Raw genomic sequence first — 116658 nt, forward strand, 5'->3', positions numbered from 1 at the left:
GGGTTTGAACGTTTCACCGGAAAGAGACAGAGGGAATGATTGAGGGTTGAATAGGAGACTAGATTGTCTGGTTGACGATATAAATCTCTTGCTAGAAATAAAATATAATTTTCAACATAATTAAGGTAGGAGTTTTTACGTATTCGTTGAAATAAAATGTAAATGTAGAAAAAAAAATCACATTATTGGGCCAATAATGTGTTATAAGAACACAATGTAAATCTAGACTCAAATCCAACGTAAATCTAAACCACGCAAATCAGAAAATTAAACCTTAGTGACGCAGTAAACGACTTAACTCCAATACAACGTAAATCTACAATAAACCACGCAAAACAGGAAATTAAACAGTGCAAAGAGGTTTTACGGTGTTAATACGTACCGTTATACCTATGCGGTACCTTTTATAATTTGGGAGACAATTCTACCCTTTTCTCTCTACTAGTAAAATTATGTTTTTATCCTTAGTACCCAAGTACCTATATCAATACTTAAATACTTTTAACATGGTATCTGTGATTGAGGGCGTTGGATCTTTATCTTTTTGGAATGCAAACACTGTAAAACCTCTCATGGGTAAAGGTCTGAAGACCAGGGGAATGGCACTCACCTACGTGTAGCCATATGCAGGGCTTCTCCCTAGCAGTGAACCGAAGGACCCATGACCCTAGGCAGCCGCTCAGGCTGGCCGGCATACAGTGCAAAGTCCGACAGCCAGCCAGCCGTCGTGGTTTCTGTCCGGGTTCTTTGAAAATTCTTGGGCCGGCCACTGCTTCTTCCTAACGTGATAAGGACCTATGATCCTTATTATCACTCGCTGGTTTGTCATTGCTTACTGAAAAATAGACACAACCCAACGTTATGTAGATAGGTCAACTTGAGCCAGGAACTTCCGTTATATCATGAAAATAGATGATACTAACAAACCTAACATAATCTCATTTCGGAAGGGAACTGATCCTCTTGTTGGTGCATTACATGTGTGAGAAGTACCTGATTCTAGCCCTTTGGAACCATAAGCCCATAACAGAATTACTACATTCATTGATTTTTTATATCACTTGTTTTAATTTAAAATGTGAGCTAATCTGCAGCTGCTTTCTGTTATCGACCCTCTAAGTCAATAGTTCTGAGAAAAAGATAACTAACAACTAATTTACATTGAACTCTATAATGATACGCAGCTGTCCTGCGTGTTCGAGACAAAAAACAATCACACTGAAGTCTGAAGAGTGCATGAACATGTAAATCTATTTTTGTTTATATGTATAGATAGATTGTTAGCATCTACAGTATAGTTATATCCAGTTGCTAGAAAACACTGATATTGGCTCATCAAACAAATATACATTGTTCAGGGAGCAGTGTAGCCTGATGATGTATTAGAGCAAAGAATTATCACTACTGTTTCATTAAAACTAATTGATTTTGTTTGGCCCAACTGCACTGATAACTTTGATTTGAAGTGTTGTACTTCCATGCTGTGATGCATGGTGTGTATGCAAGTGCATACATCTGAAATAATTTGTTTGACCTTTTGAATGACAGGAGCCAGGAATACATTCAATCTCCTGCTAGGCAGGCGGTTCAGGGCCAACGACTAAGTAATAATGCCAAGGAATCTACCGTAGTGACTAGCAAGGAAGATGGACGGTCATCGGTGAATGGCCTGCCCCGAAATTCTAGGGAAATTACTTCATCTAGCATGGTGGCCCACGCAGATTACGCGGCTAGCATCATTATATTTTCTCTCATATAATAGCATATATGTTTTCTCATTATATTATTCAAATATATTAAAATGACATCATAATTTTAAATTTTGCAATAACTTTACGAAACTACAAATGTGTCATATTCATATTGTATTTTATATATGTGTTAGTTATTAATGATTTTTAATATCAAATTTTATTTATTTGTAAATTATATATATTCCTATATGGACTCTAGACTCGTCCTTTAATATATTTTTTTAATTCCGAATTTTCTGTAAATTATATTTCTATATAGACTCTAGACTCTTCCTCCAATATTATTTATTTTTATTTCTGAATTTTTATTATTTCTAATTGTATTTTCATGTGGACTCTAAACTCATCTCTCAATATTCTTTAATTTTTAATTTCGAATTTCAGTTACTTCTAAATTGTATTCCTATATTGACTTTAAACTCTTCTTCCCATGTTTTTCTTAATTTCGAATTTTAGTTATTTGTGAATTATATTTTCATACGGACTCAAAACTCTACTTTTAATTTTATTATGTTTATTCCGAATTTTAGTTAATTTTAAATTCCTATATGGACTCTATACTCTACTTCTAATATTCCTTATTTTTTAATTCCGAATTTCTATCTTTTTTTAATTGTATTTCTATATGGACTCTATACTCTACTTCTAATATTTCTTATTTTTAATTCCGAATTTCTATTATTTCCTAATTGTATTTCTATATGGACTCTATGCTCTACTTCTAATATTCCTTATTTTTAATTCTAAATTTCAATTATTTCCTAATTGTATTTCTATATGGACTCTAGTCTCCTCTTCTAATATTCCTTATTTTCTAATTCCGAATTTCAGTTATTTCTACATTGTATTTCTATATGGACTCTAGTCTCCTCCTCTAATATTCCTTATTTTTTAATTCCGAATTTCAGTCATTTCCTAATTGTATTTCCATATAGACTCTAGTCTCATCTTCTAATATTTCTTACTTTTTAATTCTGCCTTTTCTTTTTCTCCAGTTAATGTGAGAATTTATAGACCATGAGAGCAAACCTGGAGGCTCATTTTTCTATTCATTTAATAATATAATAGATTTTCGCACTCTGAAAAGGGAGCGATGCATAGTTCTGTTTGTGAACTAATTAAACTTCAATATTTCTGTGCATATTGTTTCCTAGAAAATAAAAACAGGTTGTATTTGTATGTTATGTAGGCAAAAGCTGGTAGGAAGGCTGGAGTAACTGGTTGCACTGGACGTGAGGGATACTAGTTACCATTGCCAAGCTCCGAAGCCTGAACTAAGTTATTTCATCATAATTCATTAGCATGAATGCTCTGGTACAAATTACTTTCATAGGTCCGTCTATTTTATATTTTCACTTTCTGCTGTTCTTTTTAATCAGTACCGTTGTTGCCAATAATAGGGGGACATCAGAATATCAGATACATTGATCAAATGCGTCTAATTCCAACTGGTCCATGACCTAAGATTGTTAACTCATCTACAGTAGACCACAACAAGGCTTTGCAAATTAACTCACATGCGTCATTAACCTGTGGAACCAAACTTCTCGTTTTGCCTAATATCTTCAATTGCTGAATCACATTTACAATTAGTATCCACTTCTATTAAACTGCTGGCCTACAACCCCCAGTAAAAAAATCTGCGACGACTCCACCTCTTCATACTCTGATTTTGTAATATACATTGATTCAAAATCAGACCTGTAAGTCAAAATAGATCCACCTCTCCATGCACCAAGAATTGTGCTAGACAAAGCAACCGGACGTTGATTGTGATTATTCATGTCAGCAGGTATGCATTTGGTGCAAAAAAGATAAGATTACTGCTGCACTTTTTTATTTTTTGACGCAATGCTGCACTTTTTTTTATAGAGCGGAGATTTCATTAAGCAAATGAAAAAGCATACTCCTGAGATGCTATTTTCACTTGGTAGTCATATGGCACAAGCGGACGAAGCTCCCTTTCCTTGTCAATCAAATAAATCCCAGACCTCAGAGAAAATATATTTCTGATACCGCCCCCCCCCCCCCCCCCCGGCCCACCAAAAAAAATCAACTTACAATATTTCAGTGAATATATTTGAATGATGTGTGCTTCCTCCTCTCAGAATAATGCTGGAAATAAACCAACACATAATAACATCAATATATTCAAGTATAGGTTCAGAATTCAGACTTGCTAAACAAATAATGCTTCTAAAAAGAACAGAACAGGTTGAAGATGTGGACACGTGTATAGCACAAACTATGCCCTCAGAAACCTAGCTTGGTTTATTCCGTTGAACATAAACAGTAATGGTACAGTGATTCCTCATATAAAGATTTTTCTCCTTATATAAGCTCCAGTAGTAGAGCAAGCCAGAAGATGCATGTAGTAGGATGAGTAACCGATTGACAGTTAGATCGAGGAGCAAATATGTGTACTTCATCCGTTCCTGACGATCAGCTAGATGACTCAGAGTCCTCCATAGGTCGGTCATTCCTGTAAACTCTTGGCCGATTTGGATGTGCCTTATACACGTCTACCATCCCCTCCACCACGGAGTCGACAGTAGTATGGCCAAAGAACTCAACCTCCTTCAACCTTGGGAGTTTATCGATGCCAACGATGCCATCTGCAGGCTCCTTGAGGAAGGGCAGCGTGAGCCTCCCAAGCTCAGGAGCGCCTCCCTGGAAGCTGAGCTCATCAAGGTTGGGTAAGTTGTCCACGATGAGATGCTTGAGCCTACGGAATAGGTTTTCTGGAATACAGAGCTCTCTCTCCCCATGTATGACTGATGGTATAGCTTGAGGGAGAGAAGGCTGGGGAGCCTCCCTAGCTGCTCCATGATCAACTCTTCATGTATCTTGATGTCTATAGACAGAAATCAAAAACTAATTCATGGGCAAAAACTTTTAAGTGATTTAAAAGTCAATGCTAAAAAATAAATTATGATAAAAAAAACTCAAAATCAACTTAAAAATAACTTGTAAAAATTTAAATTTTGGGGCCAAAAGGCAAACGATTGGGCTGCTCTTGGATGTCACAATCTTTCTATTGATGTTGGTCCACACTCCACACTCCACAGACGTCTACCTGACTTTTTATGCTATGTTATTTATAATAACATTTTTTTTGCTATTTCTTTATCTAGCAGTATGGCATTAAAATTAAGAAATATGAAATGACATGGAAATGATGTTGAGATAAAAAAAAAACCATTTCCACATGATAAGAAAAAAAGCTACCTCAAACATTTTTGGCCGAGGGGAGTACTCCATCTGTCTAAAAAGAAACCAATCCTAAATTTAAATATGTACATACATGATTCGTTACTTTGAGAGAAAGAGAGAAGTAATTAAAATTAAGCAAGTGCGTAGAAAGGAGTACCTTTTGCCGTTCAATTGAAAGCTGCACTGGGTGTGGGTGATGAGTTGGGGTACGTCCCAGGGTCTCGATTCCTCTGAGCGGGTCATGGTCGCCGTCGCCGGCGGCCGTTTCCTGGCCGCAACATTTGCGCGGATCTCTCATCAATGGCGTCTCGACGAGCTGCTTCAGCAACGACTCCAGCAGCGCGCGGAGGTCGCAGTTCCGGGACACCGTCACGAACGCCGGTGCTGGATCCCCTGCACCGTCGATCGGGCTGTTGTACACCGTCGCCGCCAGCGTCGTCTTGCCCAGGCCGCCGAAGCCGACGATGGAGATCGACCACCTTCCGGCGAGCCGGCGCCGGGTTGTCGTCGCCGCCATGATCACCACCGTCCTCCAGCAGCTTGAGGATGGCTTTCGTCTTGCTGCGGACGCCCACGAGGCGGGACCGCGGGACTCGTCCATGTTGAGCGCCGGCAGCCGGCGGTCGAGGTCGTCGTAGCTCGGCACCGTCCACGCCGCCGTCGCCGTCGCCGGTGGCTCCAGCTTGTAACGCAGCCTCCGCTCGCTGACCTTGAGCGCGCGGGCCTTGAGGCTCTGGACATCCAGGGCCAGCTTGTGCATCGCTCGCAAGGTCTCGAGCGGCTGGATCACCGTCCTCCGTAGCCAGCCGGCGACGAGGCCCTCGTCGCCGCGGTAATGGCGGCCGCGGTGGTGCCAGAAGCCGTCGATGCAGTCCTCCGCGTCGTACGCCACGCCTCCCTCACCTGCTTCATCCACGTCCTCGTCTGCAACAACAAAAGATATATGATTCATCATTTCAAGAACACGAAGGCGCACGAAGCGCGACGCCGCGGCGAGGGAGATGACCTGCTGGGTCTGGTCGTCGTCGCCGGCGGCGGCGAGGTCGCGGAGGCAGGCGTTCATGCTCTCGAGGTCGTCCTTGAGCTCCTGTATCTCGTGGCGGGACGGCGGTGAGGAGGACGTACTTGTCGGAGAGGAAGTCGCCGAGCTTGGCCAGGAGGATGCGCACCACGCCCTCCGTCGAGCTCACCACCGCGGCTAGCTTCCATGGCTGCGGAGACCTCGCCGGCGGGATCCTCTCTGTGTGTAGCTAGAGCTTGCTTATATACACTGCAGACTGCAGGATAAGCTCAACAGCAAAATGAGTAAAGAAATTTTGTTGACTACGAGTCATATTTTGTCATTGAATGCTTCAAAGTTCAGCCATTTGTAATTTCATATCAATAATGTTTTGAATGGTTTTGATATGTTTTTTCTTGGTTGTATTTTGTAATCTCACACAACAAATTTGCACAATGCATAGTTTGATATTTTCTCCCATGTAATGATTACATGGAAGACGCACACAAACACCCACGTCTACACATATATATACCCGCAAGTTCGTCCTTTAAATTTGTGTTGCTTTTTAACTGGCTTTGCTTTGTATACGAATTATCGACCTAAATGTATAGTGTATTTTCTTCTGCTTTCTTAGACTACTTCATAAATGTTTTTTCTTCGACACTAATAGAGATTCACCAAATTACATTTTTTTATGGTGAAAGATACCTATGGCCAACCCCAAAACATATTGTTTGTCTGTGTCAACTTCATTGTGTTGTGACTAGGCCTACTCCCCCATTGTCTATTGTACATGAGAAATCTGAAACAATCAGATCAGATATAATAATGGATCATGGCGAATTGAACTATTGATTAAGTAAAGACGCCCTTGATTGCATTTCATACCAGAAGACCAATATGATTAAGTTCGTCCTGATGGGAATGGCTATATATTGAGCTATGAAGTTGACCAATGATCACATATATATGTGGGCAGTTGGCCACCAAATCTAAGGTCAAGTATGCTATTTTTGCACCACACCAAGCCTGAGTTCAATTTTTTTACTCCTTTTTTTATTTCTCTTTACTACTAGCATATGCTCTCCTATGTTGCAACGAAACCAAAAAACGGGAAATGGGGTGGTGGTGTGGATCTAGCGTAAAACATGTGATCCAACTAGGTTTTTATAACCAACCACTTGCTTTTTTTTTACTAGTTTTCTTGAGACTGGGAATGGTTGCTCACCTAGTACATAGTAATAGATTGTTTTACCACTGGATTAAAAGAAGCCAACTAATATGTGAACCTTAAAAATGTCCTTATATGTTTATGTGCTTTGTCTATCATCAAACAAATGATGTTTTAGATAGAACACATAAAGTCGGAACTCAAATTTAACTCACTATGATGTTAGTAAAAGGTATTGTTACGATTTTATATGTCACAATAGCATTACTAGATTTGTCATGAAAAATATTTTCATATAGTTAAACTTATAATGAATTTATGAAATATATACAATATCAAAATGTGTAGTATAGATTGTATCGATGTTCTCAACGGCAAGTAAAATAGAACGATGCGAGTACCACGAATCCCTTTGTTAGTTATGTTGTCAATTTCTTAGGAACAACAAAACACGAGTTCAAATATTCATGGGTAACATATTAACATGATTAATGATTCACATAGTATTGATACCAGGTAAATCCGTAAAAGAAAAACTAACTGTAGTACACACAAATTCCAACAGTAGATATAAAACTATACATGCCAGCAAGAGTTTGGACACAAGATAATTAAGAACCATATAACAAAGTGGCTACATATCAATAATTGTAATGCATTCTAGACACTAATAGCAAACGTCAACAGTCCAAATAGAGTAAAAGCACAACTTTGATATCAATGATAAAAAGCCTGCCCTCAAGCAACCCTAATTATTACCATCTTCATCTTCATCCTTGGTGCAGATGCATCTCTGGCATATCTTCAAGTCAGTAGTTCCCAAGGTAATGAAATCTTAGCCTTCAGAATTTGTTTCCTATGATCAAGTATAGAAACCGAATATGTCACTTGTCATAAGAAATATACACTTCACAAGACCAAAGTTACACGTGTAGTGATATTTGTGCATGATAAACTCAATTTATATTGAACAGATTAATGCATGTTAGAGGGACAAATGTACATACTCAGTTGGTAGCAGCGTATCAGTTGGATGATTCAGAGTTCATCTCCATTGGTCGATCCTCCCTGTAAACTCTGGGCTTGTTCGGATGATTTCTGCACACAGCTACCATCTTTGCCACCACAGAATCGATCATGATATGGCCGTAGAACTCAACCTCCTTGAGCATTGGGAGCTTATCAATGCCGAAAATGCCATCCTCAGGCTTCTTGAGGACAGCAAGCGTGAGCCTCTCAAGCTGAGGGGCGCCTCCTTGGAAGCTGAGCTCCTCAATGTTGGGTAGATTATCCACGATGAGTTGCTTTAGCCTTGGGAATAGCTTCTCCCGGAAGCGGAGCTCTCTCCCTAGGTATGACGCGCGGTAGAGCTTGAGGGAGAGGAGGCTGGGGAGCTTGCCTAGCTGCTCAATGATGACCTCACCATTGAGGAAGTTATCCCGAAGACAGAGGTCAACAAGGTTACTGAGGTGTGAGACCCAGGAAGGCAATGTGCTGAGCTTACCCCAAAGGAAGAACTTCTCGAGGAAGATTGGTGGTGAAGTGAGATCTAGGAGGGCCTCGAGACCGGCATTGTCATACTGCCAATGAAGGATGGCCAGGCTGCGGAGGGAGTAACTGAGCTTATTGAGGGAGATAACGAATGGCTCCCATTTGCTAGGCCCTTCCTCGCAGTTCATGACACATAGCTTGGTTAGGCCAGGCAGGTCACCGAGCTCACCCATGGCAATGGAGCTTGACACGACGTTGGCATGGGCAATGGTCTGGAGGGATCCCATGGCGGCCAGACCAGGTGGTATTGTCACAGCCTCGAACGGCTCGAAGAGCTTGACACGATGGCTCCTCGTGTAGTATCTGTACCTGCCGGCGAGTAGATGCCTTAGGCGTCCCAACCGGGTGATTGTCTCTGGTAGTGCCTTCACGTCAGTTTCCCTGATGTCCAGTGTTAGAAGCTCTTTTAGCCTCCCGATCAACCGTGGGAGCCGCTGCACACCGGTGTCTCTAAGGCTGAGGTACCTCAAGAGAGACAACTTACAAATGTCTTCCAAGTCGTGGTTGCTCAACCAACGACAACCTTCGAGGTCTAGTACACGAATGAGCTTTAGCTTTGCGAAACTGATTGCCGGTATTGGTTTCTCGATGCACCGGAGCATTAGAAGTGAGCGGACACAAGACAAGTCTCCAGACGACAAGACGTCGTCTTGCTCCTCATCCTTCTTTATCCTCCTCCTACAAAGATGCTTGTCATGAACACCACCAGCTTGTTTCCCCTGAGACGTGTGCGCGCCATGGACAGAGAGCCGTCGGATCTTGTCGTGCCCAGCTGCCACCATCATGGCATGCTGCTGGTGGCCATGCTTGCTCGGGCTTCCTAGCAAGGAGATGAAGTTTTCCTCCATGCACTTTTCTGTCATCATCTCCAGCATGATGTCGTGGACCTTACAACACCTGACGACACCATTGCTGACAACCCTTGTAGGCGTGACTATGCTCCTGCCGACGAACTCGTCCAGGTACTTGCCAGCGGCCTCCTCAGGTGTGCACTCACGTCTGCCGCCAACGAACCCCTCGGCAGCCCACCGCCGCACCAATGGCCCCCTCTTGATCTCATACCCCTCACGGAAGACGCTCAGGTAGAGGAAGCAAGCCTTCAAATGGTAGGGCAGGTCATGGTAGCTAAGTGACATTATCCGCCTCATCCTTTCCATCATTGCGCTTGTGCTCAGCCCAGATCCTAGCCTATCGCACACCTTCATCCACTCCGCCGGTGTCTTGTTCTCCGCCTGAGCCAGCATTCCCCCGACACTGACTATGGCCAGTGGCAAGCCACCGCATTTGGCCAAGATGTTGCCGGAGATGGTCTCCAATCTCCGATACCCCGCGGGACACTTGTTCGACCGAAACACCGTGTTGAAGAACAACTTTCTCGACTGATCATCTTGTAAAACATCCATGGAGTAAACTCGATCGACGGGAAGGGAGCAGCAGCTCTCAGCAACTTGACGATTCCGCGTAGTGATAACTACTCTACTGTGTATATCATTGTCTGGGAAAGCTGGCTTCAAGCTTGCCCAGTCCTCTAGACTCCATACATCATCAACGACTACAAAGTACCTGCACAATAAAAAGAGACCATCACACATCGTCCATGCTTATAAAAGCACTAGCTAAGCTAATCCTTCCTTAAAAAACCAAGCCTCCGACAACTACATCCTCTCAAATCCGAACTACAAGAAGCATATCCACACAACTGGCAAGTACATTTTAATTTACAACTTTCGATGGTAATCAATAACAATGGTTTGCATCTTTCTTTTCTTTTCTTTTCTTTTCATCTAAGCGACCACATATGTTCTTTTGAATTTTAAATTATATATAACTATTTATTAAAATTTTATAAAAAGAACATAACTATTTCAAAGCAAATTTGATGGCAAATTAACCACATGATTGCTATTTGGTGCACGTGTGTTTTACTAGCGTACACTTTTTCATATAAAAGTTTTTCTATGAAAGTTTTAGATAAAAATTTGTTTTTCGAATAAAGTTTTTGAGATAAAAGTTTTTAGGGAAAAAAAGTGTGTGCTAGGAAACGCACACGCGTACGTGATGCGTCAAATAGCAGTACCCAATTAACCAAGCAATAGAATTTCAGTTTTGGTGAGCAACATGCGTGCCAAGTAGTAAGTACCTCTTGTCTCTCAAATGAGTGCTGCAATGGGCGAGGATTTGGGGAATGTCCTTGGTTTCGATGCCTCTGAGTATTTCGTCGTGATCCGTGGTCGTCTTCTTCGTGGAGCAGCGTGAATCTCGCATTGGCGCGAAGAGCTGCTCCACCAACGATTCCAGCAGAGCTCGAAGGTTGCAGCTCCGGGTCACCGTCACGAATGCCCTGTGCTGGATGCCCCGCACCGCGGGGCTCTTGTACACCATCGCCGCCAGCGTCGTCTTGCCTAGGCCGCCGAAGCCGACGATGGACACCACCTTCCGGCGGGCCGAGCCGTCGTCGTCGCCGACCATGTCCAGCAGCTTGAGGACGGCTCTGGTCTTGCTGCGGACGCCGACGAGGCGGGACTCGTCGACGCTGAGTGCCGGAAGGCGGCGGTCGAGGTCGTCGTAGCAGCGGGGCGCGTACTCGCCGGAGCTCGACGCCGCGGCGGGCGGCTCCAGCTTGTAACGCAGCCTCCGCTCGCTGACCATGAGCGCGCGGGCCTTGAGGCTCTGGACCTCCACGGCCAGCTTGTACATCGCCCGCAGCGTCGTCAGCGGCCGGGGCACCGTCCTGCGCAGCCAGCCGGCGAGGTCCTCGTCGCGGTACCGGTCGCCGCCGACGTGGTACCGGAAGCTGTCGATGCAGTCCTCCGCGTCGTACGCCACCTCCCTCACCTGCTTCATCCACGTCCTCGTCTGCAAAAAAAAAAAAGATTCATCGTGTCAAGAACACGAAAGCGCACAACCGATTGCTATGTATAACAAAAACTATTTTCGTTCTAATATATTGACGTGTAATTCTTTTTAGCGTTCGTTAAAAAGAAAAAAATAAGGGGCGACGCCACGGCGAGGGGCTGACCTGCTGGGTCTGGTGGTAGTCGCCGGCGGCGGCGAGGTCGCGGAGGCAGGCGTTCATGCTCTCGAGATCGTCCTTGAGCTCCTGGATCTCGTGGCGGACGCCGCTGAGGAGGACGTACTTGTCGGAGAGGAATTCGCCGAGCTTGCCGAGGAGGATGTGCACCACGCCCTCGGTGGAGCTCACCACGGCGGCCTCCATGGCTTCCTAGCGCAGTGTAAGTTTGGTCGATGAGCTCTTGGCTTCTTCTGGTAGGAATTTATACAGACGATCCGCGCCGAATTGGTTGAGCTCAAACACTGAAGTGATAAGACTGATAGATGCTGTTCAACTGGGATACTGTACTTCACTACAATTTATTCAAATAATTCGTGTCAAAAAAATATTCAAATTATTTTACAGGTTCAATTAGTAGTAATTTTTATTGGGGTTGTTGGATCAGCCATCATGTGATAAGTTGGGGTACCAAGGAGGTAGGAGTATCAATCAATACATTACACTGTCATTACTCTTAAAAATATGGGAATGATTGGTTCATGGTTAGTACTATTTTTCGCCTTAAAATACGAGATCTCTCATGAGAGTGTTGTGTGGTACTCTCTCAAGTAACGAAACTACGTTGTTTCAGACATTTTAGAACATACTTTCTCCATACTCATAAAGGAAGTCGTTTAAGATAATATTTAAGTCAAACCTTAGGAATATAAATCATGAATAACTCTTAAGTTGTTGAGTTTGAAAATGTAAAAATTATATGAATAGATTTGTCTTGAAAAATATTTTCACAAAAGTATACATATATCATTTTTCAATAAATACTTTTATAGAAACAAGAAGTCAAAATTGTATTTTGGAGACCGTGTCGCTGTCCAAAACAACTTCCTTTACGAGTACGGAGGGAGTACTTCAGTTCAAACTTTAAAAAATTTGAACAACAATATATTTATAATTATTTAGAATGGATGAATAAAAATCGTATGAGTAAATTTCTTGGAAACCTACTTTCATATTGCTACCATTTTATCATGTTATGAAAATTAGCGGTCAAAGTTGTACTATTTTAGTATTTTACAACAGTTCTGATGCCCAAAAATAACATGCATGTTTTTTTTTAAAATTCCGTTTCATGGAGGTAAGTCCCATAAATACAGAATGACTATACGAATCGTCGTATCGATAGATGGATCCCAAGGTGTTAGGAAAATGAGCAAAGACATTTTATTGACTGAATCATTTTTTTTGTCAAATCAAAGTTCAATCTGTGTAACTTAATTTCTTGTACCAATAATATTTTGAAATGTTTTACTATATATTTTATCTTTTGTTTATAGTCTCCACGTCTCTTCTAAATTGTGCATCGATCATGCATATAAAGTCTAAATTTGCATAAGTTAACCGCAAAGTTTAATTTACTTTGCATTTTATTTGCTTTGCATATGTGTGTGTACTTTTATGCTTCTCTCTAACCCACCTCATAAAAAGAATTGCCATTGATGATAGAGATTCACCAAATTAGAATTGTTTGAAGGAAGGTAGAAGGTACCTAAAACCAACCCACTTTGTTATTACAATATGATCCCCACACCTGGGCCACCTCTGTTGTTCTGTTATTAATTTGTTGTGACAATGCCAATGTTCAATGGGATCAGTATATATAATCCTAGCTTAATTTCCGTGAAGCATCTAACACAAGTCTCCTTCGGTAGATATCCCTACGTGGCTACGTATAATGAATCTCTGGCAAGTCATTAAGTCAAGACACGCTTGATTGCTTTTCATACCAGAAGACCAACAGTTTGTGTCCTGATGACAATGGGTATTGAGACAGCACGGTTTTGACCACATATATATTTGGGAGCAGTTCGACACACCAAGTGAATTTTATGTGGAACAAATCCTACCCTGGAAATTTCATACCAAGTCTAAGGCCAAGTCTACTATTTTCACACTAAGTCAGAGCTCAAATTGTTGTTAGAGCAGGCTTAATTACGCATTGATCGAGGCCGGTCAGCTGCTCAGGTGCTGCATGGGTACCACGGAGAAGTTTTCGCGCTCACACATGACACATCAAACACCCCCAATGATTACTAGTACAAAACTATGCAAATGAACTAAGGGCATGTTTGATTCAACCCTGAGATAATACTCTATCTTAAATGTGATCTACATATCACCAAACTTGCTCTCCCTCCGATTTTTAGTGTTTAACGCCGTTAAATTTTTTATACTTATCAATCTTATTATTAATAAAATTGTGAAACTTAAGAGCTTGTAGTATGTACTATAAGGACATGCCCTCGAGAGCTTGGACCTGTTTTGTAGGGCTCTTGCTCTTACTTCACATCCGCTTGAGTTAGAGCTTAATCAAACGGTTTCAGATCCATCTAAAAGAAGTGTGACGGATGAGAGTAATCTGAAAAATAAACTAGAGAAGTGAACATTTAATATTACACTCATCCCTACATCCAATACAAGTGGGCATTTAATATTACACTCATCCCTACACCAATAGTTGCTCACAGTTTCCAGGTATAAAACATAGGACCTATTTAGCATAGCTCCAGCTCCACCGAGCTAGAGCTCAACCGAACAATTTCAGCTTCACCTAAAATGGGAGCGAAACTGGGTGTAGCTCTCTCACACAATGAAGGATCTAGATTTAACCAACTCCACAACTCCATTCTAGACTAACTACTAAAGCTAAATTTGTAAGTTGGAGCTCTACCAAATAGGCTCAAAATGTTCTCGTGGCAGGATTATTAAGCGGAACTCTCAAAAGACATCATATTTTAAGGCACTCTGGAAATAGTACTTATAATTTATAAACCAAGGATTCCTATATTATATTTGTAAGACTGACAGTAGTATTGTTTGTTGAAACTTCCTTTGGACAACTAACTTCTCACATGATGGCTGATCCAACAACCCCGATGAATATTAGATATTGTGATCGCCATCACAAATACTATATATGTTTTTTTCGGCACTCTCTATTCTTAAACAGGTGATACTTTAAATATGCATGAATAGTCAAATCTCCAAATATTTTGCTAACATATTGAAAATAATATAGTTTGGTATGGGAGAAATGAAATTGATAGACTTATCATTAAAAATTACTTGTGTATAGACATATTTTGATAATTTAAATTAAATAGGAATATGAGTACAAAAAATAATAATAAATATGCATGGTAAGTTATGTTGATATCACAGAAAGAGGTAATAAAAGTAATATTCCAGCTGTATGAAACTACAGCTATCTCGGTCAACATGATTCCATCTGTAAGAAACAAAACAAAATTAAATTAACTCGAGCTGGCTAGGGAGATTATTTTAAAAACTTTAGATATATGCACACACTTCACTCTTCCCTTAAAATACATGTCACCGCTTGGTGTCGATATTTAAAGGGCATGTTTGTGAACTTAATGTATCGAGAATATAAGAAGGCTGGGTCTACTAACTTCTAACATTTAATTTATTCCATGAGTCCAATAACTATATTTTTTAGAATTTGGTTAACAATAGTCTATCGTTTGAATGAGCTAAAGATGCTGAATAAAACTACAGCTACTATAAGCTGCTCAAACAGGGTACATGAAGCATAATAGACATATGAGGTGCCACAACCATATGTCCATACTACCATATAGATGTTACTCCCTCGGTCCCTTCGTCCTAAAATGTAGCAATCTAAAATATGATGAGGCCTATTCTAAAATAAAAAAAAAATCTAGACATAATATGAGACTCATCCTAGAACATCCATCAGATTGCTACATTCTGTCTAAATTCGTCATCCTAGGTTGCTAAATTCTAGGACGTAGGTAGTAACAAAGTACAGATTGCATAAGAGCAAGTATAATATAGGGCTATAAGAAGGCTGAATGCTGATGTGGATGAGAGAGGAGAGGAGAGATGATAAGCGAGCTGTAAGTTTGCAGCCGGCTTAGGCACAGAAACCAAGAAAATTTGTGAGACAGACAGGTGGACCATATAGACCATATATTTATAGTGAAGAGTTAACCACCATATGAGTGAGCTGAGAGATAGGCTATAAGGATCTGTACATGTACAGTAAGCAGTTGGTTGTATTATTAGCCTCGCTCTAAGAGCAAGTTTAATAGTATAGTCAATTATTGGCTCTAAATCATCTATAATCAATTTAATAGCCAATTTATACAATAGTTACATATACACATATACTACATAATTAACCTTTGGTATCACCTGTCATACACACATGTATCTTAAGTTCATGTTGCAGCTGGCTACAGATCTGTAGCCCGCTATTCTTACATCTTTTCTTTTATCTTCTTAAAATATATTTATAGTTGGCTTATAATCTGCTATTGTACCTACTATAAGAGCACCCATCAGTGTCAGAGTTTAGCTGAAGTTGCTCAGGCGCTGAGCCCCGGAAAACGGTATATAAAATTGTGATTCGAAGAGGCCAGCTGATTGACTCTACACTCGGGTTGCGGTAGCTGCGGCAATTGACCATGGAAGCCGCCGTGGTGAGCTCGACCTAGGGCGTGGTGCGCATCCTCCTGGCCAAGCTCGGCGAATTCCTCTCCGACAAGTACGTCCTCCTCAGCGGCGTCCGCCACGAGATCCAGGAGCTCAAGGACGACCTCGAGAGCATGAACGCCTGCCTCCGCGACCTCGCCGCCGTCGGCGACTACGACCAGTCCCAGCAGGTCAGCCCCTCGCCGTGGCGTCGCGCCTTGTTTTTCCTTTCTCGCGAACGCTAAAAAGTATTGCACGTCAACATATTAGAAAAAGAAAAGAGTTTTTTTATACAACGCAATTGGTTCTTCGTGTTCTTGACACGATGAATCTTTTTTTTTTTTGCAGACGAGGACGTGGATGAAGCAGGTGAGGGAGGTGGCGTACGACGCGGAGGACTGCATCGACAGCTTCCGGTACCACGTCGGCGGCGACCGGAACCACGACGAGGGCCTCCTCGTCGTCGCCGGCTGGCTGCGCAGGACGGTGCTCCGGCCGCTGACGACGCTGCGGGCGATGTACAAGCTGGCCGTGGAGGTCCAGAGCCTCAAGGCCCGCGCGCTCAAGGTCAGCGAGCGGAGGCTCAGGTACAGGCTGGAGCCGCCCGCCGCGGCGTCGAGCTCCGGCGAGTACGCGCCCCGCTGCTACGACGACCTCGACCGTCGCCTTCCGGCGCTCAGCGTCGACGAGTCCCGCCTCGTCGGCGTCCGCAGCAAGACCAGAGCCATCCTCAAGCTGCTGGAACACAAGGACGACGGCGACGACAACGGCTTGGCTCGCCGGAAGGTGGTCGCCGTCGTCGGCTTCGGCGGCCTGGGCAAGACGACGCTGGCGGCGATGGTGTACAAGAGCCCGGCGGTGCAGGGGATCCAGCACAGGGCGTTCGTGACGGTGACCCGAAGCTGCAACCTTCGCGCCATGCTGGAGTCGCTGCTGGAGCAGCTGTTCGCGCCGGCGCGAGATCCACGCTGCTCCAGGAAGGAGATCATGGCCATGGAAAAGGATGAAATACTCAGAGGCATCGAAACCAAGGACATTCCCCAACTCCTCGCCCATTGCAGTACTCATCTGAGCGACAAGAGGTATATTATTGTCTCTGTCTCTGCCTACTTAATTTTCAACTGAAAATGCTTTTGGTTGGTTGATTGGTTTGTTGCCAAAATTACATTCAGACAGTTTCATCTTTTCAAATTTTGATAACGCATACACCCTTTATCTTATACTCCCTCCATCTCAAAATATTTGACACCGTTGACTTTTTAGTACGTGTTTGACCATTCGTCTTATTTAAAAAATTTAAGTAATTATTTATTCTTTTCATATCATTTGATTCATTGTTAAATATACTTTCATGTGAACATATAGTTTTACATATTTCACAATTTTTTTTAATAAGACGAACGGTCAAACATGTGCTAAAATGTCAACGGTGTCAAACATTTTAAAATGGAGGGAGTAGTAGTTTAGATGAGGAAATAGTCGTCGAAAACTATTATAGTAGTTATTAGGAGGTTGGATTCTAATCACTTAGGGGATGTCAGAACTTTGTCAAATATTTTGAGAATCTTTTACTATCCATGAGCAACTAGTAGGAGATATCACACAATTCCTAGTGTAGATTTGGTTTCTATCGGTATCTTGCTAGTGTTAAGAAATCTGGAGGTGCTATAAATTAACTAACATCAGACAAAGAAGGTGCCTTTCAGGATCTCTTCAGAAACCGTAAAAATCACAATATTATAAGTATTAAGTATGAATATGTAATGCATTCCTTTTCATGTGCAGATACTTTATTGTTGTTGACGACTTATGGAGTCTGGAGGACTGGGCAAGCTTGAAGCCAGCCTTTCCCGACAATGACAAGCATAGTCGAATAATAATCACTACAAGGAACCGTCAGGTTGCTGAGAGCTGCTGCTCGCTTCCCGGCGATCGCGTTCACTTCATGGATGTTCTGCCAAACGATCAGTCCAGAGAGCTGTTCTTCAAGACGGTGTTCCAGAAGGAGCATTGCCCGTCGGAGTACCGAAGCCTGGAGGGCATCTCCGGTGACATCTTGGCCAAATGCGGCGGCCTGCCGCTGGCCATAGTCAGTGTGGGAGGAATGCTGGCCCAGGCGGAGAACAAGATGCCGGTGGAGTGGACGAAAGTGTGCGGCAAGCTGGGCTCCGGGCTGAGCACGAGCGCGGCGGTGAGGGGGATGAGGCGGATACTGTCGCTGAGCTACCACGACCTGCCCTACCACCTCAAGGCTTGCTTCCTCTACCTCAGCGTCTTCCGCGAGGGGTACGAGATCAAGCGGGGGCCCCTGGTGCGGCGATGGGCCGCCGAGGGGTTCGTTGGCGGTGGGCGGGAGTGGACCCCCGAGGAGGCCGCCGGCAAGTACATAGACGAGTTCGTTGGCAGGAGCATCGTCACACCCACTCGGGTCGCCACCAATGGCATGGTTAGGTGTTGTAAGGTGCACGACATCATGCTGGAGGTGATGACGGCCAAGTGCGTGGAGGAGAACTTCATCTCCTTGTTGGGGAGCGTGACCAGCTACGGGCGTCACCAACATACCGCGGCTACGACAACTGGGCATGACAAGATCCGGCGGCTATCTGTCCATGGCTCCCACATGCCGCAGGGGCAACAATCTAGGAGTGGTGGTGGTGATGAGGATATCTTTAGGTTTAGGAGGAGAAGGAAGAAGGGCGAGGGCGAGGGTCAGGACGACGTCTTGTCGTCCGTAGACTTGTCTTGCGCCCGCTCGCTGTTGATGCTCCGGTGCATCGAGAAACCACTGCCAGCAATTAGCTTCAAGCGCCTAAAGCTCCTCAGGGTGCTGGATCTCGAAGGTTGTCGTTGGCTAAGCAGCCGTGAATTGGACGACATCTGCAAGCTCTCCCTCTTGAGGTACCTAAGCCTTAGGGACACAGGCGTGCAGCAGCTGCCACGGTCGGTCGGGAGACTGAAACAGCTCATGACACTGGACGTCAGGGAAACCGATGTGAGGGAGTTGCCGGAGACGATCACCCGGCTAGGACACATGAGGCATCTTCTATCAGGCAGGTACAGATACTACACAAGGAGCCACCGTGTCAAGCTCTTTGAGCCATTTGAGGCCGTGACAATACCACCTGGCTTGAGCGCCATGGAGTCCCTCCAAACCATTGCCCATGCCAACGTTGCGTCGAGCGGCGTCGCCATGGGCGAGTTGGGTGACCTACCTAACCTAACCAAGCTCTGCGTCATGAACAGTGAAAAGGGGCCTAACAAATGGAAGCCATTCATTGCGTCCCTCAACAAACTCAGCTACTCCCTCCGCAGCTTGTCTATCCTCCACTGGTTAAATGAGGACGCTGGCCTCGAGGAACTCCTAGATCTAGACTCGCCACCCATCTTCCTCGAGAAGTTCTTCCTCTGGGGCAAGCTTAGCATGTTGCCTCCTTGGGTCTCACACCTCGGCAATCTGGTCGACCTCTCGCTCCGAGAGAACTTCCTTGATGGCAAGGAGGTCATCGAGCAGCTAGGCAAGCTCCCTAGCCTCCTCTCCCTCAAGCTCTACTACCAGTCATATATGGGGAGAGAGCTCCGCTTCCGGGAGAAGCTATTCCCGAGGCTCAAGCAGCTGATCGTGGACAATATGCCCAACCTTGATGAGCTTAGCTTCCAAGGAGGCGCCCCCGAGCTTGAGAGGCTCACGCTCGCCGTCCTCAAGGAGCCTGCAGATGGCATCTCCGGCATTGACAAGCTCCCAAGGCTCAAGGAGGTTGAGTTCTTTGGCCATGTCATCGTCGACTCCGTGGTGGAGAGCATGGTAGCTGTGTGCAAGAAGCATCCTAACAAGCCGAGAGTTTACAGGGGAGATCGACCAATGGAGATGGACTCTGAATTGTCCAGCTGATACATTGCTAGCGACTGGGTATGTACATAACTGACCCTCTTTTATGCACCAATCAGTTCTACATGTATTCGAGTTTTATACGCTAATTAATCGATTATCTAGAAAGGACATGTAATTTTGGTTTCATAAACTGTGCAGTTTCGATGGTAAGGAATACATCCGACTTCTATCCTAGGAACATTGCACAAAATTCTGAAGGCTCAGGAGGTCATTCCCATCATCCCATGGAGAAGTACTGATCCTGAGGTCCGAAGATACGCCTGAGAGACACCTGCGACAAGGTTGAGGGATGAGGGATGAAGATGGTAACCATGGTTGCCTGAGGGGAGTCCTGGTGTTATCTGAGAGTTGGCAATTCAATTGTTACCATGCATGTCGCTGCACTTGTTATCTACGTACTAGTGGTTCTGTTCTTGTGGCTGAACTCTTGCTGGTGACATCTGTAAGATTCTGTATCAGCAGTCGGAGTGTGTGTGTGTGTGTGTGTGTGTGTGTGTGTGTGTGTGTGTGTGTGTGTGTGTTGTTCCTTTGTGACTCTTATCTGGAAATCATTGCTAGTTTGCTACGTGAAGTGCCAGCAATGTTGCTCGTAAAATTTTGATGACATAAGTGCATTTCAGTAAACACTAGGGGATTTTTTTTTTTTTTGAACAAAGACATTTTTAGAGGATATCTCACAAGTGAATAGGTGCATATCTCATAGGCTCAGCGTACTAGCAATAGTTAATATACCATTCAAGCCAATCACACGATCAGCAAGGTCATTTTCAGCTCAAAGGTGGACAGAAGACTCGAAAATTCCAGAGACTGAATATACAAACTAACATACTAATATTTATGCTTCTAAAAGACGATCATGCATACTGTTGTTTCTAAACTAAAGCTCAGTGTGGCGTACACAGGTCAGGTATTGCCAGAGTAAATGACTAATAAAATATTTCCATGCACGCTGTTTACTCGGAAAAAAATTAAGAAAACTTTTCACCGAGCAGAAAAGCAAAATTCACCATTTATCTCAGAGCAACTGTGTTCCGAGGGTGTTAGACCACAAAGGTTTTCCCTGGTAAGGACTATATCTGCATATTTAGCTGGTAGGAAGGCTGAAAGAATTGGTTGCCAGTAATAAAGGGGACCAGATACATGGAGTAATAGCTTCTAATTCCTATGTAAGAAAATGACCACGTGTTAAAATTGTGCATCATTACCTTCTAGAACCAAACTTCTCGTTTGCCTAATTAATGAGTATTTCTTCAAGACCTGAACTAGATAGTGCTGAATCATACTTACAAATTGCACTTCTACTGAGCTGCTGGCACACAACTTTCAGTGAAAGAATCTACGACGGCACCGCATTGAACCCATCTCTTCATACTCTGATTTTGTAATGCACATTGATTCAAAATCAGGCCTGTGCGCCAAAAGAGATCCACCTCTCCAGGCACCAAGAATTGGGCTAGACAAAGCAACAGGATGTTAATGGTAAGTTGGTGACTATACATGTCCAACAGCGCACGTGTGCAAAAGAGATAGAGTGGTACATACTCCTCCTGAGCAATTATCTTTACTTGGTAGTCATCAGGCACAAGAGGACGAAGTTCCTTTTCCCTGTGAATAGCAAACAATAAATCCCACACCCCTTGAGATGGTATTTCTGATGTACAAAAATAATAAAAAGATCAACTTACAATCTTTCGGTGAATCGAGGGAATAGCGTGCTTCCTCCTGCCAGGATAATTCTGGAGAGTGGAAACAAACCAACACATAGTAACATGGATGTATATTCAAATGTCAAGATAGGTTCAGAATTCAGACAATAAATAAATGATACCTCTCAAAAAGCACAGGTTGAAGATGTGGGTGGCAAGCTTGTATAGCACGAACTATGCACTCAGCAAGCCCAGCTTGATTCATACCTATGAACATGCACAGTAGCGAGATTAACAGAGCAACAATGAACAGCTCAAAGTACACATGACATTTTAGTAGATCTGCTGACCCAGATCAATTGGATGGAAAAGCATCTCTGGCACTAGGAACCTCTCATTGGTCAACACAAATTCCTGAATAGGAACAACCCAGTTAGATGATGCCAAACAATATTAAGCATGTAATTATAGCTCGAGATGTTACATTTTGACTAAGTTCAGGCTTTTTCTTATCCTCAAACTTGCTCCTATCGCTGTCAGAACTATCCTTTCTAACCGATTCTCCATTAGCAGGCAGGGAGCTGTATCTGCATGCCTCATCCAAGTCCTTCACAAACCCTTTCTTGTATGTTATACCATCAGGGAGAATGTAGGAGCATCTAAAAGGGTTGTCATTAGATGATAACCTGCAAAATAATTGCATAGCATGTTTGTAACTTAGATACTAGGAAAGACACTACAAAAACTATTTAGAATTGAAACTTAGATGGATAAAAACCTCAAATGTATTCAACACGTGGACCAACTAATTATTTAATGAAAAACTATTACCATCTCAATCAGTGATTGTGCTGTCCCAGAAGTGCAATTCAAAGTTTCAAAATCTAGCTTCTAATAAAGGAAATACCAACCCTTCATACATACATATGAAACACAAAGCCACCTTTGTCAACTACAGCACTAAGTTCCAAAGATAAGATACTAAGCTATCTACATCTCATTAAGCTGGTTACACAAGCAAAACATTCTTAGCAGGACTTTCTGTGTGAAGGACCATTTGACCTTGAAGATAAACTTGAAATCAGGTTAAATTTGAACCCTAAACAATAGGCAAGCATGTATCCATATGTGGTGGGATGAGAATGGCAACAGACCTGGCAAGACGAAGATCACCAGGGACATCAAGGGATACAAAGCATAGTTTTTCCTTTGCATCATCAATGAGGAGTGTTTCATCCATGACATTAAGGGAGCGATATGAAATGAGCTCTTTGAGATAGTTTGTGAGGGCCTTTCCACCAAGGTCCATGCGCCGCACAGCATAATTCAGTGTAAAGTTTTGAAGCACGGGAGATGCATGAGTGAAAGAGAAGCCACAGTCAACAACAAGGCTACATTGAGCTCGAAACAGCGATGGCTGGCGGCTAGCCTCATAAAGGTGAACAAGGGAAGGGGCATCTGCAACACAAAGAGATTTGAAACCAAGCTCCTCAAAAACAAGCTCATCGGTTGCATGCTGCAGTGCTGGAGGGTTGAACTGTGGTTCCACCAGTAGCAACGATGAGTTGTTAGGATCCACCTGCAGTAGGTTGCGTATAACCCGCTCCCACACCTCCCGTTGCACTTCTTGATTGATGAGATAGCCACGATCAATAGGACGCCTCAATGTCATGCCAGTAACATCAACATCTTGTGCCTGCAGCTGGTCAGCAACTAGCCATTTCTTGGAACCAGGGGGCTTGGCCATACAGTTGGGGACAACAGCAGTCGGATTCATGTCCCCACCAAATCCAGCCTTCAGAAGACCACCCCCATTGTCTAGCACCACAACACCTGATCCACCCGTCATTATATGCCACTCTCCTTTTTCCTCCTATTCTTGCCTATCCTTGGTCAAATGAAAATCGAAATGGTATGATTGGATTTACAAGCACTCCTACATAAATAAAACCACACAACAGATGGAAATGGTAAATTGCCAAGATTGAAACAGCTAATGCTAAATAAAATCAAATGAAGTAGCCATCATGTTTGTAATCAATACTCCCTCTGTTTCATATTATAAGTTAGAAAAAATTAGCAACATCTAAAACACCAAATTAGTTTCATTAAATCTAACATTGAATATATTTTGATAATATAATGTGTTTAAAATACTATTATGTTTTTCTATAAACTTGGTCCAAGTTAAAAAAAAGTTTGACTAGGAAAAAAAAAATCAAAACGACTTATAATATAAAATGGATGGAGTAGTTGCTTACGTAATCTGGGAAAATTTTGCTAAAGTGTAACATTAAAGAACAATACATAGCATCCATATCTCAACCAACCATGGAACCAGTCAAGAAAAAGGAACTCGGTTGTACCAAAAGCAATGCATAACATCAACATACAGCATGACAGACCACCAAGTATTTTAACCCTGCAAACATTGGCGGAAGCTTGATGCGACCAATATAGTTCCAACAACAGCTAATAGTACAGAGGTGGAGCTTCATGGAGGCCAACCTGGGTGTTGCCCCCTCAGCTTTGGCAGCAAACACATATATACTTAACAAGTATCTAGTAAGAAAATTTATTTTCTGCTCAATTGATTAGCAAGTGAAGAGGGCAGACGCTTTCTTGGAAGTTGGGTGTTCAAATCCTGAGAAGTCCATTCTTTTTCTTCAGTTTAATTGCTTACTAAATCATTTTCCTCCTATGGATGACAAACATTTTTATCTTAATAAAATAGCTCTCTTAAAACCTGTTAATTTACAATAACTTTGATATGTTGTCTTTTATAACTTGAGTGATCCTTTTCCACCTGTTTAACAGCTATACTTAGGTATAACATATATTTTTTCTTAACAAAAACATGCTTGGAAATTATTTTACAATATGAATAGCCCTTCTACAAATTCTACTTCTGCCATTACCAACATTTCCACTCTATAATAGCTGGCCCCATCTAGAATCTCTCTCAAGCTCCGCCACTGCAGTAGTACCTTTGCAAATCGGGCCTATAAGAACGCGATCCTTGGCCAACGAATCGTCACTGCATCGGCATCTGGTTCAGCAAAACTGCGCATAACAAAGAAATGCTAAGTTTCAAACCAACTGTTGATAGCAAGTCGAGAAGGGGTTCTATGTGCAAGAGTAGTACAAAAGCCACTGTTTCTCTCTTCTGCTTCTTCTTCTTCTTTTGCAAAATAGGCGTTGGAGATGAGCGCGCATTACTTCTACCCGAGTATACAGATTCAATAGACTTGCTCGAAGTGTGTGACTTAAGCATAAAAGCAATAAAACGACCCCCGTATGGCTTACTACGGCATTAGGTATTCTCGAAAATGCGATATGGCGAAAGCGAAGACTAGAGAGGAATTTTACCCCCCACAGTTACCTCGCGCGGACCAGCTGGAGGCGTGCGCAGGCGCCGCTCACATACGTACGGCGGCTGATGGCGGCGCCTACGCCGCTGCCCCCATCGGGGAAGGGCGGCCGGCGGAGCTAGCTGCTAGCCAACCTGGAGGGGGGGGGGCGCTCCCACGGCGAGGAAGGAAAGGGGCGGCGGGGTTGTCCGTGGCAGCGGTGGAATCGGCGACGGTGGGACCGCGGGATGCGCGGCGGCGAGGGTGAGGGCGGCGGCGGCGCGGGTGTGGACGCTGTGGCGGAGGGGTAGTAGCGTTTCGGGGAAATCGGGGAGGGCCGTTGGATATAGTATAGAGCATATGAGCGGTTAGAACTGTAAGATCTACGGCAGCGTTTGGCTAATGGGAAATGATTTTTCACCCACCAAAAGACATCTTTAAATTCTAACCGTTCATTCACCCTCTTCTATTTAATCATAACCCTTCATTCATTTATCAATCCCAATCTCACCCTTTTTCCCATTATCCAAACACACCCTAATAGCGTAAGAGCATCACCAACAAAAGTGTATAATACACCCCTAAATTTTTATTTTTGAGTTTTCTAAACCGAAAATAGGAAGTGAAAAAACTAATATTTTCAAGAGAAAACCTAAATTTATTTTTCAAAAACTAAAAGTGAACCATTCTATTAAACTTAAAAAAATCATTATTTTGCTCCGTACCGTGCGTGAGAAGGCTCGCGCAGCCCTTCAGGCCAACCGCGACGAGGGAGAGAGGGCCTGGCGCCTACCCACTGTCTCGCGAGCGGCACGACGAGGCGGTCGTACACCATCTTTGCTCTTCTTTACGTTGCCGCCGCCTCCACTGTTAAAGCCGGGGGCTCTCTCTATCATAAGATCTGGGTAGAGTTTAGGCGAGGTGACACCACCAGCGATGGAGCCCTGGCGGGATCAATGACAGGGAAACTCTTCCGTTGCCGCATAACTCACCTCCTCTGCCCCGCCTGCCCCGCTTCCTCTATGCCCTTCTCCCCGTATCCCCTTCCTTGTAGATCGTCATCGTGATGGACAACCGCGTCCACGAGCACGTGGTTGAGACCACGGTGCATTGGACGGCGTGCGTGTCGAGCCACCGAGGTCCCGCCACTCATCGGATTGGATTCGTGCGTGCCGGGCCGCCGAGGTCCCGCCATGCGTTGGTGTGGTAAGAAGACGAAAGAAAGAAGAAACAAAACGGGAAAAAAGAGATTGGTGGAAAATGTGACGGCAGTGGCACGATTTCAATTTTGTATAATTTCATTAGCATGGTTACGAATAGACGAATTGTAATGGCATATATTTGAAATGGACATATTTGCAATTGGAGTAAATTGCATCCATGGTACACCAACTTGGCAAGTGGGTGCGATATAGTGGAAGAAGTTGAGAATTGAACGTCCGAGTGCAACAACTTGATAAGTGGGTGCGTTCTAATACAAGAACTTGATAATTTACTCCCTCCGTTCCATATTGTAAGACTTTCTAGCATTGCCCATATTCATATAGATGTTAATGAATCTAGACATAATATGGGCAATACTAGAAAGTCTTACGATATAAAACGGAGGAAGTAGTATTTTGGTGCATCAACTTGGCTAAGCATATGCTAGGTGATTTTTTTTTTTACAATGTCAATATAACATTACATAATCCTACGGATATTACCTTATAGTATTGAATGTAATCTTTAAGAATTCTATTGCACATATAATTTACATCCAATTACCTTTTAAGAATTTTTTGTTTTCTTCATCTTCTCAAATATCAACTAAATATAATAATTTCTACATTCAGTTTAATTGATTTTCAGTTACTAGTTATTATGATACCAATATAAATATGCACCCAATAATAAAGTTGCCGCATAACTTCTTAATTTATTGTATCAAAATCGTACCTACCTTACAAAGTTATTGCATTTATGTGATCACTTATAAAGTTCTTATACTAAATTGCACCTACCTACCAAATTGTTGCACTAGATTACTCATTTCTCAAGTTCTTAAACCATATTGCACCCACTTATCAAGTTGATACACTAGCGGTGCAATTTACTCTTGCAGTTGCATGGATCAAATTAACCCATTTTTCTCCGTTTTTCTTTTTGAAGCAGCTATAGATAATCCCTCTATCCCAAAATATAACGCACAGCACTACTAACACATAAATTAAAAAAAGAAATTAATCGTCACTACTAACACATAAATTAAAAAAAGAAATTAATCGTCTCTTCAGTAAGGTCACCTCGATGTATGCAAATAATGTGAAAGTAATATGATTGGAGAGTTATATATAACGAGACATGGATAAAAAATGATTATACCTTATATTAGGTATATTTTCAGAGGGATGGATGAAGTATCTATCTGTTCAACCTTGAATACTTCTAGCCTTCGCTAGGTTCCGTCTGATCAATTGATCTCCTCCACTAAAAAAGATGGGAAAAAAAACGATCTATAATGGAGACAGCAGACAGGACATGAAGCAGAAATCAGCAGCCCCAAACTCCCTTGCTTTGGCATGTTTCTCTACATAGTAGTTAAAATGCAGAAAAAAATCGGATCCCTAACCCGAATATCTGCAGAGATCCGACGGTATAACATGTTGAATATTCATGCAAGTACATTTGGCATGTTAAGCAACCAAAGAGTGGTGACTTGAGAAGTATCAACATAGGATTTCACATTCACAAGCTGTATGGCATAGACCCACGGTTCCCTTGAGAAGTTACACGACCAGTATCGTATTATCACACTAAGAGCAACAGGAACAAAAGGATAGTGTAGTGTCTTCTTTTCATCGATGTTAGGAACAAGTTCCAGCCTATGTCCCGATAGAAACGGAAGGGTGCATGTTCACTGTTTTCTTATTGAACACAAACTACATAACTACAGCTTAATGTGGCAAGGTTCACTGGCTGCTCGATTCATCATGCTCTTGTTGCATCTGGTTCAGTACAAATGCCCCTTCAAGGTTCTTGTGGACCTCGGCTCTGAACTTCTCCTCCTTGTTTCCCCTCTTAAGTTTCATCAGAATGTCAAACTTTGCGAAGTCTTCAACAACCTGATTGATAACCATATCAGCAATAAGGGTGTGTTTGAGGAGAAGGGGATTGAGGAGATTGAGAAGATACGCAAAACAAGGTGAGCTATTAGCTCATGATTAATTGAGTATTAACTATTTTAAATTTCAAAAATGGATTAATATGATTTTTTAAAGCAACTTTCCTATAGAAAATTTTTGCAAAAAACGCACCGTTTAGTAGCTTGGGAAACGTGCGCGCGGAAAACGAAACAAACAAACTCACTCTCTCACCCTCTCGAACGCTGCCTAAGTGAACTATAAGCTCAGCATTACTAAATTAGATACAAAAAAGAAAAGATAATCTTTGGATGGATGAATTCACAATAGCTGACCTCTGCCTTTGCACGAACGATCTCGAGAAGTTCATATGGAAACAGGGAGTTTGACCTCTGCTGGATTGATTTCACAGCATGGTCTGCAGCATCTTTGACTACAGGATCATGTACTGGAACATCACGCCACCCAGGCTCATGTCCACCTGAAATTTCATTGAGTTCAATATCAGGTTTAGAAGTTATAACAATATCTCATATCCAGCACAAGTGTGTGATCAACTTTCAACATCCATGAATCGGCACATGAAGAAACTATCACATTCTAATTAGCCACTTTGTATCATATGTGTTGACATTGACATCTGCCACGTTTCACTGAAAGGAAAACATATTCAAATAGGTAGAAGGATGCATAGTGTGCCTTGGGGTGCTCAACCCTCTTTAAACTGGTAGAAGGAAAACCAGGCACCAGGCTTGCATGGCATCATGTCAGCATTTGATATATGCATGGATAGTGTGTACAGGTATGTGCAGCCCTAATTATGCCCATTTGTTCACAGTTTAGCATGATTATGGTAACTACACTCTTACAAATACAATATAATTAGACCATGTCTTTACTACATGTAGATGCTGGGCACACCTCTTCCCTCCCTCAAAAATATTATGGAATGCAAACTCTTATGAACAAATATGCCAGAAGGGGAGGAACTTATTTTGCTTTAACCCCTGTGGCACAGGTGTAACATTCTGCTGTCTGAAACTAGCTTATGAAGAACTGACATAAACATATAGACGTACAGCAAAACTTCTAACACTCAAACAAATAATTAGTGTGAGAATCCTTGAGCACTCTTTCTAGCTGGTGTGGTGATCTGATTGGAATTCAAAATGCACTATATAAATATAAGCATGTAATGCTACTGCTATCCATGCTACAAATGAGATTATGCCCAGTCCGCTGCAGCTCACATGAATGCAAAACAAACATTATCACAGGTACCCTATAATAGAATTCTACAAGCAATAAAACAGGAGAATGCACTAACTAGACACTGTATGTTGTGAATATTATTTTCTCATGAAATTTTACATCTACATAAGTTCTTCTAAATATACCAGTACCACCCAATGATACATTAGGTGATAATGCAATATTGAAACATAATAGTGGGATTATGATGCAGAAATACAGGGTGTGTGTGGTGATAGGCAAGCAAATGTAATCAAATCGTCATGCACTCATGCTCATGCAGTGAGGTGTTGCATCAATCTGATGGGATTCATGTAATAGTTTGTTCAGACAGACAAGGTGGTAAAGCATGAACATACACATGCCGCCATGATTGGGCAGCTGTTCAAGCAGCATAGCACAGTGAATATAGAGATCAGGCAGGAGCATGTCATGCCAAAATAGAAATCGAGCAGGGGTATGTCACCAGAATATAGATCGAGCATGGCATGCCAAAGTTTTAGAAGGACATATTAGCAGGGATCAGCTTACGCAGGATGTTCAAATATATAACTACGCAACCCAGCAGCATAAAATTGATCTACCAAGTTATACCCATCAAACATAAGAAGAACTTTTTCAAAAAAATATAAGAAGAAGAAAACTAAGGTTTGGACTAATTACCTTTTAAGTTCAACAGGGCACATATAACAAACTCAACTAGACATGAATGTGTAACTAACAAACAAAATAAGAAACTAAACAAAAACATAAAGGTTGAGCTTCACACGTTACAACTTGTGCTCTCTGTATGTAGAATCAAATGCTTGGTAACAACAACTCAGATCACTATTAACTAAATGGAGTCAACAGCAAACCATTAACCATGCCACAGCTATCTAAATTCAGTAAAAGAGGTTTTTAACAGAGGATGACAAGAATACAGTCACCTGCCGCTGTGCGTTGTCAAATTCCAAGCTATCACAGAATCCAACCGTCACTTATTCCCAGTAGAAATGTATTTCAAGCTATACATGTAGAAATGTTGTATAATTGTCAACATTTATATGATTGTGGAAATGTTGGCAATTCCTTGTGCAAGAAATTGAGAACCCAACCGTCACTCATTCCCAGTCGATGATCTCGACTCTACACTGTCGTTTTTTTTTCCAACGAAACTATTCCATAGATGACTAGGCATTTCTACATACACCTCGTCATCACCACCCATGCCCAATCCCCTCCCTTCGCAGAATCACAAGCTAGCGTGCGAGCAAGCACGCAATATCTCAAAAGAAGCAAAGATTAGAGGCAGGCGACAGGCGAGATCAGTGGGAGCGAAAACCTTTCTTGGCGCCGAGGTCGGCGTTGGTGAAGGTGGTTGCATCCCCAGTGTTGCGGAACTCCTGGAGCTCCTTGAAATCGAGCCACGGCTTGACCCAGACCTTGGCCTCGTACACCTTCTTCCTCCCCGCCTCGAGGGCCTCGAGCGTGAGGTGGTGCAGCGTGCCGGCCACCACCTGCTCCTTCGCCTCCACCACCCGCACGAACTCCAGCAGCGCGTTCTGCAAGCACCACACCCAGAGAACCCTCACAAGTTCAGTACCCACAAAATCGCCACTGGGGAGGAAGCGAGAGAGAGGGAGGGGGGAGGGGGGGGGGGGAGGGGGCTTCACCTCGCGCTTGTTGTGCTCGTCGACGGCGAAGCGGGCGAGCGCGTCGGTCTCGACGCTGTTGGCGGCGGAGGGGGCGTCGTGCGCGCCGCCGAGGACGTGGCCGGCCATGGCGAGGGACGCGGAGCCGACGAGGAACAGGGCGGCGGCGGCGGCGGCGACGGCGAGGAGGAGGAAGAGGGGGAGCGGAGCGGCGGCGGAGGAGGAGGCGGGCCGCGTCGTCGCAACAACGCGCATCCCAAACTTTCCCTTCGTTACGGTTTCGCTCTTGGGGCTTGCGGTTGCGGCTTCTTTGCTTCGTGCGGGGGGTTTCTCTCTTTGCGACGAACGGGGATGACGGTTTGGCTGTTGAGGCGAGTCGATCTAGAAAGAGAGAGAGTTGAGAGCGGTGGCGGAACACGTGGCGGGGAAGGTGCAGGCTACGCCTACGCGGCGTCGATTCGGACGGTGGGGCGTGGGGCCCACCACCGTACTTGGGCCGGAACTGGATCTCCGACCGACGTGCGGCCCACATGTATTGGGCCATTCGGTATCGCGGCCTCACTGTGGCCCATATATGAATGCGGCCTAGGGAGTACCTATACATCTTTCGAAAGATTTTTATGATCATATCACACAGATTTTTAATCTTTGAATTAAAATCCGATAGATATAATAAAAAGCAAAAGACAATTAAGAAACACCATAATGGACACTAAATTACCATATCCTCAAGAAAAAGACCAAATCCAATACAAAATTTAAAATTTGCATGCGAAGATTCAAAAATTACAGTGTAACTTACAAAAGTTACAGTGTAAGTTTCATAAATTACACTGTAACTTACAAGAAAATGCAATGTAAAATTGAGAGAGAAAATTGAGTGATAGATAAGAAAAAATCTTTCGAGTGAGATATAGCAAAATCGCTTTTAAATAAGTAGATTCGCGGGTCGACGTACTATGTGCGGCCGATAAATGTTGGGCTGGAATGGAAATGAGGCCTACATGTGAACGAGAAATGTTGGGCCGTAACGGTATAGCGTCCAACGTGCGGCCCATATTGTTGGCACGGGACAGGATCGCCGCCTACCTCTGGGCCATTAGTATTGGGCCGAAACAAGATCGTGCACTAACATAAGGCCTATAAGCATTGGGGTTGCAATGGGCTCGGGATGAACGGCCCAGATTTGCTTGTTTTGTTTTTTTTTAATTTTGACACATTTTAGCTGGTTTTGGTTGCTAGTAAGTCGACAATTAGCGGGACGAGCTTGTGAGTTGTGCCTACTCAAATCAACCGCTGATCGCAAAGATACATTAACTATAGTATTAACTATGTGTATGCACATTCTTTCTCAAAAAAATGAAGATCAAACATGTGTGGGTTCTCCTCAAAAGGAAGAAGAGGACAAAAACAACAGGAGCCATGGCTAAATGATTGAGTCACCGTCGTCATCAACCATCGATCTCCCTCCAAAAGTTCACGTGGCGCCGATCAGTTATTCGATAATCATGCATCCCCGACAAGCACTGACAGTGCATCTGGGCTCATCCAACTATTCAACTCCAGATCTCTGCGCCTTAATCAACCAATGATGTGTTAGCTTAGCTGCATTGCAGAGCCGCAGGGGCATAAAGCACCGGGCTGCAAGCAGCCTCGTGCTAATTCCAAGATGTTTAGGTTCGATCCATCATCTACCTTGATCTCCATGTCGTCGCCAAGACAGCACGACGTACTGTGTAGTACATACACCTCGATCGATCTCTGATTAATCTGGATCGCCTCCTGCCTAATATAATCCGATATTCCTAAATGCATGATGATGCATCATTAGCTTTACGTCGACCCAATCAGAGGACAATCCATGTATATATGCTCTGTCAACCATAAGTACTACCTACCTTCGCCCTACTAAACACCACCAAGCAACGTCATGCCCCACACCTGAATCATCTCATCTCTGTAGAACATTAATTCATCTCTGTTTAGTTAGCTTGTCCTCGATCGAAACAGGGGGGCAAAATCCGTATTACGAATGTTAACAGAGCTTAGCCAGAATGGAAATGCCAACCCGATGTACTCTTTTCAGAAGCCCCTTGCACGTCTAAACAATCAGTGTCATTAATACTTAACCTTATCGCCGATTTCCCGGCCATGTTCACCTTGTTCTCTCCCTTGTTTTACTCACTAATCCTACGTGCCGCTAATGACTATAATTAACCTGTCGTCTCCATCGGATTCCTTCCTTGCTCCACGTAGGACGACGGGCACCTGTCACGCAAACTGCAAAGCTAGCTTGGCAGGCAGCGTGCAGAGATCCATGGAGCACAACCATATTCTGCTCCCTAATCTCTCACTCTCACACTGTCACACACAGACACACAGTCTCGCTCACTACATGGCTACAGGCCGTATAGTACCACGTACTACTACTGCACATGTGTTCTCCTCGTCTCATGTCATGTGCCGCATGATCCTTCTTCTGGCTCTCTGCAATGGCCTCCAATCAAGAAACAGTTCAGTCACGTACTAATCCCTTAGTCCCAAAATACGATCGTCTTTACTCCTTCCATCTAAAAAAATCTAACCTGAAAGAGAATGTGATCCTCTTAGTATAATGAATCAGGACGAATGGTTGTCCTAAGTTGGGTTTTTTTTGGACGGAGTGAGTAGTTCGTAAAAAAACACCATTGATGAGTGTATTGGTAAGGATATTAAAGAAATAAAATTCATCGATTTGTTGACCGGGATAGGTTGAGAAAAGAAAAGTGAATTTATTTGGAACAAATGATATAACCCAAAAATGAATTTGTTTTGAGATGGAGTACTTTCTCCCGTTTCCTAAATATAAGTATCTCTAGAATTTAAGTTTTTACACACATCATAGTTATTTTTAGATAACGATTCAAATGTACAGGAGTCTAAAGCATTTCCAGCCAATCAGATGTTTAAGAGGAGGATTCTAACCAATTTGAAATCTAGCTAAGATGGTTGAATGGAAATTTCCGTTAATCAATCTAGAGATTCTCATAATTAGGAGCAAAGAGGTACACAGTTTAGCACCACTAGTTAATCATGGAGGCGACAGCAAGGCAGCCAGTGCCGGATGCATGGCTCCATGTCCATGAGGGTGTGTAGTTAATTATATTAGTACCTAATCCGGGGTCTAACTAGTCGTCCTAGCTACAATTAGTCCCTGGAATCTTGACCAGTTGTGTGTACCTCTGCTCTGTCCTATGCATTAGCACGACGGGGACACCGTCACCATATGCGTGCTGCAAGCCTGCAGTATACGGTCCAAGTTGTGTTCAAACCAAGCAATCTCTGAACTTTTTCAGGAACAAGCTAGCTACTACTCCTACTAGTTGCTAATGTGTACATGCAGTGTGAGCTAAGATGGATGGATGGATAGATCCAGCTTGGTTAGCTGACTAATTATTAATGGCAACTGCTGTCTGGTGGAGCATGCACTGGATATAATGATATCTATATGATACGTATCACACAATGTAGCTAGGACCAGAGTAATTTAGATAAACTAAAGTGCTTCGGCCATTAGTCCTAGCCGACGAGCTGGATTAGCTAGCTTGACGTGTGCCTTGACCTTTATTTGATTCTCTCGGAGAGGAGTTCCATTCTTGTGTCTTGCCCTCTCTTCCTAGATTCTAAAGACTTGAATAGAGTAGAATGTTGTGTTGATCGTAAGGGTCGGGTTTTGGATGATCACGCCTATATTACTTTGTTGACTTAGCGACGGTCGGTCATGTTTAGCGGCGGTCGGTCTGGTGCTAACTTTCTCCTGGATATGTGTTGACGCTGTCGGTGTGTAGGTAGTGATATATTTTTTCAGTTTTCATGGTTACGGCCTTCCAAGGTTATAACCTTATAGTTTGTAAAAAAAAAAATTGATCCCCTCGTGCTCTAACTTGATCGCGCGGCTACGCGAACTACGTACTGACGTACACATACAGGGTATATCAAGCTAATTACGGGGAGTAGGTGAGACCACCTAGGTAACTTGCATGTATAGCTTAAAAACGAAATGGGCTCTCTGTAAAAAAAAAAAATCAACACCGACTGTAAACCTACTAAATATACATGTGTCCAAGTTTATAACTAGGATTAAACTTTTTATGGAACAGGATGTAATCCCTTGCCATGCCAAATTTATATTCTTACGGTAAAACTTTTCTCATAATCTCCGTCTAAATTCACATCAAGACTATAAGACTAAGTAGCTATATAATCTAGAAAATGAGCTAATAGACTATTTTATATTCTCAACCACTAGATACTTATTAGTTGTTGTCTTAGAATATTGAGCTCCCTTAAACATGATCGCAATAGAAAGTGCGATTGGAAATATTATGGTGTCTTAGGTTTTTTTTACTTCTAGAAAATCAAGAATTTTTGTTTAAATTTCTCCAAAATCTTGTACTAAAATTATACGAACTTGTATATCTCAATTAGTACTTTACTACTAATTTATTTTCCTGAAATCCGAAATCAATAATTAACAAGTTGTACTTAACTGCTTAGACTCTTCTTTTAATTAATCTAACCATTATAACTAAAAAAGCCATATATTTAGCATATGATTAAAATTATAATATTTATAATAGTTTATACAACATAGGGATTGGTGACTAGTACTCCTTCTGAGTCCAACTTTAATTGTCCGTCTTGTTTGATTTTTTTTTATGATTAGCATTTATGTTATTAGATGATAATTGATAAAACATGAATAATATTTTATACATGTCTTATATTTTTCTATTTTTTTTAAAAAAATAAATAATACGGATGATCAAAGATAGGCATAGAAATTTATAACCCCGCTTACAATGGGACAGAGGGAGTAATTAGTTCATGCAATACAGGGATTGATGACTAGTAATAATTTATTATCAACCGCGCCAGAACACATGTGAAATGGCGATTAATTAGTCTAGTAATGTAGTATATATATACTCCCTCCATCCCAAAATAACTTAACCTATAGTGAGATGTGACACATATAAGAACAATAGATCTGGACAACACATCCTAGAACAACGATTGTCCATATTTGTTGTCCTAGGCTAAGTCCTAGGTTGAGTTATTTTGAGACGGAGGGAGTAGACCAATACAAGTGACTAGCTCTCTTTGATGATATATACTTTCTCCATCACATAAAAAATCAACTTAATAGTATTAAGGGCTTGTTCACTTTGCTACCATTTTTAACCTTATCTTTTTTTTGGTTAAGTTAAAAAAAAGGAAAAAGTATGAATTACACCCCCGAACTATCGTGGTCGTCCGAATTACCCCCTAAACCACAAAACCGGACATTCTTCACCCCCAACTATGCAAATCGGACGAATTACCCCCCTTGGTTCAATCCACGGTGGTTTTGGTCTACGTGGTGTACGCGTAGCAGTCCAGTCAGCATTGTATTTATAAAAAAAATGTGGGACCCACGTGTCATACTCTTCCTCCCTCTCTTCTCTCTCTGTATGCCTCACTTTTCCTCTCTCTCTCTCTCTCACGGGTGGGTCGGCGGCGGCGGGCGACCACGGGCGGCGGGCGGGGGCGGAGGCGGCAGCGAGCGGCGGGTGGGCGCAAGGCTGGCGACGGCCGGGGGCGGAGGAGGAGGCGGCGGGCGGTGGTCGAGGAGCCGAGGCCGGCGACGGGCAGTGGCGGAGAAGGCAGCGGGCGGCGGGTGGGCGCGAGGCTGGCGACGGGCGGGGGCAGAGGCGACAGCGGGCGGCGGTCGAGGAGCCGAGGTCGCTCAAGCGCCGGCGGGCGGCGAGGAGCCGAGGCCGGAGGTGGCTGCATGCGGCGGGTGTGGCTCGAGCAACCTCCTTCTTGCCGCCCTCATGCGTGCGCGCGTGCAAGGGGCTTGGAGAGCGCACCGCGAGCCCACCCGTGGCGGCGGAGGAGGAGAGGCGGCGGCGACGCAAGGAGCCGCTGCCCCCGTGCGCCACCGTAGACCCTGCGCTCCGGCGGCCACCGCGCGCCTACGACGAGGAGTAGGAGCCCGCCGCCCACCGCGCGTCCCCACTCGCCCGGTCGGCCTCCGCCTCCGTCGCCGGCCGCCGTCGTCCTCGGGCCCCCTCCGCCACCCGCCATTGGCTCCGTCCCCGCGCGCCGCCGTCCTCACCTCACCGCCGTCACGCTCCTCCGCCGCCTCCGCCTCTGCCTCTGCGCCAAGGTCCACGCCGTCTGCGCCGCCGTCCACGCCATCCTCGTCGACCGCCCGTCCCCGCGCCGTCCTCGCCGACCGCCCGCGCCCACCGCCCGTCCTCGCCGTGCGCGCTGCGCGCCGGCCATCTCCACCCCCGACAGTCGCGGGCCTCGGCTGCTCGACCACCGCCCGCCGCCTCCTCCGCCCCCGCCCGTCGCTAGCCTCGCGCCCACCCGCCGCCCGTCGCCACCTCCGCCCCCGCCCGTCGCCGGCCTCAGCTCCTCGCCCGCCGCCACCGACCCACCCGTGAGAGAGAGAGAGGAAAAGTGAGGCATAGATTGAGAGAGAGAAGAGAGAGAGGAAGAGTATGACATGTGGGTCCCGCAATTTTTTTTATAAATACAATGCTGACTGGACTGCCACGCGTACGCCACGTAGACCAAAACCACCATGGATTGAATAGGGGGTAATTCATCCGGTTTGCATAGTTAGGGGTGAAGAATGTCCGGTTTTGTGGTTCAGGGGGTAGTTCGGACGACCGCGATAGTTCGGGGGTGTAATTCGTACTTTTTCCAAAAAAAAAAGGCTACATTTAGTTTATTGCCAAATTTTAGTAAGCACATATGAAATCTTGCCAAAATTTTTGACAACCTTACCAAAATTTGGTAATGCCAAAACTTAGTAAGGTTGAAAATGGTAGCAAAATGAACAAGCACTAAGATTTGTTAGATCCGATAGTAGATTAATTTTTTTAGGGATGGATGGAGTATACTAGTAGGAGTATTCCTTCTATAAAAAAAACTCAATCTTAGGAAGGGATGTAACCTCTCCTATTACCACGAATCTGAAGAAAGGTTTGTTCAGATTCATGGTACTAAAATGATCCTTATAGGTTGAGGTTTTTTTGAATGAAAGAAGTAATGCCGAAGGTTGAAAGTTTGAACTCCTGCTATTCGAAGTTCACTTTGCAGATTGAGGTGGTGTTTGGATTTAGGGACTAAATTTTAGTACCTATCACATCGAATGTTTGCACATTAATTAGAAGTATTAAACATAGACTAATAATAAAACTAATTGCATAAATGAGAGTTAATTCGCGAGATAAATTTTTTAAGCCTAATTAATCCATACCTAGCATATGTTTACTGTAGCATCACATAGGCTAATCATGGACTAATTAGACTTAATAGATTTGTCTCGCGAATTAGTCCGGGATTATGGAATGGATTTTATCATTAGTTTAGGTTTAATACTTCTAATCTATCTATCTATCTATCTATTATATACTAAAAGTCCATTAAACTTACTACAAACGCTCTCAAGCCGCCACGTGGCGCTCCTACAAATGCTCCTAGGCCGCCATGTGGCACAATATAATCTCACCGTCGATTTTCACTTAAATTGGTGGACCCATTATTTTATACCGTTAGATTAGATCTTTATCTGCCGTTGATTTTCACTTAAATTGGTGGACCCATTATTTTATACCAATGAATTAGATCTACCTTCTCCCGTACGTATGTATGGTTTGCCGGAAGGATTAGTAACTATGGTTATGGTTGTTAGAAGTTGAGATTAATTAGCTGTCATATTGTGTTGCTACTAATCATATCTATATTTATTATATGCACGGCAATATATATATGGAAGCTAGGAGATTAACAAGAAGATTATACATAGCTAATTAAATTAGTTATTATACATGATTTGTGGAAGAAAATTAACGGTAATATAACATATACAGCTAATTAAATCAGTTTATATGGCTTTATCGTGATATTACGTAGCTAATTCGAACCAAGCAATCTCCACTTAAATCGTCCAGCTTAAATCGGTGTATCTAAGATTACCTTTTTAACTCATTATGATGACTTTAAAATTAAAAAAGATTTTCTAAAAAACAAAATACATGATAATTGGTTTTTGACCTAAATGATTTAGAAAAAAATAGAAAAACAAAATCCCCTCCACCTCACCCTCACCATTAGATACGCACAACACTTTGTGCCCCCTCCACTTCTCTCTATAATTTTTAGTAGCTATGATAAAGAGAAACAACCACAGTTATTTTAAGCTACACATATCATATCTAATCTAATGTTGCTCTATACATAATTAAACCAACAATTTAAGATTCAAAATAAATTAAAATCGATAATACATATTAACGTCAGAACAAAATCAATGGTCTTTAAAATATAACTTTTTACCATATAAAAATATATTACTCCACAAATATGTGCAAATATAAACTAGATCTATAATATAAATAAAAAATATCAAATCAATTATTTCTAAATGTTCATCTTTTAAATTATTTTAAATTATATAATCAATTTGTGATCCCGTCGTATTTCTTTAATTAAATAAAATATTTGTGTCTTATAAAATTTATATTGCGGTTCTAGATACATCACCACATCTTGGGAAAAATATATAATAATTAATGTTATGATAATTTTAAATAATTTCATATCATATTTTAGGATGTCAAATATCACTTGATAAATGTACTACGTAATTGCGAAAAAAATAAAACAATTTAGTTGTGTTTTTTCAAGTAGATCTGATTTAATTTTAATTTGTTTGAATTAAGACAAGTGACACTCTAAAATCTATCCATTGATTTTTTTTAAATTGGTGGGTCCAATATTTTTAACTATTAGATCGAATAAAAAAAGTATGTGCTCCCACCTTCTCCACACCCTTTCCTGGTACGGACGTACTCTCCTCATCTCCTCTTTCCTTTCCTACTCTCTTAGGAAAAAAAATCTTCAAATTTTCTAAACTATTAGATTTATCTCAAAATTTACCAATTAAATTTGTAAACAATAAATAAATTGCCCGCGCATCTGCGCGGGCTACCTTCCTAGTTAGTAACTAAACATTCGATGTAATAGGGACTAAAATTTATTCTCTAATCCAAACATGGCCTGAATGTCAGGAAACAGAACACTCCAGCTATTTTTTTACGGTCACAGGACTCAGCAATCAAATGTGCTAATTAATACCCCAAATCAAGAAAGCACCAGGTTACACGCCAAGCAACTCGAAGTGGTGAGCCCCCTCGCAATCGCAGGGACACACACCTCTCCCTCTGTTCTCTCGCTCTCTCCCTGGTGGCGCCACCAATCCTGGCCACCTTTCGCCACCGAACCCGGCCAATCATCGTATGATTGCCGGCCTCCTCCTGTTCCTGCCCCCACACGCCAATCAAAAAGAGCGCAGCACAGGCGCACAGCACGTAGGCGTACCGTATAGTGGCTGCCCCCTTCTCCGTGCTTAAAACCGGGTGCGGTCACCGTGATTTTCACTACACTCGCTCCAAAATATCACTGCCTAGTACATGATCGAACACATCCGTTAAGAATTATTGTATTAGGAAGTGCTAAATCACATATAAAATAGTAACATTTCAAAACAGATGTTCTTTTTTTTAAGTGTAGTATGAACGTATCATTAAGCGAGACAAGCTAGCCCAAAAGCAGCACGACGAGACGAGACGAGACGAAACAAAACGAGACCAGACCAAGACCCGCGCGCGCGCCGCGCCCGGCCACGTCTCCACGGAACTATCCACCCCCCCGCCGGGAAACAAACAAACGCCCCTGCGCGAACACGGGCGCGATACGCTACGGAGAAACCACCTTTTCCGCCCCCCGCGTGCTTGATCCCCCCCGTGATTTCCTGCGGTTTTGCGGCCGCCGCGCCGCGACGCGTCGCGTCGCGAAAGCCGGTGAAAGCAAACGCCGCGAGACAGTGGCACACAGGCGCATCGATTGGGGGGAGAAGGGGTTTAGCACGCGGCGGCCGCGCGAGGGCATGTCGGTCGCGGCGCGAGCGCGGAGCGGAAAACGGTAAAAGAAAACTGCCACTCCACCACGCGCCGTCCACCCGTCGGGTCGGGGAAAAAAGTTTAAAACGCCGAGAAGAAGGCTGTGTCTATAGTTCAACGTAAAGTTTAGATTTTGCTTGAAATTGGAGATGATGTGACTAAAAAGTTATGTGTGTATGACATATTGATGTGATGGAAAAGGATTGAAGTTTACTTCCTCCGTCCTTAAAAAGACAAACTCTAGTTTCCGTGTCCAACGTTTAACCGTCCGTCTTATTTAAAAAAATTATGAAAAAAATTAAAAAGATAAGCCACGCATAAAGTATTAATTATGTTTTATCATCTAACAATAATGAAAATACTAATTATAAAAAAATTCATATAAGACGGACGGTCAAACGTTGGCATGAAAAACCACAGTTTACCTTTTTTTTTTTTAGAACGGAGGGAGTATATCCAAACTTTAAATCTAAATACAGCCAAAGGACGATAGCGTAGGCGGGAGGCAGAGGTCAAACGCACAAACGGCGCCTCGTGGACGGTCGGTCGTCTCGCATGCGGGTCAGGGTCTCGGGGACATGCAATGCAACCGGGAGTTGTGTGCAGGGAACAACACAGTGACCGGGAGCTTAAACAAAAGGGCCACCTAACTCGCCCCCCTTTGGAGCACATGCCCCCCCTGCCCCACATGTATCAATCCATCCATCCATCCATGTGTACTTCCAATCCCAATCCCAACGAGATCAGCACCGTCAGCTACACCGATCGGACGGCCGACACCACTGCGCATGCATGCACAGGCGCGAGCATTCCCAGCGCTGCTCTCCCTGTACCCGATATGGACAAAACGTATGGCGCGTACAGGCGCTCCCCTAGTCCGGCCTACAGCTTCCAACCGAACCCATAAACAAAGCACGCAACTTGGGAGCGAGCGAGGGGCCGCACAGCTAGCCATCGATCGAGTAGCCAGGCCACCACATCGCCGTCCTCGCTAGCTGGCTGTGTCAACTGCAGCGACGACGAAACGAACGATCGATCTCGCCGGCTGGCTGGCTAGCTGCTCCTCCTATAAATCCCCGGCTCCCAGCCGTCCCCCTCCGATACCGTCATCTCACCACACAAACGCAGACACACAAACACAGAGAGCAGCCCAAACCGACCAAAATCACTGCAGAGTTCAGGCACTTCTTCAGATAGTTCTCCCCCTCTGTTTCTTTCTCTCTTTATTTCTTTCTCGAGTTCAGTTTGAGAGATGGATTTGGCGTGGTGGTTCGCGGTGGCCGTGGTGGTGTGCGGCCTTGTGGGGGGCGGCAGCGCCGGGCTGCTGGAGACCAACCCGGGTTTGGCGTACAACTTCTACCAGAAGTCGTGCCCCAACGTGGACTCCATCGTCCGCAGCGTCACCTGGGCGCAGGTCGCCGCCAACCCGGCGCTCCCCGGCCGCCTCCTCCGCCTCCACTTCCATGACTGCTTCGTCCAGGTCAGTGCCAGCAAAAATACTCCCGTTTCTTCGCTGCTTCAGCTCTCTCCAAGCCCCCATTTCGCCGTGTCGGCGCCGTGCCGCGCGCCGGCCTAGCTAGCCAGCCATGGCCGGTTTTCTTTCTCCCTGTCTACATCCTGAGAGGAATTAACTGCGAGAGCCACCATTTCGAGCTACCTAGCTCTAGCTACAGTCTAGAGGCCTTCACTGGTCCTGCATTCTTTGCATGGCGTCGATTGGGGACGAAACGAGGCTCAAGTGAACCGGGGTTTTTACCGCGGTGGTTCGTGGCTTTACTCTGATTTTCACAGTGGCGGGAGGACCAGCCGAGAAGATATTATCTTGCTTTTCGCCTGTGCCTGTACACATATACGTAAGCATTACGGCACCTTTTCCCCGGTTCGCGGCAGCGCGAGGCGAGGGGCGAGGCGGTCGCGACGCGCCAAAGCAACGAGACAAACGGGAAAAATACTGCGTGCCTAGTACAGGGGGGGAGCACGGCGAATCTTGTCGTATTTTTTCCCCCCATTTTTTTTCCCCGTGCGGCCCGTGCGTTGCGTTGCCGTGCAGCTCACATGCGGCGCTGAGCCGATGCATCGCGCGCGACAGCTAAGCTTATCAAAGCTGCCGCGCCCTGTACGGCGCCCATGCATGCCATGCATGGGCCATGGCCACACCACCGGCCTTGGCCCCCTTGCTCCCGCGATTTTTTTTTCAAACCCTGCAAAGCGCAGCTGTTTGTGGCCGCGTGTCAATGGCGCCTGGCTGACCGGTCGGTTTTCTTCTTTTTGTGTGTGTGGTTTTGCGTGCAGGGGTGCGACGCGTCGATCTTGCTGGACAACGCCGGGAGCGAGAAGACGGCGGGGCCGAACCTATCGGTGGGGGGATACGAGGTGATCGACGCCATCAAGACGCAGCTGGAGCAGGCGTGCCCCGGGGTGGTGTCGTGCGCGGACATCGTGGCGCTCGCCGCGCGCGACGCCGTGTCGTACCAGTTCAAGGCGTCGCTGTGGCAGGTGGAGACCGGGAGGCGCGACGGGCCCGTGTCGCTGGCGTCCAACACCGGCGCGCTGCCGTCGCCGTTCGCCGGGTTCAGCACGCTCCTCCAGAGCTTCGCCAACCGCGGGCTCAACCTGACCGACCTCGTCGCGCTCTCCGGCGCGCACACCATCGGCAAGGCCAGCTGCTCCAGCGTCACGCCGCGGCTGTACCAGGGGAACACCACCTCCCTCGACCCGCTGCTCGACTCCGCCTACGCCAAGGCGCTCATGTCGTCGTGCCCCAACCCGTCGCCGTCGTCGTCCACCATCGACCTCGACGTCGCCACGCCGCTCAAGTTCGACAGCGGTTACTACACCAACCTGCAGAAGAAGCAGGGCGCGCTGGCGTCCGACGCCGCGCTCACCCAGAACGCCGCCGCGGCGCAGATGGTGGCAGACCTCACCAACCCGATCAAGTTCTACGCCGCGTTCTCCATGTCCATGAAGAAGATGGGACGCATCGACGTGCTCACCGGCAGCAAAGGGAATATCAGGAAGCAGTGCCGCTCCGCCTCCTGAATCCTGATGATCACCATACAAACATATTTTCTTCTTGGTTTCTTGAATTTTTTTTTCTTCTTCTCCTCTCTCGTTTCATCGGCGCTGATCAAAATATATTGTGCGCCATGATGATTAATTAAGGTCCCAAGATCTGTATTAATTTGTTAAGTGCTCGATTCGATCGTTCAAGGTGTGACATTTTGTTCATCTTGGCCTTCGTCGCGCGATCTAATCGAAGAATGAAAGAATGCAGCTCGTTCTTTCTACTGCTGCTTCAAACAAACATGCAGATACTACGCACGTAGGAGTACAAATCTACTGCTACTCCCACTGTTCTTTGTTTAATCCAGCTAAGATGATGGTGACACGAGCATAACAAGAACATCTTTCTCTGCGATCCAGGATTAGTTTATCTGATTCTCTGCGCCCACTAGTGATCTTGAAGATGTGTGCGTTGGTGCACCACTAGCCCCAGCGCTAATCCCATCGCTAATTGTTGTCCTGCTCTGATCCCACCACGTTCTGCCTCTGAAAATCTGAACACCATTGGCACGATCAGCAAGGTGCTCCGTTCTCTGTCCCGTCACTCCCGCCATGCGTTTGCATATTTTGAATCATTTGAATGACACTTGATTAGGGCAGGCAACCAAAGAACGTCTGATTTGACGACACTCAACGTGCTATCTTGCGCTATGCAGAAATGGGACAACAGAGAGGCTTTGAAGCTGCATCGTTCTTGACTTCTTGTGCTCATGATGAACAGTGAAAGACACAGCTTTTCTGACTGGTCTGATGAGCACTCATTGACAGTTTTTTCTGTATGTGGGCGTCTGTTTCAAAAGTACTAGAGAGATTCTTTCTCTGCCAAACGCCGTGTTTAGGCCGAGTTTATTTCTAAACTTTTTCTTTAAACTTTTAACTTTTTCGTCACATTAAAACTTTCCTACACATATAAACTTTTAATTTTTCTGTCACATCATTTCAATCTTAGCCAAACTTCTAATTTTAGCGTAAACTAAACACACCCTTAGTTCCAAAATAATTCTTCAAACTTCCAACTTTTTTATCACATCAAAACTTTTCTACACACATAAACTTTTAATTTTTTCGTTACATCGTTCTAATTTGAACCAAACTTCTAATTTTGGTGTGAACTAAACACAGCTAAAAAAATAACACTGAGAACCGTTTCTCGCAAAATCTTTCTGTAAATAAACTCATGTAAAATTTGAACGAGCTCAGATCTCGAGGAACGCTGAATTGCTGAAACAAAAAAAAAGGGAAAGAAAACAAAAAAGGGCAAGTGAGAGAAAAGATAAAGGGCGCCGTTGGCGGCGGGTATGCAGCAGGTCCACGACGACGGAGTGAGTGAAGAACTACTGAAAGCAACAGTAGCCGCCTACGATTATTCTCCTACCCCGTCTCGAAACAAAACAAAAGAGAAAAAAGGGCTCGTCAGCTTCAGCTTTCCTGCCTGTCTCCTGGCAAGCTCAGGACACAGATTCCTCCCGTGTTTCTGCTCTCTCGGCCTACGAGCAATTGGTCGACAGCTCCAGATGATCATTTTGCTAGCTAGAGATGATCATTTTGCTACGAGTTCTTCCTCCTTTTAATTTCTTTTTCCATTTGATATTTTCCCTGTACGCCATGGGTGACGGGTGGGGCCCGTTCTCCGCGTTCATGCATGTTGCTTGATGCCGTCGTGCACAGCCACAGCAGCCCGTGACTCGAGAACATGGACGAAAACCTGGTGAGGACGTGAGGTTCGTGTACGTGGTGGAGATTAGGTTATGGCAAGTGAGGCCAGTGTGCACACCCCATGTTCTCTTGTTGGATTTCCTGCTTATATCACTACACGTGAGATGATAAGGCAAATGGTTGCGCTTGTGCTGTTGTGCACTGTGTCTGTGTCCATCCTTTTCGATCGATCTCTTCTTCTTTTTTGGACATATATATTTCCTGTCCATCCTTGATCAGCTAGGTAGCTAAGAATTTTAAGTTTTTTTTTCTTTTTGTTATGTAGTACGTCCACATCACGCGTAACAGACTCGATCGTGTCCGTGATAGCGTGGCAGGGAGTTACGAGATTAATTAGGGCCCATGATAGCCTAAGCTGCAGCTGCCGCAACCCACAAGCCTTTGCTGTTAAGAGATTGATGACCAATCGAGGCCGTCGCTCTCGACAGGTTGGATGCCATCGATCGTTTCGCCAGTTCGATCGTGGCCGCCCCGCGCGCGAGCGAGCCGTGCGTGCGTGCATATGCGTGGACAGTGCGCGCGACCGTGACCTGCCGCGCTCGCGTCCGCGCCGCGCGCACACGTCGCTCTCGGCGGAAACAGAGAGAGAGCGCGGGGCACATGGCCTCGCTCGCGTCGTTGCCGAGCAAGCCATGCATGAGCACGGGCGGGTCGCTGTTAGCGGATGCGCGTCGAACGAGTCGCGGATTTGCCAGTTGCCATGCACCAACCAACCCTGCTGCCTGTTGGCTCGTCGTCGATCGCTACGGCTGATACATACGAGATGAACATGCAGGTGGGGTACAGGGTACAGGCCACTATAGGGACGGGTGATTTTTTTTTTTTTTGGTTTCGTTTCATTCTGGTGATTTTCGAGTCGGTTGGGCCACCCCGATCGAGTTGCATAGGACGGGAATAAGTGGGCCAAGTGTAGTTTAGCCTAAAATAAAAGGAAAAAGTACACCCAAGGTCCCTCAACTTATAATCGAGATACAAAATCATCCTAAAACCAGATATCCCGCGTCCTTTAACTAATTAAAACCGGTCACAAAAGATCCCTCTTGATTCTGGTTTTGTCCTACATGGCTACTGAGTCAGCGTGGGACCCACGTGAGCCCCACATGTCAAGGTAATCCACGTCAGCCGCCTCTCTTTTTCACCTGTTCTCTCCCGTCGTCATCTCTCTCACTCTTCTCTTCTCAGGCAAGCCGGGCGGCGCTGCTGGGGACGAGGCCGCCGGGGCGAGGCGGGAGAGGAGGCGGCGGCGGCAGCTTCGACGCGGGAGAAGGCGAGGGCGCACGTCTGCTCCGATGGCGGCGAGTGTCGTGCGTGTCCGACAAGTCCGGCGGCGGCGGAGAGAGCTTGCTCCAAGCGTCGCGGGTCTTCTTCCTCGCCATGCTCTCGCCGGTGAGGCACTCATACCGCCGCATCCGCGTGTGGTAGATCAGCGCCAGCATGTACTGGTCGGTGTCGTACACGTCCCGCTCCGGCAGAGCGCCGCCGCTGGGGAGCGCCGGGCCAAACCCGTCGTTCACGACGAGCTTGCACACGTCCATCGACCTCGAGTACAGCCGGTACCCGGCAGTCGCGGACGAGCTCGGCGTTGAACCGCGGAGAGAGCTCGAACTTGTACACTCGCCGGCCGGTGCACCGCCGGTCTGTTGACACTGTAATTTGGCCAGTTGGGTTATTTGGTTTGCCAAATTACTGACTGGTTAGTGATTTGCTTAATTAATTGCTTTATTGGGAATTTGTGTGCTGAGTTAACGGATGCTACACGTGGGCTTTGCATGCATGGCGGTGTGTCGTTGCCTCGTTGGGCAGCGAAGGCATTGCTTTGCTTCATAGATGGCACAGCCTGTTGTCACGAAGAACCAAATCAATGTGGTGCTACTGGTTTGCGAAGAGACGATGGAGATGGAGGCCCATGCACGGCGCGGCGCAGTGGTTGGATGGGTTTTGCGTGAAGGCATACGTGCGTGTTTTTGGTAGAGCTAGAGATAAACTTTTGTTTGACGCCGACGTGCTCCGGTGGCAGGACCGCACATGCGGCGGCGCGACCGCCGGTGGCTCTGGGCGTTCGCCGGCGCGCCGCGCACCGGGAGCACCAAGACCGTGCGCGCCCAGATCATCGAGCAGTGCACCGCGTCGCCGTCCTGCACCCTTCAGAAGCTCGCCCGCGGGGCACTACAACTCGCCGAGGCGGATCATGGAGCTCCTCGAGTCCGCGTGTTCTGCATCCAGCCACGCGGCGAGCGACTCCTACACCCGCAAGTCGACGTTCGACTCCATGCTCGCCGGCTGTATCTCGGTGTTCCTCCACCCAGCGTCGGCGTGGCAGCGCCTTGCCCCGGCGGCCTCCTCCCCAGCAGCGCTGGCAGCGCTGCTTGCCTGAGAAGAGAAGGGAAGGGTGAGAGAGAGATGAGGAAGGGAGAGAATAGGGGAAAGAGAGAGGAGGCTGACGTGGGCCAAGCTGACATATGGGACCCACGTGGGTCCCACGCTGACTCAGCAGCCACGTAGAATAAAACCGGGGTCAAAACCATCGAGGGATCTTTTGTGACTAGTTTTGATTAGTTAAGGGATGTGGGATATCTGGTTTTGTGGTCTGAGAATGATTTTGTATCTCGATGACAAGTTGAGAGAATTTGGGTGTACTTTTTCCAAAATAAAACAATGGCCGCGGTCCTACGAATCTTGGATTTGCTTTGCATCAAACGAGTTCCTTTTTCCAAGCATCTTGAATGCGATTAGGTGCCGACACGCTGCGGTTCTAGGGCTCATGTCATGTCAGGGAGTTAAGGTGCAGATCGACCGGGAATTAATCCGCTTTTTATGCATCCGCGTCTCCGGCCCGGGGCCTGCTGTAATGTGTGCGCCATCGTGTGCTTGGGCCGGGCTAGGTCATCCGCGTTAGGAATAAGTTCACCGGCCGTGTCTCAACTTTACGTCGAGTCTATTTGAAGTCCCCTAACCGCAATACCAGATAAGTGTACGGTGTACCCCTAAACTATGTAAAACCGTCCAAAAAAGGTCCCGAGTCAATATAGAGGCCTGGTTTCACTGACGTGGCTTCTTAGTCAGCAAAAATAATTAAGATTAATATATGGGGCCCACATGTAAGTGAGAGAAAATGGTGTGGGCCCCACATTTCTCCTTTCTTTTCTTTTCCTCCTCTTCTCTCCTAATTCTCTCGAGTGGGCGCGGCGGTAGAGGGGGAGAGAGGCGACCAGTGGCGGAGCGGGGACGGTGGTGATAGGAGAGGGAGAGAGGTGGCCGGCGGCGGAGCAAGGGTGGCGGGAAAGGGGAAGAGAGGTCGGCGCAACGGCGAGCTCGGCCAGCTCGCGGCTGCGGCGGGAGAGGAGACAGTTGGTGCGACGTTGAGCTCGGCGCGGTGCGGTGACGAGGGAGAGGAGAGGAGAGGAGAGGCGCATGGCACGGCGCGGTGGCGTGGGAGAGGAGCGGCGTGGCGCCCACCTCTTCCCTCTCCGAGCGCTCGTCGACCTCCTTGCCGCCTCCCTCTCCGAGCGCTCACCAACCTCCTCGCCAGCATCCCCGCCCTGCTCGCCGTCCTCCCCATCTCCTTCCCCTCCGCTCCTCACGCCTCTTCCTCTAAACGGCGGTCGTCGACGTTGGAGCCCCCTCTTTGCCGGTCACCGGTAGCAGCCACTGCTGACCACAACGACTGCCTTGCGTGGACAAGAAAGAGGGAGGTGACATACACCACCGGCCGCATCTAGCGCTCATATGAGCCCGCTGCCGCCCCCATCGACGCGCTGCGCTCCACTCCTCTCCCTCGCCGGTGCGCCGTGCGCTGCTTCTCTCCTCGTCTCCCTCGCGCGCAGGTTGGACGAGCTTGAACGGGCTTGCCGGCCGCCTCCCCCTCCCCTTCCAAATCGCTCTGCCCCGCCACCCGCCAACCGTTGCCGCGCTCGCTTGCCGCCCACCGTCTGCATCCGCGCATCGCCACTCCGCCCGCCGCTGGCCTCTCTCACTGAAGAAGAGAAGAGAGAAGAGAGAAAAGAGAAGAGAAGGAGAAGAAAAGGGAAGAAAAAAGATGTGCAGCTGACATGTGGCCCCCCGCATACTTTTTTAAATATTTTGCTGACTAGGATGCCACATCAGTGAAACCACCCATACTACCATAGGATCTTGAGTGCACGTTTTGAGTGAGTTTAGGGGTACACATTTCTGATTTTGTGGTTAAGGGTTAAGGGACGTTAAAAAATCTCGCTGTTAAGTTGAGGGACCTTGTTATCACCTTGTTAGGCATAACATAATCTTACTAGGAAAAAGTCCATATTGAGTTGTAAAAAAAAAAAGTCCATATTGCATCTCTCAACACTACACTATAATTCGCATCTCTTAACCGAAGAATAGATATGGAGGCTCACTCAATCACAACCCACTCGTTATTTAATTGCAATTATTAATTTTAGAAAACTAAAACGTCTTTGTCTATCTACGATGGCATGTTTTATTGGACATAAATTCGTACTCCCTCCCTCAAAAGCGTTTAAGCATACATTCAATCTCATTATTCATCACTTTATCTACTCTCAGTCTGCCAATACAATTATTCTCAACTTCCACGAACCCCAATACAATAGCTACACTAAAATGAGTTTATTTTGGGACAAATGAAATAAGTTGAAAATGAACTTAATATGATACGGAAGAAGTAATTTATAACCGTGACCAGCTGGCATATGCTAACCGTTTACTAGCTCCTTGAGGCCATTTCTCCCACATTCCAGTCCAGGTTCCTTCCTACATGCATGCATGCATGCGATACTGTCTTATCATGGACCGCTCCACCCCTCTGAATCTCCGATACGCGAAGGCGTTATGTCAACCATGCATGGACTGGCTGGAGAGCTAGGAATGCGTACACACGCGCCAAGCCAAGCCCAAAATTAGGGCGACGAACGGGACAGCCAAGATCTATATATGCCTCAATGCCGTCGTCCCCACTGGGCGGGTGCAAAAAAATAGGCAGCCGTAGCGATCGACCTTCTCCGACGAGTTCTCTCTTTCTTCTCCTTCCCCCGGCAACGAGCCTGACGCCGCTCGCGCCCGCGGAGGGGAGGGGAGGGGAAGATCTAGAACCGCGGGGAAGACGACGGCTGATGGCTAGCTATAGCTGATTGATTTAGCGGCTCAACATATATACCAAGGCGGCGCGGCCGGCCGGCACGCCGGCAGGGTGGTCGCCGGCGAACCTCGCGTAGAGCTCACCCTCCCCTCCTCCGGTGGTCTGCCTCCCCCTGCATTGGCGGATCGAGGACGCACGCACGCACGCACGTACGACTCGTTCGTTCGTTCACTGCCATGCCGGCCCGTGCCCTCGCCGTCGAATCGTCGTCGTCGTCGTCGTCCCTGCGCGTCTGTGACGTCTGCTGCTGACTCGTGGATGTAGCTTGATTTCTCGCCGTACGTCGTCGACATGTTGCTGTAACGAGCCGAAAACACCAGCGAAGGTATGGATGTGTTGCATGTGCGAGTCGATCATCGCCATTGGTGTGTTGCAGTTTGCACAGTATGATTTGAGTAATTTTGGTTGCATGCATGCATGGCAGTCCGTTGCGTAGCCGGCCGGCCTCACCTCCGGTCGCCGACGCCGGAGGTAGCGTGAATTCGTTTTCATCGGTCAGGATGGCAATCGCGGTCGGCCATTGCCGCGAGCTGAGTCCCCCCGGCGGCGGCGTCCGCGGCCGGCACTGCCGCCTCCGCTCCGTCACCCAGCTAGACTGCCCGGTGTTCGACGACCATGACCTGGACCAGCTGGACCGCCGAGAGCGCAACGGGCACGCCGGCCTGTCGCCGCGGCGGAGCCTCTCCTCGCCGTGCTTCTCCACCGTCGTCCCTCCCGCCGCCGACCGCGCCGAGCCCACGCGCGACGACGGCGAGAAGATGATGCCGCGCGTGGAGATCGTCGCGGGCGGCCACGCCCGCGGGGTGCACGAGCTCATCGCGGAGGCCGCGGGCGCCATCGCGACGGGGACGCGCCTCGTGCCGACGCAGGGCGGGATCGGCGGCGCGCTGCTGCTCGAGGACGGCCGCTCCGGCGAGCACGTGGCGGTGATCAAGCCGCTCCTCGACGACGCGTCCTCGCCGTCCCACGGCGGTGGAGGAGGCTACGCGAGCAAGGCCGTGCTGCGGGAGGTGGCCGCGTTCCTCCTCGACCAAGACGGCTTCGCCCGCGTCGAGCCGACCGCGCTGATCAAGATATCGCGACCCGCCATGCCGACGACCACGGCCTCGATCCAGCGCTTCGCGGCGCACGAGTGCGACGCCGGCGAGCTCGGCCCGTCGCGGTTCTCCGTGGCGTCCGTGCACCGCATCGGCATCCTCGACGTCCGCCTCCTCAACATCGACCGCCACGCCGGCAACATCCTCGTCAAGAAGTCGGCGGAGAGCGAGTGCGCCAGCGGCGGCAGCACGTTGACGCCGCTGGACCTCGTGCCGATCGACCACGGGCTCTGCCTCCCGGAGCAGCTCGACGACCCCTACTTCGAGTGGCTGCACTGGCCGCAGTCGTCGCTGCCATTCTCCGGCGCCGAGCTGGAGTACGTCGCGTCGCTCGATCCGTTCCGGGACGCCGCGATGCTCCGCGCCGAGCTGCCGTCGCTGACGGAGGCGGCCATCCGGATTCTCACCCTCTGCACCATCTTCCTGCAGCGCGCGGCCGCCGCGGGGCTCTGCCTCGCCGACATCGGCGACATGATGACCCGCGAGTTCTCGGCGATGGAGGAGGGGCTCAGCGCGCTCGAGTCCCTCTGCAAGAACGCCTACGACTCCTCCACCAACACCGCCGGCTCATCCCCTCGGAAGCACCACCACTCCGACGACTCCGACGACGAGAGCACCCAGTTCGGCATGGACGACGTGCCCGCCGGGCTCCCTCCTCACCTCTTCCTCCTCGGCGGCGGCGGCATCGCCAAGAGCGTGAGCTTCTCCGCGGCGGAGCAGGGCGCCGCCGGGAGCGGCGCCGCGCGGAAGCGCATGTCGTTCAAGGCGCTGAGCGGCGACGAGTGGGCGGCGTTCCTTGACCGGTTCGAGCAGCTGCTGCCGGCGGCGCTCGACGCCAAGAAGCGCGCCGGCCTGAAGCTCACCAGGCTGGGCACCTCCTTCTGAATTCTAATCGCCGCCGCCGCCGCACGACGTCGCCGGAGCTAGAGAAGAAGAAGATCGAGGTCGAGAGCTTGTGTACACATATAATGCGTGTGAATTCCGAGAGCCCTTGTTGTATTTGTACGTGACGTGTGCCAGCGTAGGTGTGTGAGACGATCGATCGATCGAGAGGCCATCGCGATCCCGCCATTGTTGCTTGCGCGAGAGGTTGAAGTTGAACCCTAACATTTGATGCTATAGGGGAGCCAGGGAGCAGCTCTGGAATGGTAACAAATGTTCCAACGAAGCTGACTAGCAGTGCCAACGATCCAATGCATCGAGCAAACACAAACATTTGCTCATTGTTGTGTTGTGATATTGACATGTGTTTGTCTATCTGTCTCGGACTCTCGGCTGCAGTTTCCATGGATGGATACATCTTTGCATACACGAATTCAGGGGGTGCTTCTACGCTTCACTCATTCAGAGTTCACTTTGCAGATTTTTTTTTGGTGGTTTTGTTTACACTCATTCTAAATGAGTAAGCAGAGATCCTGTCAAGTTTTTCAATAGGGAATTGCTAAAAAACTGTCCTAGGTTTTTTTTTGGTTAAAAAACTATTAAATATAACTTATAGTATTATTATCTATCTACCCTATGATTCACCAACTCCATCTACTCATTTATCATTCATCATTGGACAAAATCTAACGGATCATATTATCTGCACCAGATCGAACGAATGAGATTGCTTCCACATCCCTTGCCCACACCCACGCGTTTCTCTGCCTCAGATCGCTCCCCACCCCCACGGCCCCACACGCCACCACGCACCTCTTTCCCCCGTAACTCCCGTCTCCAATCTCGCGCTTGGTTGCCAATCTCCCGAAAAAAAAAAAAAAAACCCTCGCAAGATCGCCGCCCGCGCCGATCTACTCCACGGCGTTCTCTCCCACCCCGCCACCGATCCGCGCACTAACCGCGTCCTTCTCTCTCTCGCCCTCAATCTCGCGAAAAAAGCTCGGCGTCGAGGACCTGTCCGCTCTCGAGGAGAAGACAGTTAAGATTGGCTACCAAGAGGTGAAGTGGAGGAGCAGGAGGTGCCTTCATCGCCCGTCGCCGCCCACGATCTCGCGCGGCGTGTCCAAAGGCTGGATCGCGTTCGCCGTCGTCGGCGCGGTGGGCTCCTTCGCGAGGCTCTGCTCCATCGTGTACTGCCTCCTCTTCGGCTTCTGCAGCTACAAGAAGTGCCCAACTCCGTCCAGCCCAACATCGCCAGCAACAATGGCGGCGGTGGCGTCTCTACATGAACTTTCTTTTGCATGACGTCTGAAGGTGAACACTCCAATGACCAATCACATGAAGTCTGATGAACTAAATTAAAATTACGACGTATACATTTCATTTACAGTCTGTAACAGATTCCCAGGCGCACTGATCTATGAACAAATTTACATTTTCAGTTTCAGGTGAAGCACAAAGAAAGCTGTTCTTCATTTGGTTTAAAGCTATACATTTCCCTGGTTGTGATCCAGCACTAATTCAGCAGTTCCCTACCCTTGGCTAACCAGAATGCTTCACTATTCAGCGATGTATATGTTGCTACAGTATGCGCTGATTATAAATAAGTCAATAAACCTACCCCCCATTTATTTATTTTTCTTCCCTGACATCTTACGTTGGCTGACCAATTGAAGTTCAATGCATCAGATATCTTTCTCCGAAAATTTATTTGGGATTTTTTTACATTAAAAACTAGAAGAATCTCTACCTTATAGCCATTTTGCTAATTGTTATTTCACTTTTCTTTGAGTTGAGATATTGTCCATAGGGATTAGGTCATCTGTGTGGCGTTGATGGTATATTTTGATTGAAATTTATAACAGGTTATATACTGAACACACCATAAAGCTACTGTACACCTTTAACCCTTAATATTGTTTGCATCTGCTAGCCTAGCTTAGTGGAAATATATTTCTTATTTGCCAAGCATAATTTCTAGGAGCAATATTTTGAAACCATGATTTAAGCTCCTCAAACTGTCATAGTATAAAAACACTGATCAGAAAACTGTAGAAATATAAACTCAGTTGAGGTGTTGTGAGTTGTCAACGACTCAGGTGACTTCACAATATCTGGCTATTTATGTTTCTAACATGATTTATGTTGCTTGAGGTGTCAGAGTCCTAATGTTTTTAGTTTACAAACTTTTTTCTTTTCATCCTGCAGGCTACTTGACCATGATTTGGGCTCACAACGATGGAGCTTCTTGACTATGATTTGGGCGCGACGAATTAACGCTAGGCAAGATTTAGGTGGAGGGCAATTCGGCGGTGCACAGAACGCACTGTGCGGGCCGTAGCGTGAGTTCACGGATGCATTGCAAGACACGTAGAGAAACTTCCTTACTAAATCGTTGAATGGAACAATCTTTCTAAATCGTTGAATGGAACAATCCTATGACTTGTTTCATGTGCACTTCTTTTGGGTGGACTTGGCAAAGAATACAACTCCTTTTTATATTAGTGTTGATGTGAGCAATTTAAGAGATTACTAAGACTATATAAACAGAAAAATCCCTGATTAAAATGAATCTTGTTGTCATCATATCTTTTCATATATAGATTTAGTATTAGTACTTTTTATCATTTGTGGTCATTCGATAAAATAGCTTTAGATATTGGCAAACCTTTCGCACCAATCTACCAAAATGTGACTATCATACACATACATTTGTCATCTCATGTACATACCATCATTACTAAATATCACCGTAGCGTTAGCACGGGCACATTACCAGTAGTTGTAGTTTAAAAAACTTAAATCAACGGGGGATTGAGACAACGTTGATCTTCCATGGTTCCAGTGTTCTCAAGATTTCTGCAGCTATATTGAAGGGGTGAACCTTAGGAGGACCTATCATACACAATTGCTGTATGTAGAGTGTCCGCCGACTAAAGTTGAATTTGGAAAAAATTCGTGCGCCTCCACCCTGTTCATTTTGTCTTTGCCAAGGCTTGTGCGCTTCAACTTGATTTTGCAAAAAGTATTGTTCGGTAGCACCATAGAAAAATAAAGAAAACTTTGAGTCACAAGGAAGGGAGAGCATAAACTAATTTTCCTCCAAAGCTTATATGAAACAAACTATTCCATAGGATTTTTTAAAAGTATTTTGGTAGAAGCCATTCCTTTGTTCCAAAAGATAAAATCTTCCAACAGATTTCAATCCTCTAAACAAAATCCACCATATATCCTTTGTTCTAAAGGAGGCCTAAACTTTGAGAGATCATTCACATATATTCACATATATATATACTGGAAACAAGAAAATTGACGACCCAATGATGTCAAATAAAAAGGGTTGTGATGACTTCAATATCACTAGGCTAGCACCCATGGGAACCGGTTCCTCTGACGTAGAGGATTTTACGTCATTGTTCCTTCTCTGAGGAGTAAAAACAGCGTTGCACGGATCGGAGGCCAAAGGAAGCTGTCGCTCATCGGCCATGGCTGTCGGCCGCTCGTCGCCTCTCCCCACGTAGCCGCGGGTGGATCAGGTCTATGAGGAAACCCTCTCCGCCACCACCCTCTTCCCCATCCCTCACCCCCGCATCCTCCGTTCTCCCCTCGAGGATCTCTGCTGCCCCTTGGAATGGACTCATGGAGGTCGGCTTTTTTGCGTCGACGATGTGGTCTGATTTTCTGCTCGCTGTTGGCATGTCAACGATCTCGTCACTGCCGTCATCGTCCTCTTAGCGCGTCGCCGTCTCGACACATGACGTCTGTCGTGCCGTCTGTTCGCGTGAGCGCCGCTGGGGGACTGCCACCATGACCATGCTGCTAAACGATGATGTGCTGCCCTAGAAAGATGCTAAATGGTACCAAGACAAAGGAGGACACGACGGCGAGACCTGCTCCACCTGCGCCAACGCGGCGACAAGCGGACGGCGTGCGGCCGGCAGCCATGGCCGATGCATTTTTCTCCTTCATACTTGGTCTTCAGCTGGGCCGAACCTTGCACTTGTGGGCTGATCAACGAAGAATGGAGGCTGGAATGGATATTACCGTCGGATGCACAAGGAATGGTGATCTGGCATCAATGTCCCTCTAACGTTCAGAGGATCCCGTTCCGCACCCATGCCCATGGGATGGGTCATGGCTACATTGGCAAGGGGAGGGAGTACGTGGTGATGGCAAGAGCCAATGGTGGAGCTGAAGATGAAAGAAAAGACAAAAGAAATGTAGTGGTGTATAATTTCATAGGTTTGATTCTTGCGAGGGACTACCTATTGATCTTTTGACAGATTTGGAGTTTTAAATGGATTTCTGAATGAAATAACAAAAAAAAAGAACATGTAAAAGAAAATCATAAATCTAAAGACGAAAGCAGTTGCAAAGAACTAATTTTAGTCCATTGTAATCAAGTGTAAGTGCTATGTAATTGAGTGTGAGTGCACTGTAACCGAGTGTAAGTACTATGTAACCAAGTATATCTATAAGAGCAGGTACAATAGCAGGCTATAAGCTAGCTGCAAACATATTTTAAGGATATAAATGAGGAGAGAGAAGAGCAGCGGGCTACAGATTTGTAGCCAGCTGTAACACGGACTCCAAGACACAATGAGTGTATGACAAGTGAGACCAGGTATTAATAGTGTAGTATGTAACTATTGTATGAATGAGCTATTAGATTGTCTATAGATGAATTAGAGCTATTAGTTGGCTATACTATTAAACTTGCTCTAAGTTAGATATGCAGGAACACAAATCTTGATGCAAGATCCTAGGAACGAAATACCGAAAGATAGGAGCCCAAAAATTCATGGCAAGTGAAATAGTAAAACTGTTCTTGCATGCAGATGGTAAAACGCACGGATTAGGGAGTAGTAGACTATATAGGCTGCATTAAAATGAACAAAAAAAAGTTTATGTGGTAGGGGATGGATTTTCTAAAGAATATGTTGTCACAGACTTTTCATTGGATAGTCCAACTAGTGTAATATATTTTATCCTTTCTATTAATTTAGCATATCAACACGAAGTTTCGACGACTCATTTAACTGGATTTTACATTTTCCCCCTCTCGATTTGAACATGTCCCGAATGTTTGACGAGTTATATGTAACACATCCCGGGGAGAAGAACAATGGCACAACACAGGAAATCTGTAGCAGTACTACTTTCCTTCAAATTCGCCATAAATTAGTATTTCCGGGAAATCATCGGCGTTTGAATTTGGGTGGTGGAACGAGCGAGCGAACATGTGGGCCGTGGGCTCTACCATCAAGGCCCATCACCAAGGGCGGAAGCCCAGCCCACTTAGCTAAACCCCAACACGCCACTTTGCTTCCTTCTCCCCCATTCCCCTTCTTCCACCGGCCGTGATCTCGCCGCCGGTGCCGCCCCGCCACCACAGTTTGTTTGGCGCCTGAGTTCTAAGTTCTAACGTAGCTGGGTTTGGGAGATGATGCAGGAGGACTGGGAGGTTAGCGCCTCTGTCATAAGCTTCCTTGCCACTCTACTACGTACCTATACTTTCTTATGATCCATTAAGTCTAAAGCTCAGCATGCAATCATGTCACATTATCACCCACTAGTAATAATTACGTATTTAACCTCATACAAGCATACAACATCATTTACAATTTATTTAGCTCTACAAATCAACATGCAAGCATATCCAATTATCACCAATAACATCATTTACACAATATTTTAACAAATATATATTGAGAATTTCTTAGTAATATGTCAACAAATATATTGAGAATATATTGCTTAGTAATTCCCGCAGTAAAGCATGGGGAATCACCTAGTACTAGAGTATATTCTAGCCTCTTTCCTACTTCGTATCATCGGGTCGGTGTGATAAATTGCGTGAAAATTATTTTGGACCCAAAAACTATTTCAGAACCTGATACAAAATTATTTAGGCCAATATTCTTTTTTTGCAGTTTTACTTTTTTTTTTTGAATTTGGTAAAACTACCATGGTGGCTCACGCAATTGCACAGCTAACATCATTATTTTTTTTCTCATTTAATAGCTTAAATATTTTTACATTTTATATTTACATACATTAAAATGGTAACATGGATTTAAATTATGTACTAACTTGACCAAACTAACCCATGTGTGACATTCATATTGTATTTTATATACATGATAATTATTAATTATTTTTTAATTTACATTTTTTATTTTTAAATTGAAATTACATGTGGACCCTAGACTCCTCCTTCAATATGTATTATTTTTAAATTTCAAATTTTCATTATTTATAATTTTTATTCATATATGGACTCTAAACTCCTCTTCCAATATCATTTTTCTTAATTCTGAATTTTTATTGTTTGTAAATTGTATTTATATATGGACTCTAAATCTTCTTTCAATATTTCTTATATTTTTTATAGTTTCAAATTTCCATTATTTGCAAATTGTATTCCTATATGGACTCTAGATCTTTTTTCAATATTCTTTTTTTAATTCTGAATTTTAGTTATTTACAAATTATATTCCTATATAGACTCTAACTTTTTTTTATAATATTTCTTATCTTTTTTTTACTTTGAATTTCAGTTATTTATCAAATGTATACGTATATGGACTCTTAGGCTGTGTTCACTTATCTTGTTTTCCACGCACAAGCTTTTCAAACTTCTAAATGGTGCATGTTTTATAAAAGTTTTCTATAGAAAAAGTTGCTTTAAAAAATCATATTTATTATTTTTTTAATCTTATTTTATTTAATACTTAATTAATTATGTGCTAATGCTTGCTTTGTTGTGCATGCCAGAGAGGAGGGGTTAACACTATCTAAGTCCTTCTCCCAATCTTCATTTTTCTTAATTTCAAATTTTAATTATTTTTAAATTATATTTCTATATGGACTATAAACTTATCTTTCAATATTCCCTTTTTTATTTCCGATTTTCATTTTTTCCCTAAACTATATTCTATATGGACTATGGACTCCTCTTTCAACATTCATTTTCTCAAAATTTGGAATTCTAGTTATTTTTAAATTGTACTTTTGCATGGACTCTCACCTCTACTTTTATTTCTCTTATTTTTTTAATTTCAAATTTTAATTAGCTCTAAATTGTAAACCTTTATGGACTCTCTCCTATTCCGATATTCCTTATTTTTTTAATTTCGAATTTCAGCAATTTTAAAATTGGATTTCTATATGGACTCTATTTTTTCTCTTTCTCTGATTAATGTGAAAAATTTTTGGCCATGAGAGCGAACGTGATGGCTCCTTTTTCTATTACTTTAATAAGTTAATAGATAGATTTGACCAAATTTTGTTCAAGATTCAAATTGTTTTGGAATGGAAGATATTTTGGGTCTCTCCCACGTCAACGGTCAGCCTGTCACCATCGCATGATTAAGCTGTCAACAAAATGGTCGATCTGATGTTGCACGGCGGGCAGGTCCGCAGGTGAGCGAGGTCATTGAGTTACCGATCATCGCCGGCGACAGTACGCAGATAACAGTGCGCAGATAGATTCCTGGTTTGGACGTGACAAGAGAAAAACGCTTGTTATAATGGAGAGTTGGAGACCAAGACACTCGTGTGAGTGTGTCATTCGCTGGTAAATTCCCCTTCCTGCAAGGCATACCAAACAATGAAGGCTGCCAACTATGAATAGCACATAGCAGAGCGCGTGCAATTGGGAATTGGGAATTGGGATACCAAGATTCCAAGACCACCCACTTGAGCCAAAATGTCCGTCATGCTTGTTCGTCTTCTCCATCTCGTCCTAAGCCTCAACCTGTCTCCATGGTTGCTGCTGCCGACGGCGCCGACCAGTTCACCTACCTCGGCTTTATCGGCTCTAACCTCACTGTCAACGGCTGTCCCACCATCACACCAGATGGGCTCCTCCGGCTAACCGACGACAGTCTTGTGCAGAAAGGCCATGCTTTCCACCCAGCTCCATTGTGCCTCCGCAATTCGACCGGTGGCACCATCAGGTCCTTCTCTGTTACCTTCGTGTTCGGCATCATCTCTCTGTTCCTCGACCTCAGCTCCCAAGGCATGGCCTTCCTCATCGCCCCAACCAACAACAACTTGTTCGCGGCTCTACCGGCCAAGTTCTTGGGCCTCACCAATGACCAGAACAACGGCAACGCAAGCAACCACCTCTTCGTCGTCGAGCTTGCCACCATCGTGAACATCGAGTCTGGGGACCCGGACAGGAACCATGTAGGCATCGACATCAACGGCCTGAAATCTGTTCAATCCTACGCCGCTGGCTACTACGACGACAAGAGCGGTAACTTCCAAAGCTTGAGTCTGAGTAGCCGTCAGGCAATGCGAGTGAGGATAGACTACCATGCCGAGAAGAAGCAGATAGACGTGACCCTAGCTCCCTTAACAATGGCCAGGCCTGTAAAGCCACTCCTCTCGACCACCTGCGACCTCTCAATGGTACTCACGGATATAGTGTACCTAGGATTCTCGTCAGCAACTAGCACGATATATTCACAGCACTATGTCCTTGGCTGGAGCTTTGCCGTAGACAAGCCAGCTCCTGCCATTAACATCGACAACCTTCCCAAGTTAAAGATAGCCTATGCTGGCCCAAAGCCGCTAAGGAAGGTCTTGTATATTGTTCTACCGGTAGTTACCACAATGGTCGTTCTTGTGATTGGTGGGATCATCATCATGCTTGTGAGGAGACTAAGATATGCTGAACTACGGGAAGATTGGGAGGTTGAGTTTGGCCCACACCGATTCTCATATAAGGATTTATGCCTTGCCACTGATGGATTTGCAGACAAACATCTACTTGGTGTAGGGGGATTTGGGAAGGTGTATAAAGGAGTGCTTCCTACGTTAAAATTGGAGGTTGCCGTGAAGAAAGTGTCCCATAAATCAAGACAAGGGATGAAGGAGTTTGTTGCTGAGATAGTTAGTATTGGCCGTCTCCGACATCGTAATATAGTACAATTACTCGGTTATTGCCGACGAAAGGGTGAGCTTCTTTTGGTTTATGATTACATACCAAATGGTAGTCTTGATAAATTTCTACATAAGAACAAAGAGAGTAAGCATGCATTAAGTTGGACTCAGAGGTTTCGAATCATCAAAGGTATTGCATCTGGTTTACAATATCTACATGAGAAGTGGGAGAAAGTGGTTGTGCATAGAGACATCAAGGCAAGCAACATACTCCTCGACAAGGCCATGAATGGACAGATAGGAGACTTCGGTCTAGCTAGGCTTTATGACCATGGCATGGACTTGGAAACCACGCATGTGGCTGGCACTATTGGTTACCTAGCACCAGAGCTCATTCGCACAGGTAAAGCATCCCCTCTCACCGATGTGTTCGCCTTTGGCATATTCCTATTGGAGATCACCTGTGGGCAGAAACCCATCATGAACAACCACGCATGCGGCAGCCAGATCCCACTTGTTCACTGGGTGCTGGAGAACTGGCGCGACGGGACGCTCATGGAGACGATGGATGCGAGGCTCCAGGGCGAGTATGACGCCGGCGAGGCGGCTCTGGTGCTGAAGCTGGGCCTCCTGTGTTCCCACCCATTCCCTTCTGCGAGGCCCCGCATGGCGCAGGTTATGTGCTGCCTCGACGGCGTGGCTCCGCTCCTTGATCTGACGCCGGCAAACTTGAGCTTGGCGATGACGTGGGACAGTGCATTCGACGCGTCCGTGGCACCTGATCCCGTGACGAGCTTTGGCACGATCTCCACCTTCTCAGGAGGAAGATAGTTTCTACCCTACTTATTACTCCTACTATTCTGGCCAGATTATATTTATAGTTCAAAGAGAGTAGCTATGTTTTGGAACGAATGGAGTATAGCGGTCTATGGAACTACCTATATTTATGCCATCATGTTTTTGATAAAAAAATAAGCAGCATGTATTTACATTATAAGTTCCTAAATTACATATGTAATTTTAGTGTATTTATAATGTAAGTCTTAAAATTATATATGTAAGTCCCAAAATTGCATACTCCTTCCGTTTTTGGTTATAAGACGTTTTAACTTTGGTCAAAGTCAAACTAATCTAAGTTTGACTAATTTTATATAAAAAAGTATTAGTATTTTTAACGCAAGATAAATATATTATGAAAATTTATTCAATTACAGATTTAATGAAACTATGCCAGTGTTGTAACTTTTTTCTATAGAATTAGTCAAACTTAGAGTAGTTTAATTTTGACCAAAGTCAAAACATCTTATAACCTGAAACGGAGGGAATATGTAAGTAGATATAAATAGAAGAGATGCTAGTGTAAATTTAATGGAAAACTAATGTATAACAGGAGCAGCAGGATCATAATACAGAGAGAATAACTACATACTTAGCAAATCAAACGTTCGTTAAATCAAGCATCGATAGTGCAACATGAATCTACATGATATCCAAGGGTCAGATTAACCGACTGTTATCAAGCTAATTCTGTGTGGCCATAAATAGATATCAAGGGTCAGATTAACCGACTGTGATCAAGCTAATTTTGTGTTGCCATAAATATAGCATGTCCGTAGTTTATTTATGTGATGTGACACTAACCCCGGGGACACGAAATCGAGCTGTTTTGTTTCAATCTTCTTCGAATTCGCCATAAACTTCCCTAGTCTGTTTGCGTTTGGTGGAACGGGAGAACTAATTGGGTGGGCGACCAATCTAGCCCATTAACAATCACAAATTGCGAAAGCCCAGCCCACTAAGCAAAATCCCAACACGGCACACGCGCACCTTGCTTCCTTCTCCCCATTCCTCCCCTCGCCTCGCTTCCACCGGCCGTGATCTCGCCGCCGGCGCCGCGCCGTGCCGCCGCCCCGCCGCCCTTAGGCCTACTAGTCGCGACCCAGGAGTACCCTGTCTTATCCCATCCTAGGAGCGAATCCTCCCCTGCGGCAGCGGTAGCAGATCGCGATGGTCGCCTCGGCGCCTCCTCCGGCCGAGCCGGCGGCGGCGGCGACGAACCGACCGGCTTCGACCGCGCCCACGGTCTGTATCGATCCCTCGTGCGTATTTGTTTGGCGCCCGAGTTCTGACGTGGTTGGGTGTGGGCGATGATGCAGGAGGACGGGGAGGTGGAGGCGGGTGCCACGCCATCGAGAACTTCTGCGTTGGGGACGGCGAACTGGGGCACCGCCACCCTCGTCGGCGTCTTCGCCGGGCTGCTCTACGGCGGGAGCAAGGAGGCCAGCGCCTCCGTCGTAAGTTGCCATACTACTCTCTTCTAGTTCTAGCCACCTGCTTTCCTACTTGGTATCATTGGCTCTGCACGATAAATTGCGTGAAAATGAAAATGATTTGATCAAATGAATGACCACCAGATGGAAGATATGCGGTTGCATCGACTGATAACTATTTTATTGGTCTTTTGGTCACAGCTCACAGGTCATTTAGACCTGAAATTGTAGGGCTAGAGCAGAATTGAGAAATTTCCTTTTTATCGAAACAAGCTACCAATCTATATAACCAAGTGGGTTCTAACCATTAAGGTCTCCTTTAGAACTGGGATTCTAGAATTTTGATTAAGATAATTAACCATGTCCCTATTTTGAGGTGAACATTTATATCCTTTTTCCTGAACACTAAGAACTCCTTACACCAAATAAAATGAAATATCTTCAGTTACAACATTATTGTGCTGTATTTTACAGAGCAAAGACGCTGAAGTGATGTTGAAGATGGGGAGCACCACAGACAAGCGTGAGCAGTATAGATTGATGAGAGATGCAATGGAGAAAAGATTCATCCGGGTTGCCAAAGGATCGCTAGTTGGTGGTGTTCGCCTTGGGATGTTTACCGCAACTTTCTTTGGCATACAGAACCTTCTTATTGAGAAACGTGGGGTGCATGATGTATTTAATATAGCTGGAGCTGGCTCGGCTACTGCAGCTGCATTTGGACTTATATGTATGTATCTCTTCATATCCAGTTTATACTTTTGTTTAGATGGTGGAAATTTTGGTCACCTCAAATAATTTGAAGTGAGCTTATGAAATATGTTTGTGATACTGTGAAGCCTGAATTGCATTCAAATATTCAATTACTGATTGTAATAGAATAAGAATAGCCCCAGTCATGTTTTGAAAGAAAAATGACATATTTTTGAAGAAAACGAGGTTATCATGTACCCGTAATATGTATGTAATTCTGTATAGACAATCTTGTGTCATAAGTACTATTATTTTGGGGAAAGCCGTCTGTTGTAGTCATCTACCAGAGGTTCTGAAGGTTAGTAGGTTATATTACTTGTCTTCCTCTATAAGGTTTGCTTCCTTTATAGGCCTTCTACCGCTGTGAGCTTCTAGGTCCTAGCCATATGATACCTGAAAATCTGATTGGTGGAATAGACTTGCTAAGATATATACCCCTACTTGGATTTTTCTGTCACCATGATGTGCTCGATTTTTTCCCCTCTGTACCTTGAAGGATGTAGATTAATGTAAGAAGCTCTTAAAATAGGTTCCTTGAATATCTAATAAATCCTGTTATCTTTGACTTTGGTTTTCAATCTGTGTGCTCAGAAATTAGTACTACCTGTCAGGGTTAATTGTGATCTCATTGCCACATGATATGATGAGATAAATCATTGTTTTATGATATTGTTTGTATTTTAGTTCTGATTCTGCTGTGCAAATAGTTGGTTAACTTCATTAACTAAGGTAGCCCTCAGCATCCTTAGTTTATCTTAACTGATGATTGTTCATCTTCAGTGCCAGGTTCACCGATGTGGCGTGCAAGGAATGTATTGGTTGGATCAGCTCTTGGTGCTGGAGTCTGCTTTCCCCTTGGTATTACTCTACTTTCTATTCACCAATGAAAAATGGTCATTTTAGTTCACTCGAACATGCACATCACTTGATTGAATATGGTCCTGATAAGCTGAATAACTGATATTTAGTGTGTTCCCTGGTAGTACTAGATTGAATCATGTGAACTCAATCTATGCTTTAACAACTTTGAGAGTACATTTAATTGCAGGACTCTTGGACATAGTTGCATTTCATGTTGGGCAGGATGCATTTCCAAATTGGTAGTTCTTCAGCTTATATAGCCTACTGATGGATTACCTTTCTATAAACTTATGAACAGTCTCAATGAGGTTTGATTGGGATTTGGGACTTGGGAATCATTTGCCAAGCCATTTGCATATAAGAAGTCCATTTACAAGAACCATTTGCATATAAGAGCTATTACTAGCACACTGTCATCAATTGCCAAGCCAACAACTTTATGCTTACACGATGACCGTGCTGTGCTGACACATTCTAGGATGCTGGTAGCTTGATTTTTTGTTCAATGAGTAAGCTTTAAGTTATTCTTTTACAGGTTGGATACAGTTGAAGCTGGCAGAGAAAGCCAATCTTGAGATGGCAAGCTCGAAACCAACAGATTTGGTGGAGGAACAAGGTAATCAAAGCGGTGTCGGTGCCGCTATAGAACGACTTGGGCGCAGCCTAAAGAAGTAAAAATTTGGACCATCGAAGGACCTTTTTTCTCATAATCTGTGTGCGTTCCTGAAGACCGCAGGAGGAACCTGCTTCATGGGTTGCACTACATTTTTTCTTCATTCATGCACCTCACGTTGTAGTGCTGTCAAACTTTTTAGTAGTAACAGCAAGGGCCACATGGAGCCTCTATTGTGGGGAAAAAAGAGCAATTTTGATAAAAGTATCGTATTCGTTGGATCTGATGATGTCTGTGCCATTACAGTTTGTGCTGAATTTGCCCTCGGTAATTCTTCAGTTCATGAATACTATTTTGTACGATGTATTCCTTCTCATATGATAGATCAGCCAATTCTCATATGATAGAGCATAATTTAACCACAGAAATATAATAGATCAGCCAATTCTCATATAGTCAGAATAAAAGGAGCAACCAAATTATTTAAGTTTGAAATTCCAGTCATAACAAGTTTACAACACCAGTTTGGTATCAGATTGCGAAATCAGTATAAAAAAAATTTAAAATATTAAGTTGAGCCACGATCGCTTGTGTTCGCTGTTGTTCCAGAAACCATCTTATAGGTTCCTAGTTCGTTGCGGACTTTTGTCGGCCATCTGGAATAGCGAAAAGGACAATTGGTTTGGAAGACCGGATAAATGGAGCATCACACCTGTAATACCCTTTCCTTTCAAGCTGTATGATTTCTCCTTGTTTGAGATTCCGCATGTTTGCGTCTCCAAGAGCCGAAAACTCTTGGCGAGTGCATGGATTAAGATTGTCAAGGAAATCCTCATCTTCTTCCAGCTGCAAAAATGCCACAGCAATATTTAAAATACTAGTAGATGATGTACTCAATCATGGAATGCAAACATCGATGGATTCATGGAAGCGAAAACTCAGAGGAGACATCATCCAATATGTAAAGAAATCAACAAAGAAACTAAATCTCTTCTAGATCGTGCTCCAAGAACAAGTATATTGACCATTTCCTTCACAAGCCTAGCTTTTCTGATACTGTGATACACTAGTATTGGGTTTCATACACTATCTATTGAAGAAGCCTAAGGCGAACAGCATAGTCAAACTTAACAGGCCAAGTAGGTATTCATACTACAAAATTATAGCAAAAGCAGTAGAGTAGTAAATATTCAGTATAAGAACTCTGTTTCTCATGTGGTGTTGCATCTGTACGATACTAGCCTACTACTTAATAAAGGAACTTCAATTTAACGTGTTACCTTTTTCTTCTTGATTAGGTAGTCAAACTCTACCAACGAGAGAGATACAAGATCTTCAATATCTGGCAGCCACGTTAGCTTTAACTTTGTCATCTTAACTGACCCCTCAAGATGGAGTTCACCAAGTAGTTCAGTTATAATTCCATTCTCTGTCTTGATTTCTTTGATGATAGCATTTCCCCAGTCCATCAGAGTAACTTCCTCACCGATGCTAATAACTGATGCATCAGCACTCTCCAACCAAAATTTGTTTGTGAAGGTTGTAGCCTTCTTTCCAGCACCTTCGTATTTCTTGTGCCTGGGTAAGACTCGGATGAATGGTTCCTCTGGACCATTAGTAAGAGTGAAAAGCACACGCTGGTCTTTCAGAATGGCAGTATGCCTTCCACACACTGGATCAATTATCTTCTTGTTGATTGTCCAGAGTTTATCCCACTCCATAAGATTTAGATTTTTAGAAGCACCCTTGAGAAATAAAAGGACAAAGAACAAATGAATTACGAAGACGCCATTAAATATAGCTATGAAATCACAAACAGTAACTCATTAGAACATTACCTGCTCAAGTATAAATTGTACCAAAGCTTCAACCTTCAAGCCACGACGTACTATGCCTTGTACAGTGGGGAAGCGTGGATCAGTCCAGTCCTCCACCTTTTTGTTTTGTACAAACCAGAGAAGCTTGCGTTTGCTAAGAACCGTGTAAACCATATTCAACCTGCTGAACTCATAGATTTCTACCCTCCTTAACCCCATTTCTTGAAGGATACGATAGTACTGTGCATTCCGATCATGGTATTCACTTGAGCGGAGAGCATGAGTCACTCCTTCCAATGCATCGACAAATGGACAAGCAAAGTCATAAGTTGGATAGACCTTGTATTTTGAGCCAACACGATGATGGGGATCAGTGTTGCAACGATAGTATACAGGATCTCGAAGTGATTTGTTAGGGTCCTGCATGTCAAGTTTACCCCGTACACAACACTGCATACCCCTTTCAGTTCCATTGATCATCTCTTTCCACAATGACAGATTATCCTCGACAATATTATTTCTACATTTAGATTCCACACCATCCATTCTCTCACTCCTCATTTGCTCCTTTGGTGTATCATCAACATAAGCCTTTCCTTGCTTAATCAATTTTTCAGCCATTTCCATTAACTGCGGAAAATAATCTGATGTGTAAGTAACTATATCATATTTTATTCCCAGTGTTTCTACATCCTTCAGGACGTTCTCAACAAATTCATTGCTTTCTTTCGAAGGGTTTGTGTCATCAAATCGAACTATCAGGCGCCCTTTATATCTCTCAGCAAAGTACTTGTTCAAAAGTCCAGCCTTTGCATGACCAATGTGAAGATACCCACTAGGCTCGGGGGCAAAGCGAACGCAGACCTCCCCAACTTTTGCACCTGGGAGATCTACTTCAGGGGTTGAGATATTCTGCTTTGAATCAGGTAATTTCTCTTTCAGGCTTGGTGCAGGAGACTTGCCTATCCCTCTTTTTCCAACATAAGCAGAGACAACTTCATCTAGTGTGTCTGAATAGTCTGCTATGCTGTTGAACCAGCGAACAAGGTTTTGATATTTCTTGGACCTCCTTAGACTTTCCCATCGTTGGCCTGTCCCTAAATAAAGGGGTGCCACTCCAAAGTAAGTAATATAAACATATAGAATGATAAAATATAGATTATAAAAGAAACCAGACAATTACCTGCAAGATTTGACCATACTACAATGTCTGCAATTGACAAGCCATAACTAACCAAAAAGGTTCGTGATGCTAGGTATCCATTTAGAAATGAGCAAGCAGCTTCAAATTCAGAGCCTGAAAGAATGACTGGGGCGTAGTCGAGCCATTGATCAACCTAAACATGCATAACAACAGGAACTATGAATACTCAGACAATCAATAAAATCATTGAGTAGCACCAGCGATAGCAAATAATCAACCAGAACATACATATGCTGCCTGAATAGCATCCTGACCATAGAAGCTGGTAACAGATGCAACACGAGCAATGTAACGAAGAATTGTGTTAACACCGTGGATAAAATCCCTGCACAGAATCATGAAAGGTTCAAATATTCAGTGAGAATTTTAAACTCTAAAAAGGAATTACTGTGAAGGATAAATACTAATGGAAAAGAGGAGCAATAATTTGGTCACAAAAAATATTGTTTTGATGATCCATGAAGACTAGAATGACATAAAGAAAAAAAATAACGCTGAAGGTTGCTTTATCAAACCCTACTATGGAATAGAATATTATGCACCAAACTTGCCATTCCAAGCACGATTCAAGCTGCAGGCATGATGATGGAGCAAATTCTCATAGTATAAGCGTTAAAAGAAAGGGAAAAAAAAGTAGTGGTTCGTCTCAGAGAGAAGCTACAGACCGATCAGTATCCACTTACCCAGAACCAAGGTGAAGCGTGGGTGCTGAACCCGAGGCGAGCTTCGGATCGAGGGTGAGGGAAACACCTGCGACCTTAGCAGCACAGAGGATGGCAAGTGGTGGACCATCCTGGGGGAATGCTAGTTTCAGCTCCATTCAGCTCCTTGCAAGTCCTCTCAAAGAGAGGGAACCTACAAATTAAAATGTTGTAAGCTGTACAATTTACATCAGCTAAATAAACCAGTATGCACTTACTCATCGAGTCCTTATACGAGCAATTTTAGCAAAGATATAAAATTCCAGCCTTCTAACTCAAAAATCAAAATAAATAAACAGCCTTTCAAAATTACGTCATTTTCAACAAACTGAACATCTGATAAGAATGCAGTCAGCTGGGGGTTATGACAGCAACCTCAAAAGATTGGGGTTATGATAGCAACCTCAAAAGATTACCACATGAGCAGTAGAATTTACATGTTCCCTAAAACCAAAAATAAAATTCCAGGATACTACCCAAACAAGTCGATTACTCAAAACTTGATTTGAAGCATCAGACGGTGAGCAAAACGAACTGGCCAACAAATGTCACTGCCCCCAAAAGCCTCGATGGAATTGGAAGGAAGCTACTACTAACTAGCAGCACGTAATCCCCGAGGGCCGCAGCACCTCATCGCATCGCATCGGGTCCGGGTCCCCTATACCCCGCGCCGCCGGCCAAAATCGCGCGAAGGCCGAAACCTCGCTTAACTAGGGGGGGCGCCCCGCAGCTTGTAAGTCGGTTGTTCCCACGGTAAAGAAGGGTCAAGGGCTCAAGGCTGAGATCAACAAAGCGACTCACCGTGGATGCCGGCGCGGCGGGCGAGGGCGACGGGGCGGGCGCGCCGCCGGCGAGGGGGAGGCAGGCAGGCGGGTCTCTCGGCCTCTCGGGGGAGGGGGAGGGAAGAGCAGAGCGCGGCTTCTAGCGAAGGAAGAGAAGGGAAGGCCCAACCAAGGGAGGGGTTTATATAAACTTGGCCGCTGCCGTGCGAATCGCAAAAGATAGTCTAATTCTGCGAGCCAGTGGTAGATCAAATGGTTTCCAACATTTTCCGTTCCAAGGGAACCTGGCATCTCCTGTTTTCCCCGCTTTTTTTCCGTCATCAATTTCCTTTTTCTCCGATTATATTCTTTCCGAACCATATATGTATACTGAAAACCTAAAAATACTATAAAAACTACTATTAGATTAAAAAAATGAACTTATCCTGAGCAAAATTTTATTACTTAGTAAAAGTTTCTCTCACTGAAATGAACAATATTAGATGTCCTTTTTTTTATTATCAAATGTTAGTTTTTCAGGTTTTCACTATATTTATGATTTACACTGCATATTTGCATTTTTTTTATAAAAAAAACATTAGTAAAGCAGACGCGCATACACCAACATACACTCACACCTATTTCAGACGAGCACATTTCCCTAATTACGTAAAGACACGCACTTTCTCAAAAGAAAATAAACATAAAGTACAGAAACGCACAAACACAACTGAAATAGAATTAAATTAATGAATCTAGTAAAATTCCTACCGAAAACATATCCACTAGTGCGGCACAAAATTTCTAAACCCTGATAGATGAAGTCAGTGTTGCGCGATTTTTTAGACCAGATACAAAATATTGGCACCCAACAGGCCAAAATCAGCTCTTACAGTCACTGGCGCTCACAATTCAAGCAATACCATTGCAAACAACCAGAGCAACCATTTGAATCGCCATTCAGAAAACTAAACAAAAAATAGAAGTTTCGCACCAAGCCACCGTACAAGTTATCAGGCACCAGATTGGAAAAAGCCCATATCAAAAAAAAAAAAAAGTATCAGCGTGTGCTGCATATTTGCATTGCCAATCCAGCTCGATGTTCTACAACCAGGCCAGCTAATGAATGGCAGCTACTCCATGGCACTACAAAGCATGTCGTGTGTCTGACCTATCACCAACTTACAGGGAGATTGTATCTAGCGTAATACTATATCAAATTTGATCTTTTGAGCTCCGATACGACACCACCGTCTTCTTGGCTTTTCTCATTGTACAGCACCTGTGTGTGGAAGAACACCGTCAAATTAGGCTCGGCATTTCAGGTTTTTTTTTTTTGCGATCATTCTAGAAATTTTACCTTGTCAATGATCCCATAATCCACAGCTTCACTTGGACTGAAATATTTGGGCCGTTTGATGTCCTGAGCAATCTCTTCTACTGATTTACCGATATGCCTTGACAGCAGCTTAATCTGACATAAAAGTGAATTCATACAGTACATTATAGGTTGAATTGTAAACAGCCTACTGAAATAGACTGCCTGCCCCTTCAGTTCATGGGTAGCTAGTGCAAAATATGAATGTAGCATGGCTGAAAATAACGCAAGGGAAACCTACTTCGTATCAAATCTAATGCAATGCAACTAAATTTTCACCAACATCAGTTCCAAGTTCCAACAAGAAGTTTGTATCCCTATAAGATCTTGGCTTCAGATAAATTGTGTGTAGCCATTCTTAAGGTGGGTTGCTGCAAATAACTAAAATAAGTATATTGTCTTTTATCATTTCCAAGGCACGCAAATGCTGCCCCAAAATATAACAAAGAGCTTCACTTTCAATTCACTGTATCCACCTAATTTTCAGGACATCGGGATCCTGGCAGTGATTATATGAAGACGGAAACTATTGTTCAGTTGCCATTCACTCCCTAAGACAGGAGGCCAAATTTTCTATTGCTCACTTCTGGTAAGATTATAAATGTGCCTAGGTAGTATTGTTAATATGGATAACAGATAATCTATACTTCCTCTTAAAAGACTGCATTGGTGGTGGTGACAGTGAAACTGCCACCTCACTTCTTCCCGCTGCAGTTCTCATAAATTACCGTCCTGATACTTTTTTAGAATTACAGAACCAAAATAAATAGGTTGCAAGTACTTGGCATATATATGATCAAGGTCAGCATTCCCTTATCCTACCAAAATATAAGGGATTTGGCCCGTGAGTTACATGAGCAAAATCCCTTATATTTTTGGGACAGAGGTAGTAACAAACAAGCGGATAACATATTTCATGCAAAAACATATTTTATTTATTTTAGGAATTATTATGACATATTTTCTTTTATGCCTAGGTGTAGCACAGCACATGCATTTAGCTATTCAATGTATAATTTTGTTTACCTGATAATTCAGGTAAGTTAAGAACTCTAACGTTCTTGTCGTGCGGCAATGTTCGATTGAAAAGCACCAGTTATGAACTAGCGAAATTGCTATGACTGATAAGACATGAACATGTTAAATATTGATTTAGTTTGAAATTAAGCTGAAATTATCAGTTCTTTCTTCCAGAATGGATAGGAAAAAATAGGATAGGCTATCCTTGGAAAAAATACCATTTCTATCTTCACATTTCGGATTTCTTTTCTTGCTATGTCAACATCTGTCGCCTGTCCTTGAAAGCGACCAATTGGCTGCACATTAAAGGTCAGAAGAATAAGATCATTATCCTCGTATTTCTTGGAAGCAAAGACTACTGATACTGTACAGAATTGCATGTTCACAAAATAAGTATATCCAAGTGTGCACCACAATCGAAGAGCAAGAATGTGACACATTCTGCTACAGTTGTCTTATTAGTGGTGTGTGATAGACATAGACTTGTCCAAGGTAGAAACTAAACTGCTCTCTATTAATTGATGGAAAAGAAAATGACCTGCTTTATCATTATCGTCGACGATGGAAGCGCAGCACGGTTACCTTTAGCACCAGCAGCCAAGAGTAAAGCAGCTTCTCCCCATGCATTGCCAACACACAAGGTGAAAATTGGAACTTTGACATACCTGTATTTAGTGAAAACATGAGACAGAATTCCAGAAATTTTACTACAATCGCTAGGTTGCATGAGCATATTTCGTAAAACAACAAGTACAGACATTGAAGAATGAATTTTTGGATGACAATAACAGCATGTATTGGCAACGGCTATAACCACTACAATCTTCCAAAGACTAGTAACCCAAGTACAACTAGTAGAAGTTAAAAGGTGAATGGTAAGAACTAATGGAGAGTTGGAGACCATAAGCTAAACAGATTTTATTCTATTCTGCAACTAAATTATGTGTAGCATGAAAAAAAATTCCTGGTAAATGAAACCTTGAGTCTACTGCTTGTATAAATTTACAGTATTTGAAGCTGGTAGTAGGATATAATCACTATATGTCAACACAAATTGGGAATAAGGTATTATAGTAGTTGGTCAAGTATTGTAGTATTTGATCACCAGTATTTCAAATGGTAAATACAAAAGATGGCGGTCAGATGGAAATAGCTAACTGGTGGGCTGGTGGCTGTGGCTCATGTTGGGGAGAGATTACTGCGGTCTTGCGCTGAGCAGCAGGGAGCTGATTCCTCTATTCTGGGTCACATAGGGTGTGTTTGGTTGCTACACTGGTGGAGATTGGCCTGGCCTGCAGTGAGCCTGAGCAATACACAGCTGTATTTGGTTGTTTCCCTAAAGAGTTGTCTGACTCAGGCCACCAAAAATATAGCCTCTGGTACAGTGCACACTGTTACACTAGACATAGATCCACCCTTCTGATAACACGGATAGAACTAGAATTTTATGAGGGAGAATCATATGAGACATATTTATGTGTCTTTGAGTTCCATGTGAGGTATATCCTGTGTGTCTTTATATCTTGGATTGTGCTTTCCACCATATAGTGCAGTCCACTGAATTTCTCCATCTGGCTAAGGTTATAGACCAATTTGATTCGAACTTGCTATACAGTAAACGCGCTGCTCATAAGGAACTACTAGTATGAAAGTTGACATTAGAGAACAGCATCAAGAAACAAGAGGAAAATCATTTGGAGAGGAAGCAGGAAGATCAATAGCTTTGAGAGAAAGTGGTGCATGTGTAGGAAATCACCTCATAGCATCATATATTGCAAAAGCTTCTGTCTCATAGCCCAATTTCTCGCCATTCTAAGTAAGAAGGGAGAGAAATATATCAGAAAATTTTATGCCGAAAACAGAACAACAATAATTCTGATTGAAGAAAACATTGTAGACTGTTAAGATGATGTGCTACTGGAAAAGGTGATAGGCATAAACCGGAATTGCATTTTCTAGCCCAATAAAAACTTTTGAGTTCCTGCCTCACTTGCTAATCACTTCAAAGATGTATAAACTGCACATTATCTGAATCATTTGGCAAAGTAAAAGAATCTGAACAGATCATTGAAAATTGTGGGGGCAGAGACCTTCATGATCCACAAGCTACCCTAGATTGAGACGCGCGTGCCCGTTCACTAATCAACCAAGCCTAGTGGAAATCGTATAACCAAAATTGAATCAAATGCAGCAAACCTTGGTTGTGCCGGTGGAGTTGATGTAGAGGTAGATGGGCTTCTCGGCGTCGTCGTACTGGAGGTAGAGGAACTCGGCGAGCATGAGCTCCGTCACCGACGGCACGAGGCACATCCCGAGGTAGACGATCCTGTTCTTGTACAGGAACGAGGCCAGGTCCGGCGGCGGCTGCTGCCACGCGGCCCCCCTCAGGAACGGCACCACCTGCAACGCAACAAGCATCCCAACCAAATGAGACGCCATTTCAGTCCACGCAGCCAGGTAGTGTGTAGCAGGTGAAAGGCAAAGCCCGTACCATCGCGACGACGTCCCTGGCGCCGCCGCCGCCGCAGTCTCCTGGCGCCGCGGGGTCCGGGCGGGGCGGCGCCAAGAACCGCTGCTTGGTGGCCGCCACCGCCGCGGTGGTGGGGGCGGAAGCGGAGAGAGCGCGGGGGCGGGCGAGGCGGAGGTGGGGGGAGGGCGAGGCGGGGAGGGTAGCGAACATGGCGCGGGCGTCGGGGGAGACGCGGGGAGGGGAGAAGGCGGCGGCCGCCTCCATGGCTGAGGCAGTCCGGGGGGCAGAGCGAGCGAGCGAGCGAAGCTGGGTGAGTGGATGCGGCCTCCGAGAGCGGATAAGCGGAGGCGGAACGAAGAGGCCTACGCCGTTGACGGCTAGGACGTGGGTTCATCTGGACCGTCCCTGTGCCAGTGTTGGTCAATCGTCACATGTCAGTTCTGTAAGAAAAAAAAATTAATCCGATCCATATGCCACTAATTTTTTTCCGATCTTAAAATAAATTTGAACACATCCGTTATAATTTCACGGTTATGAGATATATGTTATTGCTTAGCCATTTTGTTTGCTTTTTTTATATAAAATTGCCTTTATTTTCTTCCTTCTTTCCCTTCTATTTCTCAATTTTTCATGTTCATATTCTCCAGCAATGTATGTGGAAGGATAGCTCGGCACGATGGGCTAACACTTTGGAGCGGCGCAGCTAAGGGAAGTGCCAATGGAGGTTGGGGGCTAGCGAGGTGGAGCGCCGGTAGAGGTGGGGCTCTATTTGGGTTGACTTTAGTACGACGAAATGGATGGGCTCTAGGGAGCTTGGGGCTTACCGAGCATTGCCTCGGTGAGGCGTAGCAGCAATTCCGTTGATGAGCTCTATTGGGGCACTTGTCACCTAATGCTATGTTGTGTGCACCCTCATTTTCTATAAAAGGACGTCGCCATACACACTACACCCTCTCTTTAGCTAATTTATCCCCATAAGCTTTCAGACCTACTACTGATACTGCATTCTTCCTTGGAAGAATACAATAGACAAACCATCTTAATTGGGAGTTAATCCACACGAAAGGTGATGTATACTCTGGTTATTGTATTTGATCAACTCCTTTTGCTCTACGCATGATCTATTTTCTTATTATATTTTTTTTTGCTTTGTACACAATGTAATATTAAGGATAAGCAGTCAGAAATGGGAGAAGAACACATCGTTGAGAGAAACGATATGTTCGCTCAGACGGCAACAATAAACGCCACAAGACCAAGACATGCAAGACGGAGTGAAAATGAATATTTTTCATTAGTTGTCCATCGTACATGCTTTGCTACATCTAATCAATCCTAAAGGGAAGGAAGTGATGAAGGCAACCTGCTTTCTTTCTACTCCGTTTCCATCACCATCGGATGGGGTCAGAGCAAGGATAGATTCCCATCCGCGAACAACTCAACATCATGCAACAACCGCCATAGCAGCCAATGGCAATAACAATGATGGCGTCTTTTGACATTGTTATGGAGTTATTTTAATGCCTAGATGGTCCTAAGTCAGAATCGCTGAGCATACGCGTGGCGTCTCCCCCATTCGAAGCTTGCATAAATCAAACAGGGCTGGCTCTACATTTTTTAGGGCCCTAGGTCAACTCCGTGACATGGGCCCTTAGGCATACGCTCTCTCTATATATACACATATGCACTTTGGATTTTTAAAGTATACTTTTAAAGCATTCATCCGCTAATCATGCTGAAAATAAATATTGATAATATCCTCTATATATGTTGCTAAAAATACAAAAAGAGCAGTAAAATAGAATTACTATGGTTACCTTGAATTCTTGACTAAGGATCAAGCTCCAGGGACTTCATTAATAATACTTGACAAAAGAAAAGATGACATACATCCATTTGCATCTCATAAAAAAAATACTCGTTCGGGCATTTCTTGATGCAAAATCATTAATACGGCATCGATATCAATATTGTCCAAGACATTCTTCTCAATGCATGCACATAGCCAAGCCATTTTACCTTTCTTGTAACATTGCAAACCTAAACGTACAGAGGAAACTGATCTTTAGTATTTACTAATGACTAATTAGTTACTTCAGTAGTTCAATTCAATGGACAATATGGTTGCAGCACAGCAGTACGATAGTACATATAAATTGAAACCTGCAGACACTCTGGAAGTTGAGGCAGATATTCACGTTGTGTCGGCCGGTCGATGGCGAACAGACAAAGCTGTGAAGGGCTGAATGCTGCAGGGATCGTCGGCGGCCCGGCGTGCGGCGGACTTGCGGAGGCGCCGTAGAGGGCGCTGGAGGCGGATTGGCGGAGACTGCCACCGGTAGAGCAGAGGAGACGAGAAAACAGAAGTTTGGAACTCGGACGGTCACGTACAAGCGGCGCTTATGCGGGCAGCGATTCGATCAGAAACTTGTATACGTCCATATGGTATACCTAATACATACTAAGGTCTGGGCCTCTACTTTTCCTGGGCCCTAGGCCATCGCACTTCTTGCCGGAGCCCAGAGCCGGCTCTGAAATCAAATAAGCTATCATCATGTTCATCCCTACCGGACACATTTTGTTAGATTGAGTCTTTTCTTTCTTCTTCATCTATCACCAGAGGAGGGACTCTAAGTCAATGTGACGTGCAATCCTTCTCAGGTTGGTGTGCGTCTAGCAAGTCGTGCCGCTAGACGCCGTGGCGTTGCTTGGTCTCCGACTTAAAAAGGATACAAGGAGGATGTTGAAGGAAGATGTGGATATTTATATCCAATACAAGTAAAAATACATAGGTTTATAATATGTTTCAAATCATACGCGAATTATAATAGTGTTGGTCCAAATAAACAAATTATAATAGCAAATTTTAAAAAGTTAAATTAACTCTATCATATGCTATACTTTGACTATTAATTGCAAAAAAAATAAAAAAAGATTAATAATGTAAAATTGATGTTACTAGATTTATTATTGAACAAACTATCATAATATATATTTTTTTTATTTAAAACATCTTAATTTTATAAATATCGTTGATCAAAATAGTATCTTAACCGTGTTAAAATCTAAAAATGCGCTCTATTGCCCCAAAGGCGCAACTGAGTCCCTTGTACGCGTGATAAGATGCCAACTCGATCAGCCTGGAAAGTGGAAACCTCGGTTGCTGCCGTCCGATCGGACGCACCACGCATCCTAGCCGTCCACGCCAAAGCCCCTGGGTTTTCTTTTCTCCCTTCCTCTCCTCCCCCTCCTCTTCTCCTCCGCTGCATCCGCAATCTCTCTTTCTACTAGGGTCTCTTCTACCAGCGATTCTTCCCCTCACACCGTCCAAGCAGGGCCGGCGAGATGTCCTCCCCCGACGAGGACCCGCCGACGGAGCCCGAGCGGTGGAGGGATCTGGACATGCTCCTCTCCCGCCCCGGCAACCTCGTCCACGCCGACTTCAACCCCAGCCCCGGGGTCAGCCACCTCTCTCTCTTTGTCTGTGTGTGTTTCTTGCGTTTGTCCTGAGATGAAGATCGTTGTGCCCTGTGCGTCGCAGCTGCGGGACTCGCTGGGGAGCCTCGTGGAGGTGCTGGTGGTGGGCGCGGGCGGGCTGGGGTGCGAGCTCCTCAAGGACCTGGCGCTCTCCGGATTCAAGAACATCCACGTCATCGACATGGACACCATCGACGTCTCCAACCTCAACCGCCAGTTCCTCTTCAGGTTTTTTTTACTCTCCTTCCTTCCACACGCCCACCTAATTGCGCCCCCCCTCCCCCCCACTGTTGTGCGATGCCATCAGATTGTTGCGCCGTGAGGGAAAAACATAGGGATAGATTGTCAGGTTTCGATGCCGTGTTCAAATGCCAAGAGCCGGGCACCTATGAGCGTCGACTGAAAATATTCATTTACATTCACTGGGAGTGCGTAATATCCACGGAGAATGGGCGAATAGGATTAAGAGTGTTATGCCTATTTGTTCAGTTGAATGCAATTGAGGTGGTTTTCCCTTTGTTAGTTCAGTTGCTTACCAGCTCTGAGTTCACGGAGTAGAATAAGCCTTAGATAAAGTTAAGTTAAGCGATGGTGACAACCCGCACGCATATTTCCTAATAAAAGGGATGGTAATGGTAGATAACTACAGAAAGCCTATTTCGAGTTTTCAAAGCCAATACCTGAATGGAAAGCAAAAAAAAAAAAAGTCCCATGTTTTGGCTTCTCTCATAGCCAAGTTCAAGTTTCAGTGTGGTGCAGCATTCACGTTTGTTTGTCTGTTTTGACGTTTCATGTTTATATTTGTGTTTTTTATTATTATCTTATTCATCTCGATAAGTGCTACATGTACTCTCTTACAGGGTTCAAGATGTTGGGAAGTCCAAGGCTGAAGTTGCTGCAAAGAGGGTTATGGAGCGAGTTAGTGGAGTTAACATTGTTCCACATTTCTGTAGGATTGAAGATAAAGAGATAGAGTTCTACAGTCAATTCTCGATAATTGTTCTTGGTCTAGATTCAATTGAAGCTCGAAGCTATATCAATTCCGTGGCGTGTGGTTTCTTAGGTACATATTTCCTTAGCCGTTCTTTCTTTATCTTTTCTCCTGCATGGGAATTGGAAACAGACATTTAATCTAGCATACGTCTTGAGTTCTACAACATCTTCATCTCTCCTCTTTCAGTATAAAACTTTTGACTACACACATGCCACAGATAGCTTCAGGATTAAAACCGATGAAAAACCATTCGTGACGAATTGGAGTAACCTTGTAAATATGATACTGTGCAGACAAAAGTCATGGTTATATAAATCCAAATTAGTGCGCAGATAATTTTTACTCATCATTGTCTATGAAGTTTGCTTATGTTTCTGATTCTCAATTGTCCATAGCTTACTACTCCCTTCAGTCTCAAATACATTTCGTTTTGGACATGCATGTAGTAAAGTTTTTAGAACTTTGGGTATCAATATTGTCTCAAGTATTTAGATTGAACATATGAAAATCATACATGTAGATTTGTATCAAAAAATATTTTCACAATAGTATACTTTAAGAGATTAATGGGTTTTCCAAAATAAATTAGTGATCTGAATTGCATCTAGGAGACAATGGTGATGCCCAAACAGAGGTATATTGTTATTTACTATGTACTGTACCAAACTCAGTATATTCAGTGCAGTGCTATAGTGCTAATATGTAATTGCAATTGCAGAGTATGACTCAGATGACAAGCCAATCCCTGAGACGCTTAAACCTATGGTCGATGGTGGGACTGAAGGTTTCAAAGGTCATGCTAGAGTCATCATACCTGGGACAACACCTTGTTTTGAATGCAACATATGGCTTTTCCCTCCCCAGGTCAAATTTCCCTTATGTACACTTGCTGAGACTCCGAGAACTGCAGCTCATTGCATTGAATATGCTCATTTGATCAAATGGAATGAGGTACTGTTCTAGTTTCTGTATAATTGCTCTTTGAACCCCCCCCCCCCCCCCCCCAATAATTAAAGTCACTCTTGTAGGTTCATCCTGGGAAACCTTTTGATGCTGATGATGCAGAACATATGCAGTGGATTTACTCAGAGGTTTGCTTTACTTCATGACATGGAATTTATTTTATCTCTGGTTTCTCTCTAATCTTTTTCCTCATTGTAATACAGGCTTTAAAGAGAGCAGAACTTTTTGGTATTTCTGGAGTTACATATTCGTTTACCCAGGTGTCTCTCTAATCTTGTGCCTTCTCTGCTAGTGATTTAATGCGAATCTTGTACTCTGGTAATAATGCATGAGTCCTATAATCACACCAACTTCAACCTTTTTTTTGGGAAATTCTTTAACATTGACTGAGATGATAAACGATCCAACATTGGTTAAAGAAGATGTTAGACTCAACAGTATGTGAATAGCATTCTCTCTGCACAACAAGTTGATTCTCATGGTGATTCGATCTTACTACAAATAAATAAAAGCATGTTCAATATTTGGTCCTTGTGCTAAATGGGGTCTTAATTTTGGTTGTGGTCCATTTTGTCAGTTTTCATCGAAATTTATGCCAGCCATTTCCGCTTCTTGATTTGAGTGGATGACTAAGATCATCTTACCATTAGTTGATATGCCGTGTAATTATTGGAAAGTCATGGTTGTTAATTTGATGGGATGTGACATATGTACCACTGTGTATTTTCATGAATTACAGGGTGTTGTCAAGAATATCATCCCAGCCATTGCTTCAACAAATGCAATTGTTTCTGCTGCATGTGCGTTGGAAGCTCTTAAGCTTATCTCTGGGTGCAGCAAAACTGTGTCGAATTATCTCACGTGAGTTCACTACTTTTCTGAGTCTTATTTTAAATTTTGGTTTCGACTTGGAATATTTATTTATCCCCAAGATTGTTTAACTATAATTAACAAGCACATCTGAAGCGATTGATTTCTTGACCAGGTTAGAAACACTTAACATGGTTCTGTTTGAAGTGCATTATTTTTCTTTGACTATCTGCAGGTATAACGGCCTTGATGGAACACACATTAATGTAAGCGAATTTGCAAGAGAGAAAGACTGCCTTGTATGTGGACCTGGTACCCTTATTGAACTTGGGACATCGACTACCCTCTCAGAGGTCAGTAATACACTCAATACCTTGTAACTATGTTGAGAATTTCTGATTTCATGAACACGTTTCCTTGCTAGACTCACTTTGCTAGCTTAGCCACATAATCACACTAGTATGTGACGTACTTCAGCTGTTAATGGCAGTCTGAACCTCTGAGGTAGAGCTGTTATAGTAATCATTATCTAGCTCACCTGTGACCTGTCTACATATGCATTAATACAGCCATCATATGGCAATCACTTATATGGAGACTCCAAACCATTGTCATCTAAAGTTGTTGTTTACAAAGTTTAAACAGCATGCTATGCTTGCATTCACATCGTGCTTTTCTAAACTGTTGAATTCCTTTTCCTGTTTTGGACAAGCAAAGACAAACATTTTTTTTTGCCCATATTCTGCATACCTGTTACATTTCGTGTATAATCCTAAGTATCTTGTAGATTTCTAACACTTCCCCTGATAAACAGTTCATCAAGATGCTTGAAGAGCACCCCAAGCTGCTAATGTCGAGGGCTAGCGTAACACACGAAGGCGATAACCTCTACATGCAGGCACCTGAAGTCCTAGAGCAGATGACGCGACCAAACCTGGGTGTCCCAATGTTTGAGCTACTCAAAGGAGCTGCACGCACGACTGTGCATGTAACTGGAATGGCAGAAAACAACGGGAAGAAAGTATCCTCTCTGAGGAAGCTGCGTGTTACTTTCAAGGGCGTCGAGGAATCTTCGAAAATGGATGAGAGTTCTTGATACTAGTTTATAGCTATGGCTTTCAAGAACTGAGAATTGATACTAGTTTATAGCTATGGCTTTCAAGAACTGAGAATTAACCAATTGTACCGGGGGACCGAAGTGCTTAGAGATAAAATGCACACCACATTCAAAACTGTTTATTTGTTTAAATGAAATTGGCTTAAAAAAAGAGAAAATGACATGTATACATTCTCACAAGCAATTCACAAGTCCGGACGCGACTCCCAGTTGGGTGCCCGTGTGGGGGTCAAATCGGGTGCTGACGTCAGCATGATGTCAGCGCCACGCATATGTGTAAAACCACTTTAAACTATTTTTTTCTCTTAAATTACTTATCCAAATCATGATTCGATTGCACTATTAAATTCGTTGCAATTAAATATTCAAAACAAGACCACACATGGATATATTCCGACGAATTTTTTTAAGCTTATTATTGAATTATTTTTAAATGTTGCACGATGTTCCACCAAGTATATCGAAATTGTTTTACTAAGTAAATCAACAATATTTCAATCGTTTAAATCGGACGATATTTCACCTTATATAAAAACAATGTTTCAGCAAATAGCGAGAGAATGTTTCAATTCACTGCAACATTTGATCCATACATAGTGAAACATTATAAGTACACTAGGTGAAACATTTTTGGTGGAACAAAACGATGTTCCACCAAGTATATCGAAATTGTTTTACTAAGTAAATCAACAATATTTCAATTGTTTAAATCGGACGATGTTTCACCTTATATAAAAACAATGTTTCAGCAAATAGCGAGAGAATGTTTCAATTCACTGTAACATTTGATCCATACATAGTGAAACATTATAAGTACACTAGGTGAAACATTTTTGGTGGAACAAAAAATGAAACAAATTCCTTTCATAGAGGGTTTCTAAAATATGTTGGTGATTTGTTGCAAAAGAATATTTTAATCCACTGTAACATTAGATCTCTATATATAGTGAAACATTGTAGATACACTAGGTGAAACATTTTTTATGGAATAAGGGGAGGGACAAATGGGTGGGCCCAGTGGGGGTGCGCGTGTGGGGAGGGGGAGCGACCGATTTTCCCCCTCCCCCGATTGACCGATCCTAAGAATTTTTGCTCACATTCTGGAGAAAGCAATTCACATTCCAGGTATATTTTGGAGAAAGCAATTCACGTTCCAGGGATAACCAAGAAGTGCTTAGAGATAAAATGCACGCCACATTCTAACTGTTTGTTTAAATGAAATTGGCTAAAAAAAAGAGAAAAATGACACACACACACACACACACACACACACACACATATATATATATATATATATATATATGAACAGCAGTAACCAAGATATTCGAGGGGCAGCGGTTCGGGCTGGGGCTGGAGGCTCGCGCAGCACATCAACCGGACTTCCTCGCGGTGGCGGTGGCGGTACGTCTTCCTCCGCAGTGGAACTAATAGATTAGCCTTAATAAATCTCGAATTTGAGGGGCAGCGGATTGGGCTGGGGCAGGAAGAATTTGAGGGGCAGCGGTTCGGGCTGGGGCACATCTTCCTGCGCAGTGGAACTAAAAGAAAATCCTTACAAAGTAAATCTCAATTACTCGATAAAGATATTATCTATTAAAGCAGATTAATTGACAAGATACAAAAGGTAAAAGAAAAATATTCCTGCGCAGTTGAACTAAAAGATAATCTTTACAAAATAAATCTCAATTACTCGATAAAGATATTATCTATTAAAGCAGATTAATTGACAAGATACAAAAGGTAAAAGGAAAATATAGAAAACTCCGAAATTCATCCGACTCTTTCTCCCTTACTCTCTCCCTGTTCTAATTCCTCCAACTCTTTCTCCCTTACTCTCTCCATATTCTAATGTACATACACCCTCCATCCCAAAATATAAGACGTGCATGCATGCATACATTAACTAGCACCTCTTGGTTCAATAGAATTGATTTGTTTTAAATCCTATACCATCAAACCTCTCAGTCACCTTGCTTTCATGCATCGAGGTGATCCAAACCAAGAATGTGATTAAATATTTTCTTGGTCTTTGTGTTATGAGTGGTTGAGCCTTATATTTTAGGATTGAGGGAGTAAAAGATACAATAGAGCCTTTTATAATTCAGCTTATGTTTGGTGTGTTGTGAATGAAGGAGGAGAGAGGTATTTATAGGCCAAGAGGTGCCTTGGAAGTGTGGAGATGCTCAAGCATCCAATGAGCATATTCCTTCTTGCTTCACCTTGCTTCACCTCCTTGTGCCAAGTGTCATTTGATGGTTTCTTCAGGTAGAAACAGTCACAACTGCCTTGGGTGATAACTACTAGCTTTTGAAGTTTCTGGGCTAGCTGGGCTGGGGTTCGGCCGAACCCTGGTTGGCCCCCCTAGCCTAGGCCTTTCTCCTGGGCCTTGGCAAAGGAGTCCTTAGCCCATTAGTATGGTGGTTGGGCCTATTTTCTGGTATTTCGATGAGTTTGTAGGCCCGAGACTCCATAGTCTTGGATATGAATGTAATTCTCTCTCCTTTATGTATATTTCATTTCACTTTGATAGTTTATCACCTTCATCCAAATATACACCAACACTCATGAAAATTGTTAGAAATAAACCCTACCACTATGTTGGATGTTTTATATTTTTAGATTTATGCAGGTATCGAAGGCTTAAATTTGGTATTTAACAGCCGTCAACAAGGAGCACAGTAGGTCCCAATGCACTTTACTATAGCTCTATGTCGTCAGAGGATCCCTCGGAGGAGCAACTCGAGGTCGCCGGCGCAGAGCATATCCCGGCCGTCGCTGACGATGACCACGAGCAGGACAAGGAGGAGGAGGACGACGACGATGACCTCGCCCTCCCCCTCGACCCCGACTACGAAGCGCCTCCGCCAGCATGCTAGTTCCTTGTTGTGGCTAGCGGCGTGGCTTTCACCGCAGCCGTTCTCGTGACATTATTCACCAACATCCTACACCCTTCCGCTGATTTCTTCCTCCCTTCCGGTGATCTCCTCCCCCTCCAGGACCTCGTGGTGGCACTTCCACCAGCGTGTGGCTCCCGGTGCCACCTATGGCTCAATTGCCCCGTGCACCAACACCATTGCTCCCTCCAGCTTCATCAGCGCCTGCTACTGGTATTGCCTCTTTATTTTGCCTGTTTTATTCACTTTGCATTGCAAAATCTCTCGTTTTGCATGTTTCTAAAATCGGATTGTGTCAATTATTTCTTTCGGCTCTCTTTGCAGGCAATGTTCGAGGGGCAACGGTTCGGGCTAGGGCTGGAGGCTCCCGGCGGTACATCAACGACGGATCAGCGCCTGCGGAGGAAGAGGTTGGTGAGGCACGCGCTCGTCCATGGAGACGGTTGTGCTTGGGCTCACCCTCCTCAGGGACATGCTCGTGTCGGATTCGTACAAGTGTACAACGCGTGGCGGAACCTGTGCGTGTGGCTCGCATACTTCGAGGGTTTGTTGCTTCCGCTTCTCCATTTCATTTGTATGTACTTTTTCTGTTTTACAATATAAGACTTTTTAGTATTGCACACATTCATATAAATATTAATAAATCTAGACATATATATGTATTTAGATTCATTAACTTCTAAATATATGAGCAATGCTAGAAAGTTTTACAATCTGAAACGGAGGGAGTACATACTAGCATAATGACCCGTACGATCCTTATACTGCATGTTTGATCCTACGGTGATGGTTGACATTTTTTTGCTAACCATATGATTACATAATCTTACTGTAGCACACAACAGAAAGAATTTAAGCACTTTGAATTTAAGCACTTTGACTTAAATCGTGGGTCTGGAGCACGTCCATTCACATGTTCGACCATCTCTTACTTCTCAATAAACATATGCTATTATCTCTCTCGCACACACGCATCCCAAAAGCCCCAAATGGTATATGCAACTCTACAAGCCTGACCATTGCTCACAGGATGCATCTTCACTACTTGCATCTTCGGAGTTGTACGGCGCGTGGCGAAACCCGTGCGTGTGCCTCGCGTACGTCGCATGGGTCTATTGCTTTCGCCTTAATTATTTGTATGTATGAGAAGAGAACTTTACAGTATTAACCGTTGATTGATTGTAAATATAGCAGCATGTAAACATTTAGCAGCAAGCATAACCTTCTTCAGAGAAATACAGAATTACTACATTTCTGCAGGGAAATACTAGAATGCAAGTATGCAATGTAACATAATATCCATTCCACACACTCATCTTCTATAGCACATAGCCGTAGGCAGAGGTAGCCACAGATTCCTAGTTTGAATTGGAGGGATCAACGTCCGCCTTGAGTATACTGAGGTCGCCGCCTTCTTTGCTGGCAAGACTTGCAGCCTTCTTCTCGTTGCACTGGTTGATGAATTTTGTGAGTTCCTGGGAAGAAGAGAACATCAAATGAGTTCACTGGTTACTAAATATCTTAAATATCTCAAATAAGAAAAAAACGTAATCACAAAGTTAATAACAATAAGATCAGAAGGTCTAGTCTGCTTTCAATTATTCCAAACTCTAATGTCACCATTTGACAAACAGACATGGCGCCAAAAGTGGTCGTTTATTAGTATCATAGAGAATGCCAAACCTACTGAAATCTGCAACACCAAAATAGTCTAATAAAATTTGATCCTCGATAACTTCGGACACGATTGCCCGTGCAAAAACCACACCGCAAGTCAAGGTAAAACATTGCCATATATTTCCCAAACATCTACATAGTTCACAAACACAACTTATCCTGTAAATCAAAATACAACAAGAAGCAAAGTAAAACTGGTTTTTCAGATCAAACCGTAGAACATCTACAACAACTACACGGTCATGCAATTGAGTTACCAATCTTGTTATAACAAGAAAGTGGAATAGAAAACTGAGGCAGCATTCCTCACAATTCGGAATATTACAAAAACATACCGAGCTAGAAAACTATAATCTACAAAGAATGTATCATAGTCCCAAGTATGATGTAACTTATCAATGGCCATAACATGTTGACTACAGGCTACAGCTATGCCAGTTTAGTTACCATATTACCGAGCCATAGAAAACTGTTAATATCATACTAAACAGACCTATCATTGCAAGTACTGGCAGAAAAACCATGGATTAAACTACAGCTTGGCATATCTATAGGACTACTGAATACTGATGCTGTGTCTGTCAACCAGTAAAAATAGATTTTAAATCCATCCCTAGGTTTAACATATGGTAGATGATTGGCAAGCACCCAAACAACCAATACAAACAGATCAACTGATTGGCAAGCACCCAAACAACCAATACAAACAGATCAACCACTGTAAATGGAAAGACAGTAATGGCATTAGCGGACATATTCAGCAACAGCCAGCCAAAAAATCAGCAATGCTGTCGGACTCTCTCTGCAATTGCCTCTGGAGTCAAACTTATCATAAATTCATATATTTATACGGTAATATTAACATCAGTTTTTGCATTTTGTACAGTTCCCAGCCATAGGCCATGAATCATGGAGCATGACCTCAGCACCCAGCTACCCTAAAAGGGCCTCACCAGAACAATGTTGAAGTCAACCACATGAGATTTACATGTATTAGCCTAATATGGGCACCCATATTGAAATGCAACACAAATCAGGCGCTAAAAGACAAATCCCAGCTGCTAATCAAAGCAATTTAGCCTTTACCTTTACCCCTTTAACCATATGTCCATACACCTCTCAATTATTATTTCCATGGCTCCTCAACTTATGAAGAAACATATTACTACATATGTAACCTATGTTGAAAAGAACTATCACTGGATATTAGTTCCGACAAAATCATTAACTTTGATCTTATTGGTACTAGTAGAGAATCCCTAATCAATAGGCATGTAACTCTCTTTTGGAGTAGTAAAAGAATATTGCTATGTTATTTTGGAGCACATTAACGAACACACAACTTTCCATCTTATATCACTCAAAAACAGAACATATTTGGTTTGCATGTATCACTAGTTTAATTCATGTTTGTTTCTTGTCTACTTCAGAGCTCAGAGAAGGCTAGACCCCCAATCTCCAAATGCTGCCCCAAATAACATCTTATGTCCGAAAGGGAGAAAGCAGGTGCTGATTGATGAATAGAGCAAGCATTCAGTAAACCGAGTCTACCTTATCGGCGTCCATGTCCTTGGTGAACTTGGTCGGCTTCACGGCCCTCTTCCCTGCAAGAATCGAGCGACCAATCAAAACACGCAGGGCGACAGGGAAGCATCGAAGAGCACCAGAGAACGGCACGGAAGGACGGACGGAGGCGCCGGTAGATCTTTGCGGCGGGGGTACCTTTGCGGACGTGGGGCGCCTTGCCATGGCGGTTGGGAGGGATGGTCTTCTTCTTCCCCTGCCCCTTGAACTGGCTCTGCTTCTGCGTCATCTCCAATCCGCCGCGAAGCTTAGCCCTCACGCTGCTGGGGTTTCCGCTAGCCCCTCTCGCTCGCGATCGAGCTGCGGCTGCGGCAATGGCGGTGGGTCGGGGATGTGTGGTGCGGCAGCCGCCGGCTAGGGTTTGGGAATTGGGATGGCCTTCCCAGAGACTGAATTTGGGGCTGTATTAATGGGCCCTAATCGGGCTGTATAATTTCGGCTGGAGAAATATGTAAGTTCACATTAGGTCCCTTCTGTTTACACTCAGATTAAATTACGTCGTCGAACCGCAATAGCAGATATGACGTGTACCTCAACCTGTAAAACCGGTGTTCTCGAGGTCTCAATTCCAGTTTTAACTGATGTGATAAGTGGGATCTATGTGGGCCCTACATGTTAGGGCTAAATGAGGGACCTAGTATCTGTTAATTAGCACGGGATGGCTTTCATCTTCATGTTGGGCACCACTCGCGCCGGTCTCCCACCGCCGAAGTCGACACCATCGAGCCCGATGCCTGCCCAGCTCGACACGTACAGCGCGCCGGTGCCAGCAACATCAGATGCTGCTGCTTGTTCGCGAGGAGCCCCGGTATCCGCTCCTTGGCATCGTTGATGAGCCTAGCCAGGTCGACGATGTCGTTGCTCGCCGTGGAAGCCACCATGCACGTACCTGTCGAGTGATGCAGTTGCCATAGTACCCGTCCTTAGCTCCGACATGCTTCCGCACGTTGGCCGTGAACACGAACGGGGCGCGGGAGCGGCGGTGACACCTCCGCCGTGGCCGTGGATGGCTAGCTCGGGTGCGACACTGCCATATCGCGGCGGAGACCACGTCGAACATAGAGCAGGCGGCGGCGGTAGCGGTTGACGAAGCTCCACGGAATTATTATGTCGCAGAAGGCGAAGTCGACGTGCTTCGAGCTGGCTAGCGACCACGACGTTGTCGTGGCACCGTCCAGTTAGTTGCAGGATGTCAGGTAGGGGGCTCATCGTACCTAATTGGAGCAACGGATCAGTTACCGTACGTCATGGCATGCATCCTGCAGAATGGTCGTTGCACGAATGTTCGCGCAACGTACAGCCATTCTGGCCCAAGTGTCCTCCCATCGTTAGTGCCGTCGTGGTCACCGTCCACTATAGATCGCCATAAGAGTTGAGGGAGGAAAAATAGACTTATTGTATGGAGAAGCACGATGGGCTGTCGTGTCTTTGGGACGAGCTAGCATGGCTTGAGTCTTATTGTGTTGTGCCTAGGCCGTGTGTGTAGCCTGTGGGCTGGAACGGCATGGCCAGGCCGTGTAGGTCGAGTCGTGCCGGTCCAACTGAACTCGGCCTAGGCCCGACCATGCCTGGGTCATGCTGGACCGGGCGGCCCATTTGGCCATCTATACCGCCCACCGTAGATCTCCTCACCAGCTCCTTCATGGTCACGCCTTCCCCACTTGTGCGGCAGCTAGCGGTGGGCACGAGGCTTCCTTCACGGTGGTCGTCGTCTCGATAGTGGAGACAAAGACACTGAGGCAATGGCGCGGCGCTCGATCGAGCGGTTTCCCATGATGAGCGAGTTGCGGCTGTCGACAACCGCCTCGTGCCGGAGCACCTCGTCCCCGCATGCTACGACGACGCGTGGTCGACGCTATGGTAGGCTATTGCCACCACCGCCGGAGCCACGGACGCCGACTCATGGTGGTGAGTCTTCGTGCTCAGGCACAACGTCATTATGAGAGATTAAAACAAGAAGAGAGAGGAAGAAAGAGAGAGGGGGAAGAGGAGTCCCTACATATGGATCCCACCTATCACGTCAGTAAAAACCATTCTCCAAACCATGAAAAAACTTGATTTGTACCGGTTTTTGAAGATGAGGGAGGTGTTATACCCATTTTACAGTTGAGGGTGCGATACAATTAGCAGCAAGAGATGAGGACAAAGTAGATTTATTCCAAGTAATAATACGGGTGGTGGGCAACGTGAAAACATCCTTCCTTAGCCAAGTAGGCAGACATGGAAAATACTATCTAAACTCTGGTTTTGGAGTAGATTGAAAAAGGCCTGACGTGGCTAAGCGGATTAAAACAGATTTTAGTGCACGCAAGTGGAATGACGAACGAAAACAAATAACCGGAAACCTTATGTATTTTTTTTTGTTAGGTATATAGATATATAAATTTAGATGACATGTAATAAATAAGACTATAAGAGGATATCGACACCAGAAATAATAACACTTTCCCATGTGAAAAGAGAGAAGCTGCTTTACTATTTGCTGCTATGCTTTAACCGTGCTGCACTTCCATCATCGATGACAATGACAATTGACAAAGCAGGAAATTTCTTTTCCTTCAGTTAATATAGACCATACTACAGTGCAATTTCTATATTGGACAATCTTTTGCACACCACTACCATAGCAGATCAAATGTGTTATATATATACCACTGGTGGAGAAATCTTTTTTACTCCCGGTTGGTAATCCCCTTATAGTCCTGGTTTTCCAACCGGGAGTAAGAATTCGAAACTAAAGATCGCTATTTTTAGTCCCGGTTCAAATACTCGGGGACTAAAGATCGATCTTTAGTCCCAATGTGGTCTCGGCTGGAGTTTTTTTTTTCTTTTCTCTCTTTCTTTTTCATTGTTTTTTTGTTATTTGCGGAAATCATCTTAGATCAAACATTCACAGCAAATCATTCACAATAATATAGTTCATCCCAAATCATTCACAGCAATAGTTCATCCCAAATCATTCACACAATAGTTCATCTCCAAATCATTCACTCAATAGTTCATCCCCAAATCATTCACAACAACAACACAGATCGAATCACACATTCAATACAGATCGAATCACACATTAAGGAAAGAAGAAAAAAAATCCACGCAGTAGCGCCGGCCTCCACTGCCTGCCGCCGCCCGGCCGCCGCTGCACGAGGCCGCCTCCGCCTCCGCGCGAGGGCGCAGCCACCGCCGCCTGTGAATGGGAGGAGAGGGGAGGAAGAGAATGAGGAGACGAGGAGGAAGAGGAAGAGATGGGGTGTAGAGGAGGAAGAGATAAGGTGAGGGAGGAGATAGAACTTATTAACTGATCCCGCCTCCTCCTCCTCCTCGATCTTGCACATGCCTCGTCCTCTCCACCGCGCATGCCGATCTTTTTTCTCGGTTGATGTTACCAACCAGGACAAGAAATAGACTAATCGGGACCAAAGATAATAGAGAAGGTGTGACATAGTCTGTTGTTCTTTGAACCGGGACTAGAAATGATCTTTAGTCCTGGTTGGTGTTCCCAACCAGGACTAAAGATAAAAAAAAATAGCTCTAACCTTTTGAACCGGGACTAAAGATAATCTTTAGTTTTGGTTTTTATTGTAACCAGAACTATTGTGAAATTTGGTCGACCGACTAAAAATGGTTTCTCCTTACATTGTAGGTGCGCTTGCACATACTTTTTTTATGGATACATATGTATAGGTACCACTAGTTTTTACGTTTTAGAAAACATGAGATAGATGATGTTATTCTTCTGACCTCTAGTCTGCAATCGAAGCTCAGTTTGAATTCAAACCGAAGAAATATAGTAATTCCGTATTTTTCTCTGAACTAGAAAAAAATGCCCGTGCATTGCAACGGAAAAAACATGAGAACTTTAAGGAAAGGTTGGGAAAGATTTAGGGCATGTTCACTTTGATGCCATTTTCAACCTTACCAAATTTTGGTAAAGTTGCTAAAAAAGTGGCTACATTTAGTTTGATGCTAAATTTTGGTAACTATACAAGAAATCCTGCCAAAATTTTGGCAAGTTGCTAAAATTTTGGCAACTATGCCAAAATTTTGGTAATACCAAAATTTGGTAAGGTTTTTTTTGGCATCAAAGTGAACAGGCCCTTACATTATGTAATTAATTAAAATATAAAATCGCAACTATGCATGTATACGATGTTAAAGAAAAGAAAGGCTCGTAAAAATCAAGGTAAATGTGGAAAATAAAATTTTCCAAATAATCTATGGCTAGATTTAATTTTTATTCAATTCTCCATGATTAATTATATTATGTGAAATTTTTTCGGTATTTTCAAAGCTCCATTTCTAACTTTAATAATACAAAAATCATTTTAGCATTTATTTAAATGAAAATCTAAATGAAAACCCTCCTTTCTCCCAGGGCCATTTTCAGCCCATTCTTTCATTAGCCCGTAGCCGGCTTAGCCCGTTAACCTCACTTCTCCTCACTTCCACCTCAGCCTGCAAGCGTGCATCCGACCCATCAAGCAACCACAAAGTCTAATCAGCATCCCTTGTCCTCCTCTCACTATCGTGTGGGTCCCAGTGCTACAGTGTCGTCCCCTACCTCCGTCTGACTCCGCACCTTCCCAACACCGCCACCTCTGTGAAATCAGTCCGCATCCACAGAGATAATCCAAAATTAATTGAGGAGTTTTGATCCTTATCTTCTTCTATTTTCGTTTTTTCCAAGAATTAGAGCAAAATCACATCGTATCAACCTCGGAATCAAGCTATATGGCAAACGAGTTGTCCGTTTTGCGTACAGGGAGGGAATCGGACTACGCGCCCATTATACTAGGACGACGTACGAAAATACTTGGCAAAAACATCTTAAACTTTTATAATAGATAAAGATAAAAGATAAGGATGTGAGCATCACCGGCAGTCATCCTATTTCATTTCCAAAACTGATTTTGAGGTTTTTTAGCGAAAAAATCGGATCCAACAAATCCCAAAAGCTCTGCACTAGTTTTGGAGTTCCCATTTCCATATATTTGGCTACGTGGATTTGAGATAGTTTTGGAGTTCCCATCCCCATATACTCCCTCCTTCCCTAAATGTTTGACGCCGTTGTCTTTTTAAAACATGTTTGACTGTTCGTCTCATTCTAAAACTTTTGTGAAATATGTAAAACTATATATATACATTAAAATATATTTAACAATGAATCAAATGATAGGAAAATAATTAATAATTACTTAAATTTTTTGAATAAGACGAATGATCAAACATGTTTAAAAAAATCAACTGTGTCAAATATTTTGGGATGGAGAGAGTATTTTGCTATGTGGATTTAAGGGAGAGAGTGTCTCCTCGTTCGCCGTTTCTCACTCCTTGCCCGCGCTTGTCCTCTCCTTCCCGTGCGAAAACTTATTTTGGAAGCGGGTGATCAAAACTTATTTTTGAGAGCGAGTGATCGTGATTTTTTGTGCGTGAGCGAAAGGAAAAAGTGAAAGGGCCCACTTTTAGTTTTTAAGGAATACTTCCTACTTTTAGTTTAGAAAACCCAAAAATCAAATTTTAGATATAGATTATTGCTAATTAATTTTAGTTTAGAAAACCCAAAAATCAAATTTTAGAGATAGATTATTGCTAATGTATTGGTGATGCTCTATATGCTGCTATATTTGGAATCAATGAACGGTTAATACTAGTATAAAGTTCATTTCTCATATATGAAAATGAACGGTTAATACTAGTATAAAGTTCGTTTCTCCTACATACAAATGAAACGGAAGCACTTGGACCCATGCAACGTACGTACAAAAGGCACACATGCACAGGTTTCGCCATACGCGCGCTATACGACTCCGAGCTGAGACGAACATGTTCTTGAGAAGGGTAAGGCCAAGCACGTACGTACGGCCGTCACCATGGCCGGCAATGCGAAGATGAGCGCACGCTTCATCCGTCCGCCCTGCATGCGCGCCGCGCTTGCACCTGTTTGTCTTCCGCGCCGCCGGCGAGACCGCCTAGCTTGTAGCTAGATGGCGCGCGCAGCAGCATCGCCGTACCGCTCCACCCGCGCAGTCCGCCTCCTCTCACGTGCAACTCCACCTTCTCCATTGCCACATGTGCATTGTGCAGCAGTAGTAGCTCAAGCGCAGGCGATCAACAAAGCTGTTAAACCACCCCCTCAACTCGTCTGTCAGATGTGTTCGTCCAACATAATTTCTAAAATTTCAAGATGCTGCTTCCATGGAAAAATAAACCATAGCATAAACGAGTTTAAAACTCTCTAGACCACATAGAACACTAGAGCGAACAGTACTTCTACTAACTAAATTCAAATATAGATGGACTGCAACTACAGCGGCATCGACAGTTGTTGTACTATCCAAAGTATCTTCACATCTGATCAAGCTCCTCCTCCTCCTCCTCCCTATGTAGATAGCCTCTGCTCCGCCCACCACGCCGCCGTTTACGCAACGGGGAACCGCTCGGCCCGCCGTCCCCACCGTCGCCGCCGTGCCCGCCGGGCCCGCCTGCCCCGCCCCGTTGGCCAGGTCCGCCTTGACCTCCGTCGCCGCCGCGGCCTCCGCTGCCTCCTGGGCCGCCGTCGCCGCCGCGGCCTCCGTCGCCTCCGACGCCGAGAAAGCCGCCGGTGCCGCCGTCGCTGCCGTGAGGGCCGAGCGCGGGTCCGCCGCGGCCGCCGGGGCCGCCGAACTGGCCCGGTTGGCCAGGCTCACCCGGCTGTCCTCCTCCCCTCCCGCCGCGTCCTCTCCTGCCGCCGCCGCCGCCGCGTCCTCCCCTGCCGCCTCGTCCTCCCCTGCCGCCGCCCCGGCCCGGTTGCCCGGGCTCGCCCGGTTGGCCGAGCTCGCCCGGCTGGCCTCCCCTGCCGCCGCGTCCTCCCCTGGTTGCCATTCGTGGTGGGTGGATGCAGGCGCCGGCGTAGAGAGGAAGAGAAGGTGCAAGCAAAACCTAGCCTCCACCACCAACACCGACGAATACGTATATATAGATGTTAGCGTATCGATCATGTATATTTGGCATGTATATCGTGTTTCCTTTTAGCCACACCTGATCTCCCGTTTCTCTAAATCATCTCTCCGGTTATATTTCTATAAATCGGCTGACTTAATTCAGGAAGGTTCATCCGTATCAATTCGATTATCGCGTTGAGTCCTATCGTCTCACATGGTATCAGACTGCTCGATCCATCGCTTCCGCTCCTAAAACCCTGACCATGTCAACCGCCGGCTCCTCCCCCATCCCACGACGACGCGCCGGTCAACGCAGTCGCCACGGCGGTGGGCGATGGTGTTCGCGCTTCGTACCAACCCCCTCCCGGCCTCACGATCGACCGCCGTGCGTGATGCTCTCTCCAAACATCTGCCAGCGACGGCTGCGTCTGACACTCCCGCGGCGCAGAAACCACTTTGGCTGCGGCCCCGACTTCACCGCCAATGCTCCCGGAGATTGCGGGCGCTTCTCTCCCGACTACCCGCGCCGCCACTCCCTGCTCTGGATGTCGACGCCCACAATGCACTCCATGCTCAAGCCGTCCTCAACTCCAGATGTAGCGGAGATAGTGTGTCCGCCGGATGTAGCGGCCGTGGACGACCGACCACACGCCGAAGCAGCTGCGTATCATGAGGCGGCTCACCCCGCCAGTGTTGTTGCGGAGGCCGCGTTTGCGGATGCTTGCGGAACTCGAGCCGCCTGGGCGTGTCGCTACTCGCTAGAGGGCGATATGATGCATCTCCCCGGCACCTGCTGTGACTGTTGATTCATCTTCTCTCTTCCTACTGGCTTGGAGACTTCAATTCGGTGTAGACGGGATCGCCATGCATCTTCGTTTCGTTTTACCGGGAGCAGTACCGCTCGGCAGGAGAAAACCACGAAAATAACTCGAGCTATTTGCTATTATAATCTGTTACACGGCCGCCATGGCTCAGGCATGGGTCTTTTGAGTCGTAGTCGGGCCCAACCACACGACACGTCGACACGAGTTTTTTTTTTTTTTTGAACATTGACACGAGTTGTTATACCAATTCTCTCTTGTTTCTCGTACAAAAATGCGATTTGCGCTTTTTTTTCCCCCTGAAATATGAAGGTGCAGCTTGTGTCTTTGTATCATGACCATATATAGGTATGTCAAAGCTAGGGAGATGGATTTTCATCTTTGATGGAACATTCTTGCCTTTCTTACATATCACGTAAATAATTATTAAAAAATAAAAAAAATGATAATTAAGATATATTAATATAAAATATATCACGACACAAACATGCAAGATCAATTCGACTTTTATAAGTTATAAGAAAAAAGTACAAATTAAGTTGAAATTAGTTAACGTGAATTCACAATTATATTTGTTGTTTATTACAACTTGTGAAAGTTGAATTTGGACTCTTATATTTGTGGAGTGATATGTTTCATACTAATTTGCTTCATCAAAACTTTTTCTAAATTTTTAATAACTATACTATTTAGGTTGCGTGCAATAAATAAGAGGATGTCCTCTTGAAAAATAAAAACTTAAAAGAGAGAAGTTGCTTTATTATGGGCCGTTAATGCTAAAGGTAACCGTGCATGCACTTCCATCGTTGATGATAATGACAAAGCAGAAAATTTATTTTCCTTCAGTTAATATAGACTACAGTGCAATTTCTATCGTGGACAATCTTTTGCACACCACTATTCTATAAACTCCCGAGGGTACGTACTCTCGTTGTTGCATGTCACTCTCAAATAATTATGTTTTTTTAAAAAAATACCAACAAGGTAGACTAATATGTGATAAATTACTACACAAATATGCAAGGTAAAATTTAACTTCTACATGTTGAAAGAAAAAAACAAATTTGACTATAAATGTAAGTTAATTAGTTGTAATGTAATTTATTATTTTTACTTGTAAAATTTGAATTTTAACTTAATGTTTATATATATATATATAGGGCACCATGGTGCCCGGGCACCATGGTATCAAATGCACAAAATCACTCAAATTTTTCAAAATTTTCAAATTGTGAGTATATACCTAGTTATAATAATTCGATTCATACCTATACCTATCAACAAAACAAATCAAATTTAACTTTATTTCACAATCCATGATTACATACCTAACTAATTATATGTATGGATGCTATATACCTAGAATCAAAATCTAACAAAAACAAGTTCAAATTCAGTTCAAACTTGCTTTGAACTAGTTAGTAAAGTAGTTAATGTTAATATCTAAGTAATTGAAAAAGCTTCATACTCATTTGAATTGGGTATATACTCAATTTCAACAATGGTGCCCGGGCACTATGGAGCACCAAACAAATTTACTATATAGGACACTCATATGGGGCATCATGGTGCCCCATATGAGTGTCCTATATATATATATATATATATATATATATATATATATATATATATATATATATATATATATATATTAGTATGTGATATATATATATATATCACATACTAATATATTTTCTCAATTTTTTTAATATTTTAACTATTTAAGCGACATGCAAATAATGAGAAGAATTCTCTCGAGAGTGTTTAAAATAATCTACTCTCCCACTGCAGCACTACTATAGCAAATCGAATGTGTTATACATTCAGTTGCAGTTACATTTAGGTAGAGCGGATAGTTTCCGTCCGCTTCGGAGAAAAACAAAAAACGGATACCTTTCAGATTGGATAGTTCAGATACGGATACGAATACGGATATTTTTTCCCAGATATGAATACAAATATGTGTCGACGGGGGAGACATGCAGACCAGATATAGAGGGTATTGGGGTACGCTGGTACGAGGATTACGTAATACAACATCAAGCAAACAGAAGACGGGGATTATACTAGTTCAGGCTCCTTGGTAGGTAATAGCTCTAGTCCAGTTGATATAGGATTATATAGTGGAAACCACAGATTACAAAGAGAATAATGAAATTCGGCGATACCGACGAGATCGTAGTCGAGTTGGCTCGACTAGATCACCCAGCGACTTGGCTCATGTAGGCTATGGCTTCGTAGGCTGTGGTGGATGTGTTGGCGGTAAGATTCGATGCCTTAGGTCCTCCCGGGGGGTTCCTTTTATATCGCGGGTTAGTCGATCTCCAAGTAGAACTCGGAGATATCGGACCCCACACGATATGGTAACGACCCAGTTCCGTCTGAATAGGACTCCTTCCAATTGTGGACTCTGTTTATGTTACGTGATAGATTTCCTTAACGTATACAGGAAACACCCGTATACGCGTGGGTATACCATATCATTATACATCGTATATCCAAGGATGGAGGGTATGCCTTATCCGTAACCCTGACAATATGGTATCGGGGTTTCCGTCGAATACGGATAACAATTCGGATATCCGGTGAACAATGCTATTCGGATATCCGCAGAAGCCATGAGACATACTCCATTTCTTTATAACTCTATGACCTTCAATATATCTTTTTAGATTTTAATAGTAGTTCATTTCTCAACACTAGTCTACACTATTAATATTATTTAAGTTTTTTTAAAAAAATTATAAAGTATACTACATTTTATATAAAAGGATCTAATTATATATGTTGATATTTGTTTATATTAGAAGTTGAGTTGGTTTTCGTGTTTTCGTATTCGAGTCCGATCAATTTAATTCTTATTCATATTTGAGATAATCCGTATTCGTTTCTGTATTCGAGCTATACGTATTCGTTTTCGTATTTGGAAAAAAAATATGAAAATGAATATGGTATGTGCATTATCCGTCCGTATCCGCTCCGTTTTCATCTCTAGTTACATTGTAGTGCACTTGCGTATACTTCGTTTGTGGATACAAATGACTGTAAAGTGTACAATACCACTGGTTTTTACGTTTTGCAAAACATGAGATAGACATGTCGCCCTGCTGTTGTGCATGCTCTGCATGCCAGAAGCGAAGCATCCTTTTTTTGTGCTCATCGCCGTTGCCGTCGCGGTCTTCGGCGTGGTGGTAGCCACAGGCATGCTAGCCGCATCAATGTCAGCTCAGACTGCAGGTATTTTTTATTATTATTGATTAATGAATATGTGATTCATTCATGAAACTCTTTATGTTGTATGTTACTATTTATTCAAAGATCCCCTGATCAAATATCACATATGAAACAAATGTGATTAGATGATCAGCACATATATTGATAGATGATCATGTATTATGGATCATGGTATAAAGATACCAAATCGATAATGTGCACATGTTAGAGAACATGTTATTGGATAGATCCAACGTGAGACATTACGAGAGTTATATGTGATGTGTCATCAGTATTCTCATTGAGTGTCGATGTATAATCCTTAGACTTGATATTATCGTGGTTTTCAACATGTGCAGTGGATTGCTTAGGGATAACTACACGCTACTTGGTGACTGGGTAGTTATAAAAGTAGTATTCAGGCATACTATGAAACATGTAGTAGAATATACATAATCAAGATTAGATTTGCCCCTCCATTAGAGAGATATCTCTGGGCCCCTCGATGTTGTAGATTATGGAAGTGAATGGCCATACCAAAGGTGATTCAACCAATCACAAATTAGGTAATCTATTACATGATCGAGTGAATGATTGAGCTATTGAAAAGATGACACATATATAGGATTGATATTAATCGATACCATGAGGCAAAGGGATGAATACAAAGATACACTATAGGTTTAGCCAATGTGATCTTTATGTTTCCTCGATAGGTCAATATATTCTGCTAGGAGCCACTATTGGGACGTGAACCGAAAAAGTATTTTCGAGTTGCAACCGACTATTCATTATGGGTAGCGCACTTAATGGGCTGCAATAGGGGAATTGGTTGATCCAATACATACTCAATTTGGATAGGGATCCGAGAAGGACTGCAGTGGGCCTTAGAGGCTCAGTTTTGGGTCTTATATATACAGGGGCGAGGAAGCTGGTTGTGTGCGTGAGAAAACCCTAGCTGTAGTTCCCTTGAGCCAAAACCACGCAAACGCTAGCACGTTCGTGCACGGTATTCCTTCCAGCATGGCATGCTAACAAATGCTTCTGGCAAAAGGTATTTCTTCCAGCCATGGCTTCTAAAATGATCATGCTAACGAATGCTCCTGGCAAAAGGTCATGAAGGAGTTCTTCGTCATGAGTTCACAAGTAATTATCGTAGGTCTAGGAGGCATCATGAATTTGCATGCATGTCTTAATTTAATTTTGCGTCGCAGAATGTAGACTGTGAATTGCATATGTTTCAATCGGCTGTGTCAGTTCTTTTGGATCTTAATTACAGGCATTTTATCATTCTCGTTAACTGATTGATGATTAATGGGACAATCGGTCTAGTGCTTATCTCGTTTCTTCTTCTGTTTGTGTGGTAATTTTGTGAGATTTTGTTGAGATTCGTTAGTTCAGTTCGGGTGTTGTAGGAAAGATTGTTACTTCTGTTTAATCGTTTGGTCTCCTTCTTGTAACACACTTGCATGCATGGATAGATACGCGGTTGCCAACAGCCGTTTGATATATTTGTAAGATTGATAACTTGTTCATATCTACCCCAAGACTTAAATTTACTATTTGTACTCATTCTTTAATGTTCATTACTTGTGTTTTCTACATGGTTGTCTTTTATATCATCCTAAAATTCAGTTGTCCTTTGTTTTTAATTCTCCTCCATATCCACATAAAATTCTATGGTTCTCCTCCATATACTCATAAAATTGAGTTGTCCCTATTTTTTTATTTCTCCTCTATATCCTTATAAAAATTCTAGTGGTCTATGTTTTGTTTTTAGTAGAAAAATCAACGCGTTGGTTAGCGCGCCAGCTGATTAGCCTATGTATTTGGTCTTTAAAAACCACATTTTTAACATACAAAATATTTAATTTTTCTTTTACGATTTTGAGTATCATGATGTTTAGATATGACATAAGACTACAACACCGATATAAGTGTTTGTTTTATCCGAATTATAGTGTTTTTAAAAATTGAAAGATTTACATATTATTTCTTTTGTAGTACAAGCAGATTGTACATATATTTAGAAAATGGTTATCAGGATTACAAAGTAATACTTGTAACAGAGAGAGAAACATCAATTAAGTTGATTGCCCTCCACTTTCGTGTCCGTGTGTTCGTGTGTGCTTGTTCGATTGTTGACAATGTGAATCCTAATACGTTATCAGCACGAGGTGCTCTTCAGCCAAGGTATATTGTCAACATCGATCTATCCTAATCTCGTTCTATAGGGATAACGATAAACTTGCTAGATCGTTTTCTGTTATTTTTATTTCTCCGCTAATCGTTCGATCGATGGGTTGTACTATGTGGATTTGTCCCTTATGGCGCACGTAGCAGGAGAGTTTGCGGCTCTCCACCCCATGCGCGACAGGCGTATGGAGTTATCCCTTGTACAACCGATCTATCGAACGAGAAGCGGTTATCGCTATAGTCCGATTACATCTGTTCCCAGCCTTTGCGCTGGGTTTCTTTTCTTGCAAACAAATACACGGATACCGTACGCCCTAGACGCGCGAACGGATCAGACAAACCGCCGCAAGAACGACGGTTTAGAACTAGTGATGCCTCGAAGGGCGACGCTACGTTCAGGGTGTAATTGCGATGCACATGAGAAGAATCGCGTACCTGGCTAATGTGATTGCCGATTCCGAACGAATTGGCCCAAATCCTCATGCCAGCGCCGCCGTCCTCCTGAAGTTGACGATGACGCCAGCATGCGCCGTCGTGCCCTCGCCGCCACCAGCACGCGTCGCCGGCCACCCCCTTCACCGATGGCCGCAGAATCGTGCCATCGGCTTTCCGTCGTCGGTTCGCCCTTGAAAAGCCAGCCGACGGGTCTTCAATCGACCGCCCGCACTCGTCGTCAACGGCCGCCACCTGCAGAGACGCTGAGGAGACCGCACCCGCATCCCCCCGCCGCCAGCACGCACGGCACGTCTCCCGCGCTACCGCACGCGACTGGGATGGGGGTCGAAGCCGCCGTGGCCTCCCGCCGCCGATAGCCGTCCGCCTCGCCGGCCCGCATGCCGAGCCAAATTCCGCCGGCGCACAACAAGGAGCTGCGCTTGCCAGACGCCGGATACGTCCCGTAGCCAACCACGCCGGCGTCGGTGCTGCTTGTAGCCTCACCGCCGCTCCGCCTCTATCGTCAACCCCGCCGCGCCGACGAGCTCCGTCGACCCCGCCGTGACGACGAGCCCCGTCAACCTCACCGCCTCGCTCGCATGAGCCGCCGGGATACCCGCCGCCGCCATCGAATCAGTGGAATTGGGGGCTAGGGTTTCAACCTTAGCCACCCGATTGGATAAGGTGCGGCGCCGTTGTTGGGCCGCATATGGGCCAAGGCCATTTGCAGGCCGACGGTCCCGACGGGCCGGTTAACCTTTGAATAGCCGGTACATAGAGGTGGGCCGAGTATAAATTAGGCCTATCAAAGGAGTCGGGCTTGAATCGAAATTTGGCCCGAAAAAGGCAAACTTCTGAATATGTCCTTGAATTTTCAGGATACACGCGGATTTGGAATTTTAGCGGAATAGTCCCTCGGGATCATAGAAATTACAGAGAATATCACTTTTTTTTTTGTTATTCCGTACTTTCAATTTTCTGTATATTAACTGTTTATTAGTTAATTTTTGAATCAACCATAGAATCCTAGAGACATGGTTTTTAGGAAATGAGCTCTCATAATTTGAAATTTAGTACACACCAGAGAGCATCATATTTATGGTTTATTTTCCTAGCTGTTTTATTTTTTTTCAGGATACTATTTAATGGGTTTGTAATTCAGTAATTACTTTGGTACCTAAATAAATAGTACAACAATTCTGAGAAATGTTGGGAGAATTATGGGAATATATTGACACAATACTAAATTTGGATAACCAGACAATTTACTATTTGCACACTTGTCATGCTCTTACTTGCAGTACTTATTGAATTTTGCATGACTAATGTAGGAAAATGACTGATATTGCTAAGAGAGATTTTGCTGAACTAGCAGTCAGCGGCAAGAATTACCTGACATGGGCATTGGATGCCAAAATCATGCTTGGTGCTAAGAAACTCCTGACCTGCATTCAGGACCCAACTATTGCAACATCACCTGGAGGAGTTAATAATTTACCAACTTCAGCTGAGAAAAATCAGGCACTGCATTTCCTGAGGCACCATTTGAATACTACTCTCAAGAATGAGTATATGACTGAGGAAGATCCGAAGGTCCTTTGGGACTCACTCAAGGATCGCTATGGCCATCAAGTAAAGGCTTTGCTCCCAAAAGAAAAACGTGAGTGGCTTCACTTATGTTTCCAGGATTACAAATCTGTGGAGCAATATAACTCAGTTCTTCACCGCATTGTCACTTGTCTTAAGCTATGTGGAGAGAAAATCACTGATGCTGACATGATAGACAAAACTTTGTCCACCTTCCATGCCAATCATGTGAATATTCAGAGGCAATACCACCAGGCTAAATACGAGAAGTATTCTAAACTGGTCTCCGTGCTCTTGGAAGCGCAAGGAGAAGATGAGACACTTGTTGAAAATCATACGTCTCGCCCCATTGGAAGTTCAGCAGCACCCGAAGCAAATGCTAGCTCCTTTAAGAAGGGGAAAAACTAGAATAACCAGAACAAAGGGAAGAATTTCTGGAAAAATGGTGGCAAAGTTAACAAGATGTCTTTCAAGAAGAAAGGAAATCAGAACAGTAAGTCTAAGAAGGGCTCTACTAGTGGTGAATATGGAAAGCAAGATCAGGTATGCTTCAAGTGTGGCACTAGGGGACACTGGTCTCGCATTTGCCACACCCCTAAGCATCTCATTGAGCTTTATCAAGAGAAGCACGGGAAGAAGAAGTCAGAGCATGAGTCACACTTCACTGTTGAGATCCAGCACTCAGAGGAGAAGATGGCTGCCATGCATATCGACAAGCAGGTCGACGAGAAGGCAGTGGTTGCAATGCACATCGATGATAAGATGGACAGATGGAACAGAATGCAGCAGACGCAGAGCTAAAGCTCTCAGATGATCTCATGGACTCTGATCAGTTATATGGGGACATTTATGTCTTCCAATTTGTATCTTAGCTTCCTACATTATAAGTTACTTTAAATTTTAGACTATGTAATAGACTAAAGTTAGGTGATTTTTCAAGTGTGCATTTAGTTTGTGTTCCTAGCAGAACTATAGTTTCTGTAAGCTCCTTCAGAGCAATGGTTATCTTAATAATTGAGTGAACTCTTTTAGTTTAATATATTTCCCAGATTTTTATTTTTCTATCTTAAAAGTATTAATTTTTGCTATATGGTCATGAATTGATTATATTTAAATGCTTTATGATAAGAATAGTGTTACGTACTATGGCAATGGAAGAGGAGATGTGTCTGGTAGACTGTTGTACCCAATACTATCTTTCGAGATACCACGTATTTCCAGACTTTAAAGAAAAAGACTGGTCAAATCGCTACTATTGCCGGAAGCAATGCACACATCGTCGGAGTGGGACGAGCAACAGTAGTTCTCCCACATGGTACCAAGATCATTATAAATGATGCTCTATTATATCCAGAGTCCTGTCGTACTCTACTAAGCTTTAAAGATATCCGTGCTAATGGTTATCATGTAGAAACCAAAGATGAGAATAAACTCGAATTTCTTCTCATAAAGAAATTAGACGGAAATCGTAAGACTGTTGTTGAAAAACTCCCTTCCTTGAAATCTGGCCTATACTACACTCATATAAAACCCGAAAATGTTGCACTGAAAACAATATTTAAAAATCCTGAGTCATACAGAATATGGCATGACAGGTTAGGACATCCAGGTCTAGGGATGATGACAAGAATCATCTCAACTTCAAATGGCCATAATTTACGAACTAACGATTTCCCAAACCAAGAAGATTTTGTTTGCACTGATTGTGCAACAGGGAAATTAATCGTTAGACCCTCTAATCTAAAGGTGAACGCAGAATCACCAGTATTCTTGCAACGAATACAGGGAGACATATGTGGACCAATTAATCCCATGTCCGGATCATTCTGGTATTTTATGGTATTAATTGATGCATCAACTCGATGGAGCACTGTTTGCTTACTTTCTACTAGAAACCACGCTTTTGCGCGGCTTATATCCCAAATAATCCAGTTGAGAGCCAGTTTCCCGGATAACCGGATACAATCCATTAGAATGGACAATACCGGGGAGTTTACCTCTAAGGTATTTAATGAATATTGCATGGCTTTGGGAATTAAAGTGGAACATTTTGTACCACACGTCCACACTCAGAATGGTCTCGCCGAATCATTAATTAAGAGGATTAAGCTTATCGCTAGGCCATTGCTACTGCATAGCAACCTACCAACTACATGTTGGGGACACGCTATTTGGCATGCAGCGGCGTTACTTCAAATCAGACCTACTGCATACAATGTTGTATCCCCTATGCAACTTACACGTGGATATGCACCAAATATTTCCCATCTGCGCAAATTTGGATGTGCTATATACGTCCCTATACCGCTACCTAAGTGTACGTCAATGGGTCCTCATAGAAAATTGGGAATCTATGTAGGATTTGAATCTCCGTCTATCGTTAAATTTTTAGAACCATTGATAGGAGACCTACGTATGGGTCGATACGCTGATTGTATATTTAATGAAGATCATTTCCCGGCATTAGGGGGAGGAAAGTACCTACAGAAGGTCGAATGCCGCGAAATTGAGTGGGAAACTAAAAATCTCCTACATTTAGATCCACGTACTAAGGAATCTGACCAGGAAGTTCAGACCATAATTGATTTGCAAAGAATTGCAAATAATCTGCCAGAAGCCTTCCCTAACCCAAAGGGGATCATGAAATCTCATATACCTGCTGTGAATGCACCGGAAAGAGTAGAAATACCTCATGATGCAAAGGAACCGGTTTTCAAATTAATTTCTACATCTACCCCAACTTCTAGGAAGAGGGGGAGACCACCGGATGCACACAACCAAACTAAAGTTTCTAGGAGACGTCCTATGAAACAACAGATTGGACAGAATACCACAGCACCAGAGAATAGTGAAGGAGCTCACCAGGTAGATGAGCCACCTGCAGTGATATGCCCGGATGGCAATGAACCCAGTGAGAATGCGCGCGCAATTACTACTAGCACTGGGAGACCGGAAATTCCTGACTTAAACATTGCGGGAAACAATGAAGATCAGGAATGTGAAAGAATAGAGGAAATATCCACCAGTTATGTGGATACAGGTGAAACATACAATAGAGAGACTACTATTGTCGACATATACTTTGCCGAAAAGATCGCTAAGATCATTGATATGGATCCAGAACCAAAGTCCATGGCAGAATGCAAAAAGCGTTCAGACTGGGTCAAATGGAAAGAAGCAATAAAGGCAGAGTTAATCTCGCTCAATAAAAGAAAAGTATTCGGTCCTGTTGATCGTACCCCCGTAGGGATATCCCCTGTAGGATATAAATGGGTGTTCGTCCGAAAACGGGATGAGAACAACCAGGTGGTTCGGTATAAAGCGAAATTAGTAGCACAAGGGTTTACGCAAAGACCTGGCATCGATTTCGATGAAACCTATTCACCTGTAATGGATGGAATTACATTCCGGTTCTTAATATCTATGGCAGTCAATTTGAACTTAGAAATACAGTTGATGGATGTAGTGACCGCATATTTATATGGGTCATTGGATTCTGAAATCTATATGAAAGTTCCCGATGGGATTCAAGTTCCTGAAGAAACAAAACGCAACATATACAGTGTTAAATTGCAAAGATCATTGTATGGGTTAAAACAATCCAGTAGGATGTGGTACAACTGGCTCAGTGAATTCCTAGAAGGAAAAGGATTCATCAAGAATGATGATTGTCCCTGTGTGTTTATCAAAAAAATCAGAACATGAATTTTGTATTATTTTTGTATATGTGGATGATCTGAATATCATCGGGACCACACAAGTGATTAAGGAAGCTAGTTCTTACCTAAAGATGAAATTCGAGATGAAAGAATTAGGTAAGACTAAATATTGCTTAGGTCTGCAGCTTGAGCACACTCATGAAGGGGTATTGTTACACCAGTCTGCATATATCCAGAAGATATTGGAGAAATTTAATATGAAGGATTCATATCCGACGAGAACCCCCATGGTAGTAAGATCTCTAGCAGTAGAGAGTGACCCATTTAGACCACAGGAAAATAACGAGGAATTATTGGGACCTGAATGTCCATATTTAAGCGCTATTGGAGCTTTAATGTATCTCGCGAATGGTACCAGGCCTGATATTGCATTTGCTGTTAACCTACTTGCAAGGTTCAGTTCGACTCCTACCAAACAGCATTGGAATGGCGTTAAGCAAATCTTCCGTTATTTACGTGGCACACAAGATCTCGGTTTATTCTTTAGAAAATTATCAAGATTTGACCATGGCGGGATATGCTGATGCTGGATATTTGTCAGACCCTCATAAAGCATTGTCACAGATTGGGTATGTGTTTCTCTGTGGTGGTACAGCCATCTCATGGAAGTCGACGAAGCAGACGATGGTCGCGACATCAACAAATCACTCGGAGATTATAGCATTATTTGAAGCGAGCAAGGAATGCATGTGATTGAGGAGGGTGATACAACATGTACAAAATACATGTGGGCTGAATATCACACCAACTCCAACCATTATTTATGAAGATAATTCAGCTTGTGTTGCACAAATACAAACGGGTTATGTGAAGACGAGTCTCACAAAACATATATCACCTAAATTCTTCTATATGCATGAATTGCAAAAGAAAGAAGAAATCAAGATGACTCTCACCAAGACTAGTGAAAATCTCGCAGATTTATTTACTAAGTCTTTGCCAACTAATGTTTTTGAGAAGCTTGTGCATGGCATCGGTATGAGGAGGATGAGAGATGTGCACAAATCAGGGGGAGCACTTCCCTGACTGTGTTCCGTTGATATTGATCATGCATATCAGTACATCATTCTTGAAGAATGATAGAGTTATCCAGTAGATTAGCTTATGGTTGTACTCCTTTTCCCTTTAGTGAGTTTTCTTTGAAGTTTCTCACATTTAGGTTTTTAATGAGGCAACAGTGCAATATAAGTAGCATGTACTATGTACTCTTTCTCCTATTCATTTTTCTCCCACTGGGTTTTTGGAAGGAGTTTTGATGAGGCATATGTATAGCGCGGTATTCGCCCAAGGGGGAGTGTTATGAAACCGATCTCCCGAAGGAGTCGGATTTGTAGGACCGTGATCGTGAGGATCACGGTACCTCCTCCTTCTATTCTTCTGTTTCCTTATTAATGAAGTGGGCTTATACCAAATATATATGTATGTATCCATATAGGACATCCTATTGTGGGTATAAATACAATAGTGAGGTTGAGGGCAAAGTAATACTTGTAACAGAGAGAGAAACATCAATAAAGTTGATTGCCCTCCACTTTCGTGTCCGTGTGTTCGTGTGTTCTTGTTCGATTGTTGACAACGTGAATTCTAATAGTTTCCACTTGTGTTGTATTTTCCCCATTGATCACATGGAATTCTGTTAATTGATCAGATGCTAGTATAATACTTGACCAACTACAACCCAGTTTGTGTTAATATATGGAATTATTTTGATTATCAGATTCAAAATACTGTAAAGTTATAACAGACAGTAGGCTCAAGGTTCCACCTTTTAGGACATTTTTTGCTGAATAGAATAATCTATTTAACTTGTGATCTCCATTAGTTTTTACCATTCACCTTTTAAGTGGATTAGGCTGCCGGTCTTTTGAAAGCAGTCTGTAAGATTCTTTTTGTAGCCATTACCAAAGCATGTGTAAAGCGCAATGTGTCAAAAGCGCTATCTATCAATGTGTGCTCTTTTTCTTGTTCCTGAAATATGAAGATGCAGCATAGCAACTGCAGCAATATTTATGGAATTTTGTCTTGTATCTTGACCAAATACAGCCATGTCAAAGTTCCAGCTTTAACCCTGTGTGTTCTTGCCTTTTTGGCAATGCATGGGGAGAATCTATGCACAAGTAGGGATGAAAACGGATCAAATACGGTCGGAAACTAGCTCTATCATATTCGTTTTCATATTTTTTTTCTTGGAATCGAAATCGGAATCGGACACCCGGATACGAAATCGGAATCGAATATTATTGAATATAGTTACGGAGCAAATACGAATCGAAACAAATACGGTAACGAATAATTATCGAAATATCAAGACCCCTCAAAGTAAGCTTCTTAAATCGAGGAAGAGATGTAGCCATTAGTTTTCAAAAACAAAACATCAATATTTTCAAATTTTATCTCTATTTGTAAGGGCAAGGGGGAGTTAGAAAATGTTGTGTTTATTTTCCATACAAATTTATGTTACCATGAAACAAATAAATTAGTGTGTACCACTGAAATTTTCACAGGCACATTGAAATTTTTGAAAATTGGTTGAATATTTTAAATTTTGGGTTGAACATTTCAATTGGAGTTGAGAATTTCAAAATTGAATTAAACGTTCTAGAATTTGAGTTGAATTTTTTAAATCTGAGTTGAGAGTTTTGAATTCGAACTGAAACTTTTCAATTTTTGAATTAAAAGTTTTAAAAATTTTCATAATTGAATTGAAAGTTTTTGAAAATTTGAGTAGTTATTTTTCAGAATTGAATTTTTCCATTTGTTTGTATGTTAATTGCTATTCCTTGTATCTTATTCATATGGTTTGTTTTGTTCCACCTAAGTAGAGAAAAGTAAAACATGTTTTTGCATAAGAATTCCGGATATCCGATGGAAAATACCGGATAGTATCCGATCATTATCCGATTTTCGACGGATATCACCTATATCATATTCGTTTTTATTTCCGAAAAAAATATCCGAATTCATTTCTGAATTCGAAAATTTTCATATATATCCAACCGAAACTATCCGAATCCGAAAAAAGGTCTGAATCACTTTCAACCCTACTAATAAGAGAACCATAGCAGATCGAATACATTATTGCTGACATAATTGTGTAGTGTACAGTATCATTATCTTTTTACATTTTAGAAAATATGAGGATAACAGGATTTTGCAAATTCTTCGGCTAGCTCGTGATACATTGATACACAGGAAAATCCTTACTGCAGACAAACTCGGGGATGGGATAAGAGTGAGATTTCCCCCCCCCCCTGTGGTATAGAACCTGAGACTGCCCACCACTCATGGATTGTTCCCTTGCAAGACAAGTTTGGAGCCGCATATAGAGCAAACTTGGCCTCCACATGCCTTCCCCTTTCCTTTTCTCAGGAAATATGCTAGGTTGGTGGGAAACATGCAGAAGAGAAATGATAAAAGACCAAAGGCGTAACTTTGATGGCGTTTTCATCTACACGGCTTGGGGCATCTGGATGCAAAGGAATAGTATAATCTTTAATGGGAAATACAATATTGTGCCTTAGGTTGTTGATTCCATCATAGACATGTGCAAGGAGTTCAATGCAGCCAAGTAACTTGGATGAGTTTCCAGCGCATCTTGTTATTAGTTGCTTTGCATTTTCTTTAACTTTTGTGCCTCCTCCCCTCTCCCTCCTCAATTGGTCTCTCCAGGGGACCCCCCAAAGCCTTGAGGCTATATGTTGTAAAAATTGTGTTTTCTCCCCCTACTTAATTGAAATTGGCAGAGCTCCTGCCCTTTCCTAAAAAATAATTATGAGGATAGATGTCAATCTTCTGATATTTAATGTGCAGCCAATTGGTCGATTCCGGTTGGGAGAAGAGAACTGATAATCTCAGCTTGAATTCAAACCGAAGAAATGTAGTAATTCCATATTTCTCTGAAGAAGACCATGCTTACTGCATGATGCTGTATCTAAAATCAATCAACAATCAATAATACAAAAAGTTTACTTGTCATGCACACAAATAAGCGAAAGCAATAGACCCATGCAACATACGAGAGGCACGCGCACAAGTTCCATCATGTGGTGTGCGAATCCAACACGAACGTGTCCCTGAGGAGGGTGAGCCCAAGCATGGCCGTCTCCAAGGCCGGCAAGACGAAGATGAGTGCACGCTTCACCAACCTCTTCTTCCGCCGCCGCTGCACAACATCAACTCTGCGTTGCACTCGCATCCTCCGATAGCGTTCCATTGCCGCCCTGCGCCGCGCTTGTATCCTCCGGTAGCGCTCTAGTAGCTTGCACGCCTTGTGTGCCGCCGGATTGAGCGCCAAGTAGATGTCGCTGACCCTCTGGCACAATGGCCTCGCCTCCACGTACCCCGGCCACCTGAAGATGGATTCTAATTTCTTGGGTGGACCTCCACCCATTTTTGTATGTCAACTAAATAATTATGCAAAAATTTTTTAAAAAAAATGACAAGATAAATTAAACTCTAAAAATTGACACGCCTCCTTGACTCCCGTGTCACTCTCTTGGGCCACCCGGGAGGAGGACGACCTAACCCCGGCGCTTCTCCCCTCACCGCCATCGGCACCATTGGCGGTGGTGCCGGCGCCGTCCCCACCCACCTCCTTCCTGTTTCCTCCTCCCCCTTTCACCTTTTTCCTTTCTCTCTTCTCCCTTTTACACCTTTTCTTCTCAGATCCAGTCCCAAGCAGCTGGCTTGTTGCCAGTCTGGTAAATCCTCACCATCGTCACCGCTTTTCAACCTTGCCACCGCCGGAGTAGGTCGCCGGAGGGTGCAGGTCCGCTGGGTTGGCGACGAGGCTTCCTCCTCAGTCCCCTTCCTAGAGATGGGCGGCATGGTGGGTCTCGCCTGGCTCCGGTAAGCAGCATAGCGGTGGTGATGTTGAAGGTGGTAGCGGCGGCAAGGCAGGACGGTGCAACGGTGGTTATGGTGCCGGTTGGCCGAGGGTGGTGACACCGTGATAGCGGAGGAGGTTGCCGATCAGCCGGGCGCACCGATCAGCGAACGCCGGACATGGTTAGCAGCGGCGGCGTTGGGTGAAGACAGGGGCTAGTCCTCCGTCCCTTCCTCCATCACTGGATGACTCGATGGGCTGCGATGATAGGGGCTAGCCCCCTATCCCTTCCTTTATCACCGACGGTGCTGCGGACTTAGCGGTCAGCGTTGCTGGGTGGAGATGGAGCTAGTCCTCTATCCCCTCCTTTGTCACCGACGGACTTGGTGGGCGACAACAGCGTTGGGCAGAGACGGAGGCTAGTCCTCTAACTCCAGCAGAGATGGCGGTGGGCTGGTAGTCCAAGAGCGGAGGAGGATTCCGACGTCGACGGCGGCCCTATGGGCGGCGGGGCTTAGGAATCTGGCGAAGCATAAGCAAATGCTTTCAGCTAGTGTCTGGTCATCTAGTTCTAACCGGATGATGATGGATGAAGGTGGGCTACCCGGCAGCGAGTGGCATTACTTCACTTGAAGCTGATGAAGATGGCACTTAGTGGAGATTCGCAGCGATAACACACTAGGGGCAGTGGCACTAGACGACTCCCTCTTGTCGGTTGTGGTCGTTTCAGGAGAGGACGATGTCAGGACGTAGGGATGTGTCGAGGTTGTAGGTTTTTCATTTTTTTGGTTGTGTTTTCTCCTCTTTATTGAGGTGTGAGTCTAAGTACTCTTCTATCCTTTTGGCTGTGTATATCCCTCGTGGATATAGATGCTGGATTAATGAAAAACTATTATCTAAAAAAATATTCACGATTAAATTTGTTATTTTTGTTACAACTTATAGAAGTCGAATTTGGAATTGTATATTTGTGAAGTGATATATTACATATTAATCCATCTTGTCAATTTTTTTGAAATTTTTACATAATCATTTAGTTGACATGCAAAAGATGGGTGAACGTCCACTCGAGTGTTTAAAACAGTTTCCCCGGCCACCGTTCTATCCCCATCACGTCTGCCTCAACCAGCTGTGAGGCTGTGTTAGCATCTACCGGATGAGAACTCATTCCCTCCGCACGGAAAACGGAGTGGTCCATTAGCGCGTGATTAATTAAGTATTAGCTATTTTTTTAAAAAAAATGGATTAATTTGATTTTTTAAGCAACTTTCGTATAGAAACTTTTTGCAAAAAACACATCGTTTAGCAATTCAAAATGTGTGCATGTGGAAAACAAGGAAGAGGGGTTGGGAAAAAGGGCTGCCGAACACAACCTAATTGACATGACTAGCTCGCAGTAGTGGTAGTAGCGCGTCTTCTGGACGTAGCGGTTGTGGACGACTGACCGCACGCCGAAGCAGCTACGTGTCAGCAGGGGCGGAGGTAGAGTATTGGAGGGGGTGCCTAGGAATCCAGTCAAGAAAATTTTTTAGTTATACCTTACCGATTTTCATCATTTGTGCACCTTCCCAATACAAACTGAGATACCCACATCAGCTTAAACTTGATTTAAAATAGAGTAAATTAAGCAAGAGACATTCTCTTTTATTTTGTTCTAGCTCCGCCCTTACGTGTCAGGTGGCGGCTCACCCTGCCGGTGTGGTTGCGGACAGGGGCGGACACTGTATAGGGACATGGGGTACAGCTGTACCCCAAATTTTTTTTGCAAAAAGAACAATATACATATGGTATATTTCATACATATACCAAAAGTGGGTTAAAATGAATATATCTGCACCTAAATTAATACTTCAGTCCAATAATACCTCACCCTCCATACTCCATCCTGCACTTAATCACTGGCACGAACCAATGGCCATGACAACTACAAGGCAACAAGAAATTTATAGGCTAAATGTGACTTTAGATTATAGAACCTTTAAAATTGCTGAATATTTTATCTATGGAGCCTTCAAAGAATTAAATTTGCTGAAAAAGTTTAATATGTTGAACCATCTAAATGTTATTGTGATGATTTGTCCATGGGCTTTTATATTTTGTACCCAGAATATTGCAACTAATTCTATATAAAATAAATAAGAAATATAACTTACATAAAAAAAACTTGAATAATTAGTTAGTTAAATTCTTTGAAAACAACTTTTTTTTCTACATATTCGTTGTAAAAACATAATGTCCCATTTTTCAAAAAAAAAATTCCGATCGAGTATAATTTTAATTTTATTTAGTATTTTGTAATTTTAGTAATTTAATGTACACTATATTTACATAGGACTTCATTATTTTTTTAAGTGATATTTATTTTCTTAACTTCTACCTCATTCTCAAGATCCTGCGTCCGCCACTGGTTGCGGAGGCCGCGCGGAACTCGAGCCGCCTGGGCGCGTTGCTAGAGGGCAACACGTACGATGTATCTCCGCGGCGTGACTGATGATTCATCATCCTCTGCACCGGAACGATCGAGCAATTCAACTCACCGGTAGGCTTTAGGCGGCGAGCTCAGAGCTGTGGCACGAGGACGTACGACTCCTCGAGCAATTCGATTCGGTGTAGACGGGATCGCCAACTTCGTTTTTATTCCAGGAGCACCCAGCGCTCGATTCTAGTTTGTTACCGTCGTGGCTTTTAGTGCACGCAGCAACAGGAGTCGGACTCAACCACGACACACAAGCTAACCACTGTAGGTCTAGCTCCGGTCGGGCACGAGTACGCACGTACGTGAAGGCAATACGGCCCAAATTTTCTTTTGTTGGAGAAAGCTAAACCAAAGGCAATTTGTGAGAAGAACTGCTACATGTGCTGACGTACGTGCATGTTGTTAAACCAAAACCCAAACGCATAAGAGCAAGTTTATTAAACAGCCAACTAATAGATTCAAATCGTCTATAGTCAATCAAATAGCTTATTGATATAATAATTAGTTATAAATATATAATACACCATTAATATATAGTCCCACCTCTCATATATTTATTTTGGAATCTATGTTGCAGCTGGCTATAAATCTATAGCCCGTTTTTCTTCTCTCTCATCTCTTATTTATTCCATTTATATTTATAGCTGACTTGTAGCCTGCTATTGTACTTGTTCCAAGGCTTTGCATGTAGAAACTAGTAGATCCTATTAAAGTGAAGAACCTGGTTTAAATAGTTGAGGTTCTTCTATAGCCAGATTTGTGGTTAAAGAACACAAATTAAACTCAGCAAATAGTTGATGGAGGCCAAATGGACCTTTTTTTATCCATTTGAGAAAACTAGAGGGGGGCCATGGCCCATTACAAAGTCCTGCCCATAATGGAATGCTATCACACATGCCGATATTTAGAATCAATCAATGTCACTTCACAATTCACCATTGACTGAGCTTACCAATGAAAGCTGACCTCCTCGAGCTTGATGTGGAGAGCGGCACCGACGAATATTGGATAGGAGTGTCATAGCGAAGCTCGGGGCCGGCTCGCTGTGGCAGCAAAGCTTGGGTAGGAGACGATGACAAAGGCCTCGTGGAGGAGAGCATTGAAGCATTGCAACTTGGCTTGTGGCATTTGGAAGGAAAGACTCCCAGATCACAAGCAGCCATCGACAAATCTAGATGGCATGGAGGGCTGATCCGCACCATGTCCATGTC

General features: G+C 44.0%; 10 protein-coding genes and 2 pseudogenes across 14 annotated transcripts; 6 read left to right on the forward strand and 6 right to left on the reverse strand.

The window, feature by feature from the left end:
* Nucleotides 1-7877: 7877 nt before the first annotated feature.
* Nucleotides 7878-11909, reverse strand: LOC127760433 (disease resistance protein Pik-2-like). Its single transcript, XM_052284692.1, has 4 exons — nucleotides 11712-11909; nucleotides 10833-11548; nucleotides 8149-10255; nucleotides 7878-7997 (listed from the first exon to the last, which is right to left on the reverse strand). Exons 1-3 carry the CDS (start codon nucleotides 11907-11909, stop codon nucleotides 8167-8169), a joined length of 3003 nt encoding a protein of 1000 aa, XP_052140652.1. The 3' UTR covers nucleotides 7878-7997; nucleotides 8149-8166.
* Nucleotides 11910-16213: 4304 nt separating this feature from the next.
* On the forward strand, nucleotides 16214-20581 carry LOC127754628 (disease resistance protein Pik-2-like; annotated as a pseudogene).
* Nucleotides 20582-20722: 141 nt separating this feature from the next.
* On the reverse strand, nucleotides 20723-25420 carry LOC127754592 (actin-related protein 6). Of its 5 annotated transcripts, XM_052280189.1 has the most exons (10): nucleotides 25138-25420; nucleotides 24743-24818; nucleotides 22910-23691; nucleotides 22240-22441; nucleotides 22106-22169; nucleotides 21938-22022; nucleotides 21795-21845; nucleotides 21652-21714; nucleotides 21397-21562; nucleotides 20723-21271 (listed from the first exon to the last, which is right to left on the reverse strand). In XM_052280189.1, the coding sequence occupies exons 3-9, from the start codon at nucleotides 23602-23604 to the stop codon at nucleotides 21433-21435; spliced, it is 1290 nt and encodes a 429-aa protein (XP_052136149.1). In that variant the 5' UTR covers nucleotides 23605-23691; nucleotides 24743-24818; nucleotides 25138-25420; the 3' UTR covers nucleotides 20723-21271; nucleotides 21397-21432. The 5 variants fall into 5 exon arrangements, with proteins under 5 accessions (XP_052136149.1, XP_052136129.1, XP_052136143.1 ...); XM_052280169.1 differs by having other exon boundaries at nucleotides 20723-21562; XM_052280183.1 differs by having other exon boundaries at nucleotides 20723-21562; nucleotides 25125-25420.
* Nucleotides 25421-27803: 2383 nt separating this feature from the next.
* On the reverse strand, nucleotides 27804-31466 carry LOC127755170 (cysteine proteinase inhibitor 12). Its single transcript, XM_052280833.1, has 4 exons — nucleotides 31134-31466; nucleotides 30803-31022; nucleotides 28563-28708; nucleotides 27804-28209 (listed from the first exon to the last, which is right to left on the reverse strand). The coding sequence occupies exons 1-4, from the start codon at nucleotides 31365-31367 to the stop codon at nucleotides 28057-28059; spliced, it is 753 nt and encodes a 250-aa protein (XP_052136793.1). The 5' UTR covers nucleotides 31368-31466; the 3' UTR covers nucleotides 27804-28056.
* Nucleotides 31467-42025: 10559 nt separating this feature from the next.
* On the forward strand, nucleotides 42026-44507 carry LOC127760339 (peroxidase 24-like). The gene is made up of 2 exons (XM_052284579.1): nucleotides 42026-42590; nucleotides 43403-44507. Exons 1-2 carry the CDS (start codon nucleotides 42363-42365, stop codon nucleotides 44147-44149), a joined length of 975 nt encoding a protein of 324 aa, XP_052140539.1. The 5' UTR covers nucleotides 42026-42362; the 3' UTR covers nucleotides 44150-44507.
* Nucleotides 44508-50847: 6340 nt separating this feature from the next.
* Nucleotides 50848-53561, forward strand: LOC127771378 (phosphatidylinositol 4-kinase gamma 1-like). The gene is made up of 2 exons (XM_052297282.1): nucleotides 50848-51348; nucleotides 51448-53561. Exon 2 carries the CDS (start codon nucleotides 51524-51526, stop codon nucleotides 53003-53005), a length of 1482 nt encoding a protein of 493 aa, XP_052153242.1. The 5' UTR covers nucleotides 50848-51348; nucleotides 51448-51523; the 3' UTR covers nucleotides 53006-53561.
* A 7152-nt stretch (nucleotides 53562-60713) lies between these two features.
* Nucleotides 60714-62950, forward strand: LOC127759873 (L-type lectin-domain containing receptor kinase SIT2-like; annotated as a pseudogene).
* Nucleotides 62951-63694: 744 nt separating this feature from the next.
* Nucleotides 63695-66677, forward strand: LOC127782688 (uncharacterized). The gene is made up of 5 exons (XM_052309959.1): nucleotides 63695-63976; nucleotides 64051-64188; nucleotides 64639-64894; nucleotides 65698-65775; nucleotides 66314-66677. The coding sequence occupies exons 1-5, from the start codon at nucleotides 63902-63904 to the stop codon at nucleotides 66451-66453; spliced, it is 687 nt and encodes a 228-aa protein (XP_052165919.1). The 5' UTR covers nucleotides 63695-63901; the 3' UTR covers nucleotides 66454-66677.
* Nucleotides 66678-66855: 178 nt separating this feature from the next.
* LOC127782678 (glutamate--tRNA ligase, cytoplasmic-like) lies at nucleotides 66856-71044 on the reverse strand. The gene is made up of 7 exons (XM_052309947.1): nucleotides 70915-71044; nucleotides 70096-70267; nucleotides 69641-69737; nucleotides 69392-69545; nucleotides 68230-69305; nucleotides 67672-68136; nucleotides 66856-67237 (listed from the first exon to the last, which is right to left on the reverse strand). Exons 2-7 carry the CDS (start codon nucleotides 70230-70232, stop codon nucleotides 67019-67021), a joined length of 2148 nt encoding a protein of 715 aa, XP_052165907.1. The 5' UTR covers nucleotides 70233-70267; nucleotides 70915-71044; the 3' UTR covers nucleotides 66856-67018.
* Nucleotides 71045-71924: 880 nt separating this feature from the next.
* Nucleotides 71925-76047, reverse strand: LOC127762800 (ATP-dependent Clp protease proteolytic subunit-related protein 4, chloroplastic). Its single transcript, XM_052287294.1, has 7 exons — nucleotides 75764-76047; nucleotides 75469-75672; nucleotides 75029-75084; nucleotides 73811-73937; nucleotides 73491-73568; nucleotides 72235-72348; nucleotides 71925-72156 (listed from the first exon to the last, which is right to left on the reverse strand). Exons 1-7 carry the CDS (start codon nucleotides 76004-76006, stop codon nucleotides 72085-72087), a joined length of 894 nt encoding a protein of 297 aa, XP_052143254.1. The 5' UTR covers nucleotides 76007-76047; the 3' UTR covers nucleotides 71925-72084.
* A 2962-nt stretch (nucleotides 76048-79009) lies between these two features.
* On the forward strand, nucleotides 79010-83261 carry LOC127760657 (NEDD8-activating enzyme E1 catalytic subunit). The gene is made up of 9 exons (XM_052284945.1): nucleotides 79010-79201; nucleotides 79284-79447; nucleotides 80080-80282; nucleotides 80932-81164; nucleotides 81242-81304; nucleotides 81380-81436; nucleotides 81916-82037; nucleotides 82222-82339; nucleotides 82801-83261. Exons 1-9 carry the CDS (start codon nucleotides 79088-79090, stop codon nucleotides 83080-83082), a joined length of 1356 nt encoding a protein of 451 aa, XP_052140905.1. The 5' UTR covers nucleotides 79010-79087; the 3' UTR covers nucleotides 83083-83261.
* Nucleotides 83262-87152: 3891 nt separating this feature from the next.
* Nucleotides 87153-89640, reverse strand: LOC127765472 (uncharacterized). Its single transcript, XM_052290388.1, has 3 exons — nucleotides 89397-89640; nucleotides 89226-89278; nucleotides 87153-87472 (listed from the first exon to the last, which is right to left on the reverse strand). The coding sequence occupies exons 1-3, from the start codon at nucleotides 89485-89487 to the stop codon at nucleotides 87356-87358; spliced, it is 261 nt and encodes an 86-aa protein (XP_052146348.1). The 5' UTR covers nucleotides 89488-89640; the 3' UTR covers nucleotides 87153-87355.
* Nucleotides 89641-116658: the final 27018 nt, after the last annotated feature.

The sequence above is a fragment of the Oryza glaberrima genome, chromosome 1 (assembly GCF_000147395.1).
Source record: "Oryza glaberrima chromosome 1, OglaRS2, whole genome shotgun sequence".
Lineage (NCBI taxonomy): Eukaryota > Viridiplantae > Streptophyta > Magnoliopsida > Poales > Poaceae > Oryza > Oryza glaberrima.

Coding starts and splice junctions, on each gene's coding strand:
- LOC127760433 (XM_052284692.1), bottom strand. CDS start 11,909: ATGGAGGCCGCCGTGGTGAGCTCCACCGAGGGCGTGGTGCACATCCTC. Junction 11,549..11,711: donor ACTACCACCAGACCCAGCAG/GTCAGCCCCTCG, acceptor TTTTTTTTGCAG/ACGAGGACGTGGATGAAGCA. Junction 10,256..10,832: donor ACTCATTTGAGAGACAAGAG/GTACTTACTACT, acceptor TTTATTGTGCAG/GTACTTTGTAGTCGTTGATG.
- LOC127754592 (XM_052280196.1), bottom strand. CDS start 23,604: ATGACGGGTGGATCAGGTGTTGTGGTGCTAGACAATGGGGGTGGTCTT. Junction 22,170..22,239: donor AGCCTGAACTTAGTCAAAAT/GTAACATCTCGA, acceptor GTTCCTATTCAG/GAATTTGTGTTGACCAATGA. Junction 21,563..21,651: donor AAGATAATTGCTCAGGAGGA/GTATGTACCACT, acceptor TGCTTTGTCTAG/CCCAATTCTTGGTGCCTGGA.
- LOC127755170 (XM_052280833.1), bottom strand. CDS start 31,367: ATGCGCGTTGTTGCGACGACGCGGCCCGCCTCCTCCTCCGCCGCCGCT. Junction 31,023..31,133: donor ACGAGCACAACAAGCGCGAG/GTGAAGCCCCCT, acceptor TGGTGCTTGCAG/AACGCGCTGCTGGAGTTCGT. Junction 28,709..30,802: donor CGACCTCGGCGCCAAGAAAG/GTTTTCGCTCCC, acceptor ATGAAATTTCAG/GTGGACATGAGCCTGGGTGG.
- LOC127760339 (XM_052284579.1), top strand. CDS start 42,363: ATGGATTTGGCGTGGTGGTTCGCGGTGGCCGTGGTGGTGTGCGGCCTT. Junction 42,591..43,402: donor TCCATGACTGCTTCGTCCAG/GTCAGTGCCAGC, acceptor TTTTGCGTGCAG/GGGTGCGACGCGTCGATCTT.
- LOC127771378 (XM_052297282.1), top strand. CDS start 51,524: ATGGCAATCGCGGTCGGCCATTGCCGCGAGCTGAGTCCCCCCGGCGGC.
- LOC127782688 (XM_052309959.1), top strand. CDS start 63,902: ATGGTCGCCTCGGCGCCTCCTCCGGCCGAGCCGGCGGCGGCGGCGACG. Junction 63,977..64,050: donor CGGCTTCGACCGCGCCCACG/GTCTGTATCGAT, acceptor GCGATGATGCAG/GAGGACGGGGAGGTGGAGGC. Junction 65,776..66,313: donor TGGAGTCTGCTTTCCCCTTG/GTATTACTCTAC, acceptor ATTCTTTTACAG/GTTGGATACAGTTGAAGCTG.
- LOC127782678 (XM_052309947.1), bottom strand. CDS start 70,232: ATGGAGCTGAAACTAGCATTCCCCCAGGATGGTCCACCACTTGCCATC. Junction 69,306..69,391: donor AGTATGGTCAAATCTTGCAG/GTAATTGTCTGG, acceptor CCCTTTATTTAG/GGACAGGCCAACGATGGGAA. Junction 67,238..67,671: donor ACCTAATCAAGAAGAAAAAG/GTAACACGTTAA, acceptor GCATTTTTGCAG/CTGGAAGAAGATGAGGATTT.
- LOC127762800 (XM_052287294.1), bottom strand. CDS start 76,006: ATGGAGGCGGCCGCCGCCTTCTCCCCTCCCCGCGTCTCCCCCGACGCC. Junction 73,938..75,028: donor GCAATATATGATGCTATGAG/GTGATTTCCTAC, acceptor CACTAAATACAG/GTATGTCAAAGTTCCAATTT. Junction 72,157..72,234: donor ATTATGGGATCATTGACAAG/GTAAAATTTCTA, acceptor TTCCACACACAG/GTGCTGTACAATGAGAAAAG.
- LOC127760657 (XM_052284945.1), top strand. CDS start 79,088: ATGTCCTCCCCCGACGAGGACCCGCCGACGGAGCCCGAGCGGTGGAGG. Junction 81,305..81,379: donor TGCAGTGGATTTACTCAGAG/GTTTGCTTTACT, acceptor ATTGTAATACAG/GCTTTAAAGAGAGCAGAACT. Junction 82,340..82,800: donor CATCGACTACCCTCTCAGAG/GTCAGTAATACA, acceptor CCTGATAAACAG/TTCATCAAGATGCTTGAAGA.
- LOC127765472 (XM_052290388.1), bottom strand. CDS start 89,487: ATGACGCAGAAGCAGAGCCAGTTCAAGGGGCAGGGGAAGAAGAAGACC. Junction 89,279..89,396: donor GGCGCCCCACGTCCGCAAAG/GTACCCCCGCCG, acceptor CGATTCTTGCAG/GGAAGAGGGCCGTGAAGCCG. Junction 87,473..89,225: donor AGGACATGGACGCCGATAAG/GTAGACTCGGTT, acceptor TCTTCTTCCCAG/GAACTCACAAAATTCATCAA.